At 48.0% G+C, this 116,997-nt stretch overlaps 2 protein-coding genes across 2 annotated transcripts; one reads left to right on the top strand and one right to left on the bottom strand.

Moving 5' to 3' along the window:
* Nucleotides 1-2,040: 2,040 nt before the first annotated feature.
* Nucleotides 2,041-74,204, top strand: TTYH3 (tweety family member 3; the record flags this gene model as incomplete). The annotated part of the gene is made up of 14 exons (XM_080353822.1): nt 2,041-2,163; nt 40,311-40,480; nt 48,255-48,366; nt 48,996-49,216; nt 50,044-50,139; nt 52,534-52,606; nt 52,937-53,012; nt 60,241-60,296; nt 61,595-61,687; nt 61,802-61,894; nt 62,638-62,774; nt 64,817-64,993; nt 65,920-65,995; nt 74,133-74,204. 14 exons carry the CDS (start codon nt 2,041-2,043, stop codon nt 74,202-74,204), a joined length of 1,575 nt encoding a protein of 524 aa, XP_080209948.1.
* Nucleotides 74,205-87,771: 13,567 nt separating this feature from the next.
* Nucleotides 87,772-97,650, bottom strand: LFNG (LFNG O-fucosylpeptide 3-beta-N-acetylglucosaminyltransferase; the record flags this gene model as incomplete). The annotated part of the gene is made up of 8 exons (XM_080353886.1): nt 87,772-87,838; nt 87,928-88,013; nt 88,304-88,469; nt 88,678-88,763; nt 88,870-89,023; nt 89,159-89,258; nt 90,133-90,181; nt 97,261-97,650. 8 exons carry the CDS (start codon nt 97,648-97,650, stop codon nt 87,772-87,774), a joined length of 1,098 nt encoding a protein of 365 aa, XP_080210012.1.
* Between the last annotated feature and the right edge of the window lie 19,347 nt (nt 97,651-116,997).

Below are 116,997 nucleotides of genomic sequence, written 5' to 3'. Positions count from 1 at the left end.
TGTGAGAGGACCATGCACCCCAGTGCTGAGCCTGCTCCTCTCCTACTTACTCCCCATCACGGTGCCTCAAACCGCCGCTCCGGTGCTTACACCCCCATTTAATAGCATCCAGATATTTCTGTCATTTGTTCCAAAACGTTTTGTTCAGTTTGATTTACATCAACGCTGTCAAACAAGATCTCGTCGTGGAGTGCTTGCTGCATCTGCTTCTATTCTGTGTCCATCATTTTGCTGACAAAGGTACTTGGACTTGCAGCCTGGTGGGGTTTTTCTGTCTCTGCAGAGGCCCATGGCAGCAGTAACATCTGCAGGGCAGATTCCAGCCTTGAGCGTTTTAGTGCCGAATTGCATAAACTCTGTGGTATAAGCGGCTTGTGCAGAGAGATCTCTTGCCCCCAGCGAGGTCTCTCAGCTCCTCATCTTCGGGTTGTTTGAACTGGAGGTGAAGTATGTTGGATCATTGGGCTTCAAAAGAAAACAAAATTGGCTGCTGTTCTGCTGTTCTGCTGCAGAAAAATAGCAACTTTTCTTGCAGAAGGCTGGAGGGAGTTGAGGTCTTATATCTTGTACGCTTGTACATCTTGTACTTGTTCACATACTCTGTGGCTGTGAACTCTCTGACGTGTGTCTTAATGCTATTTGTGAACGATAAGATTTCCTTTTAGCTATGCTGATAATACTCAAATGAAAATCCTGTCCTAGTCAAAAGCTATTAAGGTTGATGTTATATTTCAGAACATCAGCAGAAATATGTTTATTTGGTCCTGATGCGTTGAATAGTCAATTTTTTTTCTCTCTTTATTTATAAAATGCATTAGTGAGGACAGTGTAAAGTCCTTTGTCTGTATAATATCTAGTAACCTGCTATCCAGAGTATGTACTTACTGGTTTCTGAGATGTCATCCCAAGAGGCTATGGTCATATTTATTACCTTTAAGACTAAAAATTGGTTTGTTCTGTTTAAAAAGAAATGAAAAGCCTTTCCCACTGAGTCAGGCTCTAATCCTGGGGAAAGTCCTTGTGTCTGAGGGGCTCTGCAGAGAGCTCAGCACACGGTCTGTTAATGTGATGTACACCTGGGTTTTGCTATGCAGTGAGAGGCCTTTATTGCCTAAATGCTGAGGTGTTGAACTCACAGCTCTGATTCACAGTCATCAAACCAAACTGACACTTTCAAGTCCACTGAAGTTAATGAACCAGTGTAATTGGTTTTGGGTCAGGGTAAGAGGCCAAACCTTTGGCTGCAGAGAGAATGGTGGAAGCTCAACCAGAGTGTTTCATGTCTCCATGAAACAGGTGAAGACTGGGCACACCTGAAAAATCACACAAGGGTCCCAGATGCATCTTTAGGCACTCCAGTACTTCTAGAACCTTCCTGTTGGCTTTGGAAATGCTAAGATAGGCTGGGGAAAGGAACTGGGAGCCAGTGCTGCGGGAACAGGTGTGCTGCACAGGGTGTGTTTCTTGGCTGGGGTGGTTGGTGTGTCGATGTTTGAAGACCTGGGAACCGTGCTTTCCTCAGCGGCACCCAGGAAAGTGAAGCGCTGGCTGTGTTTGGGGGTTATTTTGGACGGAAAGGTGCTGGTATGAGAGCAGACGCCGTCTTTTGATGCTGGGTGTAGGACGCCCACCCTCTGCAACACCCACCATGTGCCCAGGCACCATGTTACAGCACGAGTGGTGCTGGTGGTGAAGCACAGGTGACCCCCGGGCGCTGGGACAGCGCGGGGCACGAAGAACAACCCGGCGTGGCGGGGTCGCCGCCGTCCCGCCCCGGAGCCCACCTGAACGGCGGGGCCGGCGCCGCCCGGAGGGGCCGGGGCGGAGCGCGGCGGCGCCAATGGGAGCGGGCGGGCGGTGCCGGGCGCGGGGGTGGCGGAGCCTCTCGGCGAACAAAGAGGGAGCGAGCGCGGCGGGAGGAGGCGGGGGGTGCCGGCCATGCGGGGCCGCCAGCCGGGGAGCGGGTGAGGAGGGAGGGAGGCAGCGGGGCGAGCGGCGCTCCATGGCTGGCGGGTCGGGGTGAGGCGAGGCGGCGCGGCCATGGCGGGTGTGAGCTACTCGCCGCCCTGGTGGGTGAGCCTGCTGCACCGGCTGCCGCACATCAGCCTGCGCTGGGAGCTCACCGCCGCCGACTTCCGACCGCACGACGCCGAGTACCAGCAGGTGGGTCCCCGCAGGGGGTCTGTGTGTGTGGAGGGGGAGGGGCCCGTGTCCTGCGTGGGGACGCGCGGGTGGGCGGGGGGTGCTTGTGCCCCCGCAGGTTGTGCGGGGCTGGGGGCTCAGCCCGCACGGGGGTGAGGGGAAGAGCGGGGGGGGACCCAGCCGGCTGGGGCTCCTCGGGTGGGTGTCTGTGGGGGGCATGCCTTCCCTTCCCTGTGCTGTGTGTCCACCCCACGAGGGGCAGAGCGGGACACCGGTCTTGCTGTCTTGGGCCAGGAGGTCATCACCCCCGGGGAGGGTGAGCAGGGAGCCGGGGCTGATCCTGGCTTACTGAAAGCCCAAGTTCTTGGGAGAAGGTAAAATGGTCCCCTGGGAGGGGAGGCAGGAGGCAGCCCTGGCCAAGTGCCCTCGCCGGGTCCCTGCGCTGTCCCAGCCTGGTGCCCCTGGCCACTCACCGCTGGGGTGACTGCGCTGCCCTGGACCTGCTCGTCCATCCCGCCAGCCCCGCATCGCCGGGACCCGCAGAGAGCCCAGCGGTGCCTTCCCGAAACCGACCAACTGCCTGCTGCAAAACAGATGACTTAACGCATGAGAGCAGCGTTAACATCAAGTGCACGGGAAGATGCTCGCAGGATGCTTGCGTGTCACTTTTTGTTTATTAAATGCTGCTTAGCCTGTATCCTGGGCTCGGTTGGCTAGGCAGGTAATTAAAATGATTGTGGAGTGGATCTGTGTGCTCTAACATCTGTGTTCTCTGTTGTCATCTTGGAACAGAGCTGCAGTGACTCTGCTGCCTTGTTTTGCCACGGTCTCTGGTTTTGAAAACACCATTTTGCTTTTCTGAACATACTTGCAGTGTCCTATATATGCAGCATCCTCTCATGCACACAGGCAGAAAGGCCAGGGCATCTAAATGATTCTTGTTTGCCCTAGAAATAAAAGATATTACAAATACTTCAGAAAGCAGTATGTTTGGTGTTTTTGTTTTAAACAGATGAACAGATCTGTGGGCTGAAACTAGAGCAAAATGTGAGAAATGTCATTTAAGAGCAATGGGTAGATACAAAGAAACATCTTTAAATCAGTAAACAAACCAGACTTTTGACCTAACTTTGGTATTTGGGGCTTCAATTTGTTAATTTGTTTTAGTTCCCTTGGCTTAGCAGAGTTCAAGATGGCCACACACAGATGTAACGCTGCACAGCAGCTTAACTGCATTTCCATGACCTCAGAGGGCAGCTGCCTTTAAGACAAGGGATATGAGATGCTGAAGATCAGAAGTTAAGAGTTCATGGAAGGATGTTCTTCAGACTGCGTTATCATGAAACAAGCACTCATTGACCTTTGAATAGGCAGCAGATGTACCGTTTTTCACTTAAATTGCTTAAAAGCGTTCCTTGCAACAATCTGGGGTTGTGTTCATTTGTCACTTAATTTCTTTACAGTAATCACATTCTGATTTAAAGCCTTCTGCTGTTCTCCTGTGTAGCTGCCTCCCCTCCCTTGGTGATATTAAGGATTTCTTACACAGTAGTAGATAGCCTTTTAACATTGGCTTGCAAGAAAACGTTTTATCAAATCCAAAAACTGAGTGTCTGGCTTATTTAAGCATCTGTTGTTGAGAGAATGATTGGAGTAGCAGCAGCTTTGCTGGTTTTGGCGCTGGTGAGGGACAGCAAACGGGCTCCGGTACCGCAGCCCCTGTTATTGGTGTCGCCGGTTATATAATGAAGCTGCTGTGGCTCTGCAAGTTGACTGTGGAGTTCGCAGCCATGCCGATTAATTCTAATGCAATGAAACAAGGAAACTTAATCCAGGAGTGCGAACTGTAGTGCTAAATGCTCTCTCATGCTTTAAATTGTTCTGAAGTTGGTTTTTTTTGGTTTGAATTCTAGCTTTTTCTGGTAGGTTTGTTATGAATTTGCATCCCTTGCTCTGTTTGCAGCCTGTGCTGGCATAGCCCTCCCTTTTCTTTAAGAACATTTGTATTTAGATTGAGATCATACACATCCTGAAAATAGGAAAGTCCATTTTTTTAAAATTTAAATTCCACATGTTTTTATTTTCTTTGTAGATCTCATTGGCACAAATTGTATGTATTTTTGTTTTCTTTTCCATTAGTGGTTGATATCCTGATTTCTAAGTATAAACTGTTAAACTGCATGTTGCATTTGAGTTCTCCAGTGGCTGGAGAGGGGTTGATGGGGGATGCTGGCTGGGACTTTATGGGGATGGGAAAGGACAGAGTGTTGCTAGCTGGAGTAAGGAAGGATTAGCTTTACTAAACTGAAAATACCTTTAAGTTTGCATGACTTCAATTCATCAGGTAGCTAGACTGTCATCAACAGACATACAACAGGGCTCGGTGTCCGTTCTCATTCTGATTTGTTACGAAGAAGGAAGCAACATGTCCTTTCTGATGCTTCACTGCTGCTCTAGAAAAGATTTCCCAACACATGCCCTAGGGAAAACGGTGCTTTCCTTATAAAACTCTTTCCTTTGGTAACCTCTTAGTGAAGAGCTACCTGTGTTTTGATGATCGGCTTTGAACCTGTGTGTCAAGTGAACGTTGCGCTTGAACCAAAAGTGAAACACAGTGGCTTGGGTTCGAGTGTCGCCGTGTCACTGGTTGCAGGGCCACGTGCTTCTGCAGGCGAGGAGGCTGCTGATCTAATGGGCTTCCCCCTTCTGCCCAGCGAGGATTACTGTAGTGCACAAGCCACTATTCCACTGAAGCAGCAGACAAGCTATTGTCCCGCAAAACCTTTCTGAAGCACGTGTAGCTCGTAGATTAGCAAATACTGCCAGTCTTTAAAGTCTAGGTCTTTGTCGTGTCTTCTGGGATGCTGGTTGATGGGGAGTATCTAGAAGGACGTTGATCTAATGGTAGTTATGCTGTTCTGTCCCATGCAGTCCCTTTTTATGGAGCCGGAGGGACACCTGCTGCGCACTGGGCTATCTCAAGGCGACCGTTTCCATTGTGTACCAACGTACAGGGGCTTCCTCCCTTTGTCTGAGAGCATGAGAAACACGGCAATATTGTTGCCGAGGGCTGAGATCAATGCAGCTGCATTTTGGCTGTGTACCTTCTTCACCTGAGTCGGTCTCTAAAATGCTCTCTCTCGGTATTACTTACGATTTGTCTTCTCCCACAGTGTATCTTGTTTCATGAGGTTAGAACAGTGAATGTGAAAGAGCGGAACAGGTCCTTTCTCTCTGGACTAGCTTGTTTAAAAATGTACGTGTGTCCTTCAGATGATCCACTTCTGCCATGACAAGCTGTGGACCGCAGTACAACTGGTTGTTTCCTTTTTCTGGGGGAATGTAGGTGAGCTTCAATGTAGAACAAGCTGGGGTTGGGATCCCTTTTTTGCAGGGGTTTGGTGTGCTGGTGAGTCCTGCCAGAGCTGCCTTCGTGTGCTGCTTGCAGGACTTGCTCCATAAAGTCATCCCTATAGAGGATCTTATCAGACCAATTCTTTCCCTAATCCTCCCATGAATCATTGGGGTTTGAAGATATCTTGATATGATCAGTTTTGTTCTGGCTGTATTCTCATCTGAGTCATACTGCAGTGCTCTGCAAAGCCTTTTCATTGTGTAGTGAGTCACAAACTCCAGAGTGAAGGGAATGTAAAAATGGAGCAAAGCTCGTGTTCCTTCTGAGAGCATCACACTGATTCCAGTTCTGGTCACTGCATGGTTTGCTGCTGAACAAATGATGATGGTCTTGCTAGTACTGTCCACTTACTTTCTGATTCAGTTAATCAGCCTGTAAAAGGGTCCTGAGACTCATGTTGTCACTAGTTTAATCTGTTTAGTAATGTAAGTACTTCTATTCGTGATTTAGTTAGTTGCATGGCATTGAATTCGCTTTGTTTCTCAAGGTAGATTTGGTTAAGAGCCTTGAGGTGACATACTGGAAAGAAGTAGAAAAGCTGAATAGCGTGTTAATTCAGTACAACAACAGGTGATGGGATATATGACTGAGACAGTGTGTCTTTGGCACTGGCAGAAAAGGAGCCGACTCCACTTTATTGCAGCTCTTGAGTCTCCCTGTGTGCTGAGAAGTGTACTATAAACAGTGAAGAAGAAAAGAGGCTATAAAAGCCAAGCTACAGACTTGACTTTGAATTTGACTACTTTGACTTGAATTTCTGCTCTTTCTTAATTACTGGAAATGGCAACGTTGAGCTGAATCTGTGTAAATGCATGGGTTGTGTGTGAATCAGGCTGGAATAAACCAAAATTCTCCAGTGTCTTTGGAACTCGTTCCTTGTGCCGCTCTTGTGCTGTTTCCGCAAGAGTCAGAACTGCAAACACACAGATAGGAGGTGCAATGGTGGCTGTATGTGCTTTGGAAAAAGGCTGGATGATTGATTCACACCGGTTAAGATGCAGAACCACGCTAAAGGACACATTGATAAGAAGAGGGGTGTGCTCTAGTCCTTGGTTTTGAGATGATCTCTTTACTGTTGTCACCCAGGAGTTTCCTTTCATACATCTATCAGTGGTTTTGTGTTGCAATATTCTTTTTCTGCTAATGTAAGGATACTGAGGGGGAATCAGCAGTGAAAGGTGCTCTGTAAGCCCAACCATGTTTCCCTTTTCTTGGCTTGCAAACTCCAGACATGTGTGCTTGAACCTGTAGGCAAAGGTTCAGCAGGGAATTAATTCAGTCAGGTACTTTCTGGCTCTGTGAGGCTGTTTCCCTACACATAACAGCTAATGTCATCTTTGGAAGTATTTCTTGGCTGGAGCCTGAACTGCCAAAAAACTTGGATTAGAGAGATTGTTTTAGAACTTCCTCTACTGTACTGGCGTCTTATTTCAATTCTGAAAGCAAGAGCCTTTCCATAAATTGGAAACATGTGTATTAGTAAAGTTGGATGACGTGTTTTTTGTCTACTTGGCTTGAAGTCAGAAGGCAATGTGCCTTTCTTTAAGGGGTTAGACTGAAGGTTTCTTTCAAGAATAGATGGACCACTTCCAAGATCTGATCGGCTCTCCTGCTGTAGCACTGGTTTGCTTGTATTTCCAGAAAGGTTGGTTGACCCTGGTTAGTAGAATCCAATGTTTTCTAATTAAATTAGAGTTGCATTTAGGTGTTTAACAATTGATGGTAAATTCCCTCTTCCCTTTACTCATCAGTCTCAGTTGCATGAGTAACCATGCAGTAATATCTCTTACCAGCGAATTGTTGCTACAGTCTGACTCCTCCTTGATCTGGAAGAGCCTTTACTAGGGAACTGCAGCATAATGAAAAATACAGAATCAAGACAATTTTTGATGGCTGATTTTTACCAAAGGTAGACATGCAACGGTTTCTGCTGATAAAACATCCAGTCATGCAGCAGCTATGGTATACAGACAAGAAAAAGAGTCAACCTTAGCCAGCTTTCCATCTGCAGCCTTACTTTTTTACTGGCCCGTGCTGTGCTGCTACGTTTTCAGATGATCTCCTGAGAACGGACAGTTTCTGGAAACCCTGACTGTAGATTACTTTAGTCAAAAGAAGTAACTGTTGTGAATGTATGGTTTTAGCAGACCTAAGTACACGCTTGTGGTGACTTGGAGAAACGTGAAACATATGGGGGGAAGGAGGTGGCGAGTGTGCAAACATGTAAACCAGGCTTGCTCCTTCTAGGCAGAATCCTAAGTATTAATCCTTCGTCAGGCTCGGTGAGCTTCCCAGTCTTAGGAGACCTCTGTGCAGCACATGGTGCTCTGAAGGTATCATGCTTGTCCTAGCTGGAAGAGTAGAACCAGGCTTAAAAGCATTAGTCTGGGCAGGTGGTGACCAGCTGCTGGTGCCTCGGTGCTTCTGCACCAGGACAACGTTTGTCCTCTTAAAAAATCCTTTATTTTTTTTTTCTTTTTCTACGTGAGTGTAACAGCTTATGTCTCTTGGTCTGGATTTAAGTACTTATGAAGTAAATCTTGAGTAATGCATCCGCTTCCTCCGAGCGTTGCATGCATATTGCACTTGCCTGCATGCACACAAGTATTTATCGCTTGGGAGGAGCTGACAGACATCCAAGAATCTTGTATTTTGGGTTTGCTTTAGAAAAAGGGAGTTTAAGCAGAAACTGCAAATGCAGATGAGGGTCTGTAACCTTCAGTTTGCCACCAAAGGGCTGTAGCTACTTATGAGGCTTATCTCAGTGTCCAGCTGCAAAGCTGATCACTAGTGTTCTGGAGAAAGGACTAATCAAAATCGGTTCCGTTTTACCATCTCTTCCTTTTTCTTTTTTTCCTCAATTCTTAATACCTTTTTGAACAGAAGAAAAGCCATACTCTTCAGGTTAACAAAAAGCCTTTGTTTAAATGTTGATGCAATAAAACAAGCGTTGCTTCAAGCAGATGTTGGTGTGGATTTTTAGTGCTCCTTATTTTTCATTATTAGGGAAAGTGAGAAGTTCTCACGCAGAAGCATTAGGGATGACTCTGGAGATTAAGGGTGGGAAGTCAGGTGCTTTCCTCTGACTTAATCCCAAGGCTTTGAATGTGGATTAAGGAGCTGTGCCACAAGTCTTCTTGATCTCTTACTTTTATTTTTGGGATTAGATTTATTTTTGAACCTGTAAACAAAAATCTGTCTGTTGGGAATGAGATAGACAACATGTATGGGTCTTTGTCACATCAGGTTTCTTGACAAAAGGTGTTTAGAACAGACAGTTGGAGGGACAAGCACCCTCCAGTCCCTTGGCATATATATGTTTTATTTTTCCCCTTCTAGGACAAGAGTAATTTTACATCTCTTCTCCACCACTCATTCCCCCCACCAGCACGCTAACTGAAGTCCAGAATCAATGGTTTGTGCTGTTAGTACTCATGGTGTAAGACACTATTGCGACAGAGCTTTGCCTAGTCAGCTCTCTGACTCCTTTCTGGGGACTCTTCTGTACCCATAAGGATCAGTATGCTGCAGACTAAGCAACGGTGAATGTTTCTTCTGAAGTCATTCTTTTCTGTTCTTTGATGTGAAGTGAATATGCTTGGGTGGCTGCAAGCAAGCACTGAGTAAGATGGTGCTCACTCTTAATTTCCTTGAGGTGGAGGAGAGCCAGCATCTTGTTTGCAGCTACGCTCTTGGTGACGGGCAGTTCTCCCTTTGGTTCTGTTTTATCTTTTAGTAGTAAACTTTCCACCACTCATGTTGAGATTTCCCATTCCCCTTGAGTGGGCAGGAGAACTTGGCTTGGGTTCAACCGACTGTAATTCCCATAGCTGGGAGAAGGGACATGATGTCTGGGAATTTATTTGCTCTGAGATTCAGACTAGACTTGAGTAACTCGGGATTACCTTCTGTACTAAACTTTAATTCTCGCTTTTGAGACATGGATAAGACTCCAGATTCTTAGGAACGTATTGGTATATGCTGGAGAGTTCTCTCTAATAATAATAATAATAATAATAATAATAATAATAATAAACCCGAATCAACACCCAGTAACCCCATTCCTCTCTCAGCAAGGCTGTGTGTGCTTTCTGGGTATGTCATCCTACAATGTCCTTTCATGCTGCTTGCTAAGGCTTTCATCTCAAACTTGTCCTTTTTTTTTAAAAGATTTCTGAGTAATGAACCACTTGTAGTTTTTGAGTCTGATCTCATAATTGTGAGCTTTAAGGTTTGGTGAGCCACAAATGTGCGTGTTCTTGCAAAGGAGTCATTTGTGTGCTTCAGGCTGCGAGGCTTTTCTCTTGCCAAAAAGGAAAAGAAGTAGGTTAGCCTGCAATACATGGTCACAGCAGTTGGTGTAACTCAGTCACGATACTCGTACCAATTCCCGTCTCTAAGCGCTTGGATATGAGGGTAACATTTGTAATTGTGCTTTCACATGGTTATCAGGTTGCTTGCTACAGCAGATGTAATGTGCCAAACTTCTTTTAAGTTATTATTTTAACAAATGAGCATTTTTTGGTCAATAGAGCAGCATTGAAAGCAGCTGGAGAAAGGGCTGACACCCCCTTCGCCCTCACTCAAACTGGAGTTGCACCCTCAGATTGTGATTTCTGCAGTCACTGCTAAGTGCTTTTTCTGGCTGATATATCTCAGAATGGTGCCACACGTGCATATGCATGAAAGTCTTTTGTAGTGTGAAATTAGAGATGAAAGATATTGCTAATCAGTCCTAACAATGCTGGACTTATTCCTGGACAAGGGGAAATGGGAATGTGGGGAATGGATGTTTCACAAATGTATAACACATCCAGCCACGTTGTTATGCCAGTGTTGGTGTCTGTGCATGGACACCCTTTTCACTCTATAAAATGCTGCTGCTCATGCAGAGAATTTAAACAAGCCTTCTATTCAACACTGAGATTCAAAATAACACCAAAATCCAAATGGAGGCACTTCAGATGCATAATAGTGTCTGTTACAAGGAGGATTCAGTGCGGCAGATGATGTAATGCTCCTTCAGATAAGGCCCAAGCTGGGGGAGAAGAGAGAGGAAAGAGAATGTCAGTGAGGGAACCATTAAGAGTATTGGTAATGGCAGCAAAACTGTCCATAGGGTCTTAATTAGCAAACCTGAATAATCCCGAAGTTGATTGAGTTACGACTGTACATGTGGAAAAAAATGAAGCACTGCTTGGTGCTGTGTGTTTTCTCTGATACTTATAATCGATGTGGCGATAGTAGATTTCTGAATAATGCGGTGGGCAGAGAATGACCTCATGGTACTTCGTGCTCTTTCCTTTGGATAAGCTTCCTTGCAGTTTAACATTGTGCTCAGGTTCCTGTAGCTGATAAACGGGTAATTTTGATACTTGTTACAGCAGGTAAGATTTCTTCAGTCTGCTGGAGAGACTCTTTCTGTTGCATTGCTGAAATTGCGATGCTTCGCATCTGGGCTGTGCCTGTAGCCTTGCTATTTAAGTGCTAGTCGTAACGCATGATGTTACTGTTCCGAGGCCTCTGGCGGTTACTTTCCTTCCTCCATAAAAATATGTTTAGCATATATTTATTTTCCTCACTTCAGGAACAGTCCTTCCTCATGTTGCTTCCTTGCTTCAGGTGCCTCTGTAGTATCTTCTCGGACAGTCATGATCGGAGGGGTGGCATGCAATTGTTGCCTTGTATATGGCCCCCCCCATCCCCTTTCTCCCTCGTTTTACAGTGTTCACTCCAGGAAATGCTGAGAAAGTCGAGAGTAATGGAATTCAAGAAATTCAAGCTGTGCTTCAATGAAAACGTGTTTTCAATTTCTGCCTCCTCGGGAGCCTGAGACTGAACTGTAATTGTTGGCGCTGGATGGGGGCTGGGGCTGGGGATGAATGAGAGCGGCGCAGTCAGCGCTCTGCGCAGCCCCTCGCCCGCATCTCGCCGCTTCCCGCCATTCAAAGGCCGGTGTGTGCGCTTTGTGGCCGCTGCAGGAAGCGTTTTTTGTATTCAGCTGTCCAAAAGGCGTTTTCCTGCTGGGTTTGATCCGCCTGTTGGGGTCTGAATGACAGTGACGTGATGGGGGAAGCATCAGCTGGGGGTGGTTTATTCCCCCTCTCTGCTCCTGATCCCGCTCACGCTGTCCTTTGAATGTCCTGCTGCCCATTAAGAGTGAGAATTATAATGGTGACTCAAAAGCCTTTGATAAAACTCATTAATTCATTCCTCCTTTAATTAGACACCCAGCCATGGGCTTATAATTATCAGAGCCTAGGAACGTTTGCAGCTGTAATAAGCTGTGCTGCATCAATTGCAGAAATGATGGATTTTTGGCAAATGCAGATGTGGTGAGCTCTGATTTGGTTTGTTTTCTTGATGAGGAACGTGTAAGGGCAGAGAAATGAAGGAAGGAGCTGCGGGTGTGTAGGGGCTGATCTTTGGCTAATCTTGCCTACCGGTGTTGAACTAAGAGGAAGGGTGGAGTTGTCCTGCTTAAAAATGTGTTTGTTTTTTTTCTTTGGGAGGTGTAATAATGTAACTTTCAAGGAGACACAGGAGGAAGTAGAATCTGATGAAAGCTTATGCAAACTTCTCTTCTTAAAACTTTAGTACCTGGGGGAATTTTGAAATAAGAGTGTAAGAGGAGCAGCTGAAGGCTTTGCAAACGGTGCCCATTCTGCTTGTTTAGGCACTCGGGCATGGCCGAGTGTTTTACAACAAAAAGTACCAGGTACTTTTGAGTCTTCTGGGGAAGAAAATAAATAGTAAACTTCCACTATTTTGTAATCTCTTCTTGTTTCTTAAACAAGGAAGAGGGTAAGTTACAGAACTGATTTGTGTGGCTGACCTCCGGCAACAGATGACTGAGGTCTTAGGAGAAGTTTGTGTTACTTCTGGTGTCTTTGAAATACTTGTGCTCTTTCTTATATTTTTTTTTTTTTTTTTCCAGAAAGAGTACTATAGGGAAGGCTGAGAGGACGTTAGGGAAGGACTTGTTATTTCTACCCCATTACAACTCTACTTGTAGTTACAATCACTGTGAATGCAATGGTAGACCCTGAAAACATGATCTCCATTTAACTTTGGCCTGACAGGCTGTCAAGCGCAAGCAATACTGAAAGGCACAGACCTAGGGAAAGGCTGGGGATGGAGATATCTGTCCCAGCCCAGTGACAGCCAGCTATGATTAAAAAGACAGTTGTTTTTTTTGTCTTAGGATTTGAACTTAAAGTTAGACTGAACACCTTGGACTTGAGCAAATGGGAGCTATTGCACAAGACTAGATTAGAGGTAGTTCTAGTCAATGGCAAGTATTAATGTTCATGCTTCCTTAAGAAGGAAACCATTTCACTTGTAGTAGGTGGCAGGAAAAAATGGACCAGCTGTATTTTGGGTCTTTTTCTGTCTGGATTTAGTGGAAAGCACAGATAGCGCATCCAGTGATGATGGCATGATTTGCTTGACACTTCTGCTGTAGCTAAACAGAAGTCTTTACTTTGGATGAGAGCGCTATTTTAAAAACACTGTACAATGCTTCCTATGTGCCTTTTAGTATTCCAAAATGTGACCGATGTTTTCTGTTTGTCCTTCTCGTCCTACCCCCACGCAGTCTGGGTTATAGTTGATTTACAAGATGGAGTAATGCATAGAGCTTCAGTAGGACAGGGTTTCATCCGTGGTCAGTGAGGTCATGTTGCATCACTGGTCGTTCCTTATATATGTATATAAATTCTTATAGGTTAGACAACAGATGTTGAATCAACCTGAGTAGACAAAACAGCCTTTAATTCTGATAAGTACAGCCAAGTAAAGATCCTGGTAAAGTTCTTGGTTGGTCTTGGAGACCATGTTCTGGGGCAGGTTGAGGCTCTAACAGGCTGACCAGGGAGCCTCTTGATCGCTATATGTTTTTTTTTTTTCCAGCTCTTTCAGCTTGACCTGCTGCAAGTTAAAATCTCTTCAAACACAAGCTCCTCAAAAGCATTTTAAATGCTTTCATACTAAAGGATGAACTAAAGGCAATGTATAAAGAATATGTCCGGTCTTGTTGACAAGATTCTCCATGTGGATAAGCAGTACGCTGGGATGTGCTCCCAATGCCTGTGTGTCAGCAGGCGGCTCTCGGAGAAGCCGTGTGAGTGATAGTAGATGCTGGGAGCGTTCTGCTGAGGTGTAAATAACAAGGTTGGACAGTTTACGCTAGCTCTGCTGTTTTTATTAGCGCAGCTTAGCTTTCGCCTCGGGTGATGTGGAGGTTGTGGGAGAAGGAGGAAGGGACAAGCTGTGAACTCTCCTCCTCTGCCAGCAGATGATGACGAGAAGGTATGGGGATCTTGTTACCCTAATCCCCCCTTGGTGTGTTAATTCTTCTTGTCTGTGTACTTGTATCTTAAGTCTGAAATACTGAGCCAACTGCTTTCTGGGTCACATGTGTCTCACTTCAGTGCCCTTTCTGTTTGTGTGGACATTTTTGCAGCTGTTAAAATTCAGTTGTCTGCTATAGGATTTCGTTGCTGTTAATTTTGTTCTCAAGAAAATGTTGCTCTGTGAGACTGCTGCTTGTCTTATTACTGCACCTAGATACATTTAATAGCTGTTTACTGACTTTTGCGTCTCCTGCCTGTGATTGACCCACCTGTTAACGTGTTCCCAGGGCTGACAAGGACTGCAGATCACTGTTTGGTGGGTACATCTGAATCATCTTCTGCTGAGGTCAGCTGCGGTTGGGACTGGGAGGAGATGTACCTCTCGTACCACACCAGTGGCATATCCAACAGGTGAAATGTAGTTCTGCAGGTATAACCTATGGACAGGACTTTCAGCACTAATGTAATTCTTGTGCTGGCTTCAGTAAGAACGATCTCGATTACTTGACACAGCAAATGAAATATAAGGTTCCTAAGAAAGAACCAGTTTCAAGGACAGTATTTGAATGCTTATCAAGGTTTGAGTGTCTGTATTTCTTTTGCCTTCTGAAGTGAAATTTGCTGCTTGATGTCTGACGGGGTGAACGCTGAGCTTCCTTTCCAACACCTCTGCCTTCAGATGGGATCCACCAGCAATTTGGTTCTTTACTTCCTTCTCACAAACAGATATGTCACCACTTCTTTGATACTAAAACTAGTCCTACAAGACTTTTGTCTTTGGGGATTTATTCAACTAGCCTTTGACGTGCTGTTGCCTTTTGACAAGTCACTGGTCACTTCCTTTGGGAAAACAGAGATCCTGAGCTGCACTTGGATGTTGGTCAGTGTGTGATTTTTCCCATATGCTATGAGCACAGATTAACTGTAAACAGGGCTGAGAGCTTCTGGAAACTACAGTGTAGTCCTCAGATTTATTCTCATTGAGAGTTTTTGTTCACATGCTGCAGTAAGGAAGTGTTACACGGCACAAAGTTTGATGTTAACTGCAAGCTATATATTCTTCTTGTAGTCACGGCATTAGCTATGCTGAGATAGGAATCTTGTTCTTGGTACAGCTGTGGTTTGGATTGTGCAATGGCTCTTTGGGTTCTCCTGCAATTTTCCTGTATTGCCTGATCTAGATGAGTGTCCTGATAGATGAAGCTGTGCTATGGGTCAGCAGGAGTTCAGAGGGATGCATCCATCCATCCATCGGCTGTGGCGGTGCTAACCACTGCATGTGAGCATCGGTGCTGTACTCGGGTTGCTGGCTCCCCATACAACCCTGGCTCTAAAGATCTAAACCTCTTCCAGTGCTGCTGAGTGGGGTCTTGGTAGGTAGTAAAGCGTCTTGTTTGATTCCCAGCTGCTTGCAAGGAACAGGGTTTTTAGGCTATTTATGCTGCACTCTTAGCTGTCCTGTATTTAACTTCCAGGCAGCACCCAGATAACTCCCCATCCTTGTGCCCCTGGTAAACAGGCTTCCAAGTGGGGTTACGCATTCCAGGCACGTACGCTGTCCTGCTCGGCGAGCCCGAGCTGGGTTAGTCATGCGTCTCACCGAGCGTGTCAGATCTGAGACGGTCTGTCTCTCTTGCTTCTGCTCTCTGAGTCCTTGCTCTGTAAGAGACAGTAATCAACTAAAGGGCGCTTAGAGTTGTGGAGCTTGGTTATATGATCTTGTCACTTCTTTCACTGTGATCTTTGGACTAAGGAGATAGTGTTTTGAGTGCAGAAAAATGTCAGGGTCCTGGGAAAGTGGCTGGGACTGTACTGTTCAGCCGTAGGGCACTGTCTAGAATTAAATAGTGGGAGCCAGTGACAGAAAAATGGAACACCTGATTTTTCAGGAGAAAACCAAGTGAAAACTTGATGCCATGCTATTCCTTGTGGTCAGAGTCTGCCTCCAGAAGCCACTGTTAAAGCTCCTAGTCATTACCTGGGGATTGCAATATCGTGTCTTCAAATGCATGCAAAAACCTGCTCCTGTTCCTTCACTTACACATTTTCCACCTGTAGGTACAATGCAGTGACAGTATAATCACTTCCATAGCAACCAGCATGTCATACATGGGATTATGGTGCCTAGTAAGGATGGAGGGCACAAAGAATTTAGGAAGTATCCCCTCATGTAAATACCCTCATTAACGTGGGGCGAAGAAGGGTAAATTCAGTGACGTCTGTGCGGAGAGCAGTGTCCTGCTTGGCTGCTGCGTGGCACCCCGGGGCTGCGTCACCAGGAGGACAGGAGGAGGAAGGGCACCCAGGCACGTGTGTGTAGCATGACTTGTGTCCTTAAACTAATGCAATGAGGCCTTAAGAAGGTGAATCTGTGTTGGTAGTAAACCTTTCAGAGAGCCTGTTGCTGATCCCAAGGTGCAAGTGTGGCTGGCTGCTATGTCTTGGGTGGTACAATTAAACCCTGGAGGCACCAGGGATGTATTGTAGCCATCTCTCTTCCCACCTTCCTGCTTTCCACTCCTCCATAAAGAGCACCCTTACCCCCAGTCTGGAGAGAGTAAGGTTTGTCTGCTACAAACTACTGCATTTTTTCCCCACTGAGTTAAGTTAAAATGCTTTCTCAATATACATTCAAGCTTGCTTTCTCTTTTTAGTAAAAACTTGAGCTGTCTGTTTTATTGTTAAAGACGATGGGAAGAACCAGCAAAATCAAAAGCTTCTCTCTTTAGCTCCTTCTGCAATGAAGACTAACGGTGTCTTGTGGCATTCTTCTGCAGACCCATAAAGGAAAGAGAGCTACTTTACTTGCATGCAGTTACTGCCAGAGGTATTGTGGTGGGTTTTATGCTGCATAGAGTTAAGTGAGAACAGTTACTGAATGCTTTATAAGAGTGTTTGAGCAGATGCCCTGCTCTACTTTGTTCCGCAGTTTATGCACCACTTGCTTTCATTCAATAAAAAGCAACACGAAGACACGAGAGTTATTGCAGATATTTGCTTTGTGGCTTCAGGGTATCTTATCTTGAGGCTGCTCAAAACTTCTTTCTAGTGAATCCCTCTCACTTTTTTACAGTGTTTGGGTGATGTAACGAACGGTTCGATTGCTTCAGTGAGTCAAAAGTACTGCTTGGCTTTTTCCCAGGAGCTTTAACACCTGCTAAAAGGGTGAAGAATTCCAGGCAACTGCTGCCAGCCTCTAAGTGCTGTGAAAAGTCTCTTGTCAAGGATCCAGTTTTGTGTATAGGTTGGGAGTCAGATAATGTTCCCCACTAATCTAATGCGGTTGGTTGGAGCGGATCTAACTCTGTATTGCTGCCCAAACTACATTTCTTATGGATGGTGTTTTTAGCGAGCTGAGTTTGTAGGAAGGGACTGTGCTCACTAGTGGTGATACAAAGGAGGTGATGGAGCCTGAAGCGCACTGAAGCCATTAGGAAGCACCATGAGGTGTGTGTTGGGTGGCTTGCCGAGCCAAAGGTCAGAGCAACCACAAGGATGGTTCATAGCAGGAGTTGCCCACTGCTCTGCTGTGGCCTGGATTAAATAGTCCTCTCCAAGGGCTGACAGGCCAGGAATCTGTGCTGACTCTGTGTCACCTCAAAGTGCCGCAGTATGTGCGTGCATAATAGCGGACGAGGCAGCTGCTTGTTGTCCATTGGATTTCTTCATTTTTGCTGGATCCCTCCTCATATTTTGACTGTCAGGGGGCTGTGTTTCTCTTCCCAGGTGTGAGATTAAAAAATAAACAGCAGAGTGAAGAGTCTGTGCTTTCTTTCTGAAACACGCTGTAATCCAAAGTCTGCTGCTCTACTGCCAGTCAGCACTTGTGAAGATGTTGGAGGAAAAGAGCCTGGTTTGTGGTTAGAAGTTAAAGCCCCTCGCACAGCACGTGAGGACCTGGGGAGCAGGGGCACTGCAGCCTGGGTCTCCAGCTGGTTCTGCTGCTTGTTGGTTCTGCTGCTTGTTGGTCCTGCTCCGGCGCTGCTCGTGTGCCAGATGCAGGTGTTGTGACGGTGCTGTGTTCACAGCAGCTGCTCTGAGCGAAGGAGCCTTTCCCTTGAGGTTTATCAAGTGGCTGTGCAACACCTTGGACTTGACCTGTTAAGCTCTTCAGCTGTAGTGCTTCTGGCTTGGTGTAAGTCTCCATGGATAGAAAGGATTCATCTCCAGTACTGGTTATTAATGTAAAGGTAGCATTGAGAAGACACACAAATATGCAGTATATACAGTAATTACAGTATGCCTAGCTAGAGACAAAAGAAAAAGTGGTCGGTGGGAAGCATAGCTCAGGATTACACTCTGAGGGGGGAACTATCAGCCATAGCTCAGGATTACACTGTGAGGGGGGAACTATCAGCCAGTTTAGGATGTGAAAGAGAAGGTACTTCCTTCTTCCAGTTCTTTATAATTTTGTCCTCATTGAATAGGGTTGCTGCTGCTATCTGAAGGAAGCCCTCAGTGTTCAGGGTTTTCAAGGACACAGGGCTGCTGGCTGGTGAGACTGTCCTTTGGTGGATGTGATGCTTTCAAAATACAGAAGCGCAGCGGTGAGATGAATGCCCTTTTAGTGGGTGGAGAAATGGGGAAAGTCCCTATATCAACAGCAAGTGTTGAAAGTAGCTTAAATTTCCCAATGAAATACAAGGTGAAAGATTGCAGAGGGTATGTTGATGTTGATCACAAGTGGGGCAACCAATTTGCAGTCAGCTCCTTTATGCTTTTAGCTTGTGGGGATCACCTTTTTTCCTACACAAAAGCTGGCATTTAGTGCGCCTCTGCATTAGTAGCAGTATGTAAATCATGCATTGAATGGTCCTAAAAGCACAGCCATGCCAGCCGAAGGCCTGTCGGGATGATGGCTCACCTCTCTGCGCTTATCAGGTGTGACAATAACAACAGGGGAGCTGTTTGCTGTTATCTCGGTGCTAACACTGGTACCCCAGGCCCAGCTTTGGAGCAGCAGTCCCAGGTAATGAAGCATTGTCCAAGTGACACACACGGTTCGGTTGGCACAGAGGGCTGGAGTGGCACATATTGATGAAACATGGGTCTGTGAAGCTCTGAGCAGCTACAACTTCAGCAAAGCATATGGTGTTTGCATTTCTGCCTCTCCAACTGATCCAAGTCGGGCTCTGCCTAGAGGTAGATGCTTTGCAGTAATGTCTTCCCCAGATGTAGCTGCTACGAAAACAAATGTTGAAGGACTTATTATTTCTTGACAATGGCCCTCTCTATCAAGGGCACTTCAGTGTTTGCAAGTTACTTGATTAGCATAATAGGGGTGGCTTGAAGTAATGCTGATAAGAGCAAAGCATTTCCTGCTAAAATTATGACCGAGTGACTTCTAATTCTGCTGTCTTGCACACTTTTCAATCCCGGACTTAACAAGGAAGCTTTGGCTGCCTGAAGTGTCACCATTTCCTCTTGTGCATCTGTGAATTGCAGAGGGATTTGATGGTGCCCGAGCCTGCACCCTGCAGATGGGGTTAGTGCTAGAAGAGGTCACTCTTTGTTCTGGGAACTGTGAAGCATTACAAAATGTTTCCTCCCTTGTGGTGTGTTCGGAAAGACTATTCTAATAGCCCAGAAAAAACAGGCTGTTCTCAAGTCCTATGTGGTTTGTTGGTTTTTTTTAATATTTTCTTGCAACATGCAGGTGCCTGAATATGCTCAAAGGGTCCAAGAGAAAACTTGCTATTGTCACTTTCCTTACAAGTTGCACAGAAGTTTTGAAGTTGGTTAAAAACAACCACCCCCACACACCATTAAATTGTAGAAGTCCATGCAAACAAATCGACTTCAGGTTTGCACTTCAAGACACTAAAAAAGCAGCTACATGCAGTCCAAACTTTGCTGCATTGTTTTGTATTTGCTATCAGAATGTTTGAAGAATGAGTCTATTTGTCTACAGAGTGGCAGATACTTATTTAAACATCAATAAAAGGGTTTTGCTAGGCAGGCCGTGACTGATTTTTGAAATGCATGTTGGAAATGGCACTTACTGTTGCTGTCAATTCCTAAACCACCCAGAAGTCTAAGGTAATATGCACTGAATTACTTGTCAGTGTAATTATAAGGAAAAAAAAGTAAATAAGTTAGTACAGATCTCCGGAGAAGGTTGAGGTGGATGCTGTGCTGAGCTGAGTTGATGGGGAGTTGTGATTTGGGGATGCTGAGCTGTGTTTATGGGGAGGTGTGATTTGGGGGAGCGAGGTTCTAACTATCACTTTCTGGCATTATCTGTGTGCTCAAAGTGTCCTTATTAGATTTCTCGCTAGAAAGTCTTTTGCACAAATTTAGCATTGAGCTGCAGCCTCGAAAGGCTGGATTATTTTTTAATGGCATCAAAGACTATTTTAGCTCCTGAACTCAGGTGGAACGGCGCTGCTGTATCACTGCAGTGCTGAGACCTGTGTGCGCCGGCAAAACTGCTGCCAGCACCTGTTTGGGATAAATACGTGGCAGAAATATCTCTCATGTATATTCCTTGTTGGATACTGTTTCTGTACAACGAGGTAAAAACAATGATAGTGCTATATTCTAACATTGAGCATGATTTAAAATTAGATTTGTGCTCTGAACATGTGTGTTTGGATGTGCCAGGGCTCTTCAGGCAAGACCTCAGTGGAGAAATAGCGCAAAACTGTGGTTTCAGGGTTGTGCCTTTCTGTAAATGGGACTTAAACCTGAGTGCCTGCATGGGGAATCCTAAATTGATGTGACTCTTCCATCCTTAATAAAGCTTGCAGCTTCAGCCCCTGTGATCATACCTGTCCGAAGTGGAAGTTTGTGGTCCAGGAAGGCAGCTGGAACACTTGGGAGCAGCTCGGTGATTAAATCAGGGAACTGCCCTGGCTGAAAACAGGTTTGAACCCCAGCACAGAGGTATCACCGATTCAAGTTATAGTGTAACTAGCCCTGGTGCAAAAGAAAGCAATCCTGCTAACCGGAGATCAAGGTGTTTGAACGGCTGCCCGGTGAACCAGGTTGAGCACCTGATCCTCCAGATGTAAAACACTGTTCTTGTTGGATGAGTTGTTGTAACCTTGGTCTGGTATAAACCTGGGGCAGAAACAAAGTAGCTGTGCTTCAGCACTAAGAAACTTGGGTAGGAAAGTGTGGAATGCACAAGGTTTGGTGTTGATTCTCCCTTTTGGAATGTTTTGAGGTGTTGAATCAATAAGCAAAATTCAGGAGCCAAATAAAAAAAATCTCTGGCTGACTTCTGTCTTCATAGGGTTTTTTAAACCATAGTTTGTTTGATTTTGTTCTTTTTATTTCATCATCATGGAAAAAAACATGCTTCTGGGTTTGACGTATAGATTAGCTGTTTCCTGCTCTTTATGGCTTCTTTCTGGTTTGTAGTTGGAAACGATGCTGAAAGCTGATAGAACAAACCACTGTGCCACTAGTGAAAGGGGTCTGAAATAGCATTTCATTTCTGGTTACTTTGTGACCTGCAGAATTGTAGCTGAGCAGGGAATATTCCTGTTGAAGTGCTACCATGAATCCATCCTTCAGAGCTTTGTTTCTCTCTGCCCCGAAGACCACACTGTCCATCACTTTAACAGCCTTGAGCTGCTCTTGTTGCCACACGAGCAGTGGATCAATTGGGCACTTGTGCAGCAGTGGATGGTGTGATTTGATGCTCTCGTTGGGTCGTGTGCGTGCATCTCCTCACCAAAGTGCACTGGAGCTTTGGACGTGCCCTGTGAAATCACACACAGCCTCGTAGTGTTGATGTGTGGTGTCTAAGGTGGGGTGTAAGGCCTTTTACAGAGGGATGAGCAGTAACATAAATGTTTCTTCCCCAGACCTCTGGGGTCCAGCTGTGTGTCTGTAATATACCTACAGTCCCCATCCTCCCTGCAGGTTCCTCTGCTGCAAGTCTGTCTGCATTTTGAAGCCCTTTGCAGAGTTGTACCTCTTTAAAAGAGTAATGAGGTTGAAAGCAGGATACAGGGCTGTGTGAGTAGTTCAAGCCCATCCATTTATCAGGGAAATTGTTTTCTAGTGCTGCATACTGATAGGAAGTGTCAAGTCTGATAAATATGCTCGAGCTTCTCCACTTCCTCATTCTCCCTAGAGCTGGGTTTCTAGAGAGAAATATTGGTATGTAAAATATTGGAGATACTCACCAGGGACCAACCTGGAGTGGAGACAGGGCAGGAATATTTTAATTTTGAAGCTGATTGGATAAACAGTCAAATGAACAAACACTTTCTTTTGTTTTGTAAAGACTTTATTTAACCAAAACCAAAAAGGAAGGGAACTGAACTTCATACATTGAAGTGTCTGGGAGGGAACATCCTTTCAGATGTTTGGTGTGTTGGAGATAACAGCACCCTTCCTTTAATCAGTAGCCTTTTTTCCAAGTGCTTTTTTAACACAGTGCAGAGTCAGTGAGTCTGGGCTGCTGGGCACCTTATTTCTGTGTTCTGGTTGAAATAGCTCTTCCTGCTGGAGTCGAAATCGGAAATGACCTGAGCTGCACATGCCGAACAAGAGGAAGATGGGAGTGGCTTGTTGGCTAAAAGCTTGTTAGTTCTGTTTATCTGTTGGGTAGCTTAGAAATGATTACTTTTGAAATGTTAGGAATTTGGCTAGCGGGAGCATTCACTGTCTTGTTATCTATGGAAATATGATGCCAGGAAGAAGTGGTTTTCTCCTTGTAAGATTTTAGTATCAGTAAAATTTGCGACTAATATGGTTACAAAACTTTTCCCCCCCACCCAAGACCACTTTTGTAGAGTTTCCTTGAATCTGCATCAGAGAACTGTAAGTGTGAATAAAGGTTTCTACATGCTTGGTGAATAGAACAGGCAGATAGTAGCCACACATGGCTGGACAGGCTTTAACCCCAGTCACGTAGGTTTGCAATGTCACATTGGTCACATATGGTATTTAAATGTTACACTGTTTTTCCCGGGCTCCATGAATTAATTTTTAAGTTAACTTTAGATCATAAGTTGATACTTTTGAATGCCTTAGTCTGAAGTGGTAAATATAATAAGGCTTCTTCTCTTATTTAATTGTTGTAGGAGTAAATTTTTCCTAATGCCTGTTTGCTTGGGAGTACCCAGATATTGCCTCTGGCTTAAAGTTTGTCTTTTCAGTTGGGGGGAGAAGACAAAGGGTGTCTCTGAATGACAGACTGAAGTGACCAGTGTGTTTAATTATGCACGATGAGGTCTTCCTAAATGCGAATGCTTTGCCCTGGCAATATGTGGGTGCTTTTATATTTGCTTTAGGACAGTCACTGTCTTCAGACCAGCAGTAGTTCTCAGGGATGATCATGTTTTCCAGAGGGGCAAACTTAAGTTGAGGGATGATTATAGTTATGGAGTTCTGTGAGTAGCAGGTCTTTCCTATACCTAGGAGAGCCATTTTTGTGCCTGGAGAAACCACTAAGGATATGAACAAAAAGGACAGAAGAATAAATCTATTTTGTCTAGAGATCAAATGCTGCACTGGAGTATTAAAAATAATTTGGGGAGCTGAGGTAGTCTTTGGTGCCTACAGCAACGCACTATATGAAATAAGCCTGTGCGAGTCCTAGGACATCAGAGGCTTATTTTGCACTGACCTCTCGTTAAAGGACTTGAAAAGACAGTCCTTACAATTCAGCTTGTCCAACTTGATTAGATTTTATCTGGAGCTTGATTGAATTTGTGGACAAGATTATGAAAAGCAACATGACTGTCAATGAGGTGAGCACTGTGAGGAGAAATTCTCTCGTATCCCAGGGGACAGTGCTTTTTAGTTCAGTTATGAAGAGCAGAATTCCTTGATTTAGTTACAGGTTTTAATAGGGCATTCTTGCTGCTGTGCCATCAATGATAATAGTTTAGCACCTAGATTGTGTGGTGCTTCTTCCCCTGAAATGGTGTTTGCATATTTTGAAAGTGGAGGTTTTTCTTCCCATCTTAGCTGTTACCAAAGTGGTCTTAGCCCCTGGGATCAGAGCTTTTTAGGGACAAGCTTTGATCCTCAAGCGCAGCAGCAAAAATAGCCTTGCTCGTTAGGGTGGAGTTGTGTCCGCTGCGGTTCATTGCTCTAGCAGGTCAGATGGGATGGGATGGATGATGACCTCTGGATAGCTAACTTCAACAACACATCGTAATATTTGTGTAGTGGATATCAAAGTCAGACTCTCATTTGTGGACATAGGGATTTAGAGCATTGTTATAAGATGGAAGGAAAATGGAGGAAAACATTGATATCTTTGCCCTGTGGATGGGGTAAATGGCAAGTTCTAGAAGCAGCCGTGCTACCAACTGTTTCCTTCTTTTCCTGGCTCTGTTTTAGTGGGATGTTGGTATTGTCTACAGCTCAGAGACCGCACCAGTGGCACGTTGAGTGATTGCTGGAGCCCGGTGAGAGCCAGCCTACCCGTCTCTGTGCTGAATTGTCACAACCTTCTCATGTTGGTGTTCTTGTTGTTCTCCTGTTGCTAAATGTTCAGTGGTGATGCTGGAGAAGAGAAAGAAAATAATCTCTGACGCCTCCATATATAGCGGCAGCTGTTAATGGGGAAAGTAATGCTTTGTCAGTACTGGGGAGATCTCACCTGTTTAAACTATGCCTTTTATTTCTTTATTTTTTTGTTGAAGTAAAAGCAAGTTGATGCAGAAATAACAGTAATTTATAAGCTTAAGAACTATGCTCGTATAATGATTATGAACCTTTTTGGCTACTGCCAAATAATGGAGAAATGTAATCCTTAGCTGTCTACCTATCAAACGTCTTTACAACTAACAAAAGATGTGACAGATTTTCGAATGAATTTGTACTCTTAGTCTCTAAAAACTTTTAAAATGTTCTTGTACTGGGTATGTTGACAGGATCTACCACTTCCCCATATACTTTCTTCTAAGAGAGAAGGTGGTGTATTTCTTGGAGATTGTTCTCCATTTGAGACGACCATAGCAGAAATGGGCTTGTGTATGCGTGCGTGCAGGGAATCTGTGGATTTTGTGTTTTAAGATATTAAATCCGCTCTTTGCTGCATCCCCAACAGAGCTGGCAGTGCAGATTGCTTCAGGGCCTCCCGTTTCAGTGCGGAGATGGGTCGTCAGGAGCCAAGCTTATCTGTTTGACTCCGTGCTAGCGCTTCTCATCTGCTCCAGTGCGGTTTGATCAGCTGAGGGGCAGGCGGCTTGGGGGATGCAGTGACATAAACCACGGTTCTTCCTGCAGTGGTTTGACTTTTGGTTTATAAATAGTGGGAAGCAGGTAACTGTTACAGGCTGCATAAACAGCTGCTGTAATTACAGTTGTATGATGGCCAAAGGGAGAGATGCTAATGCTTCTCCACCCTCTGACACACTTTTTCTTGCCGGTGGCAAAGGTGAAGGTGACAGTGTTTGTGATGGGACTCCTGAGGTTTGTAGCAGCTGGACCATTGAAAAAAGCTGGAGGAGTTGTATGTGCCTATGTTCTAAAATACCTTCTCTCTGTCCCAAAATTCTGTTGTCTGGCCTTCTGGTTTTGTTTTCAGTGGCCAACTCGGCAACGTAACGACTGAGAACTTTGATTTGCTTTATTTTAAAAATGGTAGGAGTTGGACTGTTTGTTTTGCTGCTCAGTTTTGAGCCTTCTTCCTCCTGTTAGTTCTGCTTCTCCAAGCTGAGAGTCAGCGCTGTGTGTGAAGATGCCCCGATCAGTAATCACTGCTCGGAAGATGAACTTCGGCGCATACTGGGAAGTGGGGCAGAGGGGCTCAGGGTATCCTTTGCTCGTTCTAACTCTGAGTGCTTCTGGGAGATATGGATTTTGGGTCTGGATGGAAAGAATTCCAGACCTTTCTTGTGCTAGAGTTTGTATATCTGAGTTCTTTGTCTTAATTTTTTGCTGGCATCTAATAGTGATTTGATTTAGGTGGTTGTGCTGGAGGGAAGCTGTAGCCAGCTCTCCTGCTGTGAGCTGTCTTGCTCAGGCATTAGAACTAGCTTTCCTCCTGCACATCCACAGTTCAAGATCTATTTTGTGGCTGTGAGGGTAAGCCCAATAGCTGGATCAGTTGTCCACATTATGCCAGTTTCTGTGTGCTTTCCTGTTCGTCCTTCTGCAAGAAGCTTGGATCTTCTTTTGTAAATGTCTGCGTTGTCTAAGAGCCTGGGATTGGAGCCCCTTTTGTAAGGAAGCTGGGGATGGGTAACTTACTCTCTTGTGACCATTTCTTCCCTCGCTTTCCCAAATTAATGGAGTGAAACACCTACAAGAGCAGCACTCGTGCTGTGCAGCACTGCCTTTGAGGAGTATTAATACCTTTTGGGTGTCAGCACTTCTCTGACCTGTATCAGATAAAAGCACATATTATACTGCACATATTTCCCCTTCCCGTCCACCCCATCCTTATTTCTGCAGTACCATCTTCCCCACCACCAAGGAAAACCTGAGCTGTGGACTGAGGCAGAAAGCGGGATTGTCCTATTCTGCTTCTGTTGAAATAACCCGGTGCGGCTGCTCTGCGTCAACCCCGTCATTCATTTAACCGCGGTCCTGCCTCCTTTGGCTGTCTCTCCCTGCGTGACCTCTGCTGAGGGAAGAGCGATCGATATCGCGGTCAGCCGGAGAGCTGGAGCAGTCGCGGTGCGTGTCAGGCTGGGCTGTGGGGATGCAGAGGAGGGGTTGAGCTTGGGAGCTCTCATCCGTGCTGTGCCAGCAGCCTCCATCCCGCCTCCCCGGGGCCTCCATCCCGCCTCCCCGCAGCATCCCGGCTCCCGGCTCGTTGCTGTGCAGCGCTGGAAGGCAGCAGCCAATGGGCTGCATGAGCATCCACACAGTTGGGCTCACCAAATAACTCCCGAGATGCCTTGTTTTCAATCTGAAATGTGTAACTTTGCGATTGCTGCTTTGCTGCTTTTTTCTTTCTTACCTACCTCTGCTTTCCTCCTTTCTTGGTTGTCTTGTTTTGAGGAATAAGAGCCTTGCTGTTGCGTCTCTCGCTCAATCTCAAATGGTACTTGCTGCATTTCTCACGCCCACAGAGCGACGGTCTGTGCTGTTCAGCGTGGGGGAGATCTGTCACCTTTCGGTGCTTCGTGACCATATCAGGTGGGGTTGGTCATGCAGCTGGAGGCAAACCCAAGTTCCGAAGGCTTGCGCTTTGCCTAGCCCTCTAAGCAAGCCAAAAATAGCCCTAAAATGGGGTCATCAGCCATTTCGTGTGCACGGGTTTTCCTCCAGTTCTATGTGCCAGCACAAATGCTGTTTAACTGCATAATGATTTGGGTCCCCTGGTGCAGGAGAGATAACTGGAGCGTGCCTGGGGACGGTCACTGAGATGGTCAGAGCCTGACCTGTGAAGAGAGGCTGGGGGGCTTGGGACCCTTCAGCCTGGAGACGAGACAGTGAGAGGACAGATCCGTGAGCAGCCTTCGCCTACCTGAACGGTGGACTTGGAGAAAACAGCACCAGGGTCTGCTCAGAGGTGCCCAGCAAAACAACAAGCAACAACAACCACAAGTGCAATGGGAAATGACACCTGAGTGCAATCATTTGTGAACATTTTTCTTTGTAGTGCTGGAGCAGGGGCTGAGGGAAGTTTTAGAAACCCTACCCTTAGAGACACTTGAAACTTGCCCGGGCAAGGCTCTTAGCATCCTCATCTATTAAATTAGCCCTACTTTTAGCAGCAGGCTGGATTACAGTGACCTCCAGAGGTCTTTTCCAGCCTATTGTCTTCTATTATTTTATGGGATCTGTGGAATCAAGGTTTGTCTGAGAACTCATAACAGTAACACATTGACTTGGTGAATTGAATGCTACATAAAACTGGAGCTTTAAAAGTGCCAGTTTAACATTTATGGGAATGAATCTTTCAAGACTCTGTGGTGCCTATTTTCAAGTTACTGGGAAAAAGGAGATGAGAATAACTATGAATGGTGCTTTCCCTCTTCTCCATGGGATGCTGACTTAAGGCTGAACTGTGTTTTCCCAGTTGCCCCCATCCCCTCCAATTAGTGTGATCTCTATTTAAAAGGTAAACCTTATTTTCACATATTCTCCATATAGACTTTTCATAATATATTGACTCTATGTCAAGAGTAGCATGTAGAGAAACAGTCATTCTTATTTTATCTTTACCTAATAAAGTCAAGCGGTGTGCAAGTGGGTTACAATCTCACTGTAATGAAAAGCTAATCACCAGCCTTCTCCAGCCCTCGGGATCCCAGGGGGTTAGTGGAGCAGCACAGTGCCCCAGTTTCTCTTTCTCATGTGTGTGATGATTGAATTTCTTTGTTTTGTTTGGTGTTTTAAGCGTGACTCTTGATAAAGCTGTTTTGATGGTTGGCTGTGATGTGCAGGGCCAGCATTTGACAGGTGACTTTAGAGGGGGAAAGCAACTTAAGTAGCTTAATAGGATTTAACTCCATCTATACTGTCCTGCCAGAGCATGTTATAAACCACTTTAGTGGGATTCCTTCTTTAAATATAGCCATGGCATCAGTGTAGGAAGAACCTCTAAGAGAGCTCTGGGAACTTTGCTGTAAAATCAATCTTGAGATGCAGTTCAGAAGAACTGATGAATGAATGAGTGGATGCCTGCTCAGGAGCTGGAGAAGTCCTGCCAGCACTGATCTTGTGAGCAGGATACAAGAATCCCTGAAGGACGGCTGTGCGCATATTAGTTTACCTATAAAGTGCATCGATTTCTAGTGGAAATGATGCATCTGTCTTGGGAAAGCAGAGCAGCTAACAAAAAATCCCATTGGGACACAGTGGGGTAAGCACCCGCTTCTTTTACTGACAAAACTGCTATTACAGCAAGAGTCCCATGTCCTATGTATTCCCAAAATCTGCTGGTAAAGGAAGCTAGAAGTGAGGTATATTTGTCCCTAAATAGCTGATATGAACCCAGTACTATTTTTTTCTAGGCCAGTGGTCCATAACAACTTTCAGCTTTGCAGATAGACAAACCCTAAGAGAATCAAACAGCTTTGCTTAGTTGAAATGAGAAAGTTTCCCCTCTTCCCCTGGCCCCATGGGGAAATGGAGAAACTGTGAGGAGCGATGCTCAGACCCAAAGCCACAAAGCGGGATGCCCTCTGAAAATACATACTGTGGCACCCTATGTGACTTGTAACCACAGTGTGTTGTGTTTTGTTTTGAGTGGGGTTTTGTTTGTTTGGTTTGGTTTTTGTTTGTTTGGGTTTGTTTTGTGTGTGTGGTGGTGGTATTGGTTGGGGTTTTTTTTGCTGTTTTTTAACCTGTATGCCCATCTACTGTCAGCTCTCATGAATGGCGTTCAGGAGGTCAATTTAAAAAGCATATGCTCCCCTTTTTATCAGCACGACGCCTGGGCAGCGGAATTGGAGGAGCGGGGCTGTGAGCCCTTGCCCAACGCTGCTCCAGAGGGGACAGCATCTGCCTTTACCCTGGTCGCTGAGAGGGCCATCTACAGCTCTGCATCGCTTAATGGGGAAGATGTAAAGAAACCATCTCTATTCAAATTGCATTTCCCTTCGGTAGAGTTGTGTTGAGGTTTTGATTGCGGGGTGATAATAAAACCATGGCAGATGTATTGTATCCGTCCCTCTCCCCCTTTCCCACTAAGGACAGGTGACTGGGAGGGAAAGAAGGACAGGGAGAAGAGAGTTGGAAAAACTGAAAATGCTTTACTGATGCTACCAATAAAAACAGAGAAAATAATACAAAATACACAAAACCAATCTTGAAAGTCCCAGCAACTCAGGGCCAGTACCCAAAGTCCTGGACTGGACTCTGCAGCCAACCGGAGCTGGATTCAGTTTGCAGGGACAACTCGCAATGTCCTCTCCTAATCTCAGCCATGAGAGAAAAGGGACGATATCCTCATGATCTCCCACTTTTATATGAAGTATCACGTGAATGGGATGGAATACTTCAGTTGGTCAGTTTTTGGTCACCTGTTTCTCATTGTCCCCCTCACTAGATGTGCATCCATTCTTAGCAATGGTATGCAAGGTCATTGCTATGTCTACCAAAACATGTATCTGGCTTTTCAGGAAAGTGCAGCTAATATAAAGCTTTAGCTGACAGGCAAATTCACTAAAAGAGAAACTTGTTTTTGACAAAACCAGGACGAGCTGCTGGGGGCCCCCGTCCCTTCGCGGCGCTTGGCAAGGAGCCTACGTGAGGCCGTTCTTAGCTCGGCGTCCCCCGCGCGGGCTGCAGCGCCGAGCAGAGCGGTTAATGACGCTCCGGTCGTGTCAGCGGTGCAGAAACACGGGCTCCAGCTGCGACTGTGGTGGGTCTTGGCTGGCTTGGGTAGTTTTTTTGATCTGCTTCCTCTGTTAGTCTCTCTATGGTATTTTTATTTTTTTTTGAAGGTTCTCAATAGTGAATATTGGTTGGCTTTGTCCCTGAGGATTTTTTTGAGGGCTTTGTTTTTTATTCTTTAAAGAAAGAAGAACAAAAAACAACAACCCACAACTCAATAAACCTCAAAAGAAAACCAAGGAAGACTTGACGTAGAAACGTTTCCTGCACATGAATGAGCATATTTTGGGGGGAGGGTAAAATACAGCTTTAAGTTGAAGGAAGAGAATCTCTCCTTTTTTTTATTTCCCCCCTTTTTTCTCTTTTTTAACCGCAACTGTAGTCTTCAACAAGCAAGTTTGGAGTGAATTTATGGTGAGAAGTGTGGCACTTGTTGTCTCTGGCAGTTAAGTGGTGGTGGTTGTGCAGGGAGGTCAGTTCAGCCCCACAGTCAATAGGTGGGTCAGAGGTCTGTGTTCTTGCTTCCCCAGCTCACAAAACACATCCCCGTGGGACATTGCCCCTTCCCAGTTCTTCCCGGCCTCTCCGCATGACTGACACGCTGCATTGAAGCTGACTTCAAATACAAATTACTTTAAGGAAGATGTCATACAGACTGCTAGCTGTAGAACAATGGGCTGTGACTTTTTAAAGATGGGGGGCGGTTTGCCTTTGATTTTGCTTTTTATCTCCTCCCAGAGGTCAGCGAGGCCAGTGTCATCTGCTAATGCAATCGAGTGTGCCATTTCTCACCTCGTCGTCGGCTTAATGTGTATTTGTGTATGATGAACTCCATTAAGTTTTTGCTGCCTCAGTTGTGTAGACAAATGCCAGTGAAGCTGAACGGGACAAAAATATAAATGGAAATGCAGTGTCCCTTTCTTATTCTGATTTGTTTTGCTTTAATGTTGTTCCAAACTTCTCACTTTTGATTCTGAAGATTGACTTCAGGTTGCAAACTGAGCACAAACTGGACGTGGATCTCCACATTAGTCTCCTGAGTTAAAACCACTATAGCCCGTTCCCATCACTGATGTATAAATGCAGAAGCCAAATTACAGCAATTTACCTTCCTATCCAATCAGTGCTGATAGAAGCAGTTTATGAAGCCATTTGTGGTGGGTTTGTTATCTTGGCCAGAAAATACCTATTTTCTTCCTAATTATACGTATTTATTTATTTATTAATAAACTCAGGTGCTTCCAAATGCCAAGGTGTATGCTAGAGCTTCTTATTGTGGCTTAAACATATTCCTAATAGCTGCTGTTTAGAAAAAGACCTCTTCATGGTGCTAATGATATGAAGCAAGTTGTGTAAATGTTAGCAGGCACCTTAATTTGCATTTCAAGTCTAACATTAGTAACGATTTGATGTTGGAGTTTCCATTCCAATTTGGACTCTCTCTCAAATTATTCTGCATCACTTTTGTGCTTCAATGTAGAAAATGTTGTGCTTGAGTTTATAGTGTGCAGCAATAGACGCATGGCACAAAAACTCCTAAGACATAAATAGGATTGAAATGATGTCTGCAGAGATGCCGTTATTGAGAATTTTCTGCGCAAGACATCGTTCTGCAAGCAGTTCACGAGCACAACCCTGTTGGCCCCGCAGTGTTCAGGTTTTCTACATTTGTCTTGAATTTTTTAATCTCTCTTGGATTTCTTCATACTTTCTGTGGTACAGCCAATACACTTCAATAATATTTCTGGTTGCAAAGAGTAATAATTCCGTGGTTTTGGGTATAACTGATTTTAAAAAAAGGTTTAATGTTCTTTGCAGATCAGTTATGGGTCTTGCCATAAATCATTGCTCTACTCCGAATAGTCTCGTAAAAACGAGCTTGGTAGGTCTGAGTAGACGTTGGAAATAACATTATTTGCACACAGTGGCTGCTTCTCTGTTAGTCATCTTGTTCTGCTGTGGGCCCGATCAGTGAACCATCTAAATTCTGGTTACAATCCCACCAAAGTTACTCGGAGGTGAAGGTTGCAGTGATGTTGCAAAGGGAATGAGGCGCCGTGCAAGATCCCATAGTGGAAACCCACAAAGTCAGCCTGCACTGGCTTTCCAGAATCGCTTCGGTCCAAGTGTGGTGGTTAAAAATATCTTTTCTTAAAATGAGCTTCTTTCATATGGAAATTTTGGAGACAAATCTAGAAGCTCAGTGTGGGTTTTTTATCGCTCGGGGCAGACGGGAAGTGGCCATGCTTGAACTGCTTTCCTCTCAGCTGCTTTGATATGCCTGCAAGTCACAAGCTGCATGGAGGAGATGCCAGGAAAGTACAGTGAGAGGAAGAATGCTTGTGCTGGATGTCTGTGCTTGCATCCAATGCAACCGAACGCATCCACTGCCAAGAAATTTGAGCAAATCTTTGCCCAGCAAAACTTCTTAACTAACACAGCAAGTTAAAAATGATGGCAGAAGTGAGCAGAACCACATTATTTATAGCGATCATGCTTATGGAAACACTACGGTCCCTGATGATGAGACACGCTAACCCTGTTGATGGGTTGATGTTCTTTTGGGCAAAGTTTCCACAACTGGGACAAGTTTTTGTTTTCTGTTCCACTTGCGGGTGGCTCCGCTCATTTCTGCTCTTCCTCTTCCTCCCCAGTGCCTTGTGCATCCTCTTCCAAACAGAAATGGTGTGTGAAAGCCTCTCTCAAAGCAGACCCATGGCTGCCTGCTAAGGTGGTGTCTTCAAACTCTGTAGTTTGGGTGGGTGGTTTAAGGGGAGATAATCAAGGAAAGATCAAGAATGCCTCAAGCCTAAATACAGCATTTAATCTTAACCTATCCAGTCCTGGGAGGGACAGGGTTTAGGTCCTATGGAGGAACACGAGGCTTGTAAACGATGTGTGTAATCATCTCTACTGAAAGATCCTATCTTTGCAGAGAACTCTGAAATTCACAGGAGCAGTATGAATACTCGGGTTTCAAACCGTATCTAATAAGAAACAGCAGCAGCTAAAGAGAGCTGGTAGCCTGCAGTAAAACACAGGCTTCTTGCAGCTGGAGCCTTGAAAGAGGATTCTCAAGGTTGGCATCCACTCTGGAGCATGCACGGTCAGCACTAAGAGATACAAAAATGTGGTGTCCCAGTGCTTTGCTTGATAGTGTGCAAGCATAGGCACATAGGGTTTGGTTTTTTTCTGCCTCTAAATGAAGTGCATTGTCTCCAAGAGCCCATATTGCAGGAGAGGGGGAAGGGAAAAAGGATGGAAATTGGATTAAGTCACTGGGCTTCAAGCCTAAGCATTTCCTGCCTTTTTTTTTAAATTATATTTTAATACACGAGTCCTGCCTTGCTCATGTGCTGGGCTGTGCAAGTGTGCCCTGGTCCTGCCGGTGTGCAACAGGCACCTTGGCAGCCCCGCGTTTTGCCTGCAGGAGCAAAGCTGAGCTCCCGCTGCAGGGCTGGGACTGAGGAGTTGTCTTGGCATGAGAATGTATACAGTACTTAGGCTGGAGTTGGGTAACGCAGGCAGCGCTCGCTTATCCCGGAGCTGTAGGAGCATTAAATTCATACTTTCTTTACAGCACGGGGTTTCTTTCCATTATCTGGTTTGCTGGAAAATTACCCTGTGAGGAGACTGTTTTAAGACTTCAACACGATACAACTTTCTAACCAAGGAAATGAGGCTGGTTCTAAAAGACCTTGAGTAGCAGAATCACTGTTGGGTAGGAATGTGTGAGCTTATGAATTGTGGGAAAGGAATGTCTGGTGAAATTGTGCAGATCTGCTATGGGTGAGCTGGGCAAGCTGAGCGGTGCTAGTGACCCACCAAATTCTTCCAGCTATCCTGTTGGTGCCCTTCGCCTCGATATTCCAAATATTTCTCTGATTCTTGCCTTTAAACAAGGTTTTAACGTTATCCAATTGGGAATATTAGGAAAGAATAAACTTCTAAAGCCGAAGGTGTGTTCCCAAGAGGATTCCTTACACGTTTTGCTGGTCTGGGATTTCAGGCAGAGACCTGCACCAACACTGATGCATCTATGGTGGTTTTATATTTTTGTAGAGTCCGGCAAGGGAATTTGCAGAATCCCCAGAAAGGAAATCCGCCTTTTCAGCGAGAATGCTCATTTGACAAGCTGCCAGTTCTGAGCTAAGCCTCATTTAATAAAGATTTAGTCTGTGGGGACCTGTCAGTGGAAACTGAATTTGGTGAGAGTGTCTCATTCTTTTCATCGCTGTAGTGCATAGAGGCTTTCAGCCAGCATTATGGAGAAACTAGGGATAAGAACATCCAGTTTAGAGGACCCCTTTACCTCTGGGAACATTTTCTTGCTGTGTAAGATGGAGATTGCTGAGTTGGTAACAGCTAAGGAATAAATGGGTTGTTATTTGGCATCACCCCAATAGGACTCCAGTGTTCACTGCTGATTAGCACGGCTTAGATCTGCATTTGTAGGCAGGAAGAAAAAATCCAACCCAATTGTTAAGCAAATCCTTTCTACTCAGGACTTTCCTTCTCTCTTTGGTTTGTGATGTGAGATGCTCTGATGAATTCCAACACCTGCCCCAGTGTGACTTGTGGAAGCGGAGGTGTGCAGACCTATCTGCGCTATCTATTGTTTAGCCAAAAATAAAACTCAAAGCTCTGGTGAGGATTGTATTGCGTGTTGGTTACTGCACTAAACTGAGTATCAGCAAGGTTGTGTCTTTACAGCCTCTGCACTGGTGACTTCTGTGAATCGGACCAAATATAAAGGCAGAGTTGAAAGTCTTTAATTATGAAATAAGGGGTCAGAATGTTAGTATGGAGGAAGCGATGATGAATCTTTAATCAACCTTGCCTTGTTCTCAGTCATTACCTGCACAAGGGCACTTGAGAAATTAATCTGAATTAACTGGAGGAATAAATTCAAAGCAGATTAGTCAAACCACTTCAAATACACTAAAGTGAATTAAACTACACTGAATTAAGGCCATTCTGGTTAAACTACATTAAAACCCTGTGTGAACTCTCATTTGTAATTAAAGTGGCTTTAGTTCACAGCTCTAATAATACCAATTAACTGTGGAATGGCATTGCATGTGTAGATAGCTTCTCAGCTTTGAGGAAGCGAGCCCGTTTGTTTAACCAACTTGGTTAAGTTGAGCTATCTAGTCATGCTAGGAGGTGTTTCAACCGCAGATCTGTTTTATTGTCTTAAGGTGATTTTTGTTAAAAAAAAGAAAAAAAAAAAAGGTAAAAGAAAGAAATGACATAATCCTTGGTGTTTTCCAGAAAGGAAAGCCAATAGCCAAAAAAGCTCAAGGCAAAGTGTTGGCCTGTATTGTTTGTTCCAGTGTGGACTTGCCCTATATATATATGATCTACTGCACTCCCTTAACAGAGTGCTTTGTCTGGGAGGTGTCTGTGTAAGGAGATGAGACGGTGGAACCTGTCCTGTGTTTCCATGGTGCTCTTCCCCGCTGCCGAGGGATCCCTCACAAGGAGAACACATCTTGGGACCGTGGGAAAAGCCTCTTCCCGAGCACGTTTCCTGCCCAGCCTCGCTCCTCTGCTGTGCTGAGCACAGGAATTGGCTTGGGAAGGCCTGTCCCCGCGGGCAGAGGAGATAGGGATGGTTTAGTGCTGAGATCAGCAGTGGCTTCCACATCCTCCCCCCACGTTGCGTTTGCCAATACGCCGTTGGCTGCGTTCCCTACCAAAGCCTGCATCCTTCTGTAGGGGCTGCGGGATGAATGACATCCTGAGACACTTTAAGTATCTCAACAAACACCACATACAGCATTTTTCAGAAATGAAAATCAAGTCTCTGAGCACACAGCGTGTTCAGAACAAGTCGATGAGGGGGTCAGAGTGTGTTCCTCGTGTTGCCAGCATTATAAAAAAAAAAAACCAGTTTAGTAGGACATAGTTACTTATCATCTATTAGTACATAAGCTTCTTAGAGATGTCTTGAAGTCTGCAAAAAAATGGTGTAGGAAGTAGTGTAGGCATGACACTATCCCACAGCAGTTTCTTTTCTTGCTAAGAAGACTTCCGTCCTTCATGGAATAAATAGACATGAGTGCTCCATTGGCAGCAGCCCAGTTTGCTTCGTTTGTTCTTCTGGGTGAACGTTTTACTCTTCCCACACTCCTTTAACCTCTTCTCTCTGTTTTAGTATCACAATCTCAAGTCACTTCATGGAAATCCAGAAGGAATATTAGTTGCAGATTCAGTGGAAAGCTTTCTTTTGGCAAAAGCTGACTTTAAGGTAAAACTACAAACAGTGCTCAGTCTGGCAATGATTAAGGCAGCTGTGTTGTTGAGATGCTCAAAAGCTGTAGCTATTTTGTCTTGTGAGTTGAAATGATGAAGTTTTATGATGAAATAATCTTCCGTCAATAGTTTTGAAGTTAAAAGGAGAACTGCGTGCTTTTCAGGAACCATCTGAAGGCTTCAGCTTTGCTCTCAATTTCCTTAATGAGGCTTTACTGGACTTTCTAACTAGTAGTGCTATTCAGAAATATCCATCATCTGTTCCATGTGAAGAGCTGCTCACTGCGCCATGCTGTTGCTAGTACAGTTGAGGTCTGAAGAACGTGGTAATTACAAATTGGATAGGTTGAGGTTGGTAAACCTTGTACTTAATAAACACAGGGATTATTTTGAGCCTGGGTATATTCAGAATTAACTTTCTAAACCTGTTCTGCTGCCAGGAATTCTTGTGCCAAGTATCCTCTGTGGCAGAGGGGGGTGGTGGTGTGAGGAGCTGTGGGTCCCTAAGCCAACACTCCTCTCTACGGTCTAGTGATGAACAAACAGCACTTAAGGCAGTGCTAAACCTTGACACTTCAGTGAATGCAACCTGACATTTACCTCCTGTGTTACAAAGCTTGGTGACTTGATTTAGGCTTTCCTTTCCAAGGCAACATACTCAAACATATCTTCTGTATCCTTTTCTTATGTTACGTAGATCACACCTCTTTGTGACTTTGCATGTAAGATGAGGTGGAATATACATCCCCTTAAATGTAGTTTCAGCAGGTAAAATTAGCCTTCCAGGAGCACAGTGATCAGAGATGCGTTCAGGGAACTAATGCTGTGGATCACAGTTTGGAACTTGCAGTCTGAGAGCTGAAACCAGCTGTTGTATGGAAGTTTTTCATGCAGTAGACCAAGTATTGGTTGAATCCATCCACAGTAACAAAAGGCATGGGCTTGGAGACCAAGGGTTGTGCTAACTGAAGGCTGATCTACACATATGTCCTTAGGTGTAACATCACCTATGGGTACCCTTATACCAAGCTAACCAGCCCCCAGTGTTTTGCAGGCAATGTTTTTGCTGTGCCCTGTGTTTCTTATTGTGATGGTGCTCCTCTGTGTGTATGGGGACTTAGATATTTCTTGCCCATTTTTTGGCTCGTTAATCCTATTGAGAGAGTAAATACCATGAATGCCAGCAGTGATGCTGGGGTTCATAAAGGCTGTTAACACTGCAACAGGCTGTACGAGACTGAGTGTATTCAAGTTTCATGGTGTCTTTCCAAGCTAGTGGTGCTGCTCGTGGTTACTTCCCTGCGTGCTGCTATTAACTTTTATTTTGAAAGTGCATCTTACCGCTGTAGCTTCGTCTCCTGCCAGTCTGTCTGGTACCACTTGGATTTACACTCATTTTCAGGGACTGCTCTGTCTCCATTTCTGCCATTAGTGTCAGCACAGTGGTAAAATGTTGCTCCTCGAAGTTGTCTCCATTTTCCCGTACGGGCAGTTCATGCATCATTTGCTGTAAAGGTTCTGATAGCTCAGCAAATGTTCAAAGACGAATTGATGCTCTTTTATGGCAAAAGGCCCAGTGCATAATTTTACATTTACTCGGGATAACGTGGCCTTGGATAACCGAGTCCCAGATTTAGTGTTGCAGCATAGAGTGTCTGAGAGTTTATCTAGCCTCAACCCCCCCTCTTATTTTAAATACAGTCATTTAATCCTGATGAGCAGGCACAGGCATATCTTTGGTTGTGACCAGGCTTTCACTGCCTGCCAGTTTCTGGGTCCTAAACTGACTCATCAGTCAGAAAGATTAATAACTGCTCTGCTGGATGATTTCACTTGTTGTCATGGCACATATCCATTAATGGAAAACAAATATTCTCTGGAAAAATGAAACGCAGATTGTGGTGTAGTGGCCAGCCAAGTCCTTTTGGCCAGATGCATAAATTAAAGCATATATTAAGTGTCGAACTTCAGGTTGCTTGCTGCATGGCAGGCTTTATTTTTTTAATCATTTTAGTATTTGCTTTTTTTTTTTCCTTTTAATGGAGGCTGTTTTCTTTACATCTGGAGCTGCAATGTGAATTTTTTTGGTAAAAAAGAGTTGCTGGGAGGATGTTTTCAGCTGGGTTTGTCTTCCCAATGGTAACGCAGGAAGGCTGAAGGTGTGAAGAAAGAAGTGCAGGCAAGCGGCGCAGGAAAGCTTTGCATTACAGCAGCCTGACGTGTTTAAAAAATAAAGAGTATCCCCAAGGAGCTTTGGTACGCCGAGTGTGTTAGTTAAATTAGTATTGAGTGTTGGTGGATGGCAAGCCTTCAGAAGTGGGAGAACGTGGGGCTCCGAGCGCAGCTTCCCTCTCGAAGGCCCCTTTCTGCTCAGGAGCTCAAACGGCGCGCACACCATCTGGTGCAATCCTGGGAAAGGGGGAGAGGGCTTTTTCCCTTCCACCCCCACTCTGCTCTGTGAAAGATCCCAAAATTCGCTTTCTACAACAGGCCTGGGTTTTGGCTGTTTATTTTGGGAAGGCAGCGCCTGCCATGTCCCCCCATCGCGGTGCGCTGGGTGGGTTTCCGAAGGCTGGGAAAGCAACTCCACGGCGACGTGGAGTCTCTGCGACGCTGCTGTTTGGTTTAAGTGGCGTGAATCTCGATACGTATGGGCCCTACACCCCATACACGCTGACGTTTGCTTGGCTGGAAAGTACATTGTGTGGTTCGTATAGTTTGCCAGGATAACTCCTCGGCTGGGAGTACCTGGGGAGCAGATGTGGGGAAAGACGGGGAAGAAAAGTCTACAAAGAGCAAGTTACTACCAGATCCTGTTAGAAACAGTCGCCAGTTTTGTTGGGAGTTGTATTTTAATCACAGCATTCTTTGTTTTGGTTGTTTTTTTTGTTCAGGAGGAAATTATTGTTTCAATTAGAAGGGAGCATATAAATGTTCTTCAAGGGGTTTCTGCATGGGGAGAAAAAGATACTGATTTAAAAAAAACCAAGCCCTAAACCCTTGTTTCAGGTTTGCTGATACAGATCTATGTCTGCCACCTCAATATTGGAGCAGCAGTAGGTGACTTAGGCCCTTTCCAGATATTGAAGTAATTTCTAATAAGTTAGCATTTGTCACCTCTACCAAGGGTTTATACAGTTTGTGGATAAAATACTTCATTCATTCATGTGGGAAAGTGTGGCTGGATTTGGTGCTAGAATGGAGTTTTTAATTATTTTTTATTTTATTTCACAAAATTGATTTGCATTTTTGGGTCCTGGCCAGGATTGTCTGAATAAAAGTAAATTAGAATGGAGTTAAACATTGCTTCCCTTTTCTCCCAGGAACATCTGATTAGAAACAGGTATAACACAAGAATTCAGCATGTGACGGCTCCAAGCCAGTGTGTCTGTACCATCCGCTCTTGTTGTACCTATATACGTGGATAGTATATGAAGGGGTTTAGCACTTATTCTAGGTCTACCTTGAACAGAAGCATTGCATGGGGATTCATTTTTTAAAAGTCAATCTCATGCATGTATAATAAATTCCACCCCCTTTCAAACCCACTCATGCACTTGGATTTCTAATGAATAAGCCTGCATATTTATTCATGAAGATTAAAGAACCGCACGGATAGAGGCAGCTGGCTGAACTATTTTTTTAATTAAATTTTATTTTTCTTTAAATCTACTGACCCCTGATCAGGAGTAAAGAGGAAACAGCCAAAATGGCTCAGCTTAGGTACAGAACATGGTTTCATTGAGTTGGATGCGGGAACGGGAGAAAGTGGGCTAAAAATCTCCTGTTTGTATTGAAAAAACATATATAAAAACACGCAAACCATCTTGTTTTCAAGGTCTTAGTGCAGAGCCCTCAGACACCCGAACCCCGATTCACGTCCCGCGCTATGGCCGTGCCCTGGTTGGACGTGACGCAGTCTGTGTTTCCCGCAGGCCCTGTTGCTGTTGGGCGGCATCGCGCTCTCCTGCCTTGCTCTGGACCTGCTCTTCCTCCTCTTCTACTCGTTCTGGCTGTGTTGCCGCCATCGGAAGAGCGAAGAACATCTCAATGCTGACTGCTGCTGTACGGCGTGGTGCGTCATCATCGCAACCCTGGTGTGCAGGTACGGACGATGCCTCAAAGGGATCCTCGCTGTTATTAACGCTTGGGGAGGTGTATCCTATGCGTGCGTTTTCACGCTTGATGCACTGTGTCTGTGGGTGGTCGATGTTGGTAGTAATCCCTCTTTCCACTTGGTATATGTATGTTTTGGATATTGGTAATGTATTTTCTTTCTACCACTTGCTGAACTGCCTAATGGTTTGAGCAGTGGGAAAAGGAATAGCTAATGTCCTGCTCTTTGATACTTTGCAAGTGGTAAATCAAGGACACTGTGTCCTCGGAAGCTTATCGCTTAAATAGGATGGATACAGTTGAAATATTTGGTGGGTCTAGATGGAGATTTCTTAGAATCTGGTGTCCAAAAAGAACGACTACGTGGGCGAGTAGATTAGTAAGAAAGAGGCACAGATTGTTCTTTTGGGTTTGGAGGTATTGGTATTTGACTGGAGTGGATGTTCAGATTTTGCAGCCTGTGTAAGACAGTGCTGCATTTCATTATCTGCCTATGTGCCATCTCCAAGGGTTGCTAGTAATGCTGCTGGTGTCAGCAACACTTTGTGTTATGACTGAGCAACAGAAAGCTTTTGGAGGTGAGGTGAAAAGAAGGGCTGCTGAAAAACAAGAAAAAACTAAGTAATTTGTGGGACATGGGCAGAAGTTGTTAAAGGAAATAATTTACATTTTGTTTTCTATTTTCTTACCCACCCTCCATCAACTCAGATGAGGATCCCATTTCCTAGGAAGCTAATGATGGGGCATCTGAAAGCAGAGGCGTATTTGCCAACCTCTGGAAGGAACTATGTACTCAGTTTGCTTTGATTTGGGCAGAATGACTACTCTGAGCTCTATGGATGTGTGCCCTGAGGTTGAGCGCTGCATTTCTTACCAATTTCAAGCATCATCTACACTTCCCCAAGGCTCCAGGCAGTCTTTGTTGTCCCTCAGCAGGTCTTGGAGCAGTCCCCTGTTCAGAAAGGAGATGATGAGACAATTGTATTTTGCGGTATCTCATGGCTCACTTTCTGCATTGACCTGCTGATGGGTGGTGGATCTGGTATGTGATCTTTCTAGAGGCCAGTGTGTTCCTTGAAGGCCAGGCTTAGCTGTTCAAGGGCTAGACGGTGCTTCTAATGCATTTGTGTATTTGCTCTTTCGAGATGTATACTTAAGAGAATAGAAACCCCCTGAAGTACTGGAACAAACACTGCAGAGCAGGCATTATGTTGTGAGTTTAGCGGCTGGGGATGGATTTGCTTGTAGAGGCAGGGGCTCAGTGTTGAGGAGAGCTAGTGCACTAGCAAATGCTGCTGTCTTTGCAGGAAGCTCGTCTGTGCTTTTCCGAATGCAAATAGGTGCCAGGAATGGAAAGGCAAACCAGAAAACAACTTGCGAAGAAGTAATCTCAGCATCAGTCACCTCTCTTTTTAGTGATCTCGAGAGCTTCAGCTGCATCCATTCCAATCCACTGAAAGTGCTGTGGTCCTAACCCTTTCTTACAGAAGCTCTGGCTGATGCTATTTATAGTTGTGCTGCTGCTACAGGCTATTGTTACACAGCATACGTGTCCAAGGCAGCTGCTGCAGAGCATGGTACTTGTGTTTGGTTTTAATTGTAGAAAGGGTGAGAAGGAGGTATTCTGCACATATTCTGCAGCATGTATGAAATAATTTAAAGATGGAAGATCAGCATATGAACTCCAGAAAACTTGATGTGGCTACCAGTCAAGTCTGCAAGCTGGAAAACTGCTTAGGCTTCCTCAAAGTCTGAACCATTGTTTTTCAGCCCTGATGTCCCATTTGTTTTTGCAAATATTAAATGCAGGAGTATCCTTAAAACTAAGATTCTGCCTGAATTTGCAGTGGTATTGGATGAGTATTTGTCTTGACCTTTTTAATTAAGTTTTAAATTTGCACTCTGAAGTTGGCATGCTTGAGCAGGTTGGTACCATTGTGATGAGTGCTGCCCTCTCTCCTGCAGAGCCACGGTTGGTTTTGTGGCCCATCTTGGAGCAGATGGACACAAACGTGCGCTCGAACTGGTGCCTCATGGCACTCTGTGCTCAGCATCTGGCTGGGAATGCAGACACGGCTTCTGGAAAGCAAGGAAGCTAATCAGTGCTAGCAGGAGGTCCCACTTAGATACCCACAGTTAAAGATTAGTCCACTGGATATATCCAGTCCTGGCTGTGCATTACACGTAACAGAGTGCCAGACTGATGCTGTTAGGTTTCAGAGTGAGGGAGAATAGGGCTGTTCTGAATGTCTTTGTCCAGCAGGCTGACCTGGTTTGCACCATTCTCTGCAGGGGAAAGCTTGGGTGGTGGAGCAGCGAGAGGTTCCAAACAGCAGCTGGTCTGTCCGAGTACCATGAAGGGGACTGTTGTCTTCCTCGCTGAGAACTAGTTGACTCTGGTTAAGTCCAGCTGTGTCTAGTAGGTGGTTATCTAGGTAGACTTAATCGCAGAGGGCTGTTTGTGCTGTGAATCCTGCTGAGTGCTATGGGTCCCCATTTCCTAATGACTTGATATTTCCTGCTGAGCCAGCAGAAGGTATAACGGGTTAGCAGGAGCTCTCTGGCAAAATGTCTCTCTAATGAGTCTTCCCAGTCTCTCTAGCCACAAAGCTGCAGGAGTGATTTGCCTAGATTATTCCTTGAATACTTAGTTCATTTCTAGTCCTTTCTCATCATTTCATCCACCAGTTAGATGACCCTGACTCTCCCAGAAGGGAGTTCAGCTCCAAAGGTGAGTAGGAGGCTTCATGAAGAAGGTACCTGCAAAAAAAGGGTACAAATAGATGCTGAAAACTTGCTTTCTTAAGTGCCAGTAATAGCACTTTCCCTTAGTGCGAAAGTGCAAGGTGGTAATTAGGCAGACAAATTAACATTCCTCCTGAGAACGTGAAGTCTAAAAAGGGCTCTCCTTATGAAGTTCCTGTAATTAAAGATGACTCGGTGTAGTTAGATTATTCATTTCTAAGGATGTGATGGGAATGGCTAGTGTTCATCTTTTCAGACTGGTGACTGGATACCCAGAGGGGTTTTCACTGTCTCTGTGTGGGTATTACAACAGGAGGATCTCTCCACCAGAAGACATGTATATGCTCTCTGTGTCAGATTAACACTCTGCTATTCATGTATACCTTGTATAATCCAGAAAACATTTCTTTTGCAGGTCACATTGCAAGATAATTTGGAATTACACTTGATTTTTTCTTTTCTGTGTGGGTTTTTTTGTGGTGTGTTTTTTATTGTTGTTTGTTTGTTTGTTTTGTTGTCATTGTTGTGGTTTTTTGGTGGTTGTTTGTTTGCGTTTTTGGGGTTTTTTTGTTTAATCAAGGGATGTCCGAAGCCCACATGACTCTTGCATAGACACACCAGGAAAGCTATGCTCCAGACTTGAACTTCTTGAGTCTTGCTGAAGAATGATACTGAAGAGCATGTACGCAACCTGCAGTACTTTAAATCCTACTGTTGTACCTGTAGGAATACATAGAAATCATGGCATGCTGCTCTTCTGTCTCATATAATTCTTCAAAGAGCTGGTATAGTGTACTGTCTCTACTGTGTTTCTGTGGGTGTGCACCAGTGACGATAGTGTTAATCTCAGGAGTACAGTGTTTTCTTGACTTAAGTGGGTTTCCAAAACTTACCAAAATGACTGTGTACCCAAGTGGCTTTTTAAATGCAGTATTGAACAGCAGGAACAACTTTTAAAATCATAGCATCATCATGGAATCATAGAATACCGGCTTGGAATGGACCACAAGGATCCATCCTTTCTTGGCAAAAGCACAGCTTAGACAAGCTGGCCCAGCACCCTGTCCAGCTGAATCTTCAAAGTGTCCAATGTTGAGGGATCCACCACTTCCCAGGGGAGATAATTCCAATGGCTGATTGTTCTCATAATGAAAAATTTCCCTCTTGTGTGCAATTGGAATCTCCTCAGGAGTAACTTGTACCCATTACCACTTGTTTTTTTCCATGTAAAAAGGGAGTCTCCATCTTCTCTGTAGCCACACTTTCGATACTGGAACATGGTGCCTGGTCTACCTTCAGCATCCTTTTCTGAAGACAGGAAAGCCCAGTTGTCTCAGCCTTTTCTTGCACGGTGGCTTCCCAGTCCTTTGATCACCTTTGTGACCTTTCTCTGGACCCTTGCCTGTCCACAACTTCTTTGTGAAGCAGGGACCAAACCTGGCCCAAAGAGCTCGGAAGATCAATTTCTTTAAGGTTTTTATTCAAAAAATGTGAGTGAGAAGGAAGGCAGGGGAGAGGTGGGGTTAGCAGAGGGGACGGGAGACTGACAAAGGTGGGTTTGGGAGAAAGAGCTGGGGATGGGACGGTGTGGATTCGGGAGGAGAAAGGTGTGTGTGTGCTGGGGAGTGCGACAGAAGCAAAAATAGCAGCGGTGGAGATGACTTTCCTATGGAAGTGCTGAAAATGCGTTGGAGTATCTTCCAGAGGGTGCTAGGGTGGAAGAAAGCTGTCATTCAGGAGTGCTGTTCTGGTGTCCACACGGTGTGTGACGGAAAGGCAGGCGTCCCCACCGGGGGCTGATTTGTCATCCTGTACTGGGGGGTTTGTGCGAGGAGCCATATGATCTGCCCTGACCTCGAGGACCTTACACTGTTGGGTTAAGATGAGTTGATCTATTTTTACTTTAAAAGAATTTGCTTAAATAGAACGAACCCCTCTGTTTCCCTTTAACCAAATAAAAGATAGTTAAAAACTAGCGCAAATCCTTAAATCTGCTTTAAACAATAGCAACTTATACCAGTGTGTGTGTAGGCAGGGATTTGAAACAACAGTTGGATTTAGACGAAGCCAAATGCAAACAGAAAACTAAACAGCCGTGCTTCTCTGCTCTTCCCCCATGGCAGTTCCCCCGCTTTAGCTCCGCAGGCACAGCGGGTCCGGGCAACTGCCCCCAGCCTGGCTTTTGGGATGGTTTCCTTCCCTCTCCAACATAATAGGAGGGGGAACTTCCACCAAACCATACAGCTTGCTCTGAGGAGGAGGAACAGCTACATAAGTGGCTCTTGCTAGCACAGGGTGTGAATGCGGAGCTGGCTTTTGCTGGGCAGCGATGGAATAATTAATGCTTTATGTGCAGTTTCATTGAATGTGTGATACGCATGTCTAAAGGAATTACTTGAATTAAATGGCTTTTATCCCAATTTCTGTCGCTCTAGTGATTTCTTTGGCTGTGCCTGGAGGGTTAAGGGCAGCTGAAGCCGTGGGTCACGCAGGGCTGGATCGGGAGCCTATGAGCATGACTGCCTTGAATGGGGAAACAAGTTTAAAATCACTTTCCTGTAGTTGCTAGCACTTCATAAAGAGTACCTTTGAGTAAACTGGCTAATGCACCTAGCTGTGCTGCATCTTTAAAGACAAGATGACTGCTGCTACTTCAGAGTGCTGTTTCTGAGCCTTTTCCACCAAAACAGCGCTACTGTGCTGGGAATACTGAGAGCCAAGCAGCAGGGTTTGGGCACTTACCAAGCCTTTGCTGAAAGAATAGGCTTCTAGTAGCTGTAACAGGCTGAATAAAAATTGCTCACCAATTAAAGGGGGCAGATGTACACTTCAGTGTCAAGAATGTTCTGGAATTTATTTGGTGTCTACAGTAGAAACAACTGCTGAAGTTTTCTGCTGCTCAGGAGAGTGAAAGGGTCTGTCTAAAATCGTTTGCTCTGATAAGACAAGGGGAAATTCAAGCCAAAGGTCTGTAATAGCTGCAATGGGATGCTGAGTTGTCTTATCCTGGGCATGGCTCTGGATCTGTAATCTCTCTAGTTCGGAGGGAGGCGTGTGTGTGCCTTTTTTATCCCTTCCACCCCCGTGCATCCTAGGCGTGTGTTATCAAGCTCTGATAATAGCTGCAACCAGGGAGGAATGCAGAGGGCTTTTCTCTAATTCTTAGCATTGTTTGCATTAGGAAAGTGTTTGAGGAATGGTATTAATGAAGAAAGAGACTGATTTTCTGTATTAACACTAAGTATTAGGAGGTACATACCTGCTGCCTCTCTTTCTGTATGTGATGTAGGCTGCCTGCTGTCCCTGGAAGACTCTTCAGCTGAGGCTTTTATGGGCCAAGCTCTCTATAATTTATGGAGATTCAACTGTTGGAAAAAGCAGGAGGCTGACACAGATTTTTTCATAGTGGATCTGCTTCCAGTGCGTGATCTTTGTTTCCTTTTCTTGCATGTATGAAGAGAAAGCAGAAATGCAAGCAGGTGAACTCTATTGTTCTGCTCACTCTTTCGGGAGGGGATGAGCCCAGGAAAGGAGGGATGGATCCCACCTTCCTGCAGCAGAGGAGCAAGGGCAGAAACAGTCGTTTGGGCTGCAGGCTGATGTACGTGCCAGAGCAAATCTGTGCAAGGGTGGGTTATCTAGACAAAGCCCACTCTGGCCTGCCTGCTTAGGTTCCTTTCCTAGCCGGGTGGTGATGGTGGTGAAGAACGCCTAATGTCCTCTAGTGACCCTTGCAGTTAGACAAAGGCACTGTGCTTACTTGTTCTGAAAGCTGTTGTTTGCCTTGTTTCCTTCCTCTTTTATTCCTCCTCCAAACCAACCCGCTATAACCAAAGTGCAGAGCTGTTGTGAAGAAACAATTTGAGCCAGAATAACTTTAGATTTACACCAGAACCACCCCCTTCCCTTCCGCTACCACAAATACAACCTTGATGTTTTGAGAACCTTCGCAGAAAAGATTCTAGGTGTTCTGAAGTGAAATATGAATTGAGAATAAGAAATCTATATCTTGGTAATGTTTGTTTGCCCTGAGTTTAGTTGTGTGACCCCTTCACAAGTTTTTTCCTCCTCTGTTATTGGAAAGAAATAGGTTTGGTAGGAGGAGCTGTGAGTTCCTGCAACAGTGTCTTAATAGAAGGAGATATCACTGACTTGCCTGAGATAATCTCCAGGTTGCAACTCATCTACAGCATCTTCCTCCTTTAAGTGAGGCTTTAGCTAATATGGTTTACTTCATAATTGGGACAGACTGATACGTATGGACAGTTATGGCAAATCAGCTGATGGGTGGTAATTTGCTAAGCAGCTGGAGTTGAATTGTGTCTGCAAGCTTGAAATTCTCTTGCTTTAAAAATAAATAAGCCTTTTGTCCCAGTGAGTTAGTAAGCCTTCCTTCCCAGTACTGTAAATCAGTGCAACACAAATGCTTCTAATGGGAAGATAAATCAAGATAGATAATGTTCGTAGATGTTTCACTGTGTAGAGAAGCGGGCATGGGTAATGCATCTAGAGGAACCACAGGCATGTAGTTAATGCAAGCTCTTTGTGTCCTGCTTGTCAAAAAAAAATACAATAAACCAATCTGTATTTCATGTCCAGACACATGTCTCCTGACGTAGCAATGGTAGCTCTTGCAGGAGCCACTGGAGAGCTGCTTGGCTGCCTGGATTTCTGGTTGCCCATGGCTAGATCTGAACTCTCTAACAGTTCTCTAACAGATTTTCATTACTGTACCATAAATAAAGCACACATACTGAGAAGGGAATGGTGTTCCGCTGTTCATCACGTGGACGCTATACAGAGAATTGGTGGCTGTGTGAAAAAAAACAGGCGAATGTTTCCAGGTGAGTTTTTTTAGTGGTCGCTGAGGAGCGTGACTACCCCATCTACACTTTGTGGAGGCACATGGCTGTAGAAAGTGCTGGTGTGGCTGGGAAGGGTGCAGTGGAGGTAGGCTGTACATGTATAGCTGGCCTTTTAGCTTTGACTCTACCCTTTCTTGCTCGCTTTCTCTGCAGTGCTGGAATAGCTGTTGGCTTCTACGGGAATGGGGAGACCAGTGACGGCATCCACCGGCTGACGTACTCTCTGCGCCACGCGAACCGCACTGTGGCCGGTGTCCAGGACCGGGTGAGCACTGGGGGAGACACGCGAGCAAATGGGGAGTGCGGTAATGGGCAGGCTTGCTCAGCACCTCTTCTCTTGAATCTGGCTGTGCCTGTATCTCGTCCTCTTTTTTTTGTTAGTCTTTGGACTATAGAAATGTGCTAAAATTTCTGTTTAATGAAGTGGTGCTTTCTTCAGCTCTTCTAAAAATATCAAAGGAAGCATACCTTGTTAAATGAAATCTTCTCTTTGCGAGGTTTAAAAACAGCCTCTGATCAGCTCTCTTCCGCACCTGAAGCGGAGGCAGGCCAAAGCATACAAGTCTATTAGTAAAATCTATCGGTTTAGTATAGTCAGTTATTCCTGTGCAACCTCTAATTTCATGGTACCATACCACACCACAACCCCGATGGCTAAAGGCTCAGCTGAGATGCCATCGCTGGGCTACGTGCAAACAATCTACTTTATAGATGCTTATAAGTTGCTTTTGAAGGGTAAGCAGTCTTAGCCTCCTCAAATAGAGGGCTGGTAATCTGGAAGCTGTCCATGACTTGCTAGTAAGAATGCATCTTCTTTTATTTCCTTGATTTCCTGTCCTTTCATTATTTTTTCTTCTCCCTTTTTATTTTCTTCCTTCCTTTCCTATACTACAGGTACTAGATACTGCAGTGGCCCTGAACCAAACAGTGGAACCAAACTTGCTGGTCCTGGAGGAGATGTTCACAAAGCAGACAGACTACCTGCAAGTTGTCCAGAAACTGCAAAGTCTCTTGGATGATCTGGTCAGGCAAACAACTGAGATCCCCTTTTGGAAGAATGAAGAGGTGTCTCTGGAGGAGCTGGCCATTCAGATTGACCTCTATGACTGGTACAGGTGTGTAGCATCCTGTGGTGTAGTGGTTGTGGCATCTGCTTTGGCCTGTTTCACAACAATGATGTTCATGTTCTGGGTGGCTGAGCCAAAGGCTGTATGTATTACTGCAGATGGCTGTTGGCCCACCCAGCTGATTTGTTTCTTACAGCAAAGTTATGTTTGGTTTAAATCAAAATGCATGACAACAACTTTTTTTCTTAACTGTGTTTACTGCCAGCTGAAGGGAAACTTATTCTCATCGTACAAAATCTGTAGCTTGTAATCTAACACTCTGGGGAGGAAAAAACCAGCCACAGAGATAGCTGCTCTCCTGTCCCGATAAGTGCATTGTAGTTGTGTGACACATTAACTAAACAGAATACAAAACAGTACTAGTTCCATAACTTAACATCACGCCCTAACATTCCTTTGTATTAAACGTATTTAATAAAAGATTACGTCAACTATATTCCACAAAGAAAACCTTTATCCACACACACAAAATAAACAAGCAAAGCATTTTCTAGCAAACCCCTAGGAATTTCAAGAAGCTGCAGTGCCTCTTCTTCACCTGGTGGTGTCCAGTTTCATATAACTTTACACTAGAACAAGATTAGCCATTTCATTTCTCAACAACTGTGTATGCTAGGCATGTTGTGCAAATGCTTTTACTTGCCTTGATTCCAGACGCAGCAAATATCCAGAGCTCTCTGGAGAATATTAATTAGTGGTGGCTTTTACTTGAAGAAAAGAAGGGCTATGTTTTTCCTGCAAGTCACATCACCTTCTTGATCTGTGACTTCTATACACCAGTTTTCCTTTGCAGACTGTGTTTTTCTTTGTTGCAGGTGGCTGGGATACCTGGGCCTGCTCCTGTTCAATGTCCTGATTTGTTTGCTGGTGCTCTTTGGGCTCATTAGGAACTCCAGGGCCATTCTTATGGGGTAAGTCCTGACCCAGGGATGATGCACAAGGGAAGTCAGCTGAAGGCAAGTGCCTGCTGCTTTAAACCTCGAGACTGTTGTCAGTTGCCAGATGTTCACAGGGAGGCTCTTGAACTATAAAACGTGATGGTACTGGTGTCCATGGTGTCCATTCGTTTCACATCAAAGACAAGGAGCTCACCTGACCAGTCTGCCTTCTGGCAGCCTCTGTGTGCTGGGAGAGAGCAATGTGAGCATCCTCCCTTAAATCTACAGGCTTTAAAAAGATCTCTCAAAAATAATCTTCCCATTTGCAAAGGCGTTTGTTAACGGGTGATAAGCATTGCATGTGTCTACACAACCTGGTAACATGCATCTTGTGTCACGATCTGCTCCTGTTTACCTTTGGCTGTCACACCTGAAGAGATGTTAAACCAAGAACAAGCAATGGTTTGTACAGTTATGAGGAGGAGTCTTGTTGCCACGGTACTGCAGTATTAATGTGTGTCTGTTTCTAAAAGGCACTGCAAATGCTGCCATGCTCATGCCCATTACAAGAAACAAAAAATAATTATTTTCTGTATCTTATGTCTTGGTTTAGATTGGTGTATTTGGCAAAGACACTGGTATCATAAACACAGTGACAATTTGACAACCGACATCGCCAAGAGTTTATCCTGGTACATGGTGATGCCATTAATAACTGAAATGTGTATTCAAATTTATTATTTGCCAGATGACTCCATACCTGGCAGGTTATACAGACAAAAGTCCAAGTGTATGTACAGATGGTAAACCCAGGGTTTAAATTAGAATCTCATTCCCTGTTGGCCAGAAGTTCGCATTAAGGCATTCCTCAAAGGGCACGTGGCATAAAGAAGCAAGTGTACCACAGCCAAGCAGGATGGTGAAATGCCAGCTTTAGATCTTTTAGCCAAGCAAGCAGTTACTGACCCAGCCATCTTCATTTAAAGTAAAACAACACGTGTCTTATTGAATTGATTACCAGGCTCAGCTGGAGGCACCAAACCGTGTTGTCCTTATGTCATAAAACCACAGAACCTTGCTGATCCATGACTGATAATTTTTGCATCCAGTTGGAAAAAGCATAGTAAAGTATTTAGCCGCCTTATTGCAGAGTGCTGCACAGAGGTCAGTCTGAAGCTCCATTACTTCTGCAAGGTGACCCACAGATCTATTCACAGAATAGGGATTACTCAGAATTAAAATAAATTTGTAAACGGAGGGATAGATTTATTTTGGTTTTAAGCTCTAGTCTTCAGTAAGATAAATGTAGCAGAAAAAAATATGTCCCTTCCTCACATAGATGCTTTTGCACTAAGTTTGAATAAAGAATACCTTGGTTCTGAACAGATTTTTGTTTTATTCAGGGGATGGTTGAGAGGAACCTACTTGTGTTTCAAAGCCTGAAGGAAAAAGCATCCCTGAGAGAGTGAGCCCGTATCTCTTTACTTTGAAGATACGGATACATAAACCAGCTTATTAGTCTGCATCCCCATACCTGAGGGAGCCGAGGAGCACTTTTGCCTTTTTATCTCTAGCACTCATACTGACAGCAAAGGTGAAGAGCTAATGTGCTGGTTGGAGAAGCGCAAAAGCCTTTTCCGCTGGTGTATGCTGGCTGAGTGTCACCGAGGCCACCACTCTGTCACCCCACCACCTTCTGTCTGCTTGACAACAGACGCTTCCCACTATTTCTGTCGGTAATGAGGTCCAGCTGTCAGAACAGAACTTGTAAAGCCGTGCAGAGATGGACTCACAGGGCAGTGGTAGGTGCCTAAACTGTTGCTCTGAGCTGTTTGCCTGCAGGTGACTGTCCCTCTTCTGGGGCAGAGCAGCTTGGATGGTGTCCTACCATGTACTCAGTGTTCCCTCCCACTGTCTGTAGCCAGGCAGTGCTTATACCTGACAGCCTCATTTATTGTAGAAACAGGAGGGATTTGTTGAATTTTGTTTGGATCAGTATGTTTTTGTGGTGTTTATTTTGATATGGCAAATTTTTCTTTGAATATCTCTGGACTAGGAAAGTAAACTCCAGAATGGGAATGGTGGAAGTGATGAGATTGTAGTTATCTATTTCTTAATCTGCCTCCCCTACAGCCATCCCTGTATCTTTGTGCCTTTGGCTTCCCTGCTAGAAGCTGGGCAAGACTTTGCTTCCATCTTCTCCTTCCTTCCCCTGCAGACCCAGGGCCAGGGGAACCAAAAACTGGACATAAACTTCTCTGGTTGCTGCTGTCCACAACATGTAAAATAGGATGGTTTATCTGAAGATAACAGTAGTTGATAACTTACTGGTTTTGGTAATTTCTTTGGACTCCAAATAACACATCTTGTGGCAGGATCTGCTTGAAATCAGAGCTTCTACATCTGCCATCTGTCTGTCTCCCACAGGGTCTGCTTGCTTGGAGTGTTTGCCCTGATTGTCAGCTGGGGATCCTTGGGTCTGGAGTTGGCTGTCGCTGTGGTAAGTGGCTCTGATCCAAGTCCCCTTCACTCTTTGCTGCAGGTTTATTGGAGAGGGGATTAATGTTGCATTCTGCTTGTTTTATAGCGCGTCTTGTTTTAAGTAGCTGTCTTAGCAGTTTTCATTTATGAAAGGTACGGAGCTCCGGTTTCCTCCGTGCTGGTGCTCCAGCGGGTCTGTAAGGCAGCGCTAGTGGGCAAGATGATGAGACTTCAGCATCTGAAACACCCCTATAGTCGAGGCTTCCCTGATGCTAACCTGGCTCAGCTGCTCTTTGCTATTGATCTTCTTTGAGATTCCTTTTTTCCCTTTTGTCTTTCTTCTGTCTAGGGCTCCAGTGACTTCTGCATTAATCCCGATGCTTATGTCTCCAAAGTGGTTGAAGAGAACGCGGTGCTTAGTGCTGGTAAGTGCTGGGATGGCTTTGGCACGGGGCACCGCGGCTCCAGCTGTCACACAGGAGCGTGGCAGCGGCTCAGAATTTAAGGCTGCATTTGGAACAGAGGAGCTTGCATACAGTGGGAAAAGCACATATGTGTGGAGCTCTGGAAAACCAATGTTCTTCCCAAAGAAGCATTTATACACCAGTCAGAAGTGCACTTGTTTGCTTTTTTTTTTGGTCAGAAGAGCCTTGAGAACCTTATTTCTGTGTTGACCCTTAGGTGGAAATAACTGATAAGACAACAACAGAAGTCCTTGGGTTATTTTGCTTTAAATGTAGCAGTCTTGAATCTTGTTCTCCTCTCTAAGTGGCAGAACTGTGGCAATAACAGTGTGCAGTTTGAATTGTCATTTTAAAAACTTACTCTTGGGTCTGTATTCCTCCGTCTAGAAGGCTTATTTTTATATTTGTTATCAACAAAATATATACATATATTTTTCTCTTAATGTTGACTATAAATAGGAGTCTCTTTATAGCTAATTAAAAGGGTCAAATAAATGGAAGCAGCTACAAAGAGAAGTATGAAATTCCCTTTCCATTATAAATGCGGTATTTTCCTTTGTTACCCTGTTCCATTTAAAGCAATATGCCTGTATCACAGTGGCATCCAGCTGAAGCACTGTTGGATTCTGGGTTGGTGAGATGAGAGATGCCTCCAATTTGGATCTTAGGGGGACAAAAGTGGCTTTCAGAACTGTGGCTTCACAAAAATGTGGTTGGGCACCTGCTGGCAGAGATACTTTAAGTGTTAAAATGGAAAGATGTTTTTCAGGGCTCAGTACTAATTAACAAAGTTAATTTTTCTTTTCTCTCACCCCCTGAAAGTTCCTCTCTATAGTTCTGTGTGTGGTAAAACACCAATAAGTGATGATACTGGTTTGCAAAAGGAGCCACTTGTTTTCCTTTGTTCTTACTTGCTGAAAACAGAGAATCTCAGCCTTGTCTACAGAAGATCTAATGTATGGCCATGTGCTTAGCCAAATGCTGCCTCTTACTGTGCAAAAAACTGATAGGGAATTTAGGTTATATAGTTATGGCTGGGGATGCAATAAGAAATGTTTGTCTGGAGGCACAATGTGGTATAAAAGAGTATATACAGGTTGATATTACCACCCTACTGCTTATTTTTGGAATGCCTTATTTATTGATTTCCTGGGAAGGAGAGGATAGAGCCTGCCAGCTCTTTGTAACAAATAAGTGCAATAAGGGAAGAGAAAGAATGTTTAACACCGCACAAGATGAAAATTCTCATCTGTGAAGGTGACAAAGATGTGGCTTCAGGTACCAAGCTGTTTTCCTAGTTGTTGAAGGGGGCAAATGGGCCAGTGAGGCCAGGGGGAAATACCTGATGCTACCGCCAGCTATGTGCTGTAATAATTTGGTAACCCAAATCAGCTCTGGAGCATGCTTAGGAACAATTAGATTGACCCTGGGAAGCTGAAGAAGCGCCCCTTTGTGCTACTTCTCCATTACAATTGTGCTTGCCCGCTTGGCTCCTGCAGTTTTTCGTTAATCAGCTTCATTCATTTAGAGGCTAAGGGTGAGCGCAGGGCTGACATTCCTGTCCCTCCTCCTGCTTCCCCCGGCAGGGACAGTCGGCTCCCCTGGGTGAAATCAGGCTCTGTTCAGCAGCACCGCCAGCTCTAACAGTTGTTAAGGCTCCATAAATAACAGTGAATGAGTCTAAGCGAAGCTCTGAAGAGGAGGAAGAGCAGGTGTTAGCACAGGCTTGAGTTGGAAGGGTGGCCCCTTCCGTGGGTTGCTGGTGTGTCAGCTCCCTGCTGTTAGGCAGCCGTGGAGCGTTCGTGAGTGCCTTTTCCTTTTTTCAGAAGGAAATCAGTCTAACTTCTGTGCCTGCCATCGCACGAGGCAGCTGGTTGGGAGGTGATCTGCCTTCCCATGTGGATTTGTCACTGCTCTGTCATAGTTTATGATCAGGAAGCTACAGAAATAGCTCTTGGTCCCCAATGCTGGGACCGTCTCGTGCAGCTGAGCAGGAAGGAAAATCACGATGCGAGGACTGCAGCGTGGAACTGTTCAATCACACTTTAATCCCGATAACAGCTCTTCAGAAATATCTTGAAAAATCTGAAATAAGCATCAGTATCCCTTAATACCCTGGCTGTAAATTGTGACAGCTTCTTCGTGATCGGTTGAGCCATTTATACGAGAGCAATGAGCTCGAGGAGACATGGCAGACAGCTGGGAGGCAGCACCAACGCTGTCCCCATGCTGGAAGATGTCCTGTTTGAAGGCTTCCCGTTCTAGTGGAAGGTTTCACACTCCGGTTTGTTGCATCTGCTCTGGGGGTGATGCTCTCCAACATAAACAGCAGCACAGACAGATGAGGCACAAGCATTTTAAGGCTGGTCCAGCTAGTTTCACCAGAGTGTATCCAACCAGGGACTTTTCAGCTCGGGAAAGAGGTGACTGAGACGGTGTGAGTCCATGGAAGGAGAACCCATTGAAAGTTACCATGTATGCGGTAATCACATTAACCTTGGGAATTGCTTGAGCTGGAGCTGGGCTAAGAAGACACTAATGTTTCCAGTCTTGCCTGGGTGTCTGCATGTGGCCAGCGCTGGGGTGCACCATACTGGGCTAGATGCTGCCATCTCTTTTTAATGATGTAGGAACCAACAAGCAATCTTCAGAAGCTTTGTAGTGTTGAGTCAATTTTTGCCTTTAATCACTGCTTTTAGTTGTTATTTTTAAATATAATATGTTGTAATATTCCCAGTCCTATGCTCTGGCATTTAAGACTAGGACTGAGTCATTTAGATTTGCATATTTGTAATGCTGTGGTGGTGGTGATAGTGGTTGTCACAGAAAAATAGCTGTGGATACTGGGCAACTAGTGTGTTAATGTTTCTGTTTGTGTATTAATTGCTGTTTGCAAATCTAAATAGGATTAATGGAGCTGAGAATAATCTGATTAAGTGTATTATTATTGTTGTCATGTTTTTAGCTAGAGAGGAGATGTCCTTGTTTTGTAGATAAAATGTGCTGCATTAAAAAAAAGGAGGGGGAATGTGGGGCAAAGAGCCTTAATGCAGGTTTCCTGGAGAAGGAGAGACTTAAATCATTTTGCAGAAGAGGCTGATATATGTGCCTAACTCACCCAGTATTCATTAATTGAGACAAAGCCAATGGAGTTGAACAGTGGCTGTATAATCGGCTCCTGCTGCTAGTAAAAATACTTGGTGCCGTCAAGATGTTTATTTTCAAAGCAGGAGGCCATCTTCTAGTCTCATTCTTTTTCATGGATATTATGTTATTATCAGATGACTAGTGGCATAAAATTAAATAAAAAGGCACAATCTGTCTACACAACAGGAAGAGCTTTCTGCAGATTCTCTTCCTAGAAGTGGTGAACAGACATTCGCTTCATCCGAAGGAACTGCAAACCTCAGGGGATGGATCATGGAGCCTTTTACCTCCGGTTCAGCTGGGTTTGTTGGGCTGGATGCTGAGACTTGGCTGCTCGGATGGAAGCAGAACAGCCTCCTAATTGGCCTCTCACTGATTCACTCCCATCTTAGAAGCCCAGAGCCGAATGAACCAGAGGACTGACACCCCAGCACCTCCCTTTCCTCTCTAGAAGTAAGGACAGGACAAAGCTTCACGCAGGGCATGGGGTGGTTGCACAGTAACTGCTTGGGCTCAGTGAGCACCGCAGAAAAGAGTTTGCCCAAAGGAACCGTGCTGAGCTGATATCAGCGTTGAGAAGCTGTTTTGCTGTGTGTTTTGCATGGACTCCTGATTAGCAGAAAGCTTTGTGTGGAGGGCGCTCGGGAAGGCTACGAGCTCTTTGCTGAAGGCTCACTGTGACTGATTTCAGCAGTAAAGAGTGGCATATATGAGAGAAATATAAATGTTATGCAGATGCCTCCCTTTGCTGTCAGACTGTTGCCTTAGGGAAATGAAACTCCTGGTGGAAAACATGTTACCTGGGCAAGAAAACCTGGCCGAAAGAGTCATCTTCCTTTGCCATCACAGGCAATATACTTCAGCTTTCTCTGACTGAACCCACAGAGACAGGCTCATCTGGATGGATATGTAAAATGCAAGCTGCTTAGAGAATGCTCAAGTAGTGATTAAGAAGGGCCGGGAAAATCTGTTCTAAGTGTGAGGATAATTTTTTTTAAACGAGGATCTTTTTTCTGGTTGCTCTTTACCCTACAGACCTTCTCACGGCCTTTTGGCAGGTGCATAATGCCGTTTTCACACGTCAGCTGAGCTTTGAAGAGAATAGTAAGTCTCCATGGTTGCAGAAGCGATAAGGAGTTCTAGCAGCTGAAGCTGCCTTTAGTAGGCAGTTCTGCTTTCCTTTCTAGGAAAAACAGACTTTGCAAAAATAAAGCATTTTGGGTAGTTTCCTTCCTTGCCTTCTGCTCCCGTACTGCGTGTGCACCAAGAGGAGGATGGCTGCAGCTGCAAATGTGACCCTGCCTAACCCTTCTCCTATAAACTACAGCGCCTAAAGGCTGGCTTCAAATATCAGATCTAACCTTCAGGAATTTTCCTTGAGAGAAAAATGCATCATAAAAATAATTACAGAAAGAAGTTGCCCGGAGCTGTTAGCAGAGTGCAAACGGTGGGTTAGTATAGCTGTTTTCTGGACAGAAATGGGAGATTTGGTGGTGTACAGGACAGACTCCAGCAGGCAAAGCTGGTGCTATGGCAGGGAAGCCTTGTTGATCCTGCCTTCTAGAATGAGGCAAGGGAAGCACTTATTGCACTGTACTGCTTTTCGCTTCACTTGTCACCAGCAATCTTTAGCCTGGGCTTACAGGCTGCAAACTATGATGATACCAGGAATTCCCACCTGTAATCTGCCCACCAGGATTGATCCAGAAGGCCCTGAAGAAATGTTTCTGGAGCTGTGTATTAGCAATAGGTCATGCAACTTAATGCACCTGCAAAGGTGATGTAAACTTCGTAGCACTGTGGAAGCCTAAAAGAAACCTTTAGTGGTTTGTTGGTTTAAAATAAATAGGTGACAAGGTCACAGCTCCTTTAGGTCACCATGTGTGATGCTGTGGATTGCTCTTGTGTTGCTGTTCTCACAGCACAGGTGGATTTTAATCCATTTTTCTGTAGCCATTGAGTGTGATCTATGAGTTCTTTCTTTGGCTCAGTAGCTGGGGACAGTCGTTTGTGTGCTCTGCCCAAAGCAAGGCACAGAAAGCCGTTCTTGCTGCCCTCCTATCGGCTCAGATTTTGCTAATTGCTGTTTAGAGGCTCATCTGGGGGGGTGTAAGACATCCCAAAGAAAGAGTTGGTGGGGGGGAGATGGAGCAGCTGGCAGAAGCTACCCCAAAGTAGGCTGATGAATTATAAATAGCAGCTGTCAGGCTGCATTGCCGTTGTGCAGGAGCTGACAGTCTGTGTTGTACCACTTGGTCTCCAGCGTGTTGCCTTTGCCGAAAGGTGCATCCAATATTTATGGGAATCGCGGCAGAGTCAGGATACAGTCAGGTCTGCTTCCTTCACAGCTCTGCTCACTTGTGGTTCTGCCTTTTACTGCTTTTGGAGCTGGGAGCGATTAGAATAGCTTGGCGGGATGGAATATGCGTTACAGACGGAAGATGAAAAGGATGCCGGTGGGGAGGGAAATGCAGAGTGTATGTGTGTTTTGGGGCTTTTGTCATCTTTAGCAACCCAGCTTCACCCTTGACTTTGCTGAGCTGACGTGCTCCCATTCATCTGAAGAAGAACAGTAAATGTTTGAGAAGGAATCCAAAGGTATTGGGATGATCAAGTCTTTCAGAGCTTCCTCCCTCAATAACATTATTGAGAATGGCAGGGGAAAACCTGATATTTGTATAACAACTTATGCATGGTGGCAGTTGGTGCGGTATTATAGTGGGCTCATGAGGCCACCGGGCTGGTTTCATACACATTGGAATAAGGAGAAATAAAACTGTGTCTTCAAGTCTGGAAATGTTGCTGCTGCTAGCAGAACACTTTAGCAGTCTTATCTAGAAGTTTATATCTTCACTGTACTGTGATTACTCATGTGGCTACTCAGTATTAAGACTAACTTTTGGGATGTTACCAATGAATGATCTGAGATCCATTTAACAGATAATGTGTTGCTGGTATCCTCATGCATGGTAAGAGCTTGCTTTCATGATGAAGTCTGCAGTATTGGCTCAATACCAAAAAGAACGTGTTTTTTTGCGTAAGTCAAAAGAAGGATGTAAAACAAATGGCATACACTCTTTTAGTTAAAGTCTAATTAAAGCATCTAATTAAAATCTAATTGTGTGCAAGTGACATCCATCAGAAAACAGACTATTTACTTGTTCATCCCTAGAACACGTCAGAAGAACTTGTTTTCCATCTATTTCCTCACTTGCTTTCAAAGTGATACCGTTTTTATAGAATATTACTGAAAGTTATGATTTTCCTGAAGGAAGAGGCCTGTCTTATGTTCTGCTACAGAACACTGCCTAAAACCAGTCTCTCCCTGAATGTGATAGAAGAAGAGGTCTTTTTAATTAAACACGTGAACTTGTACACTTAGCCATACATCGCAGTAGCACAGGGCTATTTATTTGCCATGTCTTTGACCCAATGGTGTGCTTGCACAGGTATTTTTGATAGCAGCTTGTATTTATATCACCACTATTTATATCACCTCTCCTGTGCTAATGTTTTGTGGCTGGTGAACTGAATTGGCTGAAAGCTGAGCTGTCTCTTGCTGTGTGCCCTGGGCAGCAGTCTCTACCTCTGGTTGCTTCCAGCGACCGTAGAATGGTATTCTGACACTTGGAAGCTGCAGAAATGTAACATGCGGTTGGATGACCTGTAGGCTAAGGTCTTATGGTTATACTGTGGGTAGTGCTTGACTTCTGAATAAAACTTTTTTGATAGTTCACCTAAGTATATAATGAAGTGAGGCAGCTCCATGCCTTTCACTGTTCAACAAAACAAATGGCCAGAAAAGAACTCCACCAAAACAACCAAATCTGTCTTTTCTCCCCAAAGGCAGATTACATCCCTTTCTCTACTGCCATCCGTGCACTGTAATCCTACCCGGAGAGAGGGAAGTGATTCCATTTATATTGCATTTTCATTTTGTGTATTGCTTTCTGAACTTAACACCTCCCTTGTGGCAGTCCTAAAATACTGCAAAGCTGGAACAAAGTGTCTAGCCTGACTTTCTTGTCTTTTGCCTTTGTAGATACCCTCCGCTATTACATGACCTGTAGTGCTGGGTACCCCAACCCTTTCCAGCAGGTGAGTGCAAGCATCCTCCTGGCTCCCTTCACCCCTTTTCAGCATCCTGCAGGGTATCGTGAAAGCCTTTTGATGCCAGCATGCAGCACATTGCAAGGTGTTTAGCCATAGGGAGCACTCCACCTGTTGGTAAAGCTTTGGTAGCTACTTTCCAGCTGTGCCAAGAGGTGGCACTGTGATTAGTGAGCAGCTTTTTCCAACTTCATCACAACCTAGATAGCTTCAGGTCCAGGATGCCCTCTTAGAGCAGCCCGTGTGTGATGTGGTGAGGACCATGGCTTTGTTTGCGGTACCTCTGTTTATGTGGCACTCTTCTAAGAGCAGCAACTTGGAGACGGAGCACCCACAATTAATGCCAGGGTGAGAAACTACTTACGTCCTGCTTTAAATCTCTTCTCGCAGGTTCTTTAGGTTAAGCAGTGGCAACACCATCCTCCCAAAATGCAGCCACTTCTGTGGGTGAGGGAGTTATTCTCACATATGCCTCCCAAATCCCTTGGATGTTGAAGGGTTTGTATCCTGAAGTATAAATGTGACTCATTATTCTTCTGTGTGGGGGCTGAGGAACAGCACCTGGGCCCATCTCAAACTGTGTCTTATGTATCAGAGGCCAGAATGAACCCACACCACCTACCATTTGGCAGACACCAGCTGCTTCACCATTTATATTTAGGATTTTTTGGGTCTTGTCTTCCTCTGTTCTAAAGGGTGTGGTAAGAACCCTTCAGGCTGTGGTATGATGCACCGTTGCCATCTGTTGCATTTCTGGTTGCTCAGTCTACTCTCCAACAAGCTATTGCATGTGAAATTCCCGGGGATGCTCTAATGGGATGTGAAGACTGCACCCTAACACAAACAACTTCTAGTGTTAACGTTGTCTTTCTCAGCCATCTGGTTTAGTAGCAAAATCCAGCTGTGCTCTGCGGTGAGATCATGAGTGCGTTATGTCTTTTCTTTCTCCTTCCCCTCTGTCCTGGAGCCGGCCCCAGCTGTGTGTATGGTTTTTGTGTGTATGTGTATGTCGTGTGGTTCTTTTTCTTTAATTTCTTTTTTTTCTTTCTTTCTTTTGATTCTTCCCTTCCCTCCTTCTTTCTGTCTGTTCTTCTTCCAGGTTGATAAAAGTCAAACTTAACCCTATCGCAGCTTGCCCCCATGTCAGTTTAGACATCCTTAACTTGTACCATTCATAAAGATAATGCTTCAATATTTGGGAACAGGATTTAAGTCTTATTTCCCAGGAGTTCTGTTGGTGCCTATAACCTGAATTGCTGAAACACCACATGTTTTGTGTTGAGCAGAAGCTGTCAGGAAGTCACAAGGCTTTGGTGGAAATGCAGGATGATGTTACGGAACTCATGAGGTCAGCAAGCAGAGAGCACCCCACTTCCAAGGTAACTCTCCTCGAGTTTGCTCTCTCTGTGCCTTCTGACATCCCTTGCACAAAGCCCAGGATCAGCTCCTGTTGAGCCGTTTCCTTGCCCTAATCACCAGCTTGTTGCTTACAGGAGTATCTTACTCGGATCCAGGAGGTTTTAAATTCAACAGAGATCAACTTGCAGCAACTGACAGCTTTAGTAGACTGTCGGAGCCTGCATTTGGTGAGTACTCAGTAACTGGGCTTGAGCTAAGAGAGAACAAAGGGAGTGTAGAGCCTGTAGTGTACTGATTATTTTGGAGTCTTAAATCTCCGCTGTGCCATAACAGTTTACGGCAGCTTTTACTGATTGACTTCAGCAGAAAGGAGAATGGGAATTTGGATCAAGTTAGCCTTCTGTTTAAAGATCAGCATAGGAAACTAGATAATATGCTTTTATATATCTACGAACTGCAGTCCTAGGGTTTCAGGGACCTTCTGGGTTTTTTCTGTAGTTCATAGCTTGTTGCCTCTCTCATGGAATGCCTAAGAGCTGCAGTATAGTCTGGCCTAACGGTTGCACTAGCTGCGTGTCCAAAGGTAGAGAAACAGGTTATCCGTGCTTGTGTTCTTGTGCAGTGGGTCGTAGTGAAGGAGCTGAGAGGCTTAATGAAAAATGTGGTATCTTAAGTTGGGTGGATAAGATTGCCTTGGCTTTTTTTCCCCCCCTCTTAAACTCTTATTGTGTGGGGTTGAAAATCTTTCCACGTCTAAATCCAAGCTGGGCTTTGTGAGGAGGAAGAAAGGTTAGATCAGTTATGAAAAACACTTGAGGTCCCTGAAATTAAAATGGAAATATGCTCTGGAAAAAAAAACTACGATCCCTTAAGTTGTTTCAGAGCATGTAATCCCAGGGAAAGGCTTTTGAATCGAAGCTCTTTGTTAACTCCCTAATGATTGGGAACCTCTGCTCATTTCTCTCTCCAGGATTACGTCCAGGCTTTGACGGGCTTTTGCTACGATGGAGTGGAAGGCCTCATCTACCTGGTTCTCTTCTCCTTTGTCACAGCCCTCATGTTCAGTTCCATTGTGTGCAGCGTTCCACACACTTGGCAGCAAAAGAGGTACAGAGAGGTTTTAGATCCTGCAGCATTATAGAGTTCTTTCCTAAGGAAGACTGGCTATTGGATTTGTGCCCATGAGCATATGGATCTCTTTCCCATATAATCCCAGGAGTGTGAGGGATGAGGCTTTATAAGTGCAGGTCCAACAGAAAAAAAAAACCAATTGGCTTTTACTCTGGCTGTGGTTAATATTTACATCTGAACCTTATTGCACTGGGATACTATGTGTGCAGAGTATTCAGTATGCTGTAGGATTATGAGTCAAGTCAGAGATGAATGATTACAGCTGTAGAGAGGAGTAATGCTTGAACTCCGTGCCATCTCTGTAAAGTACCTATTCTCTTGCATCGCTTTGAGGCATTTGTTCTAGTATGGGGAACAGAACTGGAACAAGAAGCAATTCACACTTGCCTTTCTTGGCTTTGCTCACACTGGGGCGACTGGCTAGCATAGCTGCTACAAACTGGAGCTGTCTTGCCGGCAATAACATCAGCAGATGAGATACTTGCAAAGTGGTGGTGATCATCTATCAGCGGAGTTATCTGGAACTAGTATTAACGATGGTAATAACCATGTTGATCAATAAGTCTTGAGCAAACCTTGGCAGGGCTTCGCTGGCTGACTGCTGCACCACATGCAGCTATTAAAATAGCTTTGAGTTTTCCGTTCTTGCAGAAGAGCAGTAAACTGTGCAACGAATTCTCTTCTGTGGTTCCGAAACATGATTTTTATGGTCTAAGCCCAGGCTCAAGGTTCAAAGTAAAATGGAACATCCTAAACAATAGCAGGAAGCCAGAGCCCTCCAGGCCTGCAGTGCCCACAGAGAAAACCTTGGGAAATGCGTCAGAATAGCACTTTAAAAATATGGCTCATTTCCTTACCTTTTCCACATGCAAAGGTGCTACCAAGAGGAGAATGGCAGTCTGCCTGTGTGCAGGAAAAAGGTTGGCACAGGGGTATGTCTTGTGCTGCTTTCTCTGTGGGCTCCTGCCTGTCCTGCCCAGCCTAGCCCGGCTCAAGCTGCGGCTGTGAACTGCGGGATTCCCTCTTGCATTCCCTGGAGCACCGTTTTTCCCTCTGCCTTCCTCCCGGAGGTGGAAAATGCCATACTGCATTGCTTGTAAGGGGCCCTGCAGGCTGCAGTTCCCTGAATAAATCTTCAGTGCCACCTTGTGGTTCAGAAGCTGTGGGTGATGTTGGGGATGTCCCAGCGGTGGCCATGCTGTCTCCCCCAGCAACAAAGTGTTTCCTGGAGAACGCTTTGCTCGCTTTGTCAAGTGTCGCTAAAATAGATTTCAAATCTTGCTGCTTCATCCCGTAATTAGAGAGAGAAAATAGTAGTGTAGAGACAAGGGAATACTATGGGAAGGGGGGAAGGAACCATCTGGCAAATTGGCTCTGTTCTGCATTAAATTGATTTAAAATTCTGGCATTTTTAAGAAAATAAAACCTTCAGACATGAACGTTGCAACTTAGTCTCTGTAAAGACTTCTGAAATGTTGTTAGAAGCTGAAGCAGACCCTATGTAACCAGAACAGGAGTCTAGAGAAGTCCATGGAGACTTATCCTTAAAAGCACTTTGGTCGTGGCTACAAGAAATGGAAGGACACAGATTACAGTTTTGAAGGATGCTTTCTGTGGGGTGCATGGCACCACATCCCCACTGCCTCTCTCTTTTTTAAATATTTTTTTATTTATTTTGAATTTGTTTTAAGGGCTGTGTGTTTCAGGATGTGTGTCCATCCTTAGGTGGTGTGACTGGGCAGTTGCAGAGCTGTGCTGCCTGCCAAGCCCTGAAAGAAGACCGCAGGGAGACTGTAGGGCATCACGCAGTGTAAAAGTCCAGATGGCGTCTGTGGGAGGTCTGAGTCACTGTGGCGTAGGCTGTGTTTGACACTGCCACCCGAGGCATCCCAAACGGGTATCAATGTGGAGGTGCGGAAGATGGTTGGGAGGTTCCTAGGATTACCATGGTTTCCTGCAAACCCCACATGTGGGGTAATTGTAGGGGTTCTAGGAGGAACTTTTTCTCCTTCTTGCAGAAGCTCAGATGATGATGGGGAAGAAGAATCAGCTGCTCAAGGGAGCAGACAAACACACGATAATCTTTACAGAGTGCACATGCCCAGCCTCTATAGCTGTGGGAGTAGTTATGGCAGTGAGACCAGCATTCCAGCAGCAGCACACACTGTCAGCAATGCTCCCGTCACAGAGTACATGTGAGTATCCCGACAAGAGGGCTGTATTGTGGCTTGTCCAGGTTGCTTCACTCTGATTTCTGTTGTCACCAAGTGCTGCGAGGCTGGCACTTTCAACCAAGCAGTAGGAAGCAATGAAAGATTTTGTCCAAAGCGTCAAAAGGCAGGTGTTCTGATTGGCATCTACTGGGAGAAGGGAATAGCTTGAAAGTGCTGCAGTAGAAGGAGTTGTATTAGCACAATCCAAAATGTGAACAGCTTTGCCCTGCAGGATTCAGAAAACTGTCTAGAGCAAAGAAGTAGGAAAGTATTGTCTGGGCTCCTTATTACACGTTGATTCTGATCACCAGAAGACTTAATTCTTCAGACAGAGCAGTCTTGCCAGAAGCTTTTAAGCCTCCTGAGAGACCGAGAGCCAAGACAAGGCCTGCAGACTCTGTCCTTCTACAAAATTGCAGTCGGCTCTGACATCGGTTGCAGTCCAGAGCTACCTAGTCCAGGTGGGATCTTCAGAGCTTTGTCCAGAAGTGCCTAAACCTGAGCACACTTGTGCTGCCTTCAGGGCCCATCTTTTTTAGGCTGGCACATAATTTTGTTCTTCCCCTTAGACTTTGTCCTCATTTTATCTCTGTTCCTGCAGCTTGGCAGTTCTGATGCTGTAGGGAGGCAGATTTTCGCATGGACCTATTTTTAAATCACTTGACGTGATTCAGTGTGGGCCCTTCTGAGTGTAAAGATAGAGCTTAATCTGAGGAAAATAATGCTAGTTTTGTGCCCCTGTCTGAAAAAAAGGGATCCACCTGGCCTGTAGGAAAAGTTTTGAGGGAGACTGACCTGACACAGTAGTTTTGGGGGTGCGTATGCTCCATCCCATGTCACCATCGGAGACCTTCCTGAGAGAAGCATGGCACGTACCCCCTGTTATCATGTGTGTCTTCCTTTCCTAGGAGCCAGAATGCAAATTTCCAGAACCCCCGTTGCGAGAATACCCCGCTCATTGGCCGGGAGTCCCCACCTCCCTCAGTAAGTCTCTCTTTACTGCTCCTCTCTGCTTCAGCAACTTTGGGGAATACACGTTTACCACTCCTGTATATTCTCAAGAGAGCTGATTGTGCAACCAAGTGCAGGATCTGGCCCATAAATGGCAGCAATTTGAATAGACAAACTGTCTCACCTCCCATGGAGGGTGAAACCTTGCTATTCTAGCTATTCTACTTTGGACGTTGCACATAAAAAGAATAAAACTCCACCTATTAACACTTGCAATGCTATGGGCCCAGTCCTGCCACCACTGAAGTGCATGAGTATCTTGGTGGGTGACTTCAGCAGGATGATTCACTTGCATGCAGTGTTCTTGCTATCTGTGGCATTGGTTCCTCAAGTTTAAAAAGAAACTTGTTAAAACAGTAATTTCAGAGTTATTGCTGAACCTCTCTCCTTAATTTGCCCTAAAGAGATGGTAGGATGAAACCTGTATCCTTTTTTTTGTTGAGATTTTTTTGTTTAATCTTTCTTTCACAACTGTTTTACTTTCTTTAGAATCTATTTTTGTATTTAATTTCCTATGGAGGAAGAAAAAAAACTTTCATGGAAGGTTTTGTTATTTGGAGTGGCCCGATAGCCATTTCTGTATGCTGGACAAAACACGGACTTGCCTTCATGTCTGTGTAAGGACTAGATGAATCTTGCCCTCCTTCACTGGATCCTGTAAGCCTGACTTACACCAGAACTTGGAGAACGTGACATCGCAGTGCTCACTGACTTGGTGGTGTGATTGCAGAGGATGAGTAGTAGCATGCTTAATAATCAACCAGTCTTTAGGAATAAGTATAAAGAAAATACACTCTGACGTGTGGTTCAAATTCACGGGAAGGGGAGGATGAAGGATTAGGAGTTGTGGTGGAAGAGAGGACAGCACAGTCACTGGAGCCCCAGTGGCCTAATGGATAAGGCACTGGGCTCCTGAGCTGGGGATCATAGGTTCACCACCCTTCCAGCAGGTGCCTTTGTTCAATAGTTGTGAGGCCCTGGATGGGGAAGGCAGTGACTTGAGGAACAGGGGCCAATGCCAGCACATTGCTGCCCAGCCTGGTCCGTTCCTGGTTGGAAACGGATTGGACCGAACCTACCGACCAGCAGAACCAAACTACAACATGGAGGTGGTAAGAGGTGACTCGATCACTGTGTATCCTCCATTAAAAACAGTTCCTACAAAGCAAGAAAAGAAAGGAATCAAAGCAAAAACAAAACAAAAGTTGCAGGAGACTCCTTTCTAAAGGGAACGGGAGATGTGAGGCACTTCACCCCTCATTCCTTCTGAAGGGAAGTGCTGCCTCGCTGGGACCAAGGTTAAAGGTGTACAAAACCCATTTACTGCCTCAAACCGTTTAGGGACATGGTTTAGTTAGGTGGTGGCTGGTCTCTTCCAACCAAAGTGATTCTATGGTGTTCTATGATTCTGTGTTTTCACATCAAAAGGACCAGTTCATCTTGCTGTAGAGAAAGCGGAAAGTTTACTTGGCCAGACGTCTTTCAGGCTTCACAAAGGGTGTTTTCGTGATTCCTGGTGGCACTCTTGCAAGCTCTGGTAACGTTATCTGCTCTCAGCAAGAAGATGGTCCTCAGAAGAGGAGCTGATGTGCTGTGCACACAACAGTGCAGCAGATGCTTTCCCACTGGCGTTCCCTGTTGTAGGAAGGATGCTGTCCCTCTGCTGCTGCCAGGGCACATGTTCCTTCAGTGTCTGTAGGCCAAGGTCCTGCTTCCCCTTCCCCTCCAGCTCTTCTGCTTCAGAGAAAGCACATTCCTTTCTGCAGGGGCTCTAGTTATGCAAGAAGTTCCTGGGTTCTTCAGTGGCTGTCCGCGTTAATACCCTGATGGGGTAATCTGAGTCCTGGTGCCTTAGGCTGGTTTCTGAGTGTAGATGAAGATGAGGGATTTTGTTTTGTTTTGTTTTCAGAGTAACTTGACTTGGCAGCCATCAGGATGGCCTATAGGGAAGTGCAGGATCTGGGGAAGGAGGAGAGTGTGGCGCTGCACCTATAGACATGGGGAGCTTCTCCCTAGATGAGGCAAGGACCAGGCTATAGCACAAGTGTGTTTTCTGGAGGGACACAGTAGATGGGTAGTGGAGAGAAGATAAATACTGTCTCCTCTCCAATTGGCAGGCAGAGGGGAAGGAGGCTTTTCTGGGATTTTTTGCATTTGCAGCTCTCCGTAGCAGGTGACTGAGACTATACTGAGGCAAAAGATGTTGTAACTTCATAGCAAATAATCTGTGGGTGGAAAAAGATGAAAAGGCAATACCAATGCACATGTCCCTGCCTCTTTTTGGGGAGGGAGGAAAGGGTGAAACCAAGTAGGTTACGTCCAGTGGGTGGACAGAGCTGATATATTCCATTTAGCTTTCTGTGAACAGATGGTGTAAACTAAGATGTGACGATCCTGCTGCATTGTTTGTCCGTTACTTTTCCTGGCTTTTTGTTTGTTTGTTTGTTTGTTTTTTCCCTTCTCTCATTCCTTCTGTTTTCTCCTTCTTGCCACAGGACTATTCCCATAGGGTTGTAGAGCCCACCTTGTCACTGACACACACCACAGCGTTTCACTTGCTTGCACTGTGTTTTTCATGCACGTTGAGGCTGCACTCTCTTTTTCTCTCTCTTTCTTGCGTCATCACAGTTGTATTTGGCTGCCATGGACAGTAGCAGCCATATGAGCTGGCAGCTTAAGCCCTCGGACAGTGCACGGACATACTGGTAACAGCGCCCGCAAATGGAACAGGTACTGGAAAAAAGGTCCTTCTTGCTCAACCCCTTCTCCACTCCCAACCACTCCCTTCATCCCTGCACTGTTTATCCCAGGCCAGTGCCTTTTATTTCTTCGCATTCCTTCCCTCGGCACCTCCCACCCCATTCCCTCCTGCCAAGGGTTTAAATTAAAATCAGGTTTTGCTCTGGTGCAGACTCAAGGAGCAGTATCAACCTTGTAAAGGCTTCTGGTGCACGTTGCGAGGGTTTTAGGCTCTCACGCCTCACAAAAGCGAAGTCCCAGCAGCTTCAACTCAGAGTCCACCCTTGAGAACAGCTCAAACGCTTAGTACTGAGTGATGCTTGGGTGTAGAACTAACCTTGAACTTCAAATGCAGAATGGAAGTTCTCCCATCACAAGAAGCCCTTTTCTAGAAGTAAAGAGAACTAATCTAGCAGCTTTTCAGTCGGGACTGCTTGTCTTAATTCAGCTTTTTGGCTTCCCTTGAGACTTGCTGCTGTTGTGTTTATCTCGATTGGTCATAACAGCATGTGCCCAAAACTACTTCCCTGCCACATGCATTAAGCTCCTCAGCACGATTTTTCATTTGTTGAAAGATCCTGACTGGTAATGGTGGCCTGTCCTGAAAAGTCACTTCATTGCCTGTTAGATCTGTGTGCAGCTTCTCCTTCTATCCTTAAAGTCAGAAGGGAGAAAGTTTAAAGAATACTTCTCTAAAGGTACAGACATGAGCACTAAGATCTATTTCATTCTGTTTCCAAACTTTTTACTGTTTTGTTTGTTCTGTGTGTGTCCAAATCATCCCATCCACGTCCCACCGGCTCTGTGAACGGGGCCTTCCTAGTACCATTTCCAGTGTTTCTTTTGCAGTGGTCCATGACAAAGCCATGTACCTACAGAAAGAGTAGGTTGTCTGCATTACGACTTGTAGTTTTTAGCTTGGTTGAATATAGGGTGGTATAATTAGAGCTGCCTGGTGTGAAGGACAGTGCTCCCTCAAGGGAACTGCAGTCGTTCAGTGACTGGAAGGCGTTGGGTCCAGTTGGAACAGAGGGTCCGTTGCTTTTGGCTCATGCAATCAATGACCCGTATCTGACATTCTGTTCCCAGAAATACATGGCCATGAAGCTGCTGTTCCTTTTTTCGTGCCATTCCTGTTGGGACTCTTGTCAGCCTCGCACTGGATTCCTTTCTGTCATGTTGCTGCTTGGTCTGCACTCTTGCTGCCTCTTGCCGTTTGTCTGCCTGCCTTGTGACGTGCTGGGAAGGTGCCGTCTGCATCGGGTGTCTCGGTGCCCTCTGCCGTGGTGCATGAATGCAAACTTGTCTTGAAGCATGGTGCTAACACCCTTGAGAGGGTCACAGCTTTCTGAAATCTTGCAAAGACTGCTCCCGGGTGTCAGCTTATCATTGGTTTTCTGCTTTTTTGGTTCCTGCAGGTAGCATTGTAGTGATGTTAGATGGGTCCGTTCCATGAAATAAAATGGTCTGTTCCATGAAATAAAATACTGCTTGTAGCAGGGGGTGGAATTCTAGTGTCTTCTCTGGACTTGAAACCTCCTCTGGGCTGAAACACGACCTGATCTCAGTCTGCACTGTCTCCTGTTTACCTAAGGTCACACCCAGAGCTTAATGTGGCTGTCTGCAGGGCTAAGAAAAAGGCATTGCGTTCTTTCCAAGACTTTCAAAACAAACAGAAGCTCTGTTCTTTTGACTTTGAAAACTTAAGTCCCTTTGAATTCATAACCCACTGGCTGGAACTGGCTGTTTCCCTGCATCTTGCACCTCCCGTACGTAATGATACCAAACCTTGGGTGTTTACTGTGCTCCAGCTCAGCTATTTGAGAGGAGGATCAGCCTTTAAGAACTTCAATCCAGAAGCTTTGGTCTCTATTGGATTACCTGAATAGCTCTGGCAGGAAATCAAAGTCAGGGTAGCTGAACAGAGATACATGTGGGTTTTCTAACCACAAATAGTAAATAGTTTATACTTGGAGTCATGTTTTCATATAGAAAGTGATCTTACAGCATAGCTCAGTTAGCTGTGAAGTACTCATGATCTGCACAGGGCTTGGTAGAATTTATCATCTCTAAAATTAACTGATTATTCCCATTAGTTGGGTGGGTTTTATTTTGTTGGGGTTTTTTTGCAAGTAATGATTCCTTTGTACTCAGGCTATACATGTTAAGCACCTAACTAGTATGTGCTGGCAAATCATACCTATGGAAATTTATACCCTCAACAACGCTGAATGTGAGGAAAGGGGCTTTTTTGTCCTTTGGAGGAATAAAAAATAAACTTGTGTGCAATCTGCTGTGTTTGTCCCAGCTGACCGATAAGTGACTGGGCGGTGTGCTGTGCTGAACAGCACAAGCCGCCAGGAGAAATGACCAAAGAGACCTTTTAGGTACTCTTTTTAGGGTAGCTGACGGTGTGGTGGAGGTATGGGTTGAAACTTGTCCTCTATGCTGGTTTTGAAAGGGTAGATGAAGGGTGTATGGGCTCGTGGGTACTTCCAGTGAGAGTACGGGAAGAATCACTGCATTGTGCGTGTTCTTTAACCTTCTATGAAAGCTCCTCTTTTAAGGAAACTAAATGCAACTGTATGCCTCATAGCTGCGTCAGGCTCTCTATCCCAGTTACCTCCAAGTAGAGTCCAAGACCTCCTCAGCTCCGAATTGTGCTCAGGCTTTAAGCCTTTAGAAGTACTTTTCAAAGGAGGTAAAGACTTAGTTAATTTAACTATGGAAAATATAGTTTGGTTTCATATCCATGTGGCTGGCAAGTGTCTGCTGATACATCTACATCTGCTCGCCTGTCCAGATATTGGATCTGTGTATTCCACAGCATCTTTCCCCTGCTTCCCAGCAGAGGATGCGCTGAGGATTTGGATGAGGGACTATGATCAACAGCATGTGGAGCAAAGTGGTCGTACATGGAGGCTACTGCAGTGACTGAAGACCCAGCTCATGCTGATAGAGCTGTGCTGGTTATGAGAGGTGCACAGTGAAGTGTTAGCCCTCTACTTCAGGTTTCAATCATAGTTATCATGGTCATTAACAACATGCTTTAACAGGAGTAGCTGGTTCAAGCTATAATGGGAAAAGGTACAAAGGCGCAAAAATTCTGAGTTAAGGAGAGAACATCAGCCCTAACTCTGACTACTCTGAGTCTTGATTTGTTCCTTATGTTGGATTGCAGGTAGGTTTGAATGTAAAATGCCCTTTACTTGACTGTCCAAGTCTCATGTTCCTGATTACTTTGTTTTAATGACATTTAATCAACTGTGGAGTGTTTTCTTGGTGGAGGAAGAAGTAAATTCTTTTTGACTTCTCCCTCCATGATGGGTGTACTTTGTACATCCTTGAAATGCAGTTCATCAAGTGGCCTTTCTGGATTTTAATGCTCTAAAGAATGTTGATGTTGCATGTTGTGTGCTGAACCTATATGACTTGTCCAGGAAGATGCATGATAACCTTCCGTGATCAGAGATTTTTTTCTATATACTTCTTACCAAACCTTAGTACCTGAACGTTCTCTGTTCATACTCATTTCCTATTACACGTCACATACAGAATACAAACGGAAAACGAGCAATCAAATGCATTTTTCCTTCTAAGACCCTCTTCTTGGCACGTTGCTTGGCAGGTAGTTTCAGCATTGCGCTACCTGAAATGTGCCCTACTTACTCTATGAGAAAGTTCTTTGACTTCTAAGCCTCTCTGAGCCCATTGGGTTAGTCCTATATGCTTTAATAATGCCCTAAAGTTTATTTCTGAAGCAGTATTCCCATTTAATAAACTGTATAGAATATAATCCTTAAACTGGCCCAGTTTGGTATTTTTCTACCTCTTTCCTTCTCACTGGCAAAAAAATACATTTTAAAAAGAGAAAGAACAGATGTACCTTTTGTCTTCTAAATATAGATGCCATTTTTGGGCCAGAGTTTTATATTAAGATCCATGTTCTGCAGAAAATTTTCCAATTATGGAAGACACTAAAAGATGAGTGTGCAAATAAGCCCCAGGTGTCTTCATCTTGTGCTGATGGGGTCAGCTCTGCCAAAGGAGCAGCTTCTCTCTTCTATTGTGCAGAGGTTCAGCCTGGGTCAGTCTTTGAAGGGGAAACTGATAAAATACTATTAATTCTCTGAAAACCTCTTTGGATAGCTGAGCTTTTGAGAGCCTAAAGATGCCTCATAATGTTCTTTCCCAGTGGGCAAGATAAATCATACCCCCTAGTGTGGAACTGCCTTTTGGTCATCTCTTTGCCAGTTTAACTGGCTGCTTTATGTGGTTCAGTTTTAGAGGTGATAAAAAGTCAGTATGCTGACGAGCACTCTTGGGAATTAAGATGTGGGTATTACAGAATTATTCAAGCTCCAGCTGGTATAAAAAGAGGGAAAAAATGTCTGTTCTTGTTGGTTGGTTGTTAGTATCATAGTAGCAGAATTCCAGAAGCAGTAATGTGGTCATGATGAAGGCATTGAACACATTGGCATAAAGACGCAAAGTCTTTTGTTCTTACTGCCGACTATTATTTACATGCTTTTCAGCTTGTTATTCGAAGCTGAATGGCATGTGTTACCTCAGTAGCTTCTGGGAGCTGTTTTGGATTACCTTGCTTAGAATAAAAAAGAAGATATGAAAAACCAACCCCCTCGAACCAAAGCAACCTCTCATCTTTCTGACTTTCTCTTCTCACCCCAAGCTGGAGTCCTGTCTACTGCTGCGTGGTACCCAGGTTGGATCCCAACCCGCAGTGGGTTATTGCCCACCTGATAACTATAGCTAATATCATCTGGTTTAATGGCAGCCTGTTTCCAACCTGACAGAGTCTGTTCTTTCTTGGGCGTGGATTGTTCAGAGATCCATTCTTCCACACTTTTCTTTCAAACGGCCCATCTGTGATGCATGCTGTCTTCTGATGCCCTCATTGCTGTAAAACGCAATGTGAAAATGCAGTGGACACCCATTTTCTTTTCAACCTCCTTTTCTGGCATGGTTGAAAGCAACAACATGACTAAGAGAGGATGAAGATGTGAGGTGGGTTTTTATATCTGAAGCATTTTGATTTCCGTCTCTTCTCCCAAGGGAAGTACGGCATGTTTTGACTCAATGACTTCTGTGTAGAGAGCTTGGATAAGCCATTAGCCCATCTGCAGTGACCTGGCCAGCATCTTTGCAGCAGGCTGGCAGTATGTCACTCAGACTGGACTGTGCAGTGACTTGTGAAGCTTTCTTTGTCAGAGCCAGCAGCTCTTTGATACACATGCTGTAAATACAGACCATTTTATGCTGGGAGGTGGTCGTAATCTGTGGTTCGGTGTTTGCATTAGTAATTCTGACTTATTCTGTTTGTTCTGTTTTCTTTTGTCTTGTCTTCCTCCAGTACACCTCCAGCATGAGAGCCAAATACCTCGCCACCAACCAACCTCGTCCAGATGCTGGCAGTGTGCATTAAAATGAAAGAGCAAAAGCAAAAAACAAACAAACAAACAAAACACAAAACCCACACGTGCAGTCAGACTAAACAATGTGCCAACTGCTGTGCCCCTGTGCTGTCCTCGTAGAACAATCCTGCAGTTCTGCCCAAAATCCAGTGCGGCTCCTTCTGTTTCTCCAGTCCAGACCGCCCTCCAGCCTGGTACCTGCCCACTGGAGTGGAAGCCCCTTTTGAATTTAAGCCTTCAGCTTGTTGTACCTGATGTGTGAGAGAGCGCAAGCATGTGTGGGCAAGCAACCGAGAGCACCCAGGCAAGAAACTGGGTCCACCTGCCTGGGGGTTGACTTATTAGAGTATCCTATCAGAAAAAGTTGGTGAATCTCTTCTGCCCCTTTTTTTCCCTTTCTGTTCCCCAGAGGGACTCAGTGAAAGGTGGTGATAGATCATCTCCTGCAGTGGGATCAGCGGTGTGTCAAATGCTGAAGCAGCGGAGGTTCGGTGCCTGTGACTAGTGTACAATGCTGAGTCAGTGCACGATGCAGCATTTTGGGGGGGGAGTCCTCTGGTCTGGTGCCCCACGTGAGGGAGGAGGGAGACTCCTTCCTCATGGTGTCACTGCATATCCACTGTAATTTGGGAGCCTGAGGCTCTTCTAGAGCAAACCATTCCACTATCCTGGTTAACTTTAAAAAACAAATCCATTAAGAAAATGCCTTTTTGTTTCCCACTCTATCCAGCATGTGAATCCTTGAGGAGGAGCAGGGGGTCCCAGCACCAGTCAGGTACACTGTCCATGGCTCTGAACTGACCTCTGCTCCACCAGGGAAGCCCAGGTACTTGCAGATGGCGTTCTGGGTGCTGCCTCTACAAGGCCGACACACAGATCAAACAGGAGCCAGCAACCCACTTGGTGCCAAATTTTTTCCAGAAAAAGACTTGTAAGACTTTACGTGGGGTATTTTTGCACTAGTTTCAGCTCTCTGATGCTAGATCTTATGGGACAGTCAGCTTGCGAAAGCGAGAGAGACTGGAAGCACCAATGGATTTATAGCATATACAGGCTCTCCCTGCAGGAGTGACCTGCTGGACTTTTTTAAATCATAATTTACAGCACAGGGTTGCTGAACTAACTAACATTAATGGAGTTCTTTGGAGCCTCAGTCCTATAGCTCACAAGATCGTCGGTGTATCTTTTCCTGTGTTCTGGAGTCAGAAACCCAAATGACATCTGGATAATATTGTGACTGTCAGAACACGGTTTTAATTTTATTCTATTTCATTTTGTTCCTCAAGGCACATTGCTAACCACTATCTGACCATATTAAGGCACACGTAAGGCTTTTTTCTAGACGTGAGGCAGAACAAGGCTTGCGAAGGGGCAGCTGGGTGCCTGCAGAAGGCAACATCCTCCATTGGTGCTGTACTTTCCACTGAAGAGCCGTGCTCTGAGGGCACTGATGGCTTCCCACTGGAAGAGGAGACGGTCTCCTGCGAGGTGCTGTCGAGTACTGCCCTTTCAATAGGGTAACTATGATATTCCTTTTTGTCTTTTTTACCTCTGAGCAGGGGCATCTTAGTGTAGCTGCTGAGCATTATATTAAATAACCGGCTGAAGAAACAAAGTGGGAAACGTCTCTCAAACTGGAGTTGAGCCATTGGCAGAGGCAGTTAGTCTTCACCTCAGTGATGTTCAGACTCGGTGTCTGTTTAACCACGTTTGCTGTACGGGGCACAGAATCTACCAATCTGCCTTTACTCAAGTCAGTTGCCTTCTTGCAGTGAGGTTGGAATTGCTCCTAGCAGGTAGCTAACTAGGATGATGGTATGTGCTGTAAAAATCGTACCAGCTCTGTGGAAGAGCAAGCTCTGAGACTCCTCTTAAGATACAAACCACTAATGGACTGTGAAACCTGTAGGCCAGCTCTTTCCGTTCAAAGGAGTGAGGGAGACAGGGAGGAGGCGCCACCATGCAAATGGGAAGAGAAGGTTTTGGAGACAACTTCACACTTCACAACTTCACCGTAAATCTCTGGAAGCAGGATTTTCTTGCTCAGGTCTGAGTACGCCCTTTCAAACATGTCTGGGCTTCACACTAAAACATACCTCTGCATTATCAAATAACAAGGGCAGGGAATCGTAGTCACAGGTGGTATGGAGGGACATTGTGGCTCAAGGGCACCAGGTTTTCCACCCTGTCTTGAAGTCTATCAGGAGACCCGAGTGTGCAAGCATGGGGCATGATCAGCTTGCAGGGCATGCAACAGATATCTGGGGGCAACTGAACCTTCCCCTCGCTTTGAAGAAGCAAGAGCCATATAATCCTTATTAAGACTGAGTTGTTCTGTCGTCATCTCTCCTTGCAAGGATGTGCTTAGAATGCTACGTAGACTACCAATTTCAGGGGAGCTGCCCTAAAATCTGTGGCCTGGTCCTACTCAATGAAGGCAAGTGTTTTGAAGGCTGAAGGGTGTGGGGAACCTTGTGGAGACAAGTTCTTCTGTATATTGACTATTCTGTATACAGAATGCATCCTGAGCATGTGTGTGACTGCACTTTGGGTCAGATCTGCATTGTCGCGGTGGTGTTGTCTGTGCCAGCGGGGATAACGAGGGAGCGAGTCTTTGCCTTTTTGTTTGCAGCATCTGGTGGAGCGGCTGCTTTGACCGGCTTCCTTCCAAGGTTTGACGTAGCCACGCATAACACCCAGAACAACTTCTGGGAATACTTGGGGCTTGCAGCAAGGCACAGATGTGGAGATATGTGCTCTGTGACTTCAAACTATAACTGGAAAGAATGTTACGGAGATAACATTTTGCTCTCTGGAGGCCAGCATAACGTGACTGCAGTGTGAGCTGTGTACCTTTGTCCAGCCAGCACTTCCTTTACTTGACATGGATATTGCACTTTTGTAAAGCATCCTGGAACTCTGCTGCCCCACTGCATGCTGTGCAGAGCGCTGGATAGGAAACACAGACAAATGGGTTTCTTTTGGTTTATTATTACTTTTGGGGGTTTTTTAATTTTATTTTACTGGAAGCTTGAGCAACAGTGTGGCATTTCTGCAGGCTGGTCTGAATGGATCTGCCGAAGAACAGATGGCCTTTGCCTATTCTTATGGCTGCGACATAATCAGTCTCATCCATATGGTCACATTTTTGTCTGAGGAGTGGACTTTGCAAAGCCAAGATCTCCCAGACTCTGTGCCTCCCTCTCGGGTGAACAGCAGGTGCTATCTGGCGAAGACTCATCTGTTCTAGATGACATTCATGGTTGAGGGAGTCCAAACTCTTCAAGCTGTAGGAGGTAAAGCTGTAGAGACTTCTCTCTCTCTTCCACTGTGTGTCTCTGTTTTTAATGTGACAAAATGCCAAGGCCATATCACTTGGTGTGTCCCAGCTGACCTTATTGGAACGTTACTCATCTTACTGGTTGCTAGCAAAAGGGTCCAGAATTCAGGGGAGATGCGTTGGCCTCTGGACACCTCCAGATGAAAGGCAGCTTGTCTGGTTGAAGGTGACTGCATCGGTGAAGACGCTTCATGTTACTTTTTCAGAAGCACAAATGTGGTCATTGGCTTGTCTGGTTGGCTTGGTTTATTTCCACTGCATCATCATGTGTGAATGACACTTTCTTTTGGAACTGAGAACTCTTCCAAGCACACAAACATCTCCACAATGTGAAATGTAAATAGCATGTTGGACTCTCGTGTCCAGTGTTCAAGACTGCATTGTAATTGTAAAGGAAATCGAATCGAGACTTGGCTGTGAATTTCTTGTGCTGTCTTGGGAATTATAACTGTAGTGTTTGTATCCTGTATGTATTATTAAACTGATTTCATTTTATGTGCTGATAAAAGGGTTCAAGCTAAGATTTTTAGCGTGCATCCATGTATCCAAATGTGAAGGATGGAGTGCTCCCTTTCCCTCCTGTCCTTTTTAAGTTTTCTCCATTTGATAGGTGTTAATTTTCCGTGTACAGTCATCTCAGCCAAGATGCAAGGATGCTCATTTGAGTGCTTTGAGGGGGACACAGTGCATGGGGTTTTAAGTGATCCTAAGTTAGGATTTCCATAGCAGTTCCCTGAAAATACATGAAAAGTTTGGCCTTTCTGAGAGTAAACCATTTCTCAGGGGGGCTGCTTAGCCATCGCTCATGAGAGCTTTGAGTGCTGCAGGGTGGCAGCAGACAGGAGTGGGTGGATACCCGTAAGAGCAAGGTACAGGTACCTGTGTGGATAAACCCATTGCTTCTGGTCCCACCTTCTTTCTAGCAGCAACTGGAGTACCCTGCTGAGCCCTTTGAAGAAAAGAGAGGTGTCTTGGCTTGTTGATTCCAGCCACCCCACCTGATCCAGTAGATGAGGTGGGTGGGTTTTCCTTTAGCTAGGGAGGGGAGGTGTCTTTGAAGTACTACCTACCTGGAGACCAAGGAGAAGCCGAAGCCTTCTCCAACTCAACGAGTGAACATCTCTTGGGTGGGAGGAGAAAAGCCCTCCAGGCAGATACTAAGGAGTTAGACCTAATACCTTGAGAGAAGAGACCCAACAAGACTTAATCTGTACATTTAACCGGGTGGCTTCTTTCATCACAGCCTACTCTCATTTTCTATAAATGGTTTGTGTGCATGCTATAGATGGCCTCCCCAGTCATTCCAGGAGGCCCAGCAGAAGCGTGGGGTGTTTTGGTAGCAGTTCCTAGAGGAATAGCCAGTGGTCTGTGCTTTCGGATCTCCCGCTGAGCTGGGATGGTGAATGTGTTGCCCAGCTAGGGGAGAGAAGGGACAGGTCACTGGTGGCCTGGAGCTCCTGGGTGCCCACCCAGCCCCTGTGGCTGCGTGTATGAACAAAGTGGAACATAAACTGATGTACAACCAGAAAGTTCAAAAAAATTCCTTTCCTCAAGAGGGATAACTGTAGCATGAAGCTCTTAGGTGCTCTGCATATTTGATACCACATTGCTCCTCACTATGCAATTCCCACCTCCTTCCTTCCTCTTCCTCCTCTGATCTCACACCAAGACTTCTCCAGCGGCTGCTGCCCAGGAGGCCACTGAAGTCCCAGAAAAGCTTCATTTCTTTCCTCGCCCTCTGCACTGGGTCCAGGTGCCCAGCCGTCGCGTCGCGTGCCTCAGGTCCCTTGGTAACGGGAGGCCCCATGAGTTTTATTCACATCATTCAGAGGGAAGTTTTCTTTCTTGGACACTGTGCACAGAAACCTAATGGTGAACATGTACCTGGCCTTTTTGTAACTTTTCTGTTTTTTCTTCTTAACCATAATGGTTGTATATCATACCACTTTATATACATATATAATATATAAATATATATAATTTTTTTAAAAACTTTGGACCTGCTAGTTTCTTTCAAGTGTTCCTGCACTTACCCAAAATGTTTTTAAATTGTGAGGGTTAAAGAGGATTGAGCCCATTTTTGTATCTTTACTTTTAATTCTGTAGTTCTATTGATTGTAATGTAGCTATTTTTTACTGTAACTTTTTGGTTTGCAAATACTAAACAAAAAAACCTAAATGTAATTTCTGTGGTTTCTATTCAGCTTGGGTTTCATGTTTTAAAAATAAACAATTTAAAACCACTGCTCCTCTTCCTTGTTTCTTCTTTTCTCTTTTGTTTTTTGGTCCATAGGCCTACCTCAGTTTTCATTACCTTTGATACTCTGTGGTAGATCCATGAGGTGGGGATGGGTAGTAGAGCATTGAAGTCTAATAGCTGGTAGAGGATGGAAGGAATAGGAATGTGAGTGCCCAATTATTAGTGTCACATGTGCTAATATGTGAGATGAAGTGTGTGCACATGTATGAGCAGGGGTGCTTTCTTCCTTTGCTTCTAGGTCTCAACCTGATCTGCTTGCTATTAGAAACTGTAGACTTTGGGATTTCAAATTCAATTTGAAGACTGGACTGTTACAATTGAATTGGACAGCTTCAGAAAAGCCTCTGAAGAAAAAATGATTGATATGGACTTTTCCTCCAGGGGAAGCTGCACTAATCTTGCTTTACAACGAGGCGGCTTGTACCTCGAGGAGGTTTGGGGGGGAGCCCGGGTGGGTGCCGCGGTGGGACCGTCCTTGTACTGGTGCCTCTGGGGCTACAGGAGCTGCTGCAGAAGATGCTGGAGCAGCTGGGGGACATGGCCATCGGGCTTTGGAGATGTTAGCCCTTCGCAGGGGACACCCCCCAGCCCTCTCTGCTGCTTTGCTTATGCTGCATGGGAGCAGCAGTGAATGCAAGCAGTTCGTGTTCACCAGCAGAAGTGCAAGTAGTGTGGAAATATGGTATGGAGGGACGAGGGTGGACACCAACAGCTCAGCCACCGCAATGGCATCCCTCTGCGGGAGATGCGCGTACGTACGTGCCTTCGGTAGCATCGCATGAGGAGCTGGAGCAGCTCAGCGTGGGCTCATCTTTCTCTGCTCTGCCCCAGGCTGTTTGGGTTTCTCTGTAGTTCTTCATTTGTACTGTTCTCTGATCGCAGGCCCATTCTCCTGCATCCCTATCAAGTAGTGAATTGAAACCTTTACCTTCTTGTAATTCTCTCGATCTGTTTTATGCCTGATCCTATCAGCCAAATCGAGGGATTGGGCTCCTGGCTCCATCCTGCGCTGTTCTTACCCCAGTCTCAGCCCATCCCTTACCAATTGTGGGTCTTGGGGAAACTCCTCCCCACCGAACTGCACTAAAGTCAAACAGCATCTCCTGCTGCCTAAACTCAGACCCCAAGACGGGGGGAGCAGAGCAGCCCCTCACGCAGGAGTGCAGGACTTTTGTGGGGGGCAGAAACACCTGTGGGGTGGGAAGGGACATGGAAAATCCCTTTGGCAGGGTTTGGTGACAGTGGGTAGCACTGTCTGTGCCGACTACTCTTGACCTGAGTGGGTTAAAGCAGAAAGCTCCCAAACTCCGCAGCGATGCTGTAAGGACCAGGGTGATGGTCCTGAATGTCACCACTAAGTGGCAGAGCCAGTCTGAAAGCTGTTGAGAGGGGACAGAATCCTGCATCCTGCGTCATGAGCTGGGATCCCAGGCACCCTCCTCCTGGGTGCTGCTGGCCCTGTCCCGCTCCCCATGGGAGCGTGTGTACGGTTTACTTGGAAGGCTGGACTGCTCTAAGCCAGGATTTAACTCTGGCTTAATGAATGCTGTATTTTTTTTAAGCACTGTGTATGTTTGTATGGCTGAAACCCACGGCCTTGCTCTCGCGTCCTGCCCATCAGTACAGTGCAGAACCACAGAGGGCGTTTTGCTGCTTTTCACCCTCATGACTGTGAATCTCAACAGACACCGGTTTTGTTCCCTTCGCTGACGACTGACAGATCTTCCTCCTAATTTCTTTTATTTTTATAAAGGAGGAATCCATGTTTTCCTTCCTTATCCCTGATGAGAAATGATTAAACCTGCTTTTTGGTGCAAAGGGCTTGGAGCAGTCAAGGGAATCTGATGGTGTGAGGGAAAATAAAGCTCCCATCAGTGTCAGCATGTAAATATTTTACCAGGTTTATGGAGTCCCACCAGGGATGGGAACATGTGAAGGCCACCTGCCTGGTGACCCCTCCCAGTGCTTTCCAGCCGTCCCCAGCAGCCGCAGGCTTTGCTCACCCAGCTGCCACACTCTCTGTCCCAGCATCTGAAATGATGCAGAGCTGGGAGAAAATGGGGGAGGATGAAGTATGTGTTTGAGTAAACCTTGCCTTCTGATCAGCCTTCAGTAGTGGTCTGTTAGATCTCTGTGCGCAAAGATAAGGCAGGGAGGGATGCCCTGGGGAGATGCTTTCAAATGTATTTGTTCCTGTGGTGTGCTGAGCTCTGCCAACAGGAGCATTTTCTCTGGGAGAAGCTGGTGGCTGTGCTGTGCTCACTAGGACATGGTTACTAACTTCATGTCCCCCTCTCCTGTCACCTCTTGGGGTGGGAAATAGCACGTGCTACAGGTAATGCTTTCTGCTGAATGTGGCACCGTGCATGCAGTATCTGCTGCTGCTGCTGAAGCCTGGGTGTGCCCAGCTTCTTTCATGAGATGCGCGGAGAGCTCAGCGGAGCTGAGTCACAGCTTTTTTGCTGAGGGTCTCTGTCGGGACTTTGCCTCCCCATGTGTCCGAGGAAGGCAGCTAAATTGCTCCTCCTCTCCTTCAACCCCCTTCTGAAGCACCCCTGTCCTCAAGGAATGATCTCAGCTCCCTGTCCCACTCTGCTGGACCACATCTGCTTTCAGGAGGTCATGGCCACTCCTCGTCTTGTGGGGGAGGCCAGGACTGATCGCTGAGCACCTGCTGACCACTCAGCTTGAAAGAAAAGCCTGAACGAGGATACTCCAATCAGTCTGACCACATGGGGATGCTGAAGTCCTGCTCTTGGCGGCTGGAAGAGTTTGCAAGCAGAGGCAGCCACAGGAGGGGCAAGGGGAGAGATGGTGCCTCTGCACCCCGGGTTGTGTTTGCAGCCCAGACTGGACCAGCTCTGCGTCACAACACCACGGTGCAGAAGGATGTGACCACGCGGCACATCTGCCTTCACCAGCAGCCGGGCAGAGATGAGGGTGGCCTGGCTGCAGCCACCACAGGTCACAAGTCCGGCCACCGTGACGGAGCAGCCGGTCACGTTGCCGTGCCCTTGTGTGGTAGCAAGGGGAGGGATGGTGGCAGGAGCAGAAGGACTGTGGCTGATGTCTCTATTACTGCAGGTGGGACTGCAGGACCGTTAGCCTTGACTCTGCAGACAGGACTGTCTTGCCCTGGAGCAGGTCACGTTTTTCACCATGACCTCATCAAAAATCCCTGCTCAGGGATATTTTTTAATCCTGCGTTGGTCCGTGGAGGGGAGCGGGAGGAAGCACAGCTCCCTTCTCACTGAGAGCCGTTGCAGATGTTGATGCTGGAGCCTTTCTCTTGCTTCCTCTTCCCACCAGCCAAACACCGTGGGACCTGGCGCTTGCACCCCGTAAATCACTCGGTCACTCATGATCCGCTGCAAACACGGCTGCTCTGGGGCCAGGGGATGGGCTGTTTGGGCAGGGAGCCAGTATGCCCCCCCCACTTCTAACCCAACAGCCCATCCTGTGCCCCCCTAAGATAAGGGGCTGCTCCCCAGGCTGAGGCGGACACAGCTGGAGCATCACCCAGCGCTGACTGCACAGTGCCACTGCTTTGCTGTGCTGTGTCACTGCTGCTTTCATCCCCTTGCTCTCTGCAGGGACAGGCACAAACCAGGCACCGTACCCCTAGCCACTCCTTTTTTGGGGCAGAGAAACAGAAGGGGACACATCTGCTGAGGATGAGGATGAAAGGGATGGGAACAGGGCTGTACAACGGTGCTGCAGCTTCATGGGTCTCGTCCGGCAGCATCGTGGGAAGTGTTTCCAGCTGCTTTTAAGATGCTCAATTCATCTCCTCCTCCGCTCTTGGCTTCCAAACAGCTACAGGAGCAGAGCTGGCCCTGCTGTGTGGCTGAGGCTGTGGGGAGGGAATTGGTTTTGATCTTTAAAGTCAGAAAGAGAAGAATAAACTTGGGGGGGCTCGCGAGATATTTATTTTAACCACCTTCAGGTGATGCAGGGGTGGGAAATGGGAAGATGAAAAAATAAAGGTGAGGTGGGCAATGGCTTGGAACTGTTGAAGGGGGCTGCCTGGCACACCTCAGAGCTTTGGCTTGACTGTCCTGCAGCCATCACTGTCTGTTGCAGGGTTTTGCAACCCCATGCTCCAAACAGCTGATGCTAGTGGGGAATTTGGTGTCCTGCAGCTGCACGGAGCTGCTGGGGTGCAGCTCATGCCCCCATGAGGACCCAACCCCCACCAGCACTGGGATGGGTGACTCCCAAAGCTGCATCTGGAACACTCCGTGAATTGCTCAGGCCCTGCGATTTGGCCACTTTTATGTTCATTTCCCACAAATATTCCAGTCTGCTGGGCCAGCGAGGCTGGAAGTGGGGCTTGGACTTGATTCATATGAGTTTCATCATCTCCCAACAGCACCCCCTCCCACTCCCAAGGCTCAAATATTTCTCACCGCTGTGGGTGCCAGGACGGGTGTTCATCCTGTCACACAGCTCCCCAGTGAGAAGTCCCCATGCAGCAGCCGGGCTGGGAACGCCGTGATTCACACAAAGTCCAGGATAATGAGTAAATGCAAATTAAAACAATAACAACAACAAAATTGGAGGAAGCAGCAAAAATGACTAAATTGATGTATTACTCCCTGCTCGGAATGCTGCAGCCGCCCAGGGACCGGGAAAGCCTTCGGCTGTGCAGTGCTGGAGCATCCCTTGGGCACGGCGGTGTCAACAGCAGCGGTCCCTACGTAATGGCAGTGTCCCCATCAAGCCAGGCTTGTCCTCATCCCACCGCCACACACCAGCACCTCCAAAAGGTGCAGCCTTATCAGCTGCTGCAAGTTGGTGAGAGTAAACAGGACGTCCCACAACAGCACGGGGCGCAGATGAAAGCAGACTGGCCTGACGCACCCGCCAAGTATGCGAGAGCAGCAGGCATTGCTTTTGTTTTCCTTTTGTTTATTAATGCATGTATTTATTTACTTTTCAGCCCACAAATAGGGAGGGAGAAGGGAGAGGCTGGGAGCCTGATGTGGGACAAACCAGAAGGCTGGTGTGCTGCCTGCCCCCGCTCTTGAAGGCTTGGTGAAGTTATTTTATTTTATATTATTTTATTTTCTTCTATTCTCTTCTATTTTATATATATATATATATATATATATATATATATGTATATATATATTTTTTAGCCCTCTCTAGGTGTTGCACTATGGCCAGCAACCCCCAGGATTAACCCTTGCCAAGGGGCTCCCGTTCCTTGCAGCAACATCCCAGCCCAGTGCCTTGGTGGAGGCTTAACGCAAGATTTGGGCAGTTTTGCAGTAAACAGGTCCCCAGCACCCAGCCCTGCCTGGGGCGAGATGGGTGCTGCCCTGTCCTGGCTGCATCTTGCCCTCCTGCCGGGGGGGCCGGAGGGAGAGCCACCCTGCCGCAATGGTGACGGCACCGCTGCCGGGAAGTGCCCCCGCTGCCGAAACCGCGGCCCCGTGAGCAATAGGAAAATCCGTGGGCGAGCGGCGGTGGCACAGCTTCCTGCGCCTGACGCAGTTCCCCTTCGCTGACTCCGCATGGGGCACCAAATTCTGTACCAGCCCCTGGGTTCTGCAGGATGGGGGCTTTGCAGGGCTTGCTGTCTACCCTGCCCTTTCTCCAGGGAGATTTTTGGGTGCCTGTACGGGTTTTTTTGGGGTTCAGAGGTCAGGGGGATGCTCAGCTCCCCAGGGCAGGATCTGGAGTCCCCCCCACCTACAGGGCTGCAGCAGATTTTTTGGGGTTGTCTGAAGGGTGAGTGGGTGTTGGGAGCTGGCTGTTGCTTTAGCACACACTGACTTCCTGCCAGGCTGTATTTTTAGCAAGGCCAACCCCTGAAAACCGAGAGATTCAAGTGAAACTGTAAAGTAAGAAGAAAAAAAAAAGGTAAAGATGCTGAATGTGGAGGAAGGTGGGGGAAGGAGAGAACGGCGCAGGCAAACGCTGGTTCCACTGCAGCACAAACAAGGCTGGTTTTAAGAAGCATGGTGGGGGGCAGATCTTATGCTGTTGCCATAGCCCATGGAAGTTGGGGCTTGTCTCTGGCAGGTGGGTGTTTTCTGTTGGCTAAAAGGGGGGTGGAGAGGGTGAAGGGAGGGCAGGGGTCTCACACAGCCCCCAACCTTCCCACGCACACGCCTGCCCGCTGGCTGTTAACAGCACCCTGCTAACAACCGGCTCTCACCTCACTCCCCGGCTCTCACCTCGGCCCCGCTCCCACCCCTGAGCCTGGGAAACTCCAAGCCCTGCCCAAGCCTTTTGGGGAGGGGAAGGAGTGGAGGACCCTCACACCCTGGGATGCAAATGGTCAGCAGATCTCGGTACCCGTGGGAAAAAAAGAGGGATGCAGGCACAATCCATCCTCGGTGCGTCCCTGAGAACTTCATTAGAGGCAATAACATCCGTGGGGGAACAAGGGGTGTTGAGCACAGTCCATCCATAAAGAGACACGGGAGCCCAGGACCAGGTGACTGTGGTCAGCAAAAAAAGCTGCTTTATTGGTGACGGCTCCCACGGGAACGCCGTGGCAGCGATCGGGTTCAAGTCCCTGAGAACACACTGTTCATGCTGGTTCCCCATCCCACATCTATTGCTTTAAACACATTCTAGTTACAAAAAGCACAGAGTGATGTTCCAGATACTGGAACATATAAATTAAGGTAAGTGATAGTTATAAGGCATTGCAATTTTCTTTTCTTTCTTAAACAGGTTATCAGAAGGCTGGGGTTTGGGTTGTCGGGGGTTTTTTTCCGATCCACAGAAAATGTATAAAAAGCACTTTAAAATCTACATATTTCTCAATGTGTGGGGGTTTTTTTTCTTCTTTTTTTTTTTTTTTTTAAAAAAAAAAAAAAGGCACAGTAAAAAAAATACTGGCTCAATAACATATTTACAACACACCCATTATGGGCTATTTTCACTCAGCTTCAGGTTAGAAATGTTCAGCTCTGGCTTGGCCCTCTTACCCCAGGGCTGGCAGTGGCAGGCAGGGGGTCCAGCAAAGGGTGCAAGGTCCCTCTCCCTCCCCAGCTAAATCCCTCCTGGGCAGAGAGAGAGCAAAGGCCGGGCTGGGTGCTGCAGGGGTGCCCGGCCAGCTGGGTGCAGGGGGTGCTCTGGCAGCCCCAGCAATACCCACAGCCAGGCCAGAGCTGGAGGATGCTCCAGCCCCACAGCAGGGTGGGGGACACCCATGCGAACCCCATGAACTGCTCCTTTGCAAAAGGAGCCCCTGTATTTAGAGAAAGTTTTTTAGGTTCATCTCTGTAAATAATGCATAGATCAAAGGTGCCAGCAACACTTCAGCCAGGAGCAGGGAGCTCTGGGAAGTGGAGCTAATGCCAACACCAGCTTGCAGCCCACCCTAGTGTCTGCCTCCAGTGCAGCCGTCAAGCACCCAGCACCTCTACAGCACCCTGGAGCAGTGTTTGCACAGCCAGGAACCTTCCCTGCCTGCCCACCGAGCCAGGGAGCAAAACCTTCCATCCACAATGGGAGCCAGAGCTTCGCTGCTGAGATTTTGGAACCGGGAAAGAGGATGGGGAGGGTGAGGGGTTATGGGAGCAGGGCTGGGGGTAGAATCAAGGGAGGGAGGCACACATCAGAAAACAAAACATTAGCAAGAAGAGGGGAAATAAAACAAAGGAGAAGCAAGCCCGGGAAGGCAGAGCCCCGCAGTGCCTGCGGTCCAGCCCCACGCATGGCGTGGGGCCCGCCAGCGCCACGAGGGTGCCCGAGATTAAGTGCTCAGGACCCGTCCCTGCCGCACCGTCCTGGCCGGAGCGGGCAGCGGGCACGGGCAGCCGGGCAGGCAGGGCAGGGGACGAGGGGCCGCACAGCAGCCTTCAGTACACACACACTGTGCAATACCACAGCAACGACATCTGTCCGTCCATCCGCCTCACGGCGAGGCCGGACCGACACACACCCGCACGCAGGTCCCGCACACCCGTCGGATACCGGGGAAATCTGGGACGAGGTTGGAGGGGACACGCGCCTCCTAGTAAACCACATTGGCGGGGCACCACGGCGTGTCGGGGTACAGCAAGCAGTGCACGGAGCGGAACCTGCGGAGAAGAGGAGCAATGCTGAGCATGGGGTGGCGGTGGCCTCAAGGCACCCCGGCTTGCGGGGGGACAGGGTCTCGCCATCTCACCTGGATGGGTCCTCCTCGACGGAGAAGGCTCCCTTCATGTGGATGGAGTTGCGCTTGTTTTCGAACATGCCGTAGCTTAGCGTCACCTGGGGGGAAGCACAGAGGGATCAAGTGGCCGACACAGCCACGAGTATCAAGCAAGGGCATTGCGGGGGGGTTGGAAAATTCACCCAATTTCCCAAAGCCTCCAGTTATCGCTCTGCATCACCCCACAGGGATGGCTTGAGGGGCTTTTCCCCCTCCACTGACATTTTGGTGGCACATCAATCAATATCTTAGCCATGATGCTCTATTTTTAAGTGACAACGTGAAACCAGATGATGGTATCGCCCACCCCAACCCTGCCATTGACCCCAGGGCATCAGGACAGGGATACCTGTTTGTGGATCTCTGTCTTGGGCACCTGGTGGAGGTTCTCCAGATGCGAGTGGAAGAGGTTGCTGCGGATGAGCTTCACTCCCAGCACAGACTCGATGATGTAGCCGATGGTGCAGTCATCGGGCAGGCGGATCTTCTCCGCTGTGCTCATGAAGTGGCCCCCGCTGCGGGGAGACAGAGAGGAGCTGCAGAGGAGCAAAGCCCGGGGGACCTGGACACCTTGCGAGGTCTGGGCTTGGCCAGTGGGTGCCCAGCGAGGAAAGCAAGGTGGTGGGACATGGTCCAACATCCATCCCCAAAGATATCACTGCTCTGTGTGCCCTGCTGAGACCATGAAAAGTCCCCATGGGAGAGCAGTGCCAATGATCTTACCTGGCCCACGGGCTCATCTTCAGCGCCAGCCCCCGGCTGATACAAAACCCCGCTCCGCCCGTGGCAAACCAGAAATGCACAGGGTGCTGTGAGAGAGAGGAAGCAACGGCATTGAGACCTGCTCCTGCCAACCAGGGAGCAAACCCCAGCCCAAATTAAGCCAGCCTCAACTTCTCATTCTCCCCCCCTCACCATCTTGTTCTCGCTGATCCTCTCTGTAGCCTGGATGGGCCGGTCCAGGCTGGGCTTCCCAATGTAGATGTCCTGCGTGTGGGGGTAGCTGGAGAGCAGCTTCACCAGCATCCGCACGTTCACATAGTTGTCATCGTCCACGTGGCAGAACCACCTGCAGCGACAGCAGTGTCATGCCAGGCTGGGGCAATTCCCCAGACACCGTGCTGAGATTTGGCCCCAAAAATGCAAACAGTGTCTGTCTGCACCATCCCCCTCATCCCCCACGGCAGCCCCGGGTGTTGCTTACTTTCTGCCGGACTCGATGAACTTGTCGTACTCCACGGCCATCTTGCAGGACAGGGCCTGGCGGCTGTGGGCGGCCGAGCAGTTGGTGTTGATGACATTTCCTGCAAGAAGATATTGGGGGTCAAAGCCCAGTGCCAGGGCATCCCACACCTTCCCCCACGCTTGAACAGTGATGCTTCACCACACACATTCCAAAGGTACCAGGGGGATGGAAACCCTGTCACTCAGTGGTCTCCATGCCACATCATTTTGGGCAAAGAATGAATTTTGGGGGGGGAATGGCTTTTGAGTCCATGTGAGTTAAGGGTTGATCAAGGAATGTGGATGCAGCAGATGCAGCAGGGTTAAGCCATATCACAAGGCTACTCATGCTGCCACCCCACACCACCTCGTGCATCCTGGGGCTGTGCACCAGCTACCCTGGGAGGAGACAAGAGGGTGTCCATGCACCGGCTTCTTCATCCAGGACACCATACCCCAAATCCTGCCCTATTTCTGCTGCTTTTTCTCACAGCAGCCACCTGTTATTTGCTTGCCCAGCTCAAAGGCAAGTGCTTCCCGGCCTGAAAAGGAGTCATTTGCATGGGGAGAATAGACTGAGCTGACCCTGGCCCCAGGGAGCGGCTGCCAGGAAAATGCTCTCATGAAACCCCAGCCGCGTTCCCATCAATCCCAGCTCACTCCAGGAACAAACTGGTGCAAAGGCAACCCTAATAATGTGCAGGAGATGGGCTGGGAGGGAAACCTGTCCGCAGGTGGGGCTCCCAGGCAGAGGGTGCTTTATGCATCATCAATGAAACAAGTTGCCTTGTTCTCAGCCCAGGTCCCTGTGGTGAGGGTTCCAAAGATTAGCGTCTAACTGGTGGTATTTTGACCACTTTTTCAGAGTTCCCCAGGGCAGGCTCCACACCAGCCATGTTCCCCAGGGGACCTGACCAGGTCACACACTCATAGGGAAAAGGGCCACACACTCACTTGCTTGTTTCTTCAGCTCCTCATCCTCCCCATCCGTGAAGATGAAGGTCTGAAATAGAAGACAAGGCACCTTTGAGGACCAAGGCCATGCACCTTTGGATGCCATCCATCACCCCTGGGCAGCACTGGGGCTTAGTTCCCCCTGGCCCTTGGTGTCAACTTCTTCCTCCTCACCAAAACTCAAAGCAGCACCAGAGAGCTGGGCATCCCTGCAACACACTCACCCTCAGCCAGAGAAGGGTGCAAAGCTGTCCTGGCAGGACGTGACATGCACCACCACACCTTGCTGGGGTTCAAACCCCAGCCCCCTCCAGCACACATGCTGAGCATCCCCAGCCTCCCATCTTTTCCACGGTTCAGGAGGATTTGGGGCGATGCAAGAGGAGCAGGTGACGGGGAGCGGGTGCAGAGCGTGGCTCAATCTGAGCAGATTCTTCAGACTTTAGCTGGCGCGGTCGGCACGTGTGGCTGGGGATACCAAAGCAGCCGCCCGGCAGCTCTCCTGGCCCAGGCAGGTGTGTTTGCCCACGGCGCCGGCTGCCAACCATGTCCCCACCTGTGTCAACAGCACATGGCCATCCACTTGCACAACACCCCCACGGCTCCTTTCCGCTCCCCGTCCCTGCCCAGGGTGGCTGAGCTGGTGCCAGCGGGTGCCTCTTGCCAGCCTTGAGGAGGGGACAGTCCCTCATTGCCCTCCCCTGCATGGTCCCCGCGGTGCCAGACAGCACCCTGCCTCCTCCCCGGGGACACAAGCTGCACCCCCAGCTGCACTCCACTATTTACACAGCTAATTGCTGGCATATGCCACTCAGGACGGGGGACTTGGGGGGAGCTGCTTGTTGGCCTGGGATCTGGGGAAGGGCGAGAAGCAGGAGGAGAGGACAGGGGGTGGGAAAGGCATCGCCATCAATCAGCGGGCAGCAAACAAAGCCGGAGGAGAGAAACCACAACCAGCTGCCAAGCGCTATTAAAAACCAGACGTGCACAAAAGGGCAAAGGAAGAAAGACAAAAGGGCTGAGCTGGAGGGGGGGGGACAATGATGGAGCCTGAGCGTTGGGGATGATGAATTACAAGTGAGCTAGAAATTGAGTGCCACCCCGCAGCCGGCCGGCCCCGGGAACGCGCTGGGGTTTTGTGGTTTGTTTGAGGAGGTGGGTACAATAGCGGGGTTGACTTTACTCAGCGAAGGAGAGTTAAGCGGGCAGCAGTGGCCATTAGCATACAGCTGCACTGGTTAACCCGGCCGGCCCGTGTTTGCTCAAGTCCCGAGGGGAGGCTGGTGGGGAGAGCCCAGAGCTGAAGGAAGGCTGGATGGGAGGGAAGGAGGGTGCGTTCCTGGGGACGGGGCTACAAGGGACCTTTGAGGCTTGAAAGGGGGAGAGAGAAAAAAAAAAAAATAAATAAAAGAATGCAGGAGGTGGGAAGGTAAGTTCTCATAAATACACAGCCTGGCTTCTGGGGGGAACAGAGGCCAGCCCCCCAAGGGGTCAGGAAGGCTGTAAGCAAAGGGTTAGGGGATGGGGGACCCATTGATGAGGAGGGGACAGCCAGGGATGGGGACATTGGCTCATCAGCTGCAAGGCCAAGAGTGCTGGTGTTCATCAAAGCCCTGGAACATGTCACTACTGGGGTGGGACAGGGTCAGTGCTGTGCATGGTCACCCCCAGACAGCACCGCACTGCTGGTCCCCATTTCCCTCAGGGACAGGTCAGGCAGCTACTCGGGGTACGAGCTGACCCAGGGCAGGGGGAGACCATCCAAGGATGCTCCAAGATCCATCCTCATCCATCCTGAGAGATGTGGTACCTTGGTACATCAACCCCCTGGCTCCAGCCCCATCGAAGGTGGACGGGGAAGGTGGGGGACACGCAGCCTCCACACAGGCGAGACAGAAAATATTTGCTTGATTAGCTCAGAAACGCCATCCAGCAACTGCTCCCTCAGCCACTCCAAAAATAACCCCACAACTAATCCTCCAGCTCAGCCACTAAAAATAGAGCACAGGGACAATTGTTTATTACTCGCCTGCACCGAAAGGCTTCATCCTAACGAGGCATCTTCCCTCCGGCCTCTCTCCAAGTACATCCCCATAATTTTCCTGGTGTGGGTGTACTAGGTGGCACCTTGGGGACCAGTACAGGGGCATAGAGCCCTGCAAGTCACCTTGCAGGGGCTATCGGGCCCTTGTGGGTTCATTATCTCCCTCCTAGCCCCACACCATGATATTTAATTAAAACAATAAAAGAAATTAAAGCCTCTATTTTTAAATTAATTTGTCTGCATTTCTTTGGGATGGAGTGGGGGGAATATGGTGTGTGCCCTTACTGCTCAGTCACCTCACCTGGGGCTATGGGGGAGAGTAACAGAGGTGCCAGCCAAGCCTGGGAGGGGACAAGCCAGGAAAGGAGAGGGACAAAAACACCCTGTGCTATGGAAAAACCATAGATCAACCTTCAGCCTCTCCAACGCTGGGCATCAGAGCAGTGTCTGGTTCACAGCGGGGTAAGTGGGATGGGACATGGTTACTCAGCTATCACCTAACAAGCCACCATTTCCAAATCCAAGAGCAGCACGGGCAGCCTCCCTCCCACTCCCCCCCAAAAAGCACCCCAAGTCATTACACTCCCTTCCACCTCTCCCCCATTTGGCATCCATGCCAGCCATGGCACTGAGGGGTGCCAGGACCTCTTGGCCATCCCTGCAATAACTTTTCCTGCAGGGTGTAGGAGAGGAAGGGCCCGCTGCCCCCCCCAGCCCCTGCAGGAAACCTCATTGTTCTCAAAACTGCAGCTTCAAGAAACACAGGATGCCAAATCCCTCCCGAACAATAGCTGCCACTGCTCCATACAGCCTCGCACAATGTGCGGCCTCGGCGTATGGGGACCAAGAGGCACCCGGGGTCCCTATGGCCAGGATGGGGTCAGCACCCCCCAGCTGCCTGCAAGGAGCCTGGCAGCCGCCACCAGCCCCCCCACCTCCTCCTCACCCTTCGGGAGGGCTCTTTTGTTTTTTTTTTTCTCCCTCCCCTTCATTTCTCCTTTTGCAGTGACTCATTTCCCTCTCCACCAACCGAGCTCATGGGTCACCCGTGGCTGGGTGCTGTGCAAAAGACGCCCCACCAGCTAAGGCCACCCTGGGGTCATCCTGTCCCCTCTGCCCTGCCTGGCCGAGTGGTCTAGCTGGCTTCCTGGGGTGACACACACTCAGCAGACCCTGTGCCCATCACGGCCCCATCTTCCGCAGCAGCACACTCACCAAAAAGGGGAACCTTAGACGGGCAGGCACCCCCGTGACCCTGCGGTGCACTAATCCTGCCCCTGTGCCATCTCACTTCCCTGTTCTGGGAGAGGATGGAGAAGCCCGGTGCCCAGCTACACAGCACCTGGGGGGTGCACCCCCTTCCACCCAAGGATAAGGAAGAAACAGCCACTCTGCTTGGGTGCAGGAGGCAGTGAAGAGGTGCTGGGTAATGGGGGGGTCAGTCTCCAGATGAGCAAAAGGCTGCAGGGAGAGGCAAGGGTGCTGCCAGAGCAGGTCCCTGCCCAGCTTTGTGTCCCCCATAGCAGATATTTTCCCTCCAGCCCACAGGGGTTAGGAGGGAAAATCCCCACCCGGCTTCAAGGGGCTGGGAGCAGCACGATGTCCCCGCAATGGCAGTGGCTTTCTCCAGGGCTCTGTGAGGTCTGTGCTGGTGCAGGGGTCCCAGGGATGGGACCCACAGAGGCAGGGAAGGGGCTTGCAGGGCTGCGGGCCCTTCCTCCCCCTGCTCCTTTTGGCAAGAGGAAGAATCCTCCACTGTAATTTTAAATGCTATAATTTTTTAATAACCTCCTCGCAAACAATGAGCTCATTGTGTGGGGAGGGTCCCCCACCCTCCCGCCTGGCGCTCCACGCACGCCGCTTGCCGGCTCCAGGGCTTTTATGGATGAGGACAGTGGCATCATTTTGGGCAGGCAATTAAGAGGCCCCCACCCCCAAAAACCACACAGGCTGCCCAAGGGGCCAGCAGGGAGGGACCCTCACGCCTGAGCTGAGTCCAGCAGTGCTCAGCAGGCCGTGGTGCACAGCCCAGCCTCGGGAGAGCTGCTTGGGGATGAGCAGCCCCCATGGTCCCAGCTGCTCTGATAGGAGCCCAAGAGGGACACACACGCCGGCACACTCCACCACAGCCACCCCGAGGACAGGAACCCTGGCCAAGGTGCTAGAGAAACGTGGGCGCCGCCATCAGCGGAGCGGGCTCTCCGGAAGGCAAACCCATTCCCTCTGCCCCGAGAGCAGGAATTTTTCAAAGCCTGCAATTATCATGCCGAGCTGGAGGAAGCCAGCAGATCCCACGCTGGTGGGACGGCAGCCGAGCCCGGACCCCTCGCAGGCACTGCGGCGTGTGCCGAGCCGCCCGGCCGCCTTCAGGGTGCCCCAGGGACAGAGATGTGTCTTACGCAACTCGGGCACCGCAAATCACCCGACTCAGCAGGAAACCAGTGGGTTTGGACACACTCCTGTCCAGGATTTCTGCTTAATGGCCATTTTCCTCCCCGCCTTCTCTTTTCTTTCAAGTGCAAAGTTTCCCCGGACTGCACTCCAGCATCCTAATGATACCGAGACAGCTGGAAACTCTCCCCAAAGCAAGGAGGGGAAAAAACATAACTCTCCTCCAACAGCAGCTTGCCCTGTCCAGCCTGGATTGTGCAACTAGGGGATCAGATTTAGAAGTGAATAAGAATCTGCCCTCCCCATGCAGAAGGAAGCAGGAAGGAGAAGGGGGTACCCACTGCAGGGTCTTGGAGGGGACAGAGGGCAGGAAACAGGGACTATTGTGGGCAGAACAATGAGCAGCCAAGGAAGGACACAATAGCTATTCCCCCTATCAGCCAGGGTCCAGCCTGGAGCTACCTGCTGGATTTAACCCCTTGCCAGCACTTGCATCGCTCCTGACTGGCTAAGGAACAGTCAAGAAAGAGGGAGGATGGGGTTTGATATGAGAGGAGGGACAGGGGAAGGAGAAACGTGGCACTGGGCATGGGGAATTCTCAGGCCTTGGGCAGGAACTTCCCAGCGCCACAGCACTGTTAGTGAAACAAGAGCAAGAGAGGGACAGGATGAGCAGAGACAGGCCTGACTCAGACCAAGAGAGACGTTTGAGGCAGCGCCCCGCTGCCACCACCCTCCTGGGGCAGAAGCCACAGGGCCAGGCAAGGAGGGGATGCAGGAACCACACAGCCCCCTAGGACAGGGAAACAATGGAGAGAAGACCCATGGCACCAATCCTGCACTCTGCAGGCAAAAACCCAAACAAATAAAAAAACCCACTGATTTTCTGCCAAGTTCAGGGGAGCCCAGGGTGCCCCAAAGCTTCCCAGAGACAGCAGCCAGGTCAGCGTGGGAAGACTAGAGCCAGTAGCCACCAGCAGCGCGGGTTCATCCCTTCTGCCTCCACGTGTCCCCCCCAGCCCTCGCTTCGCTCTGCGGGAGTTTGCGCCACCTCCAGCTCTCTCGGCAGCTCCTTGTCCTCAAGTGCTGTACAAGAGCCGTCACTCAGCGGTTTGGCTTGTCAGGCGGGCACCTCGCCGGGCTGTGGCCCCCCTGGCTTCATGGCCCTCATCTCTAGGCAACCTGACCTGGACACGGCCGGCTTCGGCTCCCGCGTTCCCATGGAAAGTGCCACACAAGAGGCTGCGAAGCCTTTTCTCTGCGCCGGGAGAAAAGGGGCTTTGTTAGCTTGCCCAGGGGGACAGCGTGAGAGCCGAGCCTTGGGTCCCTGGGAATCCAAACGGACAAACGAAGCACAACAACAACAAAAAAAAACCCTAAAAGAAAGACGGAGCTCACAAGAGGGAGGGAAAAAAAAGAGCAGCCATTCCCAGGATCATCTGTAGGTGCTCAAAGAGCGTTTCCCCACCACTAGCACTCACCACCCCCTCGCAGTGACAGCAGAGCATAAAAGAGGTTTCCATTAAATAACTGTACCAGGGAGAGATGGCAGAGCCACTGCCAAGCCCAGGAGACCTGAGCGAAAAAGAAAAAGGATAAGATTCACATGGGAAAAAACCCAGTGAGATAATGCTCAGAGTGAGCTGCAGGAGCCGAGCCCCTCGCAGGGTCCAACAGACCTGGGTGAAAGAGGCACGGGAAGGTCGATCTCCCCCCACCTCCCCTTCTTCCCGCCCCAGCCAATTCAGATTTTTTTAAAAAGGCAGTTTGCAAGCAAGCAAGAAACACAATTCCATGCCAGGAGGAAACACATGAAGACAGTAGGATGGAAAGGTTACGACCAGGCATAACTCACTTGGGAAACTATCTAAGGACAGAAGAAGTGTCTTAAAGCACATTTCCTAAGGAAACAGCTTTTCTTTTTTTTCCTTTTTAACTTTGCTTCCGTATGTGAAGGACAGAGTGACTGCCACAGCTCAGAGCAGGACATTAGTAGAGCAGGAATTGAACTAGCCACAACTGTCCCAGTGCGGGTGAGCCAGAGCAGACCTGCAAGAGCCCCTGGCCACTCCAGTCCTGCCCAGTTCCTGGCAGCAGAACCAAGAATCTCAGCACATCCCAGTGCCCTGCCAGCCCTGGGCTGCTAAACCAGGTGTCCTTTGGGCAGCCTAACTGCAGGCACCTTGTGAGGCCCTGCCAAACCTTACCCACAGCCAGGCCTTGCAGCCCAGGAGAGCACCCACAGGGGCCTGACTCCACATCGGGCACCAGTGGATTGGATTGCATCCCTACACTGTGCCTCAGTTTCCCTAGTGGAAAGCAACTTGGGGCAAGATCTGCAGTGGGATCCGCTCAGCAGGATGGACCTGAGAGCAGTATGTTTTGGGGAGCTGCTGAGTGCAAGGAACCAGGTCAGGCTCCCTCCATCACTCATCCAGCCCAAACTGACCCTGCGACGCTGCATTTCACCCTCCCGAAAACACTGCTGGCTGCAGAACCGCCAGGACAGACTCCAAATAACACTTCTACCCAGCGATACAGGGGGAGCGGAAAGAGGAAGCGGCATTTGCCGGGGCACAGCACGCACGGACCCCGCACGGCGAAGGGCCGGGACCGCAGCTGACACCCGCGGACCGCAGCCCGGCCCAGCCGCTCCATCCCGGCTGGCGCGGGGACCTTTCCCATCCTCTTACCATGTCGCGATTGCGGGAGATCCAGGTGTCGAGCAGCAGCTCCAGCCGCGCCTTGTGAAACTTCTTGGTGGTCTTGACGGCGATGAAGACATCGCGGGGGGAGATGTCCTCGGCCGGCGGCCGCGGGGCGCTCGGCGGAGCGGCGGGCAGCTCCCGCCGGGCTCGGCTCAGCCGCCCGAAGTAATCGGCAAAGCTGCGGAGACCGGGTGGACCCTGCGCCGCCGGGGGAGCCACCGCCACCCCCAGGCTCTGCAGCGCCCGCTGTGCCCCGCCGGCCTCCCCCCGGGCCAGTCCCGGCCTCCCCGGCGGCTCCACCATGAGCACCAGGAGGCAGGTGAACATGGAGCCCACGACGGACAGGAGCAGTTTCCTCCCGCAGCTCTTCAGCATCCTCCCGCCGCTCCTCTCCGCGCCGCCGCCACCGGCCGCGCTCCGCCCGCGCCACCTCCGGCCCCCGCCGCGCCGCCGCCTTTAAACAGCCCCCGCCCCGCCCGGGGAGGGACGTACCCGGGGCCGCCCCCACGCGGGGCGTGGGCAGCGCGCCCGGCCCTGCCCGCAGCCTGCCCGCTCCGTCCCCCCCGCGCCTCCCCTGCCAGCCCCCTACACGCGTCCTGCTCGGCCCCGTCCCGCCTGGCCCCCACTCATCTCCTGCCCATGCCCATGTGTCCTGCCCAAGACAGGCTGCCTGCACCTCCTGCCATCCCACCGAGGCCCGGGGAATGGTGGGCAGGGTGCATGATGGCGGTACCCCGGTCCCTGCAGCCCCCAGCGTGCCAGGAGCATCACTTGGTGTTTCATCGTCAGCAACGGGTACCTTCCTTCAACCCGCGTGTCCTGCGCTGCCATTTCCCAGAGCGCTGCAGCGAGGTTTTCTCACAGCCATGTCCAAGAAGTTACCAGAAAGTCGACCAGCCTGACCAAACTCCAGGCAGATTCCCATCAGTCTCTTCTGAGACCAAGTATAATTAAACAACAAAACCCAAAACCAGACAAAACCCGAAAAAACACAGCACTCCTCTCACTTCCGCCAAGCTTCAGCCTGGTGGGTGAATCTGGGAACAGGGTTCTTGAGCGGCTGTTCCCATCCCTGCTCTGGGAGACCTGAAGATGCTCCCAGACCTGGCTAACCTTGTCCTGGGTGCAGCACCATGATTTGGAGCCAGGGCTAATGGGCAGCCCCACAGTGCAGGGATGTCTGAAAGTAAATACTATTTGGATGATGAGCAAGCCCCCCCGCAGTGATTGCTAACCAACATAACAATCCCTTGTTAAATGAGACACTTTTTCCAGCCAGACAGTGGGAGAAGTGGTGACTGGGAAGGAAAACTGGGTTAAAATCTGGTCCTGGATGTGCCACCAACCTGCTATTTTAGTGACGCCAAAACTCAGTGCCTCTTTTCCCACCGATCCCCCCTCTTTGCAGGCAGGGAGCTCTTGGGATTTTTCCTCCCAGCGTGTGTGCTGCTACAGGGAGGCAAATTTGGGTTTGGGCCTGGGCTGCAATGTAATGCCATAATCATGGGCTGCTGCATTTTTGGGCAGGGACCTTGTCCAACTTGCATTTTTCCTACTGTCACGTGCTCCATTCATCTCTGGCACTGGATAAACAATACCATAATACCAGGCAGGATGAAGCAGAGAGCCTGCTTCCTCAGGCAAGCCCCAGCGTTTGCCTTCTCCTGATTTTAGGCTATACATTCCCCTGGTCAGCCCTTGAACCATGGCCGCAGGCTAGAAATGCTCGGGGAGGCTGTGGGGTTTGGTTTTGCACGTCACTGCTCGTGTCTGGGGAGAGACCTGTGCTGCCAAAGAAGCCTCCCGTAAGAAAAGAAAAAAAAAGCAGTTAGACCGTACAAACACAGGAACCGAATCCCACACTCCCCATTTCCCACTGTTGCTGCAGAACCCAGCCTTGCAGTCTCAGTTTGCCTTTTTTCCTTTTTTTCCTGGCGCCTTTTGTCTCCAACCCAATGGCACAGCAACCGTGGCTCGAGAGGCAGCTGAAAAGCCTGGTTGGTAAACCCCTGAATGAAGAAAGAGGCTCTTTCTCCAGGAACCAAAAGCAGAGGAAAGGCACTTTCCCCCCGACCAGCTGCTCTCCTGCTTCCACAGCCTCTGTTGGCCAGGGACACACGCCATGGCCACATGTTGGGGTCCCGGCTGGTGCTGCAGGGCAAGTGACAATACGAGCTCTGTGTGCTGCCAGCCCCTGAGCGATGCGACAGGCTCTGCAGAGCTGCCGTGCTGCCGCCAGCGCTGGCACAAGGGCTCTCCCGTCCCCCGGTGCTGCCCGTAACCCCCTTCCCAGGGCTGGCCCCTAGTTCAGCCCAGCCAGCCAGGGTCAGTGAGCTGTGGCAGCGAGGGGAAGACATTCTTCTGGTGGCATTGTCGCAATGGAGCGAGAGTCCCCAGGGATTGCCCGGCTGCTGGCTGCATCCCTGCAGGCTTCCTCTCCAGGTACCTGGCCTCCTGGCTCAGCTCTTGCCTGCCACATGGACATCCCCAGAGAGGCACCATCCCCCTTGGGGAAATGGTGATGGGGTAAAGAGTTGCCCTGCTTACCACTTGGTGGGCACGGGATGGTACCCAAGGGGCAGGGAGTAGGATGCTACCATGGGGAAAGTACTCTCAGGAATGCCCTGTGCACTGTTCGTTGCCATTCAGCCACTCTTCTGGGTGTGAAGAGCTTAACCCTAACCAGGGTGTCCCCAGTGACAGAAAAGTTTGTGTGCCCCATAAATACAAGCGCTAGAGGAGAGGGATGGTCACGTTTGCTCTGCAGGAGGGATGCCAGGGCTGGACCCTGCGGAGCGTCTCACCTCCTCCCTCAAAAAGGATCCCATTTTGGACACAGGCCATAACTCACCCCACTGGGATGTCGTAGGGTGAGTCTGGCTGTGGCTGTGGGGTGGTGAAGTGCTCCCCACTCTGCCCAGCCCCATAGGGACGGTTCTGAGTGAGAATCTGCTGCCTGAGTCCCCCAGATCTCAGGGATCGGCCCTTTGCAGAGGAACCCCACCCCACCGCAAATTAACCTCACAGAAATCCCATACTGGTTTTCCACTGGAGTTGTCTGGATTCAGCCCTGCACCAACCCAGAGCCAGGGTTGCGTGTGGGGCACCTCCCTTTGAGACATACTGTGGCATTAGGTCAGTTTAAATTGGTTTAAACCCTCTGCTCGCAGCCTGACCCTGGTCCTCGATAGGTGGTCCTTAAGAGGCTCCCAGGTTCTCAGGGTTGCTGAAAACGGTTAATAAATCCCCAGTAATAAAGTGTTCAGGTCATCAGAGAGAAACGCCGTGCTCGGGCTGCAAAGCTGCATTGTCCGCCTGGAACAATTTATGCGCTTCGTTGGACAGGGGTTAAAAGCTCTGTCAGGCACCGACTTTGCCGTCATCATATTGTCATGGGTATTTAATGGGGTTTGGCCCCAACAAGCAGCCAGGCGGCTCCTGCTCCAACTGCACGGCTGAGGTGTGCGACGGAGACATCAGAGGAGGGCGGCTGGGGAGCCAGATCCTGCCCACGGTCCCGCTCTCACCCCCTGCTTTTTCTTTCTGGGATTTTCTGAGAGCACAAAAGAGACTTTGCATCAATTACTGGTAGGAAAGCCGCAGTGCCCCGCGGCAGACTCCTCCGCTCCCGGCCTGGGTTTGGTTAACTTCCCATTGTCTGATGGGCTCTGCTATTCAGGACCAGTGTGAGGGCTCATTTTTTTCATCTATTAGGGTTTTTTAGCCACCTTGGGAACATAAAACCTTCCTGCCTTCAGAACAGAGGGTCCAGCGGTGCCATTGGGGTGGCTGCGGAGAATGGAGCACATCAGTACTTCTCCATCCAGCGCCCAAACCTCCCGCAATGGGTGTTCATGATCCATCTCCTGATGCTGAACTGTCCCCATCCCCATTGTCCCCCGATGTGCTCCAGCTCTTCCACTGCTCTACACCAGGACCCGCTGCAAACCACATCCACCGTCCATGGCCTCAGACGCTGCATTGCTTTCTCCCTCCATCTCAGGGGACCGCAGGTCCCCTCGGTGAGGCGGGGGGACATGATGCGATCCATGCAGGGTACTTTGAGATCCCACGGGGCCAAGGGGGCTATACAAATGCAAAACATTATTATTTTCCTGGGGCTGAAGCAGAGGCCTGAGAAAGGTTGAGGGAGAGAGGCAGCGAGCAGGGAACAGCAGGGGATTTAGCTCCTGAAAAGGAGCCAGGGAAAAAAGCGGGCGAAGAGCTTCATTGTGCGTTGGGCTGAGGGGGTCACGAGCAAGTTAAACTGGTTAATGTATTGGAGCAGCTTCCTCTGAGCTGCGGGAGCAAGCAAAGCCCTGCAACAAAAGGCCGAGGGAGCATTCTTGCGGGGAAAGTGGGCTCTCTTTAAAAGGATTTGATTTCTTTTCTGTCAGTTGAATGGAATCTGGTGGTGACTCCTCCAGCTCTAAGAATTTGGGGCTTTGGCTGTGACAGGAGGGGACAGTCCCTGTCCCCCTCCTCCCTGCACACACATTCTTCTCCATCTCCAAGCCCCCTGCCCCCAGATTACAGCCCCCAGTGTTGCGGGGGGAGAGGGGCTTGGGGAACACAAGCGGCCCCATAGACACGCTGATCCTAAAAGAAAGCAAGGGGCACGGGGCCGTCCCCACCCGGCCTGGTTTCTCATGCTCCCTATTCATCCCAGGGGAGGGGAGGTAGAAGTGGGGAGGGGGTGGTGTGGTGGCCGCCGCTGATTTAATGTCTCTCTCGGGGCTTTGCAGTCAAGGCAGATCTCGAGGGAGTTTCGGCAGTGTGAGGTGTGCAAGGGGACCTTTCCATTCCTTTCTTTGGGGAGTGGATTTTTATTGTTAAAACCGTGGAATGAAGGTAAAAACAGGAGGGAAAGGGAACCTGAGCTAGTCAAATCAGCTTGGATACCACTCTGCTTGCCCGCATCATGTGCACCTCCTTCCAACAGCAGCTCCTGGCCTTACAGACCTGGCTCTTGCATCCCAAAATTCCCTGTCTGGTGTGTAGGAGCCCCCCCTCTTTGCAAGGCCATGGAGGGGGGAACTGCTGCTGGCCAGGGATGCTGGGCTGGATGCAGGTGTCCCCAGCTGCGGGTGTCTCATTTGGAATTGACCCTGAGAGCAAAGGGAGCTTGAGAACTGGCCTGGGCTGGAGGTTTGCTGTCACTCACTTGGATTTCACTGGTGCATCGGACACTCCTTTCCTGCCCACAGCTACCTACAGATTCAGGTCTCCAAAACCTCCTGGGTACAGGGAGTCAGGAAGAGGATCAGGGATGCATTTTAACTCTCTGCCCGGACCTGAGCATCTCAGTGCCCGCAGCTCACCCAGGAGCAGTGATATCTCACCCTCTATATCCAACCCAGGTCAGATACATGTGTCACCCCAGCTGCGATAGACTCCTCAAGGATATTTCCAAATGCTGGCTGTCCCTGGGGAACTTGGCTTCTCTCTGGGCCCCCACAGCTTCTTGGCTCCTTCTTTGCCCCTCGGGTGTCCCGATGAAGTTGCTGAGTGTTTTTCCAAAGGTAGATCAGTAGTCAATATTCACCCACCAGTTTCCCCAGCTTGCCTTGATGGTCTCCAAAATCCCCTTCACCACTGCACCCCTGGGAAATTTTTCGCTCCTTTCCCATTCTCCCTGCAAAAGGGATTAAAAACAGCAGTTCATTTTTCATGTGATGTTAGTTTAAATAGGAATTTCACTGCTTTGGCTTTGCCCGGTTTCCGGGAGCTGAAGCCGAGAGAGGGTGGTATTAGTGCTGTGCGAGGCAGGGAGGAGGAGGAGGGAGGTGGGAGCTGAACCAGGGAAAGGGAGCAGGGGGATATGTGGGGGTGAAGACGGGATTAAAACATCCCATTAGAATTTCTGTTTTTGGAAAGCTCACAAAAATGTTGACATGTAGCATGACTAACATAGTGCAAATGTCAGCCCGGCTCTGCGAACGGGGGCCCTCGCCCTCCTCCCAACACGCTGGCCCCCTTTTAAGGCAAAAATATACAATGAGCCGCACAATGGCCGAATTCCAGAGAGCAGCGCTAATTGTTCCTCGCTCATGTCGGGTTAATTGCTTCGCTGAAATTGCTTTGCTGAAACCATTCCTGCCTGGCCTGCATCCCACGTGTTTTTACCATTTAATTAGGGGAGAAAAGCTGGGGCCAGGAAATGGGATGAGATAAAGGAAGGCAGAGATGGAGGACAGGTTGGGCGCCCTGTCCTGGAGAAGACACGTGTGCTACGTGTGCTCTGACGGGAGAGCAGGCAGAGAACAGTCCCTGCTCCGTGCCAGCGGGTTTGACGCTGTGCAGGCACCTGGGATAGGAGTGAGAGACTGAGACGGCTCTTGGGGCTGGTGAGACCAACTGAGAGACGGAGAAATGCCACCAGCAGAAAACATTTGCAAGAAACACCTTCATCCGGCTGCTCGGTGACTGCTTCACAGCTCATGGACACAACAAGGGTGTGCATAGGTCTTCACCTGGTGCCCTAATTAGAAGGTCTGTGCATTTGCAAAGCATGTGCAAAGCTTGATCAGGACTCAGAGAGTGAAACAATAGATGGGCAGGAAATGCCTTTTGATGGCTGCTTATTGTCTTCCACCTTCTAGGGGAACTGGAAGTTTAACTATAGTCTTCCTCTTTCAGGTATTCTTGTACAGCTCGGTCCTCGGAGGATGCGCCTGGACCACAGCATCATCTGGCACTGGGCTCCATTGTGCTGAGGAATGTGCATGTGGTTTTTCCCTTGAATAGCTCCTCTGAGACTGCAGACTTAGAAACACGGCAGGGCCCCAGCACAGCCCCTCCGGGAAAAAGGGGTTCGCTTACAGGTGCCACTGTCTCCTCCAAGGCTCAACACAGCATTTCTGCCCCTCTCACCTCACCGCTGGGCTGCAGGTGATGCCACTCCCCATATTGTAAACAGGGGTGGGTGCACAGAGCTTAAAATTAGCACTTCCTTCCCTTTCTCCCCATCCATTTTACAGAATGTCCCCTACTCCATAGAATCCTCTGGGAAGCCTTAATCCTGGCTGTGCGGTTTCATAGGCAGAGAAAGCCACTTAATTGATATTGACCTGCCACTGAAGTGCAGCATCTTATAGGGTGGATCCTGATGATGCTGATCCGTAGCTCCTGGAGGCATTTCATCTCCCTGTGAACACAAATAGCCAGGGATTCCTCCATTGCCCAACTACACACCTTCCTCCCGTGAGAAGCCACCAGCCTAGATCATGCGAGAGGTGTTTTCTTCCAGTTGTCCTGGAGATGAGGGATGTGCTTGGGCTCTGCTTCCCTCCCAACCCAAGGCTCTTACCTTTCAGGGTTCTTGAAAACAGGAAACGTTTTGCCCAGCTGCAGATGGAAGAGGAATTAGCCACATAGAGCTCAATCCTGAGCACATACAAAAAAACACTGAAAATGAGAAACCCAAACTTCCAGCATTCCCCAGAACATCTGCAATTCTATGTCCCAGTATAACAAGGGTGATTTTCTCTATGTGTTTCCTTGAAAGCCCATCAGGGCACACCCACACCCCGAGGACAAGGATGTTAACAAACACTGGAATTTACAACAGCGATTTATTCAGAAGAAAGGCTCCAGATGAAAAGGACTAAAACTTTAAAAAGAGAGAAAGAATTCTTCATAGATGCAAATGCCATACTTGCAAGTCAATATTTGCTCTTGCAATATTAGCACATGCAGAAATGGTTTTTCAACATGAATAAGTTTCAGCACAGCTGCTCCAGGGTTGAATTGTTCAGAAGCACTCAGACCCGCTTCTTAAACTTCACTTAAAATGTGTTTTTTTAAAGCCTTTGGGGAGTTATGAGCCTTTAGTGACAAGTCTTTCTAGCCATTGAAATCCACTGGCACCGTGGGGTGGCCTGCTGGTAGCTAACCAAGAACAGATGATCCCTTTGGGAAGAGAACATTTTAAACCCCAAAGCACAGACAAGTCAGAACAAATCCTTGCGGCAGTAAGGGAGTCGAGAACATTTCTTCCCAGATCAGTCGGTCATAGACAAAAAACCTCAGATGATATTTATTGCAGGACTAACCCCTCCCCGCCAAGTTTCCAGCTCCTCTCGTGTGCTGGAACCTCACCCCAAGATCATAGAATCATAGAACAGTTTGGGTTGGAAGGGACCTTCAAAGGTGCTCTAGTCCAACTGCCAAGATGCCCAGCACTGGTCACTTATTTGGGGTTTTGAGCAGTTTGCTTGAAGTTACTACCACGTATGTGTGACAGAGTGCCTGAGACACCCAGGTGACATTGGGACTTGCTAGTAAGGCAGAGCCCATGTGTACTGCAAGCCAGTGTCCCTGCCTCAGTCCCCTAGTTCTGTCCCACACATGGAGCCCAGTGGGGAAGTCCCCAGCCAAGGGATGTGGAAAGATGCTCCCAGCACCCAGGATGGCCAAGAGCTTTTCTTCAGACCTGGACTGGTTTGCACAAAAAAAAAAGGAAACAGAGTCAAAATACTGAGAATTAATTTTCCCGTCTGGGAGGGAAGATAATAATCCAGCCTGGCCACTGCACCGGGCGCTCTGGGAGCAGCCGTCCCAGTTTGTGAGGTACCCTGGGACTCAAGGACAGCCCATGTCAACTGTTATCCTGCTGTAACAAGGTGATTCAAGAAGCAGAACAAGCGTACTGTAGGCTGGGAAGCCGAAATGTGGTGGAGAACCATGCAGTGTTTCTGCATATTCCCTGTCACCTCGGAAAAACTAAGGTCAGTGACCATCATCAAAACCTGGTAGCAAAAAATGAGGAAACTCCTTAATCCTGTTCCCCGTGGCTCAGAAAGGTTTGTGTCAGGAAGGGTGGAGGCGACGCATTTTGTACTCTTGGAAGGGACTAGGTGTCCTCGGCAAAGTGATCGCTCCTCTCATTGCTGCAGAACAAGCTCTGTCCTTTGTGCCGGGAAGGACCTCTTTTTCCCCATTCCCTGACCTTGAAGGATCTAAGGATGACAAGGGCATTTCTTTTGGGTGTATTTCTGGTGTTGCAATCCACATTTAGAAATAGCACCCTGGGTGTGGGTTGTTCACTCTGGTGGAGAAAGGACTTATTCAAGGATAGTTATCCTGGGTTTTATACTCAGAATAACATGACTTTTATTCTGGAATAAGCTGGTCGCTGGCTGCTCTTCTGGAACAGGGTGCAGGGAGCGTGCCAAGCCCACAGAGGGGATGTGTCCACCTGCCCCATAGGAAGCGGGACCACAGCCAGACGGTGCGGTTTGCACACACCGCTGGACCCAGTGGTAACAGCATCCTCCACTACTGACCTGGGCTGGATTCAAACTGGCAGCTGAGAGGGAAGAGGAAACCGTATTATGTCGTTATCTCTCACCTTGCTTCCCTTTTGTAACAACCCCATCCCTCTGCAAAACAGAAAAACACAGCAGGGCTTTGCAGGGAGCCCATGCACTGAGCTGGGGCCAACCAGGGCTGGAACTTCCCTAACCAAGGGCTGTGCACAGACAAGCTGCCATTTCCCCAAATTGGGTCAAATGCGAAAGAGAAAAGCTCAGGGAACAGCAAGACTTTGTTTCCCAGGTCCGTTCCAGCCTCTGCAGGATGGGATGCTCTTGCAGACAGGCTTCCTCCAGGCTGCAGGACCATGCTCCTGCTCGTGCACCGTCCCCAGCCTTGAAACCCTGCGGTGCCACCCAATCACTTTTACCCTCATCACATAATGCCAGGGGTATGAATCAGAAATGTGTGGAGAAAGAGAGATTAAGCTTCCAAGATGGTTGGTGTCGTGCTCTCCCCTTGCTCTGTGCAACTGTCCCATCTCTTTTCAGTTTAAGCTCCTGACATCTCAATCCCAGGTCTAACAGAGTGCCTGGCTGTCAGCTCTGCCTACCCTAATCCATTCATGTGGCTCCTACACGGGCTCTCAGGAGTGACGGAGGCCGTTTCTCTTCTTTTCACATCGAGAAAATTCATGAGTTGGTTTCACATTTGTTTTTCTTTCAAACTTGAGGCTTTGCAGATATTAAAATATAATCCAGGAAGAATTTGCTTTGTGAGGGAAGAGTGTGGGATCACGGAGGGGAGAGGGGTCAGTGAGGGAGTGCGGGGAGGTGGGGGAGGCAAAGAGATTTTCATTTCCCCTCTGTGTCCCATTGGGATCGAAGTTTTTACCTCCTGCACACAATAGCGGCCAGTATGGGACCAGTTGGAGGCTTTGGGAGACTCCAGGCTCCCCTGAGCTGGGAATTCCTATTGTCAATAGAAATTTTAGACAGTGACCACAGTGAAGGCAGAAGAAAAGCTCTTTGCAGGTGATAAGAACTGGAGAAGAGGGCTGGGTCCATGGAGAAATGAGTAGAAAGGAGAGGAGAAAATATCTTCCCTAGGAACGAGTTGTTGTTCTTGATTTAAAATTAAAAAGAAAAGGCAAACAAATATAATTTGTGTTATAGGTAAACAGAGAAACCAGGCAGGAAGGACAGGAAGGCAGGGCCCCATCAGAGCCCCGCGCCGCACAGGGAGGTAAACAAGAATCCTAGAAATGTGGAGAGAGGCTTAAGGTGATTGCTCAACGAGTGAGGAAATACGGGGCAAAAGCCAGATATCAGGGAGAGGAAGCTGGAAAAGGGCAGCCTGATACGAGCAATGAGGTCAGCGCTGCAAAAATAGTGCGCGAAGACTTCCTGGAGGCAGTGAGCTGGCCAAGCATGTGTCCCTGCTGCTCCTCCTGCCTCAGATGCGCAGGTGGCAAAGGCTTACTAGCCTGATGTTGGGTTAAAATCACTCAGTAGCGGTGAGTTCAGTCTACCGAAGGCTCCTAAGCTGCAAATCCGACTTCACAGCACCTACAGCTGAGCTTTATTTCCAAGGGAGTGCTTCTAGATTCATGTAGCTCCACTGGCAAAGTCCCATTGGGTTGGCCTGACTGAGGCCGTCACCCAAAAAGCATGAGGAATGAGCAGCTGCATCCACTCAAAACAGTCATTTTTCTTGAACGAGCATCAAAACTGTCCCCGGTTCGCTGTCAGAGCAAGCACGAGACAGACAAACTGCCCTCCTGGCTTGGGTTTGATCTCCAGCCCCATTGCATGGTGAGCTCATATCTTCTGGACGGCGAGGCGCACTGCTGGGAGGGCAGCCAGCTGACCTGCGGCCCCGCCAGCGCTGGCAGCACCGTTTGTTTGGGTTCCTGATATGCCAGGGGTCTTGAAGCTTATTTTGAGTTCATCTCAGTTTGGCAGTTTTGATGGATTCTGCCTTTCTGGTCTGGTCACAAGCAGTTGGATGTTCATACTGATCTTGCTCTAAGACAAACAGCATGCATAAATCTCTGGGTGAAGCCGTTGCTCCATGTTGTCCCCTCAGCCCTTTGAACCTCTGGTGCCCTCACAAGCATGGAAGCCTTAATTGATGTCCAACCCAAAAAAGCAGAATAAATCTCATACCTTGTGAGACAAGGTCACACTCCCTGTGTGGCCATCTGGCAACAGATGGGGCTACTCCTTGGGTTGTCTTCTCTTTGCAGGAAGTCTTCCATCAACTCTTGCAATGCATGAACCTCTACATTTCTCCAAAATGCAGTTTCAGCAGTTGGCCCTGCTGTGGCTTGTTTGGTGGGTCACTGCTTAAAGCAGAGGACTTCCCATTATTGTCCACCTTACCAATCCGTCCTGCTCTAAGGACACCATATAACATGCCTCCAGCCTTACCCTCAGGATTTCACAAGGGATCTCCCATTAGGATCCTATGCAGTACTGAGTAACTTCTCCAGTTTATTTGAAATACGACTGGTTTTTTTACTTAACTATAGAACAAGGGATGTCTTTCAGAAGGAAGCTGTGATTACAGTCCGTTATGTTTGGTCAGATTTGTTTCTCAAACTCATCAGCCCTCTGGTCCTGCTGCTCTGTCTCCTCCCATGCTCCCAGCGTGTTTTTAAAAGATTGCACCAAAGTCTGACAAAAAATGCTTCTAATACCAATGAGTTTGGGTCAGACCTTGAACTTCAACTTGTAGAAAAACCTATTTTTCTGCCCCATTGCCCTGACTGCATTGGCCCAGACATGGACCTGCTGCTGAGGCCAGTGGCCCTGGGGTGCTGGGTCAAAGACGGCCATGCTGACACAAACATGTGGTTTTAGACAATTTTTCCTTCCACCCTCAGGCGGGGAAGAGCATGGGGACATTCTGTGGCTGTTTGAAGCCAACGCACAGCTGATAGCATTTGCATTTGCGACAGTGTTTATTTGCATTTCTAGCAAGCTTTTGATAAAACCCAACTCCTGCCTGTGCTGCCTAAACTCCAAGGACCATGGGAACGCTGGGAGGACCATCTCCCCATCTGTGAGAGGACACAGGAGAGCCAGCGACCAGCCCACTGGCCCAGCAGCACATTCAGCTGGACACACAACCCCTTCCAGGGACAAAGAGACCCGTTGAGAGAGGAAGAATCCATGTGTGGCCTACAGGAAGGAGGGGGCTGAAGAGGACTTGACTTCACCGGCAGCGAGGAGGGAAGATAAGGATGGAAAATCAGATTGTTTCCAGCTCACATCTGGGCAGCCCGCGGGGAAAGGGCTACGGGATCCATGTGTGCTGTGAAGAGGCTGCAAGCTGGGGTAATTTGGGAGGGCTTCCTTCCAGGAGACCCTGTGAAACCAGGAAAGTGATGTGACAGTGACAGTGACATCAGAAGGATCTCCATCACCACCTGCTGCCCTCCAACCTCTGCTGGATCTCATTGCAGTTGCCGTTCTCAGAGCCCAGAAATTATTTTATGGGGAGCGTCAAGCACCTCACCTCCTATGAAATATCATGAATGGTAGTTGAAGAGACATGAAGAAATGACAGTACATTTCCCATCCTCCTTCAGGCACCCTCCAGCCCTGTCTACTTGCGAGGCCACCAGCAGTGAGGAGCTGCTGGCCAGAGGTGTCTGCTCCCCAAAAGGGACCCTTCTCTCCTGTCACCCTATAGCCATGACCCAGTTTCACTGAGGCATTTCTCAACCCCGGGCTTTTTCCCTTTTGTCTCCTCTCTCACCATTCCCCTCCCTCCCCTTTGGCACCGGCATTTGATATTTACTTTCAGGCTGGGAGGGACAGAGGAGGCTTTTCCTTGTGTGCCCCCACATTGTTCCACGTTGGTATTTGGGAACAAGTGTGACATTCAGGGGAGCCGGAGAGGACAAAGCCTGCCTGGAGGTAATCATACCACAGGCGGGCATATCGGGTATCCGTGGACACAGGGCATCCGAGAGCTTTTGACTGTGTCTTTTTTAGGAAGAGCTTTCTCAGCCTCGGTATCTCTCAGATTAGGTTTTGTCCCCAGAGGAGCCTGTTGTGCCTCCATTGTAGCTCAGCTGTGGGAACCCGCGGCATGGCTCAGCACCGGAGCGGCAGGACAATGCCGAAAGGCACCGGTGCTCCTGACCTATCCGATGGGCGGCTCTTCCTGCAGTCCAGAGGGACCGATCTCTAACGAGGAGATTGTGTCGACATCTGCTTCCCGGTGCTTTCTCTTCTGTACTCAGATGTCCTCAAAAGAGCAGGTATGGATGGAAGCCCTGTGCCTTTGGCAAGCATCCCTGAGCCTGTGCATGGAGATGGAGAGGGTGAGATACACACATACACATGTACAGCCGGGGAATGGATGGTGACTGGCACACTGCTATACGTACAAATATGGGTTTGTGCCTTGCATGTGCAAGAAGGAGGCAACAAAATGAAATCACGCCATCATTCCTGGCTCTGCCAGGACACTGGGTGGGCAGCAACAACTTCAAAAACTCAGCAATGAATGGGGGTATTCTAAGGGAAGCCCAGGGCTCTCTGTGCTTCCTCCCATCCATGCACCTTTTGGCATGGCCTGGAAGAGCTGGCCCTGTGCACAGAGCACTCACAGCCTCTCGCAAAAAGTAGGAGACACTTGCTTATCTGACTCCAGCTATCTTTTCCACTTCGGGATTTGCAGGAGTGTGATGCTAAATGCTTCCCAGCGACATAGGAAGGGATATCTATCCTCAGTCTCTGCTGTCGGGTGTCCCGTCCAAGGATGTCCAGCCCTATCCAGCCTTGACAGAGCCTGGCTGCTCCATGACCCTGCCCGTCTGGGATGGGATGACATCTAGAGCACTGACAAGTCCAAGGAGACTGCTGTGTCTCTTCTTCTCGAAGAAATCAGCACCCGCCCCTCCCCAGTCCCATTAAAATGCCTGATTTAGTACAGATGTTAATGACGTTTATTCCATGTAAAGCCACTTCTGGCTCCTCTCTGCTGAGGAGCTGCGTAACCCTGGTGAAGCCTCACTGATATAAACCAGCCATTGAGTGATCCCTTATCTCCAGCCTTCTTGTGCTGACTGATCAGTTCCTCCTTCTTCTCTCGGCTGAGCCTCTGCTCTGGAATCATACAGACTTTTCATCACTTTGAAAATCCTGGCCCAATAAAACATCAAAGCATTTGAATATGAATGGGACTGTTTACTTGCTTTAACCTAAACATGAGATGTAGTTGGATCAAGACCTTTCTCTTCCTGCCCAGTGCTTCCTCTTCCAGTGTCCTGGCTGCTCTCCTCAGCATCATCTGTGGTTTCTCTCTGTTACGGTGCAATGTCACGGAGAATTTGCAGTTTCTCATTTGTGACGCTCTGGTTTTGCCTAAGGTGACAAATGACCTCCTCCCTTAGCGATAAACCAATTTACTCATCCCAGCTGCATCTACTGGTAAGTCACTGTCTGCCCTCGGAGCCGAGGCTTTCGGTTCTGCTCAGCATCTGCACTACAGCTGTTTGCCATTGACTTTCGCCTGTTGTCTTTAGCACCCAGACACTCGCTTCCTATTGCACTTCAGCTCATTGCATTTCCTTTTTATTATTCTCAGTTCTCTAAACCAAGCTGGCTCCTTTCTATGTCTTCTGGGAAGAGAAATCCTCTGCCAGGTTGTGAGGCAGCTCTTCATGGCTCGATGTGATTGAGCACGTTGAGTTTGGCAAGAAACCATGAGCATTTCTGGAGATGATGGGACACACAGGTGGGAGATGCTGCTAGGGTGGCTGCCATCCAGGATGGGGATGTGACCTGCTGCCGTGTCCCTGGACAGGGAGGGACGTTCTTGGATGTGTAGGAATGTCCGTGCAGCAGCTGGGAAGCACAGCGGCGAGGCCGGCAAAAGGCTGGTCTCTCCCGAGCTGTCTCGGCACATATGAGCCTGCAGCCCATCAGATGTGGCCCTGACCGAGGTGTCTGGGAGCAGGTCCAAGCTTACGCGAGTCGGGACGGCTGCCGAACACATGCATCCTCTGTGCAAGGAATAGATGTCTTAGCAAGGATACAAAGCACACGATGGGCAGGTCCCTGGATGGAGACGCTTCCCTCCAGCACATCTGGAAAATTGCTCCCATCCTTTAGTAAACAGGCTTGCAGAGCAAGATCTGTGCTAGCGTTGTCCTCCCTTTGGGACGTGGTGGAGCCAAGGTAGGACAATCCAGTGAGATGGGAGGATATAGGCTCTCCTAGAATAACTTACAGCTGTCCTGGAAGCTTGGAGACCTGGGGGGCTGAGAAGCATGTTGGCAAAGTCACAGATTTCATCAGTTTTCTTTATTCTTGTAAAAGGGCCAGGGGAAGACACAGTTTCCACAGGTCAGCAGGGATGATGTAGGTCCATCTGGAGTCCCTGGTGACTCCAGACTTTTCTCCCACCTCCAGGGACCCAGAGAAATGGCAGTGCAGGTGGGTCTCCAGGCCAGGCTCAGGAGAGAGCCTGAAGAAGCCAGTACAGCTGATCCTCCTCCCCCTGAGCAGAGGATGTTGCAGGAACCCTCAGCAACGTGGGATCTTTAAAAAATCATCATATAACATCCTGAATCACCAAGGATGGGTGATTGTTTTAGGAGGCTAGGGAGAAAAGAAGTAGTGTAATGGTCTGAAGTCCTCCAAGTGGGGGGCAAGGATCGAAGAGAAGGACCTCAGGTCCTCAACTGTGAAGCAGAAATTTGGGAGAGGAAAGGCCTATTTCAGGGAGAAGTGGTGAGAAAGTGCTGTAGTGTTTGAAGAGCAAAAGGCAGGGTTTGCTTAAATCTCTGGTAACAATAATTATGTCACAGCTGCTGAGGAGACAGCTCAGAGCAATTTTGTCAGAGATTGCAAGCCCAGATATGAATAAATAGAGAAGCTTAACTCTCTCTTCAGAGGGGGATAAGCAAGGAGGTTGTTCTCCAGCATAGACAGATGTGGAGCCCTGTATTGCCTCCAGGCACTACAGATAGATGTCACATGTGAGAGAAAATGAAGCAAGGACATGATTCAGTGATGCTGAGGTCCCGCTACAGGACTGTGCTCCAGTCTTGCCCAGCAGCCCCAGGAATGGAAACCTTTTGCATACTGGAAGAAGACTCCTCTTAGGAAACCAGGAGCTTGCTAAGTTCAGCTCTGGTTACAGCCTTAAACCATCAGGTCATAGATCTTTCTTGTGGTATCTTTAGCAAGGGTGTTTTCCACTAAACACCTTGCTCAGGAGCATGGCAAATGTGGCAGCTGTATTTGGGGGTGTATCCCTCTGCTGTGGGAAGTGCAGCCCCAGAACAGCCCTCGGGGCATACTTGGGAGCCCAGCATTGTGGCCCTGGAGAGATGACAAAAGATGTGACTTTTCCAGCCTCCCCAAGGCCTCATCCAGAAGGATGTCCCAGCCTTTTCCAGCTGAGCATCCCTGGGCAGCATGACGAGGCAGGCAACACCAAAGACATGGCTCTGGATGTGCCCACCTTCCTTCCAGTGAGGTGACATGCCCAGGCAGGTTGACCAAAGTCACAGAGGTCTCTTCTCCCTGCACTGATGACTGTGCACTCTGTGTCATGACAGCCAGGAGGTCCCAGTGCCTCTCTATAGCTGGGAGAGTGGTCCCCTGGCAGAGCAATGCTGGGTGACAACCTGTGAGCTAAGGACTCTGGGTGAAGGGCTCAGCACGGAGCTCTGGAGGCTTTAAGAAAAACCAAACCACGTACAGAAGCCTGTTGAGACCCAGCATTTCAGAGCTCTCCCAGGCACCTCTTTCCTGCCCCTCTCCCTCCCCCTCCGAGCAGCTCAGCCCTGTCTCCTGCAAAATCTCCAAATGACAAAAGGCTCTTTGGGGCTCAGCATCATCCACAGCTCATCGCCCGCCTGCCCGGCCGCACGGATGGAGGACAGAACCATCTGCTCTAAGGCAAATGAACCCCGTGGCCAGATGCTCTGCTTTGCTAAGGAGGCTGTAAAAGCTTTGGACCCGGTTCATGGGAACCGCTTCACTCTCCCCCGCCTCCTCCTCCCACACGCATTAACCTCTTTACTGCCACTGATGTCTTTATAGCAACATCTGAGGGAGGAGAAGGTGGTGGGTGAGAAGGCACGGGGGCGGAGAGGCAGGATGCTGAGGAGGTGTGCTGGGAGCTTGCCTGACACGGTGGTGTGAAGTTTGCCATCCTTCCTTCCCTCTTTGGGAAGGTGAGTAATGAGAACCACTTCCCGGCAGGGAGGCCGCAGGCAGCACGGGACCGGGTGTGGAGACACCGCAGGGATGGGAGGAGGAGGTGGCGGGATTGGCACTTGCTTTGGAAGTGTCCCTGCGGGGGTTTGCTTTCCCTCACTGCTGATTCCCACAGGCTGACCGAGCCCCATCCCTCAGAGCCTGTGCCAAGGTTTCCACAAACCATCCTGATGGTCCCCATCCTTCTGGCAGCAGCGAAAGCACCCGGTGCTTGCTCCAGGTGCATTGGCTCTGGCGGAGAGGAGACAACGCGGCTGCTGCCAGGTCGCTGTGGCTGTGGTCCCCATCACAGCCCACCCCTGCACTGATCACCCCCAGCTTGCTGTTGGGAGAGGGGGACACAGTCTGGGGTCTGTGGGGGTCTGCGGGGGTCTGCCCCACTGGTCACAGCTGACATCCTGCCTGCACAGTGTTGCTAGCAATAGTATACCTTTGCAACAGCATACGACATACATTTGCACCAAACAGCAAGGTTTTAGGGGGGGCAGGGACCTACCGGCTAGTTCTTGGGAAGAAGCCACGTAACTTCTCTATTGCCCCTATTCCTGCCACTGACAGAAAGAAGGTATCAGTCCTATTTGGCAAGGTGCTCCCATGTAGCACCCCAGTTTTGGGCAGGGCTGACAAGCATCTGGACTGTGGGGATGTGCCATCTGTGTGCTGCTCAGTGCTACAAAGCCCACGACATAGCAGGTGAGCCTCTGCTGATCCAGGCTGGATCCAGCCCTCCCGCCTGGACAGGGAGGCTTTCCACCTATTAACAGCTGCAGGGCAACGCAGTTTCTACGGCAGCACCGCATCTGCCTCTCTCCTACCTCCCCTATGCACTTTCTGTCCCTCTAAATTCATTTCCAGTTACCCAGGCCACCAAGGGTTAACAGGTGGGCTGTCTAAGTGGGGGGGTCAGGAACTGGGGATATCACAGGTGGGATTCGAGCTTGCAAGGCACGGTGGCCTGCTGGAAAAGACCTTGACTATTGAACCCTGAAAAATCTCCTCCTTTCTACCACAGCCTTCCTCGCCCTGGTTCCCACAGGGCTCCTCCGCCGCCCCACACCTCTGGGAAGGTCACACGCCGCTGCTGTATCTTGCCCGGCGCAGTGGGAATCCGATTAACAACCGGCCCCCGGCCCTGGGATTGGGCAACGATGGGTGAGAGAAGGGCCCCGCGCCTGGAGAAGAGCTTTCCCACACTCTGTCCCCGCTCGTCGGCGACAGCGGAGGAAATCGTCCATATCTAAATGTGTCCTGATAGCTGCGCTAATCTAGGGCTGAATGTGCAGCTCGGGGTGGGCAGCATTAGCGCAACACATGGCCCATATTCAGCTCACACAAAGGGCCATATTCTTCCTCACCCTGTTCGGGCTTCACATGCTCAAGTGGAAAAACAGAGTGATGCCAGGGGTGAGGGAAGAGGGGAGACCGTTGAGATGGAGCAGCTGGATCCCCTCGGGGACGCGGGGGGATTTCTGACCCCGGGAAACGTTTGCTCTTCACCCAGTGCCCCACCAGACAGACAGGACTGCAATGCTGCATTCTCAGCTCCTAAAGTTTGGCAGAGAGAAGGGAAAAATGAGGTTTTCTAAGCAGCAGAAGGGTATCTGGGATGGCTGCATAGCAAATTCCATCCCTGGCTCACAGGGGTGCCCTGCTGGATGGGGTTTCTCCACTCGCTCTCCACACCAAAAAAATACCAAGGGGAGAAAAATTGGCAGAATGTCAAAAAAAAAGTCAGTTCAGCTCAACCTGAAACATCCCTCCAACCAAACCCACAATGTTTTCTTCCCTTTTGGGGGTCTTTTTTTGCACCTTTTTAACCCTTCTTCTCCTTTTGGCTCACAGCACTGTTTAAATAGGAAAAGCTGTTTTGAAATAAAGAAGCAAAGAAAAAAAAAGTTTTGTTTTGAAAAAATGTTGAAATGAGATGTTTCAACATCTTCCAAATGATCTCCCTCACTTGTTTTGGCGGAAGCCCCGCATTTGCATTTGACCTGGATTTGCACATTGTCGGTTCCCCACAAAAGGGCACATTTTTCGCTGAACTCAGTCCTGTTCACCAACAAGCAGCTCAGCGCCAGGGCCAAGCTTTATAAGCAGAATTTTTCAAAACTATGGACTGAGTGGTTGGTCTGGATAAAGGTGAAGATCTTCTTCTCCAAAGGACCTTAAAATGCGTCTTTTTGCCCCACAAAGTTCCCCTTTCCTGTTCCCCCTTTTT

This window comes from Nesoenas mayeri (genome assembly GCF_963082525.1).
Source record: "Nesoenas mayeri genome assembly, chromosome: 15".
Taxonomy (NCBI): domain Eukaryota; kingdom Metazoa; phylum Chordata; class Aves; order Columbiformes; family Columbidae; genus Nesoenas; species Nesoenas mayeri.
This window is presented reverse-complemented; position numbering and strand designations above follow the sequence as displayed.